The following is a 134,916-nucleotide window of genomic DNA, read 5'->3' on the forward strand; positions in this document are numbered from 1 at the left end:
AAACAGGGTGAAATAATTAATCGAATTTCAGAATAAGTTTCAACTTGTTAAAACCACAGACAAACAGACGTAACAGCTAGAACAATTATCAATTCAAAACTTAGTCACGAGAATATTTACGTCCAATGCTAAAAATATTTCATTTGGCCAACCGTGAACTAGGTGGCGGTAGTGAGCAAACGTCAAACTCGAACAAAAGTGAGGCGAGCGCCACAAGTGGCCCGTCGGCCAACTACCAAATATTAAAATTGGGCGCTATTCTGCTGTACGATGAAAATAATTTAGTGTTACGTCTATTTGTCTGTGTTAAAACTTTAATTTAATTGTTCATCTAACTATACTAAAATTCATTTATTTCATATATTATATTTTTTATAGAATTAATATTTTAATTTTTGTCGTATTTTTTCTATCTATTAGGCATTATAGAAATATAAAATATATTTCAATCATTTGTATGTTAAATGTGCTCTTTTTGTTTTTCAAAATAATCCTATATCAGAAGACTGATTCAAAATATTTTCTAAACATAATTGAATAATTGTATTGAAAAAGCATCAGTTATGATTGTATCCAGCATGTTTTTATATATTAGTAAGTAAGTGACGAATTCGCGGCGAAAAGTCACTCAAATAGAGATAAATAATTTTTAGATACTTTGTCCATTTTACGAAAATTTGACTTTGGTCTGACCTTTTTTGTAAGGTTTATTTGTTTCTGAACAATGTGTTTATTAATCGTTATTTTGGCCTGCTTTGGATTAACTGCTCGGATGATATATCTTTGTTGTATTAGGATTTTATAAAATACCTATACAGCTTTTAATCATGTGCATGTTAAGCATGGAAACAGCTGAAGTGCGAAGCAACCAAAACGTTAGTTCGTTTCCTATACATCTGCTCATACAAATATATTTGTTTGGTGGAATATTGGCTCTTTAATAGAAGAAAAAATGACTTGTTCAACTTATTAGTAAAACAATCTTGACAAGTCGACAGAGATTCTTTGTAAAAGTTTAATAAGTGTTGATTATTATTATTATTATTATTTATTCCAATGAAAAATGTTGAACATTGCCTTAAATTTGGATCCAAATAGCATCTTCTCAGCTCTTTGTAGGGCTTTTTTCAGCTGTCACCATTATTCAACAATAATTAAATATGTATGTTTATATGAGACTCTGGACTGTTAGTTGGGTAACCACTTTCATGTAATTATTTTTATGATTAGTAACTATTTCCGATATCAATAACGTCGCAGATAATGATCACTACATTTAGAAAATTTAAATTATGATATTTTTAATTCAATGTGATTCGAACCTTACCTTCGATGATCCATAGTCGCCTACATGTCTTAGATTTGACTTTTTTTTCCTGGAAACTATCTTGAATTTATTTATTTATTTATTTAGTGAAGCAGGGAAAAACCCCAAGAAAAAAAAAAACCGGGGAAAAACATTTGAAAATAAAATAAAAAAGACATAATATGTTTTGCTTGAATAAAAGCATACTCATATACTGTTATTCACCTTGTTTATAAGTTTCACTAATCATGCTGGTCAACATTTTAAGTATTAGACACTGAAACTTTTGTACGATTTGTTGTTAATCAAATGTTCAATATTCTACTAAAATGTTGGCTACAACCTATAGAAGCTTTTAATCAGTCAATTGTTAAACTTCTTATGTGTTGTAGAACAAAAGCTACTATATTTGCATTTTTGGAGGTTTAATCAGCTCTTACTCAAAACAAAAACTTCAAGTGGAATAACAGCTTTTTTATAAGCAGAAATTAATTTTATACAATCAATGATTCAACTAAAAATTTGTTCAGCAATGGTTGCTGCTATGCAGCTTGTATTAAACACGTAAGTATCTTTAATGCTACCAATTGTTCCTTGGGGTCGACTTTTTTTATAATTTCTTTCAATATATTTTTACTGCGATACAAAAATGCAACACTAGTTTTAAGTTTCGTATTTATTTTCCCTCCTAATCCATGGATCGCATCACCGACCAAAGGTGACTCCCAGATCTTTTTCCTCCCTCACTAAACACACCTGTCCCGTGATGATTGTGGAGATGCAGAGGTATTCTCGGTCTTTAGAAGCAACGATCATTACACAATAACGTTCCTTACCCTTCCCAACTGACTGTAAGGACATGGCTGGCGCCGTTATTGATCAATAATATGAGAGCTGCTAAAATTGCACTTCGAGAATATGCGGAAAGTCCCATCCCTTATTCATTTGGATCGAAGTGCAATTCTTACCGGTTCGGATCAATCACGGAGTAGCAAAGTAGCAACCATTGACATGTCAGTCTATGCTATGCTACACTGAGCCAATTAATCCGATTATATTTATCTGGAAAATCATATACACGCATCAGAATTCATATTTGATAGGTTTTATTAACACCCAATAAAGACTATATGAATGTCTCAAAATGTCTTTAAACAACGAGGTTTAAATAATAACCATATGGAAGCCGTTTGAATTTCACATATAACTTATTGGATATCGTTTACCCATTCGGTAATTGAAAAATCAGATACATGTTATATGATTTTATATTGTGAAAAAAATCTGTTTATATTTAGTACTACGATGGCGGCCACTGCATACAATTTTGTAGCAGATTTTGGTTTAACGACGAGCTTTTGCAAATTTGTAACGGTAAGCTGGTACATATAAACTTTTCAATAATTATATAGTTTTATGTACATATTTCAGAATGTGAAACCATTATTTGCGAGCATTTACCTTGCCCGCTGAAGAAATTCGCTGCTAATTCTATACAACTGAGAACTTTCTTAAGTTCTGTTTGACGATATCTAGGTGAGATGTTTTATTCGGCAGTTAGTTTTGTGCTTAAATTTTGTTAACATAGTTCCATTGTTTTAGATTTTTGTACCGACCATCCTACAACAAAAATTACTTTGCTGCAGGTTCCAGTAGTAACTATGAGATGGTTAGGTAGTGGATTCGAATACCCGGATGATGAAAGATTTGAAGACTGGGGAAGTACTTGTTCCCTCTCAAAGCATGTCAAAAAAGAAATCATTTACGTGGATTCTAATACGTTATGTTGAATAAATAATTTTAAAATGTACTACTCTAGCGTACTTTTATTTTTGAGATTTTTTTTCAAATAATCATGTAGTAAATGCCATTTAAACATTATTTCAGTTTTATTAAAGAACCAATTATTATCTATATTTATTTTGGATGAAATGTATATGATTCTGTCTATAACACCAACTTCCATTGGATTCCATATCCATCGTCTTTATGGTTAAAAGGTATGTGATTTTCATAATGAACGCTATCTATACAATTTCTAAATAAGAGCTATATGAAAAGCATTATGGAAAAAAGCTATATGTTTTTGGTAATGACTTGAACATGATTACTTCTCAGAGTGTAGGGAAGTCAAGGAAATTTCCATTACGAAAAGATCCTGGACCGACCGGAATTCGAACCTAGACACCTTCAGCATGGCTTTGCTTTGTAGCCGCGGACTCTAACCACTCAGCTAAGGAAGGCCCCATGGGAGGGGACCCACAATTTGATTTAAAATCGAATGAACGGTGTGGAGTAAAATCGAGTTTTTGAATGCATATTTTGGACATTTGGACCGATGAGCCTGTTATTGGATTTTCGGATTTTGCAAAATAAAGTGATTATTTGTTTTATGGACATTATGATTACTATCATTTTATTTTCTTGCCAATGTCTTACTTAACGGATGATCCTTGCTTTGCTGGTAAAGCTATTTAGCGTTTTAAGGACATCAGCTATGAAAAGATCATATGGATAACATATAGACCCGGGAGTGCAACAGTTCCCGCCGCACATGAATGTCAAGGAATGTCTGTATTCAGTGACTCAATATCATTAGGTATAGGCAATAAACATCTTATTATCTAAAGTTCCGTACGCGTGTATCAATAGATTAACAGTTTATGGCACATTTCGTTTTTTGTCTGTAAAACATACAATAAGGAATAAATAACTTAGAAACGCTAAACCGACCCGCTTCAGGCTGATCTTCGAAACAACATATCTGGTATTCGAGTACCTATACATAAATGAGATCATTGCTTGGAATAAGCAAACAAACATTTCATTACATGAAATAAATAAACATAAAATGTCGGGAAACTTTGGAAACACTTCGTTAAGCCCTGCTTATATCTGTTTGTCTTAGCACCTAACTATACGGTTCAATATTGATATCAAATATTCGGTTGATTTGCTCTGTGTATGGTTTGGTTTGGTACTACTTTGGTTCCATTTGCGCATAAGATCACTTTCTGCTATGGTTATTGTATTGTTGTTCTGGCTATTTGGTTTTGCTCTTATAGGGTAAAAAAACTCAACAAATTAAATATCTCTAAAACAAATGAAAAATTTGCTATCGTGTTGTCTTAAGTTAAACAGTCGAGGTTACAGTTACTGCCGGTACATCCGATTCATTTTGCGGCTTTATGGGGAAATCCACCTCATCCCTTCCACTGACCTTATTATCAATCTTTGGATCGCTTTGGAATCGCCCGATCGGAATGACCGTTGCTTGCGTTGGGGTCCTTGGCAACGTGTTGCCCACCGTTTGCAAATCATTGTCCACGCTTGAAAACCGGAAAGCAATGTCCTTCGATTGTTTCTTATCAACGATGTTGTTAATCTCCAGATTTAGGTTGACACTGTTCTTGTTCATGTCTAGATAGGATACGGGGCGAGGTTGCCTGCTGGGAGAATCGTATTCCCCGTTGCCAGTCACCACGGAAAACGAAGTTTCGTCCATCTCTTTGGAGAACAGGTTCGGATGGCTGGACGAGTTGATGTAGATGGTGGGAGTCGAGGACGGCGGATAGACGCCATTGTGGATCTTCCGGGGCCGCAGCCGAACGTCGTTTTCGTAGCGCAACTTCTGCTCGATGGTTGCCGTTTCGATCAGCGGACGAGGTGTGTCGTAACTTTGGAGGATGAGAGATTTCTTGTCCGATATGGGGGAGAGATAGCGGATGTTTTCCAGGGTACTGCTGTCGGTGGCAGGCTCGTACTGAGGGGTCGTCCACAGGCTTTCGAGACGGGCCTGTTCCTCTTTGACGCAGGACACTTTGGAGCAATCAGTTTCTGGAAAGGAAGGAACGGAAGCTTATGAAATGTCTTCATCAAGCAGCAATATGATAATAATATAACACTATCAAACCTTGTGTGGATCACAAAGTGATTTGAAACAATAATTTAAAAATATATAATGAAATTGGGAAATTAAATCATAAAATATATAGGTATATAATATTAATACTCATTCTACGTCACTAATCCGAATAATGAAAATAGTCTATTGTTCGGTAAAATGTATTTAAAATTTCATCACTGATTTTTCCTTCTCTTGATCATTGGCTATTCTTTCAAGCTTTTCACCTAGAATTCTTTTGGCGCCTTGAGCATCTAAAGGGCCAGCTGAAAACGTGGGCCTAGTGTTATAGAATCAGTATTCGGGAAGGTATTCTGGAATTCTATAGTAAAATTGTCTAGTTATATTTTTTTCTTACTTTCTTCTTCTTCTTGGCATTAACGTCCCCACTGGGACAGAGCCTACTTCTCAGCTTAGTGTTCTTATGAGCACTTCCACAGTTATTAACTGAGAGCTTAAAGTTGCCATTTTCGCATTCGTATATCGTGTGGCAGGTACGATTATACTCTATGCCCAGTGGAGTCAAGGAAATTTCCATCACGAAAAGATCCTGGACCGACCGGGAATCGAACCCAGACACCTTCAGCATGGCTTTGCTTTGTAACCGCGGACTCTAACCACTCGGCTAAGGAAGGCCCCTTTTTTACTTTAAATCTTTTAAAATCGGCAGACAATTATATTAGGAGGCTACATTTTCTCCTCAAATACCGTTTGATATCCGGCCAAATATGGGGTACATCACTAGTTATTTGAGATTATAAAACATATATGTTCATTTTGAGGTACGGTTTTGTTTGACGATGATTCCAAAGTATTCCAGTATTATTTTTTTTTAACAAAAATTGAATAGAGATTTGTTGAGCATTTCCAATTTAAAAAATCTTGTTCAGAGCCAATAAAGTTATTTATCGCTTCATTGCGAGCTAATTCATTGTCATCATTAAAAGAATGGCAGGTATACAAAATTAACATTGTTAACCGAATTCAGTTCCCTTTTGCTGGATGAGCAGAGTTTGCTGACAGCCGTTCTTTACCCGTTCATAGCTATTTTTCTATAGTGCATGAAGCCTCTGTTCATCGTTTTGCACCACTGCTGGCGAGTCCAACTGCTTACTCACCGGCGGAAAAGTAGAAACAGCAAAAGAGGAAGTAAAGCTAGAAACTAAAAAGAAAAAATGAACATGCTCAGTTCTTTCTAATCTCAACAGCCTAATAAATCGAGATTACCTTCTCTCTTACCTTACCAGTTTCACTCCGCAATTCACCGCAGAGACTGTAGACACCCAAAAGATTACTGACCAATCCCCAACTGAACAACCATTAAATGAACAAGAAACGAACAACACGATGACAACAGGGGTCATGGACAGCCGGGCCCCGTTAGTGTGGACGATACACCCCTACCGGAACTAACGGACAACCCTCGACATCGGCCTAGGTGAACAGGGAGCACGGAGAAGTGAACTTCCACCTGACACAGTTCTTGTCAAGTCACGGCTGCTTCAAGCTGTATCTGCATCGGTTCAGCCATGCGTGTTCACCATTCAGTCCTGAGTGTATGGAAATTGAAGAACATATTGTCTTCAACTGCCCGAGGTTCAACATAGAACGAAACATGGTGGCGACTGCTTTTGGCGTAGAAGGTGTGGTCCACGGAATGATAGGCGATCCCGATCTTTGGAATATGATGACCAACATGGTGGTGCAAATAATGTCTGACTTACAGCGCAACTGGCGAGAAGAGCAGCGAAACGTGACGCAAAGAGCAGCGCTTGACGTCGGGACGTCGGGGCGCTGATGAACCGAAAGCCAAGCTCCCACCGGAATTGTCGGACTAACCTCGGCACTCGATAAGTCAGTGATGAGAGGAGACCATCGGGCGCGATCGAAGTAGGCTAGATCCTCCGCCGGGGACTAGCTGAGTAGATCGCGAAACAGCACCGGCAAATGATCGTCGGGGCGCGTGTGAACAGGAAGTTTCCTTCCACCGGAATCGCAGGACCGACCTCGGGGGGCTATTTTGAGTAGTGCGAGCGTATCACCGGCTCGAGTCGTCGGAGCGCCAGTGAACCGGAAGCCATCCTCCAACCGGAATCTCAGGGCCGACTTCGACACTCTACCGGCCAACAACGGAGTATGAACAACGCGTAACGTTACCGGTTTCGGGAGATATTCCTCCGTCGATGTACTCTCCATCGGAGTAGGCTATTACGACGAACCACCGGCTTTGGGTCGTCGGAGCGCTTGCGAACCGGAATCGCACGACCGACCTCGGCATCCAACCGGTCCGCCCGTAGAGCATGACGAGCAGAAAAATGGAGTCAAGCACACCAACAAAACACAGCAGCATCCATCGAAAAATTCTCACATGGCCCTGGCGTGTGGTCGGCCCCAAAATGTGAGTGACGTTGAAGAGACAAATTACAGCCAGATCGAATAGAGCAAGAGGTGACGCAAAGGCGTAGAGGCATCAACAAGCTCTCTGCCTCCTGAAGTAATACCATGAGGTAGTTCCAGGAGGACATCGGACTTGTAGCCCAAGCCAAAGAAAAGTGGCGTGATACAGAGTTGTTTCCCCCTTTTTTTCTCTGTTACTGCACTCGAGACGTGCATTCGCAGTAGACCGTTGAGTAATAGACCGTTAAGTGAGAACCACAGAGCCTAAACCCAATGTGCTCCCCAGATAGCCGGGTTAGGTGAAGTTTCTAGCTTTGCTAGAAGTGCGAAAATTCTACATAAAAAAACACCAATCAGACGGCAAAGATCAAGGCGCCAAATCCTCCGAAAAACAACGACGGATGAAAGAATCCGATCCAAGATCCATCCAAGAGGATCGTGTCGCAATTACACGCCATCTACAACTTCGGGAGCAACGAAAGTCCAGAACCTCACTAATCGAATAACGAATCTCTTCTTTGCACATCTGGACCTGCACTTGGTGGAGCTCTGTCGGGGTCCGCACCTGGCCCGTTTTTCGCTTAGCTTAGCTTAGCTTAGACTGACTACACATATCAATGGTTGCTATTCCGTGATTGACCGAAGTCAGTGAAAATGCACAAAGAATCAACTAGAAGTTCGGCTGGGATTGGCCATAATCTTCTTCAGTGTGCATAATTCAGTGCCTCTATTTATACAGGGTCAATAACGGCGCCGGCCACGTCCTTGCAGTCAGGTGGGATTGGAGGAAGGAATGTTAGTGTGTAACCTTTGCTATATGGAGACCGTGTTTACCTCTGCATCTCCACAAAGGTTACTGGGAGGGATGTTTGTTAATGGGGAGGATCGTTGGGTCACAGGATTCACTTTGATAAGCGATTAGACCATGATAAATTATTTGACGCGAGCTAAGGATCGAACACTACCAACCTGCTTCGCGAACCGCGCCACTAATAAATCATGCCACGCGAGCGACGCGCGACACGATTGATCCTGCTCACATCACCCGCCCCCGCAGGAGCAAGTGACGCGAGCAAAGGATCAAACACTACTAACCTGCTTCGCGAACCGCGCCACTAATAAATCATGCCACGCGAGCGACGCGCGACACGATTGATCCTGCTCACATCACCCGCCCCCGCAGGAGCAAGCGACGCGAGCAAAGGATCAAACACAACTAACCTGCTTCGCGATCCGCGACACTAATAGATCATGCCACGCGAGCGACGCGCGACACGATTGATCCTGCTCACATCACCCGCCCCCGCGAGAGCAAGCGACGCGAGCAAAGGATCAAACACAACTAACCTGCTTCGCGATCCGCGACACTAATAAATCATGCCACGCGAGCGACGCACGACACGATTGATCCTGCTCACATCACCCGCCCCCGCAGGAGCAAGCGACGCGAGCAAAGGATCAAACACAACTAACCTGCTTCGCGAACCGCGCCACTAATAGATCATGCCACGCGAGCGACGCGCGACACGATTGATCCTGCTCACATCACCCGCCCCCGCGAGAGCAAGCGACGCGAGCAAAGGATCAAACACAACTAACCTGCTTCGCGATCCGCGACACTAATAGATCATGCCACGCGAGCGACGCGCGACACGATTGATCCTGCTCACATCACCCGCCCCCGCGAGAGCAAGCGACGCGAGCAAAGGATCAAACACAACTAACCTGCTTCGCGATCCGCGACACTAATAAATCATGCCACGCGAGCGACGCGCGACACGATTGATCCTGCTCACATCACCCGCCCCCGCGAGAGCAAGCGACGAGAGCAAAGGATCAAACACAACTAACCTGCTTCGCGATCCGCGATACTAATAGATCATGCCACGCGAGCGACGCGCGACACGATTGATCCTGCTCACATCACCCGCCCCCGCGAGAGCAAGCGACGCGAGCAAAGGATCAAACACAACTAACCTGCTTCGCGATCCGCGACACTAATAGATCATGCCACGCGAGCGACGCGCGACACGATTGATCCTGCTCACATCACCCGCCCCCGCGAGAGCAAGCGACGCGAGCAAAGGATCAAACACAACTAACCTGCTTCGCGAACCGCGCCACTAATAGATCATGCCACGCGAGCGACGCGCGACACGATTGATCCTGCTCACATCACCCGCCCCCGCGAGAGCAAGCGACGCGAGCAAAGGATCAAACACAACTAACCTGCTTCGCGAACCGCGCCACTAATAGATCATGCCACGCGAGCGACGCGCGACACGATTGATCCTGCTCACATCACCCGCCCCCGCGAGAGCAAGCGACGCGAGCAAAGGATCAAACACAACTAACCTGCTTCGCGATCCGCGCCACTAATAGATCATGCCACGCGAGCGACGCGCGACACGATTGATCCTGCTCACATCACCCGCCCCCGCAGGAGCAAGCGACGCGAGCAAAGGATCAAACACTACTAACCTGCTTCGCGACGCGCGACACGATTGATCCTGCTCACATCACCCGCCCCCGCAGGAGCAAGCGACGCGAGCAAAGGATCAAACACAACTAACCTGCTTCGCGAACCGCGCCACTAATAGATCATGCCACGCGAGCGACGCGCGACACGATTGATCCTGCTCACATCACCCGCCCCCGCAGGAGCAAGCGACGCGAGCAAAGGATCAAACACAACTAACCTGCTTCGCGAACCGCGCCACTAATAGATCATGCCACGCGAGCGACGCGCGACACGATTGATCCTGCTCACATCACCCGCCCCCGCGAGAGCAAGCGACGCGAGCAAAGGATCAAACACAACTAACCTGCTTCGCGATCCGCGACACTAATAGATCATGCCACGCGAGCGACGCGCGACACGATTGATCCTGCTCACATCACCCGCCCCCGCGAGAGCAAGCGACGCGAGCAAAGGATCAAACACAACTAACCTGCTTCGCGAACCGCGCCACTAATAGATCATGCCACGCGAGCGACGCGCGACACGATTGATCCTGCTCACATCACCCGCCCCCGCGAGAGCAAGCGACGCGAGCAAAGGATCAAACACAACTAACCTGCTTCGCGAACCGCGCCACTAATAGATCATGCCACGCGAGCGACGCGCGACACGATTGATCCTGCTCACATCACCCGCCCCCGCGAGAGCAAGCGACGCGAGCAAAGGATCAAACACAACTAACCTGCTTCGCGATCCGCGCCACTAATAGATCATGCCACGCGAGCGACGCGCGACACGATTGATCCTGCTCACATCACCCGCCCCCGCAGGAGCAAGCGACGCGAGCAAAGGATCAAACACAACTAACCTGCTTCGCGAACCGCGCCACTAATAGATCATGCCACGCGAGCGACGCGCGACACGATTGATCCTGCTCACATCACCCGCCCCCGCAGGAGCAAGCGACGCGAGCAAAGGATCAAACACAACTAACCTGCTTCGCGAACCGCGCCACTAATAGATCATGGTTTGGTTGGTTTGGTTTGACTTTATTAACGAGATTTTTAGCCCTGGGCTAGTTCATCTCGGGACCAACGGCTTTACTTTCCTTCCGAAGGAAGTCGTCACTATAACTTTTTACGTCATAAGTAACTATGTCGGGGATGGGATTCGATCCCAGGTCCTCGGCGTGAGGGGCGAGTGTTCTAACCACTACACCAGGTCCGTCCCCACTAATAGATCATGCCACGCGAGCGACGCGCGACACGATTGATCCTGCTCACATCACCCGCCCCCGCGAGAGCAAGCGACGCGAGCAAAGGATCAAACACAACTCTCCGCACCTGGCCCGTTTTTCGCCCCAGAAAGTCCAGAAATGGCAACATCTCGACGCACTAATTGTATATCAGAACAAAGTATCACTGTTGGGTGTCCTACTCTTCCCTGGCTCCCTCGGCCTAGAGGCTACGAATTCCCACCTATATGACATTTTGCATCGCTCCCGCTATGGCCCTCGAGCCTCGATAGTACCCAGATGCTCAACAAATCCTGGTGATGAGAAGTTACGAAATCCCAGCTCAACGAATTCTACTCTTCTGTAAAAAAAAAACCTGCAAAGCCATCACACCGAAATCCCATCACTGCCGCAACCCTATCACCTCCGCCTGTTGCGGGTCCCACGCCACGGGACTTGCGTTCGATAGGGATCTGATAGGCCGTGTGTCACCGCCATCGCAGACAACCAGTAGAAGGATCGTCGCTATACAGTGGAACATCAATAGGTTTTCCATAATCTCCCTGGCCTGAAGTTACTCGTTCACGATCTGAGACCTACGGTACGCGCCTTGCAAGGTATCCACCGAGCTACTTCAACGGTAATGCCTACAAATGGAACCAAGCTTTACCGCTCTGTATCTGTAGGAATATCCGCCGAAATATCAACCGACGAGATTCATGTAAGCACCGAATTGCCAATAATAGCAGCTCGTTTATCATGGCCCTTTCTTATATCGGTCGTGTCTTTTTACCTTCCAAACGGTAAATTGACGAACTTTAAAAAGCGATTAGAGGAGATAATTAAAACAATTCCGGAACTAATGCCAATGGTCACCACCGTGACTTGGGTAGTAGTAAAAACTGTCCCCGCAGCTCAAATATCCTGAACAGCGTTAACAAACATCAGCTTCTTCGTCTCAACGACGGTTCCCCTACTTTCATGCGTGGGAACACAAAGTCTGCAATCGATATTTCACTGGTTTCTTCGCGCTACGCGGCCACAGAGATCTACCACTAGATTCCGCCTTGCGGTAAACGTCATCTTCTCGAAAGTATCAACAGAAAATTGACTAATGACAATCTTCCAGCAATGGAAACATGGGTTAGTAGACCCAAATCCAAAAAGGTACGGGACCAACAAACATTGTGAATAATTTCCGGCCAAACACCTTAACCAGCGGCTTAGGGGCGATCCATTAACTACGTAAGACAATTTTCGGGGGTTTTCAACCCCCCTCCCCCCATGGTAAGATTTTTTGTATGAAAATTTGAATTAAGTTGTATGGCGCGTAAGAAATCTCAAACCCCCCCTCCCCCCATAAACCCTTACATAATTAATGGACAGCCCCTTAGCAAAAATAATGGAGAGGATGATGAATCGTCGGCTCACCAGATTTCTCGAATCTGGCCGAAAGCAGCATGCGGTTCTTCCTGGATTCGGTACAAGCTACAAACAGCCGTAACTGCCGTCGTTAAGTGGGCGACATGAAACGGTTTTGATATAGCAGCCGAGAAATGTGCTAGATTGCATATCTGTGGGTCCAATCACCTACCACCAAGAAGACCAGTGACAATCAATGGACAGCAAATCCAATGCGAATGGTCATTAAAATATTGGGTGTGACCTTAGATAGGAAGCTAACCTTCCAAAAACATCTTAAAAATATAAACGACAGCTGTACAAACAGACTGAACCTTATCATGGCTATATCTGGGCAAAGAACATGCAGTGATCGTACCACTAGATTCCGTGTCGCTGATGCTATTATCGTAAGCAGGATTCTGTATCGAAATCACCAATCGGACTTTCGTCGCCCTGGGCTCCACCGCGTTGGGCCAAGAAGCTGGTTGGCAAAAGTTCCTACTATCGACAATCATATTACACAAAAAATCAGAAGAGGTCACTAACATGCGGACGTCAAGATTCCTTTTCCCTTTTTCTATCAATATGAAATGAACCAGCCTAGGGCTGAAAGTCTCAATAATAAAGAAAGAAAAAAAATCCTGGCGAAGATGATTCTTTAAAGCAATTGTGTGAGAAATGTTTATAAAATCCTGGTAATATAGTAGTTTTCCCTGGTTTCTCTTTGTTCATTTTCTTCAGACACGTGGTTTCTAAAGTTCTTACTTTTTAGGCACACTAAAACGCTACCAGCACTGTCTCTGCAAGATCTATGGTGGATTTTTAGAAAAATTTATCAAGATGATTTTTGGTTAGATCTTCTATTGAAATCCTCATTTTTAATGAACTTAAAGAAGTTTCTTATTTCTCAATCATTTAATCCATAACTAGATGAACGCATGAGAAAATCTATGATTTTTATACTACGTTAAGCTTTATTTTTATATTTTTGTAGCCCTTTTCCCTTGGCTACCCTCAAGAATGGTGAGTGAAAAGTAACACGCTATAAGCCTAGTAATTTTAGGGTCTGTCTCAATTGCGTTATTAAAATTAGTCCGAACTTAAATTTGACAATTCGGAAATTTTTTATGTTAATTGACTGAATTTATGTTCGATTGGAAGAATCAAAGATACAAGATAAAAACACACTCACCGTCACTATTTTCGCAGTACACCGGATTCGAGATAGAATTCTGTTCCATATCGATATACTTAGCGGTACGTCCCAGCAGCTGTTCAAACTGGCCAGCCAAATATTTGAACGTAGGTCGTAGCTTCGGATCGTCCGTCCAACAAGAACGAACAATGCTATATCTGTAAGGACAGGACATCGTTAAATTAGGAAATTTTTCATTACACTGTGAACTAAACTTACATTTCTTCGGAACAATTTTTCGGACACTCCATTCGGTAGCCTTGCTTCAGCAGCGTGTACAAATTCTGTGGCGGAATACCAGGATACGGTGACGCACCCAAGGTGATCAGCTCCCAACACACGACTCCGAAGGCCCACACATCGCTCTTGGTGGTGTAGATATGGTCCGCCAGGGATTCCGGTGCCATCCACTTGACCGGCACGCGGTCCTTGCTCTTCTTCAGGTAGGCATCGTCCTCGTAAACGTCCCGGGTCAGTCCAAAGTCCGATATTTTGCACACTTTACCCTCCGCCAGAAGGACATTTCGTGCGGCTAGATCGCGGTGGACCAGTTTAATTTCGGTGAGATAGGCCATTCCTTTGCTGATCTGCCATGCGAACGACAGGATATCCTTGACCGTGATGGGCTCGATGGCGTTTTCGTAGTCAGTTGCATTCATCACTTCTAGCTTGCGACTCAAACGAAGGTAATTTCTGTAGTTTGGGAGAAATGGGTTTTAGTTTTAGGAAACAGCTAAAAGTCTATTAAACCTACTTCAACGATCCGTAAAGACAATACTCTATGATCAACAAGGGTGAATCGCCTTTAGTGCAGGCACCGAGTAAACGGATCACGTTAGGATGCGTTACTTCCTGTAGCAATTGGTACTCGGAGAGCAGAGCCAACAGCTCCACAGAGTTCGCGCCAGTTTTCAGCATCTTCACCGCAACGGTAGTGATTCCCGGCTTGTCCGGTAGATCAGTCGCATAGGCTTTCAGAACCTTGCCGAATTCTCCTTCGCCGAGGGTTATGTCCAGAATGAGATTGGAACGAGGAAACTCCCACTTTGAGTCAAACTGAAAATAAGAAATAACGTATTATACTCTTCCATTAACCCATTTGCGTAAGATTATTCTAGAACTAAGTATTTGGAACATTTGATTTCAGAACTATAAGCGTAACCAGTGGACAAAGCTCCAAACAGGCTCAATAAAATATGTCCTATAGAATCCAATGATTATTTCCGGTATCCAAAAACTTCTTTTAAGTATCGATATTCAATTCTACAAACGTAACCAAATATCTAACGGAGGCCAATGAATAAGGTTCATACTGAAGCAGACTCAAACAACGGCTGTCTAGAGTTATTACAGAACTCCGTTCTGTACAGGACTCAACAATAAGATTTACACTCATGCTGGTTCATACAATTATTTTACACCAGGTTTTGGTCCAGCTAAACTTTCAGGTAATTACTGGAGTAGAGGCATTCAGATCTACAAGCATAACACAAGGTTTATTAGGGAGGTTTACACCCAAAAAATAGCCCAATCAATTTTGTCCTACCCATTTATAAGTCCAAGGGTCATAAGCAAACTTAACCCCTCTTCCCACGTTTTATTTTTCATATGTTTTGGATTGGAAAAAATGCTCGAAAATGAATTTGATTGAATAAAATTTGTTGAAAATTGTCCAAATATGTCAAAACCGTAAAACATTTTTTTTTATTGTGGATCAATAGTTCATTTATTGTTTTTTAATAGTTATCTTATCAGGTATCAGAAGGCCGGCTCCAAAGGCACGTTCCCCACCAGTTGGGAGATTTGTGCCATCGCCATATTTGAGCCTATTTCATCATCTACCCGATGGGAGAGGAAAGGGAAGGGAAAGATGGGAGGAAATAGGAGTGGGGTCCCTTGAAGAGGGAAGATCGCATAAGCGAAATGAGAGCATGTAGCTCCATACCACAATGGGTTCGAACAGCGCCCTAAAAAGGGCACTGCAAAACGCATGAGCGTAAAGAGAGCCTATAGCTCATTACCACAGCGGGTTAAGAATAACAGGATGTCCTGAAGATTCAGGCTTCTGTATTCAGTTTCACTTAATAAGTGTTTACCAAGTAATTGGAATCGCATTTGCGCAAAAACTGGACAGTTACATATCAGGTGATACGAAGTTCCATAATCGGAGTCACAACTATCACACACAAATGAGTCAGCACGCTGAATATTTGCCATGTGATAGTTGAGTCGGCAGTGGCCTGTCAACGCTCTGACCAAGAGACTGCAATTCTGCTTTGACAGATTTGTTAAATACTTTGCCACCTTTGGAGATGGCTCAGTAATATACAATTTTGTTTGACGACACGACTCCAAACTATTCCAATATTGCTTGTGCTGAGTTGCCGCCCAAGAGTTTATCTGAAGCTTCACCCAGCACTTCGAAATTGGAATAGCCGGCTCAGGGCCAATGAAGTCATGCGATGCTCCATCGCGAGCTAGCTCATCAGCCAATTCATTTCCAGCGATGGAAGAATGGCCCGGTACCCATACAAGGTTTACAGAGTTGACTGAATTCAGTTCCTCAATTTGAGTTCGACATGCGATAACAAGCTTCGACCTTGAGTTGGCCGAAGCGAGAGCTTTTATAGCAGCCTGACTATCTGAACAGAAGTATATGACTTTACCCATTACGCGCTGTTGAAGTGCTGATTGCACTCCACACATAAGAGCAAATATTTCCGCCTGAAAAACGGTGCAGTTTCTACCAAGTGAGTAAAACTGATTCAGCCTTAGCTCACGAGAATATACTCCTGCACCAGCTCTACCTTCAAGAAGGGAGCCATCAGTGTAACATACTATATTGTTTGATATACTTCTTTCCAAATAGCCAGACGTCCACTCTTCCCGTGAAGGGAATTGTGTGGTAAATGTCCTGTAAGGAAAGTTACAAGCAATTGTGAGATCACTTGGAGCAAGGACAATTTTGTCCCAATTCACCAAAAGTGGAAACAACGAAGTGTGTGTAGATCTACGATTCACTGGATTTTTCTCCAGTAGATCCAGTACCCATAAACGGTAAGAGCAAGAAAGTGCTTCTTGTTTAAGATATATGTGTAGTGGCGCAACGTCGAAAAGGGCCTCGAGCGCTGCTGTGGGAGTTGTAGAGAACGCACCAGACATCGCCATCAAGCACATCCTTTGGAGATGGCCCAATTTTGATTGGATTGTTCTCACTTCGCCCTTTTGCCACCACACAAGACATCCATATGCCAATATTGGTCGAACAACTGTTGTGTAAATCCATTTGATATATTTGGGTTTGAGGCCCCAAGTTTTACCAAAGGTTCGCCGGCATTGACCGAAGGCCATACAAGCTTTTTTGACTCTGAAATCAATGTGAGCTGTCCATAAAAGTTTGGAATCTAGAATGACTCCGACATACTTTACTTGATCAGTCACATTAATCTCAGTGCCAAAAAGACGTAAAGGTCGAATTCCATCGCGGTTTCGTCTTTCCGAAAAAAGAACAATAGATGTTTTATTCGGGTTAACCGAAAGGCCATATTGGCGACACCAACTCTCGACTACCTGAAGAGCACTTTGCATCAGGTCGAATAGGGTGCTTATGCACATACCAACTATCAGAGTTAGATAGTCGTCGGCAAATCCATATGTTGGAAAACCGCAATTATTGAGTTGCCTCAATAGCGTATCTGCTACGAGATTCCACAAAAGTGGTGACAAGACTCCCCCTTGGGGGCATCCGCAAACACTCAATTTTCGAATCGCTGCTTGACGCAATGTCGAGAAGAGATGTCGGTTTTTGAGCATTTGATGAATCCAATTGGTAATCATTGTAGGTAGCCCATGGTTTCGTGCGGCTTCCAATATGGCATCGAAAGACACGTTATCAAAGGCACCCTCAATATCCAAGAAAACACCCAAGCACGATTGCTTCTGAGCGAATGCTTTCTCGATATCGTATACAACTTTGTGTAAAAGAGTCACAGTGGACTTTCCAGATTGGTAAGCATGTTGATTCACATGAAGAGGCATGTTTGCCAAATAAACATCACGGATGTGATGATCGATAATGCGTTCCAGACATTTCAGAAGAAAAGAGGTCAGACTGATTGGTCTAAAACTCTTCGCTTCCTCATACGACGCACGTCCTCCTTTTGGGATAAACTTTACAGTAATATCACGCCAGGATTTGGGAATGTACCCGGTAGCAAAACTGCTTACAAGTAGCTTTTTCAAAACATGTTTGATAGACTCAAATCCCTTTTGGAGCAGAACAGGATAAATCCCATCAGCTCCTGGAGATTTGAAAGGGGCAAAACTATTAAGTGCCCATTGAATCGATTCAGTAGTTACGATACTGCGAGCCGAGGCCAGAGACTCGTAACTACATGAAAAGACATTTGGTTCATCCGTAGATGCTATGTCCACACATCCGGGGAAGTGTGTATTGAATAAACATTCTAAAACTTCTTCATCGGAAGAAGTAAAGTCACCATTAGGTAAGCGAATTTCGTTCACTTGGAAATCCTTAGATTTTGCAAGGATTTTGTTCAGCCGACTGACTTCACTCAAACTGGAAACATTTGTACAAAGGTTTTTCCAGCCGGATCGTTCAGCAGAACGAAGAGCCTTCTTGTAAGCCTTGCGAGCTGACTTGAACGACTCTGATCCAGCTGAACGGCGTCTGTTCCAACTCCTTCTACATTGTTTCCTGAGTCTAGTCAGAACGGAATTCCACCATGGGGTCCCTCTTGTAGTCTTTACAGACCGCAGAGGACATGCTTCTTCAAAAGCTTCCATAATGTAGGATGTTGTAGTATCAACGGCATCATCCAGATCACTTGGATTTTCAATGGACGGAGAATATCCATGAAATTTGGTCGCAACCAATTCAATGTAGAGTTCCCAGTTTGTTGACCGGGGATTCCTAAAACGCAAAGTCTGCGCAGTTACATTTGAATGTTCAAAGAAGATGTAGCGATGATCAGATAATGATTCCTCATCGGATACATGCCAATTCGTCAACTCGTGACTGATTCTATTCGAGCAGAGCGTTATGTCTAACACTTCTTCTCTATTAGAAACCATGAAGGTTGGGCGATTGCCTATGTTAAGTAATCCAAGGTCTGTACTACTTAAGTATTCCATCAGACTGGAGCCTCTCAAATTGATATCCGAGCTGCCCCAGATGATGTGATGAGCATTGGCATCACTGCCCACAATCAGCGGAAGGCCTTTTGTTACGCAGTGTACGACAACTCGTTTGAAGTCATCCGTTGGGGATGGTTCATCATGTGGTAAATATACCGAACAATAGACGTATTTCCTGTTGAGGTCACCAACAGAAACATCGATTGTGACAGCACATACATCTCTGGTAGTTAACTCAGAGATGAGTGTAGCAACGATTGCTTTATTAACGAGCACGCATGCGCGGGGCATGGAGCGCGAGTTTGCCATTTCAAGCTTGCTAAAAGTAGCAAAAACTGGGTCCACAAGGTTACCTAGATAGAAGTTCACTCTACGAAAGTAGGGTTCTTGAACTAGCGCCACTTGGGCTGCACCATTTTGCATGAGTCTGCAAAGATTGATCGTTGCTGTTCTTTTATGCTGAAGATTGATCTGAGCTAACCTAACCGTAGCCACTACCCAAACTAGGCAGGATTAAGCTTTTTGCAATCTCAGCACGAAAAAGACCAGCAACGAAAAAACCAGATCGGTATCTATTTAAAGTCGCCAAAGGCGAAAGAGCACAGAATACACTGTGTAAAACGCATAATGCGAATCCATATAGGTGATAATTTAAATTAAATGTCAACATATTCATAATCCCACCCTTATTAAGCCTCAAGATAGAGACTGAAGAAGGGTAGCCGATTATCTCGGAGAAACACAAGGTCACCTGCACCATTGCTCCGGGTAGCACAGGAAGGACTCAATACTGTGGAGGGCGCCCTGGTACCCCACAGGCTCCGTTTGCGGTTAGGTTTTATTTAGACCCCCCTAACCATTCATTCTTAGGCACGGTACGCATCACACCATAAATTAGGGGTCACCTGTGAGGTGGACTTTTACCACCGGAACAGGCAATCCGTAGTGTTAATTCTTAGCCAGTTGAAACAACCGCTACCGACACTACACGGCTATCTAGGCTGCTCGGGAAAAGGAGGTTAATATTGATGATTAACTCCTGACGTGCCCAAGCAGCAGTGTATTGTGGATCAATAGTTCATTTATTGTTTTTTAATAGTTATCTTATTCCAAAACCTACAGTCAGTGACAAAAGTTAGTAACCAAGTGCTATGTTTCCATACAAAATGCCCAAGTTTGGGGATCTGTATCTCAGCTTCTGGTAGCCCGAATTTGCTGAAATTTGGACGACGAACTACAAATAACTTGAAGTTTTGTGTATATTGAGCTCACTAAATTTCAGTCAGTTTCCTAGGAGTTTCAGAGGGTTGGTTAAAGCAAAAAGTAAGTAATCGAAAGATTTTTCGATTTAATTAAAAAAACGGTAAGTTTTGGTAGGTTATTTCCTTCAGCAAAGTTGTTCACTTTCGGATGTTACACCACTTACAGCTCACCGTTTTTTAATTAAATCGAAAAATCACTCGGTTATTTGTAGTTTGTCATCCAAATTTCAGGTAAATCGTTCTACCAAAAGCTGAGATCAGGGATGGGAAATGTACTGTCGCAAACATTTACCACCTAGACATTCACATTTTTCTACACGACCATCAAAATCCAAAGCAAACCATGACCGTTCTAAACAAAAAATGTCACGGCTCTTCAAAGCTGTAATCTTCTTCTTCCTAACGATTTTTCAAACCCGAATGCGAAATGACTCGAGCACAGTGGTGACGCGATTTTCCGGTTTTCAGGGTTTTGCATTTTTGCTCGATAAAGGCAGCATGAAATTGAACTTGTTTATATGTATCGCAACGGAAAGAAAAGTCGGTAAAAGTGCTGAAAATATTATGAATTTTTCGAATGTTTGCATGATTTCCAACAATTTTTGATGAATACCTACACTAGATCCGCATGATTACCTTTGTCTTATAAAGTTCACGGATGAATGATTGATTTTTCAAAGTTTGTCATTTATCGATTCGATTTTTACTGATGGGGTGATATGAGCACCCCATTTTTGATTGCAAAATAATCTCATATAATCTAAAAATTCAATTATGTTGTTTTTACAGTTATTAGTATTTATAAACACTCCGTCCAAGAATATATATTTTTTTATGAAAATTCTAACAGTCAAACACCATCATTCTGAAATGATAAAATTTAAAAGAGTCATTCGGAGCAATACGGGCAGTTTTTTTTATCATCGTTTATTTATTTTTCTTTAAGTTTTGAACACTGACTTAAAACATGCCTATTTCAGATGAAATTTCAAGAATTTATGCAATTTTCAAGGGGTGCTCATTCCACCCCATTGGCCAAACCGCCCCGACTACCTTTATTCATCAATAGCTCATCATTTTCAACAACCGGATAATCAGTAATCTTCCAAATGTAATAAACAATGTTTAAACTCATGCCGGCTCTCTTACAATTGTGCTCTACCTAGTTTTGATATTAATTATGCTTCAAGGTTGTCCATAAACTATTTTAAATTAGCCTTCTGATCTACAAGCGTAACCAGCAATTTCTCGGAAGTTAACTGGTTATAACCTAAAATTGTGACCCATAACGCGGGTAGATCACCTTTTCGTGGTGCGTTATGGGGTAAAGATCTACCAGTGCACCCTAGTCCTGACTGATTCAAACGAAGAGAACAGGATATTATAGTAATTAAAGGAACATTTTTTAGTCCTTGTTACATTTCTAAACCTTGTTAAAAGTGACAAGACTCGATTTTCCCAGTTGCCGAGAATGATCTTGAGACAAGGAAAAAAATGAGTCGAATACAACAATTTGTTTTCTAATCTTTTATTTATTTAGTCCTCTAGTTTGAAGGAGTAAGGGCTAGGGTTCTGATGCATGGACAATATCGGTGTAATTTCTTGGCTTTATCAACGGATCCGATTTTGACTGATAAAGGAGCGCGCCTGTGGAGAGTGTACCCACCACATTCTTCAAAGGGTATAAATAGCGGAACCTTTCAATTAGAATCCTTTCCTGCGATCAAGTTAGGAATTACAACTGTAAGAAAACCGAATACTTTATCACTTCTCAATAGTGGTAAGGTAACACAACATGCACTAAACAAAGGACACGGGATATACTACAATAGATGGGTCACAGTGGTTTATGTTCCGAACAGAAAAAAAACCTATAATAGACCATTTCCGTCAGACCTTACCCCCTATTTTTATATTTTTCTTCGAAAGACGATTATTTTTAATGATTATTGACGCTTTCAGATCTAATTTATATGCACTCCTGATTTTATTGTAAATTTTTGAAAATTCGAGAATTCACCACATTTTGAGTAGTGCGGCACAGTTGTTTCAACCCTGTGGGTAAACGAAGTGGAGATTTTCCCACAACTTTCAATCTCACCCCTGCGCTGAGTGTTTGTAGATATGACGAAATGTCAATGTCATATCAAGCACACGAAACGACACGACGGACACGACAAAATGGAGAAATCTGAGGTCCGATGGGCAAGCCTCGTTGTAAATGAAGCCCATCCTTTACTATTGTACTTATAACAAAAACTTTTACCGGAAGACGACTGCTTATAGACCGTTTTAAGCTTAGCAAGTGATGGAATTCTCCTTGGAAGCATTTCTGCAACGCTGCGGAACGTTTTCTACAAGAGGGGCATATTGGCCGGTTTGTTTTGAAACGTCAAGAATTGGACCGTTTGCAGATAACGTCTTGTACTCGCTTTAGAAGCTACCTGGCAAGAGAAAGTTGCATGCAAAGCATGATTAACTAAGTAAATAACACTTTGACACCAAAAACTGTATATGTAATGGATTTGCCACTGCGATAGAGCAGTTTTTCCTTAGGGGGGCCTATACCTGTTTACCCTACCGTTTGATATCTGCTGCTTATGTCGTCAAGCTGTTCCGGAACCATATGACCAATGGATAATACATACTTCCCCATTTTACCACTCTCGTAGGTCTCCCCGAAAAATCTGCAAACGGTCCAATTCTTGACGTTTCAAAACAAACCGGCCAATATGCCCCTCTTGTAGAAAACGTTCCGCAGCGTTGCAGAAATGCTTCCAAGGAGAATTCCATCACTTGCTAAGCTTAAAACGGTCTATTAGCAGTCGTCTTCCGGTAAAAGTTTTTGTTATAAGTACAATAGTAAAGGATGGGCTTCATTTACAACGAAGCTTGCCCATCGGACCTCAGATTTCTCCATTTTGTCGTGTCGTCTCGTGTGCTTGATTTGACATTGACATTTCGTCATATCTACAAACACTCAGCGCAGGGGTTTTGAAAGTTGTGGGAAAATCTCCACTTTGTTTACCCACAGGGTTGAAACAACTGTGCCGCACTACTCAAAATGTGATAAATTCTCGAATTTTCAAAAATTTACAATAAAATCAGGAGTGCATATAAATTAGATCTGAAAGCGTCAATAATCATTAAAAATAATCGTCTTTCGAAGAAAAATATAAAAATAGGGGGTAAGGTCTGACGGAAATGGTCTATTGTCACGATGAGTCACGATAGAGCCCCTCGGGTATTTCAACCGGGCCCTTCGGGTGATGGGCCAGTGATTAGCCAAAAGGAGCTCATAAAAGGGCAAATTTTTGCATATCAAAGGTTATCGAAAAAAAAGTAAATATATATTTTTAATACAGATTGTAGTAATTACAAGAAGAATTGATATAAATCTATATTTATAGTGCATGTTTACTAAGCAAAAGGGGTAGCCAGGATGAAAACTGGAGAGTACAATTTTATAATAACATAAATTACGTTGGTGTCAATTTCCACCACATGTGTTCTCCAGTCGTGTAGAAAGAAAGGGCAACATAATGATTAATGTTAATAATGTAGGAAATAAGGAAAAACGGTATCTATCGACAAAACGAGTGATTTTTATAACTTTAGTTTTTTACCTATCCAAAATTGGAAAACTCCAACTGTGTTTTGATATGAATTATGAGTGTTGCCAAGAAAAACATTTATTTGAAAAAAATCTTTCATAAAAAAATGATGAGGTGCAAGTTATGAAGAACTTGAAACTATTGAGAACCAGAGCTACAGGTCCAAAGCCCTGATAAAGGTGGATGGTTCTGATGGCAATGACCGTGGTCATCATGTTAAGAACAAACGGACAATGCTGTATCGTGTCAGCACCGAGGAGGCAGCCCCTCTAGCACAATGTAGGTAGCGCAACCCTGGTTAGGTGCAACAGACCCGGCAAAGGACAGCGATTGGAAAGTTGGATCTTGGAACGTGAGAACTTTGAATGAACCCGCGCGTGTTGGGCTCCTGGCTCGTGAACTGCGGAATGTCGGCGTGAACGTGGCAGCTATCCAGGTAATACGCTGGCCGAGAACCGAAGAACGTGAATTCCGAGCGGTGGACCCCATCGTCAACACTTCATTCAAGTACCACATCTACCACAGCGGTGGCGACAGAGCAGAACGTGGAGTTGGCTTTATAGTGATTGGGAAGCAGATGAAGCGAATTATTCAGGGGAAACCGGTAAGCGACCATATCTGCGTGTTGAGAATGAAGGACAAGTTCTTCAACTACAGCCTGATCAGTATATATGCGCCAACAAACGATAAGCCCGATGACATGAAGAGTTCTATGACAGCCTGGATACGATCTACGGAGAGTGCCCAAAACAAGATGTCAAGATAGTCATCGGCGACTCAAACGCGCAGATAGGGAAAGAAGATTTCTTCTTCTCGGAGAGCCTCCATTCCGTTACCAATGATAATGGCTTGCGGCTAGTAACCTTCACTGCTGCTAGAGGGATGGCAGAGGGATCAGCAGTACCTACTTCGCACGAAAGAATATCCGCAAACACACCTGGCGACACTCGAGTGGCGATGCCTGCTCCCAAATAGACCACGTGCTGGTTGATGGGCGACATTTCTCAGATGTCATGGATGTCAGGATCTTCCGAGGCATTAATATCGACTCGGATCATTATCTAAAATTCCAGCTAGATTATCCAGCATCACGAGTTCCAGAACAAACGGAACGCTGCGCTTCAATATACAACGCTTGTCGACTGATGGTGTACCGCTATCAGCTAGACGAGCAGTTGGGAAGAATCAACGTTGCTGGAGAAGTCGACAGCCTGTGGTACCCTATCCACGAAGCTGTGACAACAACGGCGCGGGAAATGATTGGCACTGGTCAACGACGAAGACGAAACGACTTAGTGCCAGAGAGTGACAGACATGAAGAATGTCGCCAGAAGCCGTATGCTTGTGACCGGTACCCGACAGAACAGAAAGCGGTACAGTGCAGCGAGAGCCGAAGAAAAACGAATCCACCGCAGAAATAAAAGGCAGCGCGAAGAAATTGTGGTAGCTGAAGCTCAAGAAAGCATGAACCGGAATAATATGCGGAGAGCAGCTTCATCAGTCGATCCACCGAGTACTTCTGAAGGTATGGGAGGACGAAGAATTTCCCACCGGCTGGTTGGATGGCCTATCTACAAGAAAGGGCACAGACTAGAGTGTGCCAAATACAGAGAAATTACCCCGCTGAATTCGGCGTACAAAATTCTGTCGCGCATCCTGTAGACTGAGACCGCTCGAGGAGTTCTTCATCGGTGAATACCAAGCTGGTTTTCGTTAGGGCCGTTCGTCAACGGACCAGATGTTTAGCTTGCGAATGATTCTAGATAAATTCCGGGAGTATAACTTGCAGACTCACCATCTGTTTATTGATTTCAAGGCGGCGTACGACTCAATGAAAAGAAATGAGCTGTGACAGATAATGTCTGACCATGTATTTCCGGCGAAACAAATTAGGCTGATACGTGCTACGCTAGATGGTTCGAAATCAAATGTTCGGATCACAGACGAGGTGTCATCATTGTTCGTGACGTTAGACGGGTTGAAACAGGGAGACGTACTTTCGAATTTACTGTTCAACATTGCACTCGAGGGTGCTAAAAGGAGATCTGGCGTGCAGAGAAATGGGACTATTATCACAAGGTCGCACATGCTTCTTGGCTTTGCGGATGATATAGACCTAATTGGAATCGATCGTAGGTCAGTGGAAGAAGCCTTCGTGCCTCTGAATAATATCCAGCAGGGAACCAGGTAGAGGTTGGCGGCTTTGGCGCTGGCTATACGCAGTGGAAGAGGATCTGGCGACCCTAAACGTGCGGGGCAACTGAAGAAGTTTTGTCCAAGACCGACGAAGATGGAGCTCTACAATACGCCCGGCAATGGCGTGACGCTACGCTGTAGCCATCAAGGTATCAAGGTAGGTTATTGTGTGATTTCTATTAACATTATAACTAAACAAAAACTAATTAAAAAAAGAAATATTATTGAAAAGTTTTGAAAGATTGACATAACATTTACAAGAGTTGCGTTAACAACCTGGATACAATCGTTACAAGCATATTATCTGTACTTCTAAGCTCACAGTATGTTTTGCTCAAAAACTGTTGCTTTTGTTTTTGTTTACCATCGCATTAATAATTAAATTATAATATTGTTGAATCGGCACATCATTACCTTGAAACTTAATGAGCTGTACTGCAACTGCAAGCGTATTTAAAGTAGATGTAAGTTAATTGGTTCGCACTCCCAATGTAGTGGTTTGTATTCTGATCCCATATTTATTTACAACTTAAGATTAAGAAAATTGTCGCCTTTTTGATGAAATATTGATATTAATTAATTCATATCTTTAGTTGATACAAAATGGTTGAACCATCTATAGATATGGTTGGAATAATTTCAATATGTGGTTGACTGAAATTAATTGAAATAATATGATTGATCGGGATCAGTAGCATCATCAATGTGTAAGTGCTCTCATTATTATAACAAACAATAACGGCGCCGGCTTCGTTCTAATGCAGGTCAATTTGAGGATGGGAGGGAAATTTTTATGGAAGCCGAGGACTCCTCTGCACTTCCACAAGTAGACACTGGGAGTTTGGATATGGGAAGGGTTGGGTAAAGAATTGGTTTGGTAAACGTTAAATATAGAATTTGAAATGAATGTGCCTAATCGGATTCGCGACATTACTCGATAAACGCATTGTACGTTAAACAAGTGTTCGTCGCACGCCCCACAGGAGCAAGCGACAAGATCAAATACTACTAACGCGATCCACGACACTATTTCATCGTGCTAAGCGAACGACGCGCGACATGTTTGATCCTGCTCTCATCACCCGCCCTCGCAGTAGTAAGCGTCAAGGTCTAAGGATCAAACACAATTAAATGAATCGCGGCGCAGTTTTAATACCTGGGAGAGTTGAATGTTAACTCTGAAAGGAATTCTTGAGAAAAAAGGTCAAGAAGAAGAATATATGAAACAATCGGTGTAGAAACTCTTGGAGCTCAAGAGTCAAGAGTTTGCTGAAAATCCCTAAATAAATCCATTCCAAAACTCTGAAACAAATTCTTGTGGAATGTCTCTTAGAGTAACAAATTCTTGTGGAATGTCTCTTAGAGTAACAAGTGGAATAAATAGTGTAAAATTATCTAAAGGAAATTTAGGGATAGTCTCTGGAAAGATCTCAAGGTTGATATATAGTCTATATACAGGGAGTTGCGCGAAGAGACTTCTTTGAATGGTTGTTCTTATTTATTTATTTATTTATATTATTTTTTAACTTCAAATTTTGAAAGAGGGAAAAGCCCCTTTGAGTGATTTTTAATTAAAATCTTCCTCAAAAGGCACAAAACCTCTTTATCTTTTCTGAATACATTATAAAATCAACAATCTTAATAATAAAAGGCTCAAACGGTAATGATCCATAGCAGAGCCAGTTTCTTGAAAATGGGAAACGTCCAGGATTATTGAGATACCACAAACAGTAAAAAATTCTTCACATCTGAAAAGAAACATACGAAGAAAAAGAAAATATCACACATAATATGAGATTTCATTTAAAAACTGAAATAGAAGTTTCAAAATTGACAGAAACATATTTCCTAAAATATTGAACAGATATTGGAATGGGATAACCTGTATTTTGAATTTGTTTTAAAAATGTATTTCTTGGTAAGATGTATCGAGTACAATGAAAAATTATATGATTTATGTCTTCATAGGATTCACCACAGTCACATAAATTGGAATCTTTTATGTTAATGCGATATAAATGAATATTACAATTATAATGGTTTGAAATCCATCTTGAAATACAGCAAATAAAATTTCTACTAACTGATAAATTTTTAAACTATGGATTTAGATTAACTTTTGGATGAATAGAATGACACCAACGCCCTTTATCACTAGTGTCCCAAGACACTTGCCAATTATACAAAGAAGATTTTTTTTAGTTTTGGAAAATATTCAGATCCTGAAATAATGCGATTATATGTACTTCCACAACGAACACCTAATTTAGCTAAAGAATCAGCTTGTTCATTACCGTAAATTTGAGAATGAGCTGGAACCCATACAAATTTAATAATAAATTTAATTCAAGTAATAATTGCTTTATCATTAGAATAAGATGATGAGTTTTAGAATGAAAGTTTACTGAACGAATAGCTTTAAGACAACTAAAATTATCGGAACAAATAAAAAATATATTTGGTGAACGAGATTTTATCAAACTACATGCAAAATATAATGCAGTTAATTCGAAAATAGCCCCTAGGGGCGGTCCATTTATTACGTAAGGCAATTTTCGGGATTTTTCGACCCCCCCTCCCCCCATGATAAGATTTTTTGTATGAAAATTAAAAATAAATTGTATGCCGCGTAAGAAATCTCAAACCCCCCCTCCCCCCATAAACCCTTATGTAATTAATGGATCGCCCCCTATCTGTTTTGCTGGTCTGCTCGATAGGTAGACGGTTTGACAGTTCGATAGGAAGAATTGGAGGTTTCACTCTTCGCGCAACTCTCCATTCATAGACTCTGGATTTCCTGTGGAATTTACTGGAGATAAATGGATTGCTTCTCCAGATTTTCTAGAGCAAATTCTAGATAATTTCCACAAAGAATCCCTTGAAAAATCGATGGAATATTTTTTGGACGAACACCTGCGAAAATTTGTGGATGGGTCCCTGAACGTCTCTGGAAATATTAAAATAAAACATCTCTTGAGAAATCACTAGAATAATTCTTGAAGATTTTCTGCAAATAATCTGAGAAGAAATTTCGAAAAGAACTTGTGTGAAATAGTATCCTAAGGTTTCTCTGAAGGCTTTAGAATGTTGCATCACAAACAGAAAAAGAAAAAAGTGATCAAATTGGTTGAAAAAAAAAAGATTTTAAAAATCTTACTTTAAAAATTGAGATTGTGTAGGGTTTGATTAGTTTTCGCATAACCTGTGATTTCGCCCTAAAAGCCATTGGTAGCGATTTATTTAATAATGCTACGATGGAGAGAAGATCCTCCTCTATTTCCCAGTGGTGATAGTTTCCATCCTGAGCCATTCATTTCCTTAGAACAAAGGAGCTACACACTTGGTTACCAATGGCTTTTAGGGCGAGATCACAAGTTATGCGAGAGTTGATTCTATTGCATGCTCTAATTATGTCCGGTTCGCGTTTTGCGGTTACCAATCGCTCATCTTTTTTTTTTCTCACGTATTCATTTAAAATAGGGATGGTACACAAATTATGTCACGCTAAATTTCGAATTTTTCGAACCCCTCCCCTCCTTGTCACGCTTTTTGTATGAAGCCTCTAAAAAATTTGTAATGGTTGTCACGCTATGCCTGATCCCCTGTGAACACAACCCCCCCTTGGAGCGTGACATTATTTGTGTTCGACCCCAAATCCATATCCAGTTTTTTGTTTGGACTCCTCGGCTTCCATGTAAAGTAACACGTCAACATTTTGCTCCCATCCCCTGCAATCGGAGGCAGCCGGCGCCGTTATTGTTTGTTTTAATGATGAGAGCATCAGTATATACTTACACAATGAAGGTGTTACTGATCCTCTGAGTAGCGTCTGTTGGTTCCCTGTGTAAGCTGTTCTAGTAATAACGGAGTAGCAACTGCGGGCGATATATCTGTATGTTGTTCATAAACTGTCCAAGAGATTCCTGATCACGTTTGTAGATCTGAAGTTTTCAGCAGAGTTTGAACATTTGCATTGACGTATCGCTGACAAATGTCTCATTAAAGGGAACGTCCACAAATGAAGTAGCATTTTTGACTGATTTTTGACTCCCCCTTCCTCATCGTAGCCTATTTTTATATATCAAATACATGATTCGTTACAACATCGTTGATTCCCCCTCTCCCTAATATGCTACGTCATTTATACGCAGTACTTAAGGACATATCCCCATGAGTACCAAAATGGCCTCTAATATGGCACCTTACTTCCCCCTTCGCTTTCCGCTCCCTCCTCCCACACTTCTCTCAGTGTTTTTGAGAGCGATAACAAAAAATGATTATTTGAAGTTACTAATCTTATTGTAGAGCGGTGGTTTCTTAACTGAAAGCATTCCATAATATGTTTTTCACAAATCACCAGTTTTTGAATGCAAATACATAGTTATTGCTGTGATTTGTGTTGTAAAATACCACGCACTTCCGAATCACTTCTTCTTCACGCACCGAGATATAGTGGTTTTCACGCCCAATGGTATGGGTGCCCTAGTGTAGATGTAGTTGTGAACCTTAGAGGAAAACAATATGCACTCTGTATCGAAAAACACCCAGAATCCGTGTATAACTTTTTCAAATTGGGTAATATTTCCATATGCATTTTGATGAGTCTGGAAAGCGTGTGCAAGTTTCTTTGAGGAAAACATAAACAAACTGTGTATGACGAGCGTATGCTAGTCTACGTGTGTTCAAATGTCACTAAGCTCTATACTCCACTGCACTGTGACGTCACGCATCAATTTTGACAGATACTGGTCCTGTTGTTTACAGTTTGGACTTAGTACTTTTTTCGAATCATTCTTAATTTCGTGAAAGTTTGCTGCGAGGAGAGGTCAAATCCACTGCAGATACCCACGGATCGTATTATTCTATCTTCCTACCGTGAAAAATCGTCACCATCAGCATGCTGGTGATAGAAATGCGAAGATGAAAAAATGATGGAAAAAACGACTAAGTCCGAAACGTAAACAACAGGACCAGCAGCTGTCAAATAAGTGAGGTTAGGCTCGTCATATGCAGCGCTCTATTGTTTGCTGGCTTTTCGGTGCTCGTTCTAAAACTCACTTTTAATCGTATTTCTACTCACCGTAGCAATTCAAAAATCTAATGCGATACTTGAAACACTTTGATTATTCACGCACGATGCTCCTGGGAGCAATAAATCACTTATATTGATTAATTTGTGCAATAAAGGTAATAAACTATAGAGGAAGAATGTCGCTGGCGTCGCTGCCGGAACATCTTTTGCTGGCAAAGATAGGCGGGGCTATAAATGTCAACGCGAAAAAGTATGCAGTTTGACACTTATGTACCCGACGTGTTCCTGAGCGAGAACAAAGGGAACAGCAGCGACATTCGTCCTCTATAGTTTTGTATCTCTATTATTTGTGCTCGAAAACAGCACCGGAACGCGAATACTCCACTGCACTGTGACGTCACGCATCAATTTTGACAGGTACTGGTCCTGTTGTTTACAGTTTGGACTTAGTACTTTTTTCGAATCATTCTTAATTTCGTGAAAGTTTGCTGCGAGGAGAGGTCAAATCCACTGCAGATACCCACGGATCGTATTTTCCACGGTAGGAAGATAGAATAATACGATCCGTGGGTATCTCCAGTGGATTTGACCTCTCCTCGCAGCAAACTTTCACGAAATTAAGAATGATTCGAAAAAAGTACTAAGTCCAAACTGTAAACAACAGGACCAGTACCTGTCAAAATTGATGCGTGACGTCACAGTGCAGTGGAGTATTCACTGAGCCAACATTGTTTATGATTCGGATGCGCCGCTCTCACTGATTGGAAGTGATGCCAGTTTTTATGTTTGCAATTAGAATGGTTTGGATATTCATACACTTGCTACAACCACGTATTTTACAATTTCATAATACTCAAAAGGTGTACAGTGTCACAAGTGTTGCAAAACATTTTTAAGCGTGAGAAAAACAATGTACGACGCAATTTAACAGCAAAAATGAATATAAGATATTATACAGTACAATTGACTGTAGAATTCAAATGCATACTGATGGCAACTTTCTCCGTCCGTGAGAAGCGAGAGAAGAGAAGAGAAAACTGCCAAAAATAGTAAACAACACACGCATGGTGTGAAAAATGCTTATAATTTTGGTCAAAAAACATGTTTTCACTACCAAATGAAATAAATTGTGATTTTGAGTTTTTATGAAGTTGTTGATGAATTCATGTCGACTATAATAGCTTTGTATGAAACGTGTGCAAGTAACACTACCTACATAATTTTGTTGGTGGAGGTATACATGAAACATGATGATTTATTTTTGGCAGACGCACATAACATTGTGCACCGCCTTGTTGGGTTGCTCGAGAGGGTGCTTTAGCGGGTGGCTCGAGTGGGTGGCAACATTATGTTTACGTGTCCAATGAACCTTCACCTTAATGTATATTTGATGCCAATCTACGAAATTTTCCATAAATCAAATTTCGAGGACAAGAATTCCATTTACGTAAAATTGTTTTTACGTACTCATGATCCACTACTAAAATATGATCGTAAATTACTAAGACCCTATTATACCCCATACTTACATCGATTTTGAAATTTATATCATTTATCCGGGAATTGAGGGGCAAGTCTACGTTGAACACCTCCGTTTCGTTGCTGACCATGTGCATCGGAATGTTGTTCCCATCGGCAAGTTTCTTCTTGAGGCCCGTCTTCCGGGAGAAACAATAGGACACCAAAAGCACAGCAACGATCATCGGGATGACTACAATGGCCAACAAGAACATCGGCGCATTCGGTCCGTTGATTAGTCCATTTTGGTAATAGTTACCACCATCTCGTACTGCAGCTGGTGAAGACGCCCCGACGGTCCCATTGAAAAGGACAACCGGTTCCGTTGTGGTGCTCGTTTTCGCCATCTTAGTTTTGGTGTTATTTTTCCGATGCTCTTTTTTAATACCAAGCCGACTGAAGCAATCGCACTGGCCAGTTAGTCGGCATGTGCAAGTTCCTGCTCCTGACATGTGAATACCTCGGGCCATGGTATGTAATCGCTCGAAGACACCAATAATTTGGTCGGGATAAACGCAATCCTGCGGACAAATTTGAATCTTGTTCTTATGACCCATGTCCTCCAGCGGATCGCATACGTTGTCCGGACAGTTGTCCAAGTCCGGTGTACATGTTGGATAATTCTCATCGAAGGTGGACTCCTCTGGCTTGCCAAACATACTGAACGCGCTCGCAGGATCCGAAATTCTGAACTTGCAAGTACCCTCCCGGCTACCGACTCCACAACTGTTGATGCAACTTGTCTGATTCGGATGACCGGAGCAAAAATCTTCGGACGAAACATTACACGAGATTCCAACGGAACGTTTGATGGAAATCGAGATCGTAGCATTGTGGTTCAGCCAGGCCACCACCAGCTTGAGCGTCACGTTCGGAAGTTGTTGCTGGATGTTGGCGGGGTTGTTGAGGTAGATAATTCCCGCGGATGCGGTGATGTTGAAAGCATCTAGCGGATTGTGGACGATGCGATAGCTGTAATGGTTTAGCAAACGATTAGAGAGGGATCTGGATCATTTGACATAACGGTCATTTAGCATAACCATGTTTTATCAAGAACAGGCACCTTTTCAAAGATGGGTAGACCTACTACCAGTCCTGCTTACCACATCTACCTACTTGACTCGCGGTACCTTTATTCTATTTATGCTGAATGGCCGTTATGCCAGATGTCTATCATGCCAAAAAACCCACACCCGGTTAAACGAGGCATTTACTAAGCACAATACTTACTTTAAATCCGTTTTACTGTCTGCAATTTGGTCAAGCATGTTGCTCGGTTGCGCTATGCGGGCAAACTGTGTAGCACTGGTATACAACTCTACCTTACTCGGGTAGGTGAAATTGGCCAACGCCGCCTTATTTCCTGATCGTTTCTTGCCGCCACCGTTGTGGCGTGTTGCTGGCTTACTGTCCCCCGAACCAGTTTGGTCACCACTGATGAGCGGTTCCGGTCGCGGCAGCCGAATGTGATTGTGGTTCGGATCGATACAGATCGTCGAATTGTTGAATAGATTGGAATCTACATTTGAGATTGTATCGTCCACGATTTTTAAGACCACGCAGTGGCGTCCTTCCGGGAGTATTCCAGTTTTTCGCGCAATCAACGCTGAAAATGCGTAGAAAACAGAATAATTTAGAAATATACCTCAGACAATGCATTAAGATAAGCTCTTACAGCAACCGAATACCGTCTGACGACTTCCGTCGTGATCGATTTCGTAGGTTATGCACCTGGGTTCAAACAGATTGTAGGTATCATTCAACAGTTGATAGTGCACGTAGCTATTCATGGCAATTGTGTCCTTGTCGATGAAGAGTACTTTTAGGTGTTTGAGAGGTTCACCCTGCGAAAAAATAAGGAAAAAACTGTGTATCAGATTTTGCTTTTGACGGAGTAACGACATTCCTAGAGATATTAAATCGGAGCAAAAGCGTCGTATTGAAATAATAGTTCCTGGAAGAATACATAGCTATTTTTTTGAAAATTTTTCAGAATAATTAATGTAAAAATTGCATGAGGGTTCCTTTGAAAACTATTCAAAAAAATTGCTTAAGGGTTATTTGAAATAATTTCCGAAGCAATCTTTGGAAAGCTCCTGGAGAGATTCCAAAAATAAATCCAGAACGAATACCTACTGAAAGCGCTGAATAAACTCCTGAAACAATGCTTGGAGCAAATTCACAAAAAAAAAAGAAAATCCTACAGTAATTACTCTAGGAGTACCTGTAGAAATTCATGAAGCAATCCTTGAACAAAAAAAAGAGGAAGCACTTGAATAGTTTCTGGAGAAACAAACCCCGGAAAAATTTCAGGAGAAATCCCGAGAGAATTCTTGGAGGAATCGTAACAAGATTCTCTAGAAAAATAGCTGGTGGAATCCCAGGAGGAGTTTCTGGATTAAATCCTTGAAGAAATTTTTGCAACAATCTTATAATCAGAGGCGACTCGTAACCTCACTTTTACCTGTTCTACGAAACTAAAAATGATTAATTCGATAAATTGAGATTATAAAACATACAGTAAATTATTGGAATCGTCCTTTTTAACAAACCTCTTCTCAATAGATGCAAATTTGTTGCTGAAATTCAAGAATTTCTATTCGTGGAACAGGTAGATTTGAGGTTAGGGAATCGCCACTGCTTATAATGACTCTCATGTGGAATCTCTGGATCAATGAAACATACTTAGAAAAACCCCTGCTTTTTTTGAAGACTTCTATGAGAACTTTCCGAGGATTACTGGAGCCATTCCACAAGAAATGCCTTATTGTCAAACAATTTCATATTGCTGAATTATTGCGATCAAAAGATACAGTGATTCGATTCACGATGTACAATACCGAATCAAGCTATACAAATGTTCCTTCAACGCCAGGTGATAGTGGCCAACCGTTAACAAATTAACAATCCCATCCTAATCAGTCCACTCAAAGATTTTCCTTCACGAACACCCAACATTGGTAATGGGCCCAACCAATCCATCAGTCTTTCGTTGAATTTCCCCATTCACGCTGATTTGGCCCACGTCCACCCACATAAATGGCGAAATGCGACAAACAGCCGTTAGACGACACTCTTACGGTAATTAATTAACCGATCCACCCATGTGAATCGAACTTGGACCCATCCAGTCAACAAGGCTATATTAAGTGGGTGCCACTGGGTGCCATACTGGGTCCTGTTGATCAATCGTAGGAGATTGGTTGGCATTTTGGTTACCTGGTAATTGAAATTCAGAACAAATAGACGGATCACGTCTCACACTGGGGCAGAATCGCGGAAACGCGGAAACAACCTGTAGTTCTTCGGAATGAAGAGATAGACGTTTGATGTCTTCTGCAAAAATGATCCTTTTAATGAGGCCAATGTTTTGAGATGAATTCTTATTTTTTAATGTTATTCGCATAAATCACTCATATGCCATTTCGGTCAAACGGCAGTTTAGGTGTATGGTTTCTTCGGCAAAGTTGATTGTTATTTTATACTGAAAATAATTGCTGAAGACGTCAAATTTCCAAGGCCTACTATTTTTGAAATATAGGCATTTTTCATAAAAATGTACCAAAAACCGAATTTTTTGAGTTTTGCCTGTAATTTTTCAATTAAAACACCATATATCACTAGACTGGCCCAGCTCAGTATGGGAGAAAAATAATGTTGTATGATTCCACGGGGCACCCCCACTATGGGCGGTTTCCATACAGACTGGCGGCCAAAAATATTTTTTCCATCTCATGTCGTATTTATGAGTTTTATGATACAAATTTGATGTTTTATTTTCAAAAACAAGTTTTCGAGACCAACTTTTGAATAGGGCCTATAGCGAAATATTAAACTTTGTTACTTATAATGCATATAAGCCATTTATGCGAATTACATAGAAATGATGATTTGAATGATTTAGCGAAATTCAGTTATTTTCTGAATATGTTTTTAGCTGTTTTCAATAGAAAATGGTTAAAAATATTGGAAAAATTCAAAAAGCCTTAAATTAAAAAAGTGCAAATTTATGCAGCTAAATTCTTCACGATCCTTTAGTTTACATCTCAAAGTACCCTTGGAACTGAATTTAAGCCTGGGACAACTTGGGACAAAAAAGTACTCGATGTGTTAACTATAAGCTTATTCGATTTTTTTAACCGCTTTATAAAAAAACATCATAAAAGCCGCTGTTTTGAAGCTTTTTTTATTTTTTTTATTGTTTCTAGGAAGCTTTATTTGTAAGCTTTCAAATGGTGTAAACACATTTTACGTAAGTATTAAAGAAAAAAAGTTATATTCATTTGAGTAAACCATAGTTTTTGTTAATAAAAACAAGTTTTTCTCCATAGGCTCAACTTTGGCACCTCATATCTGAGTGTGCAATGCAAATCATGCCCTAATATTTTGAGGATTTCTTAGCAGACATGTTTACAATGAAATGGCGAACAAGAATTGAAATATGGGCACATCACTTTTTTGATTATTGGCCACCTGATAAGCCATAGTGACCCCCCAGGATTATTTCTTAGGGTTAGAGGAAGCCTTTCTGAAAAATTCAGCTCATTTTGTCGTTCTATGAGCTGGCGCATTTGAATTGAAGTTAATATAAGATTTTCAGCTCAAACATATGAGAAACAGCACATCATCTACTGTTTGGTTCAGGAAAATTTGATGATCGCGTTCAATTGGACCCAGAATGTCAAAAACACTACTTGATGTAATAGCGAAGAATATTGTAGAAGATTGTACCATGATCAAAATTAATAAAGTTGGTGTTTTAACCATCTGAATACTGCTTGTATTTCTTCAACATAGCTTGGAGGTAGCCACTAAGCGCATCATAGCCACCTATGACGCTGGGCGAGCTGAGGCACATGTCGCATGCATGTAAGTGACTGTACGGGAGTGCTGATCTAAGCTTAACTTTCAACAACTGAAAGAGTAATGAAAGTGAGACTAAATCCAGATACAACCTTCTGCAATTATGTTCATTAGGGTATCAACTAGTGTATTTGTTATTCTGGGCTTATTTGAACGCGAACAATTAGTATACGGAACGAAACAGTGACATAGGATTAATTTTCAATATATTTGAGACGAATATCCCATACAAACTTCAAAGCGAATGCGCCACCTGGCGGAGCAACCAATTGAGTTGAAATTTTGAGAAAGCGTTTTTCTTACTCTAAGGCTCATATCTAGGGGGTGCCCCGTTGAGTTTTACAACTTTTTTGTTTAAGAGCCAGTCTAATATATCACCTACGATTATCTCAATAATTAATATAAAGAAGGTCTGGTGAAAATTTGATGACAAAAATAATTTTTTGTTTGATAGTTTTAGTAAAATTTTCAAAAAATAGGGATATTGCGTATAGGCCATTCTTGCGATCGGGCAAGTTCGGGCAGGTGTTTTCATCGCCATCCACTTACGAAAGGTCAGAATATTCGTGACTAATTTTGGAAGTATGCTAAATTTATAAAGAGGTTACAAATTATTTTACTTGACAATGTAACAGTTTTCCAATAAAAACAAAAGTTCAACATAATTATGGGCATTCCTGCAGTGTACTGGTAGCTCAATGTACTTATCTATTTGCTTTTTACATTGCTTGTATATTTGCTTGTATATTCGAAAAAACGCCTTAAGCTACAAACAATTGCTGTAGATGTCAAATTTTCAAAGCCAATATTTTTTTTTTAAACTGACAAGCTTTTGATAAATTGTGCTAAAAACTGTTATAAGTTTTGTGTTTCTTTAGTTAAAACATCATTGATCGCCTCTGATTATGTCATTCATTGGCATAATGCAGAGCTGGTAAGAATTTGATGGTAGAAACAAAAAAATGTAAAAAAAAAATAATAATAATAAATAAATAACAGGAATACTGCCTATAGGCCATTTTTGTTTTACCATCAAATTCTTACCAGCTCTACCTTATGCCAATGAATGACATAATCAGAGGCATTAAATGGTATTCAAACTGAAAAAAAGTACAAAACTTTTGAATATAACAGTTTTTAGCACAATTTATCAATAAAAATAGTAGGTTTTGGAAATTTGACATCTTCAGCTAAATATAACGATTGACTTTGTCGAAGAAATGATATATATATAAATTTCAATTCGACCGAAATGGTGTGCTATAATGAGTCTGGCGCTTAGGACCTTTTTGCGAATATCAAATATACAAGCAATATCAAATATACAAGCAATGTAAAAAGTAAATAGATAAGTGCATTTAGCTACCAGTGAACCGCAAGAATGCTCATTATTATGCTGATCTTGTGTTTTTATTGGAAAACTTTTACATTGTCATATAAAATAATTTTCTACATTTATATAAACTTAGCATACTTCCAGACCGCATAGAAAAAATATATTAAATATCATATCCTTGAAAAAATAAGAAATAAATGCTCTGGGCTTTCGTAAGTTGATGGCAATGAAAACACCTGCCCGAACTTGCCCGATCGCAAGAATGGCCTATACGCAATATTCCTATTTTTTGAAAATTTTACTGAAACTATCAAACAAAAAATTATTTTTGTCGTCAAATTTTCACCAGACCTGCTTTATGATAATTATTGAGATAATCGTAGGTGATGATATGGTATTTTAATTGAAAAATTACAGGCAAAACTAAAAAAAATCGGTTTTTGGTACATTTTTATGATAAATGCCTATATTTTAAAAATAGTAGGCCTTGGAAATTTGACGTCTTCAGCAATTATGTTCAGTATAAAATAACGATCAACTTTGCCGAAGAAACCATATACCTAAACTGCCGTTTGACCGAAATGGCATATGAGTCATTTATGCGAATAACATTAAAGAATAAGACTTCATCTCAAAACATCGGCCTCATTGAAAGGATCATTTTCGCAGAAGACATCAAACGTCTATCTCTTCATTTCGAAGAACTACAGGTTGTTTCCGCGTTTTTTCGATTCTGCCCCAGTGTGCGTCTGTTTGATCAGGTGAGGGTGGACTTTCGAGAAAAGCTACGGGAAGAAATTGTAAAGGATAGTTCTATAATATGTCTTATGATATTGAAAATAAGATATCTCATCTGTAATCTGACTCAAAGCCTTTTCGAAAATTCTCTAAGATTTTGAAAATGATTAAAAATTAAAAATTGAAAGAGGACAACATAATATTATTAACTAATTGCAAAAAAGCTCAAAAGCTTTCTGTTTATTTTGAAAGCACGCAAAATTTTAATTCAGGACTCAAAAGTCGAATTAAAAATCAAGCTACTTAAGATTTTTAAAGTATTCACAAGCAAGAGACTATTTTAGACAATTATTGGGGGACTGGTTTGGAAGAAGTGAGAACTGTTCTGGTTAATTATCAAAACCCTTGGTCTGAAAGATTTCTTGTAAGAGCTGGTGTTCCTCAAGGCGGCATGGGACCAATATTATACAATACATGTGGATCAGCAACTTTGACGGGAAAATCTACAATACAATGATGCTAGAAGTTTAAGTTCATGATTGATAAATCAAGAATTTACACAACGATTTGTTCAAATGTCAAATGTCCTCATAGCTAATGAATCACTGGACACAAGATTGCACGTCCAGCTGAACACCTACAGAATCGATCGAAATGAACGGAATAAACGTTTGATCTGCATTGAAAAGATTCCACTTGGCAGCCACTTTCATCTTATAACTTTCTTTGCAACTGGAATCCATCATAGCGCAGACATCTGAAGGTACTTGGATTCACTTTCTTTGATGGATGTAGAGCGACAATGTTAATATTTGTTAAGGACACAAGGTACATCAATCAAATTAACCGTCTGACTTATTTCCAACTGGCGAGAACATATTTTTCTAAATAATTTGCGATTTGTGATGCCTTTCAAAAAATAGTTACCGTAATTCGGGGTGTAGTTGATCAGCGGGGAGAAGTTGGTCATTCCCGTATTCACATGTATAGACTGTTATAATAGCTACGACCCGATTTCAATTATCACAATTTCTAAGTTGTGGCATTACCTGATAGCTTCTTTTGATACTCATAAATTCGGTTTGGCATTCAAGGTAATTATTTAATGGAAAAACAGATTTTTTAAGAAATGTTCAATGAACTGTTGAAGGGTTCTTCTCCAAACAATCGACTATTTCCACTGCTATACAAAGCTACAATTTTAATAAACTGTTTCATACATCCAGATATGTTCTGTGTATCCAGTTTTGAATTTTTATTGAGGATACAAATTCTTTTTTTAAGGAAAAAAAATACCTTTTTGTAAAAGCGTTGCTAATTTCAAAGAAAATTGCCTACCTTTAGGCGTTTAATGTTGTGTAATCTGTAATTCACAACTTTTAATTAAAAAATAATCGATTTATCAATAAGTTGTAAGATTTTTGAGTCTTGATTCAGATTCAGAGACCCCAAATTTAGTGAATAGCATACTTCTTTATTTTAGGAAACCTATCGCAGTAATTGATCAACTTCACCCCAGAATCAAAAACACCACTTTTTGATTTCCAAAAAATGTTTTTGTAATTATGATAATAATTCGCCAGAATTTTGTTTATATAATTCGTTAAACATTCAACCAGTACAGGTTTTAAAAATATTTGGATGATAATACATGCATCCTGCTTGGAATTATAGCACAGAATCGCTCAAAAGTGATCAACTTCCCCCCAGTTTACGGTACTATTTTTTGGAAGGCATCACAAATCGCAAATTGCGTAGATATTGCTATGCGGAAAGGGTAGGGTCGATTCTGATAATTTAGAAAAATATGTTCTCGCCAGTTGGAAATAAGTCAGACGGTTAAATTACCCTTCTGTAAAGCATTGTACACAAACTTCGTAACATTTGATAGGGAGATAATCTATCTTATCGCTTGATCCCTACAAAAAATAAGACATTCAAGCAAACATATATACAAATTTTACAGTGAATAAATAAATGTATAAATAATAAAAAGAAGCTGGCAAACGTGTTTTAATTTTGTTTAGTTTAAAAAATGTACAAAAAAAAAACAAAAATATTAAATCGGATATTGAAACTTTTCGTGTGGTCTCGAAGTTAGCACGTATTGTGCACATTGTAAGTGAGGTTAGAGGTGCAGGATTTTGAAAAAAAGAGGGATTACGTCGAATCGATTCTTACTTATTCGACATGTGATGACGTAAGAGTGCGGCGAGGACACCACAGCGATAATGTGTTTTTTTCGACATAAATTTGCTTGTAGATGTCTAGTGAACATGTTTGGGATTTATTTTAAACCCATTAACGCCCAGTAATCTATATTAAAATCGGTTACTTATATGAATACAGTTATTTTTTAGACAAAATGGAAGGATGGTATACATACTCAAGGGTAGTCTGATGACAGGTTTTTTAATTAAGATTTCTTCCACTAGGGCGGCATCCACAAATTACGTTACGCTCTAGGGGGAGGGGGGAATAGGCTTAAGCGTTAAGGCTCATACCATTTTTTTTAAATTTTGACGTTGGATAACGTCTAACGGCAACATACTGGAGTACAATTTTGAAAAATGAAAATCGCTCGCGTCACGAAAAGTGGCTAGATTTTGACTGTTAATAACATACTAACGCCCGGATAGATTTTCGAGATTCTTGCACCAATCGATTGGAAATCTTTCTACGAATCGACTCCAATAATGAAAATTATTGATTTTCATGACAAAACTATTGATAAATGGGTAAATATCGAGGCATGTCTTGTATTCCATAGAAAAGCGCATTTTTCTTGCTGTTATAAGGTTTTGAAGTTTTGAAGTTTTACCGTAATTTTGGGTGAAATTGATCATTTTTCACGGTTTTATTGTCTGTTTTCAATAATGTTGAAAATACCAAACAACTGAATGCAGGAAAACAAGTACAACGGTCAGCCTCTTTGGCTAATGTGCCAAAATTTTCTGACAAATGTGTTTTAGTGCTAAAAATCATCCCTTAGATAAACAATCGGGGAAATTTTGAGATGAAATTGATTACTTGTCAATGCGATTATTGTTATTTTTTGAAACGACTCATGAATATGAGCTCCCTGAATCCGAATATGCTTGCTAAATTTCTAATATTGCAATATTTAAAGAAATAGTGAATAGTTAATTTCAAGAATTGCAATGTAAACGCCTAAATGTAGGCAATTTCCTAGGTAAATCCCTGACATCGAACAGAAATTTAATTATTTCAATCGAATGGACTAATTGGTACGAGTTTATAAGATGAAATCAAGTTCGGGGATATATTCAACCAAAATTATAATTGATAAATAAATAAATAAATAAATAAATTAATAAATCATTTAATAGTAATAGATGAAATATCTCTGATTGTAACACTTTTACGTCGAATTCATTGTTGTGACCCTAAAAAGGGTCGTTTTGTTAGAAATTGTGCTGCAATTCAATTTAAGCGCGTTCTCCACGGTGACGACGAGTCAGTTGGATGTCCTTCGGCATGATGCTGACACGCTTGGCGTGGATCGCGCACAGGTTGGTATCCTCAAACAAATCGATCAGTTAGGCGACTCGCTTCCTGCAGGACCATGACAGCCGAGCTCCGGAATCGCAGATTTGCCTCTACATTTTCCCGGATACCACGACGAAGCAGAAGAAGTTCTTCATTGTGCGGAACTTCTTTGAGTATCAAAAGGAGATCATGCCAATCATCGTGACTGGCAACTTTAACATCGATTTGAGCAAAGAGGAGAACATGGAGTTCACGGACTTCATGGAAAAGCATCTTCAGAATCCACTAAAGCAACCAACTTTAGTGGATAATGCGTGGACCTAACGCTCAACCGGAATATTTGTTTGTGGAGAAAGAGTAACGGCTCATGCTTCTTCTTCCATCGACCGATTCTATCGGTGTTGAAGTGTTAACCGAACCAACCAAATAATAACACACAATGTCCATAATAGGTCAGAATTGACATGCAACAAATAGTATGATAATTGATTGGATTTTTATCAGTAGAAATCTTTCATAAGTTCGTGACGATCTCAAGCCAGAAAATGGAATCGAATGGACATTTGGTCGAAAAGGTTTAGTTGAAACAGAAAGCAAATGATATTTGGTCGAACCGACATTTTGTGGAAAGAATAGTGCTTGAGTCAAAATAGTATGTAGCATTTTGTCGCTAATGCAAGAGTGATTGAATAATTGAAAAATTATCAGTCATTTTACAAACAATCTATATTCTTCTTCTTATTTGGCTTTACATCAATTATCTTGATAAAGCCTCGCCAACAATAATTCACTCGGTTCATGGCCGCTTCTCTCTATCCTCGACTGTGACCCAAGCTCTCCAGGTCCTGGTGCACCTAGTCAATCCACCTAGCTCGCTGCGCCCCACGCCTTCTTGTTCCGACCGGATTCGTAACGAACACCATCTTTACAGGGTTGTTGTGCGGCATTCTTGCAACATGCCCTGCCCAGCGTATCCTTCCAGCTTTAGCTACCTTCACGATACTGGGTTCGCCGTAGAGTTGAGCGAGCTCATGGTTCATCCTTCGCCGCCACACGCCGTTCTCCTGTACGCCGCCGAAGATCGTCCTTAGCACTCGGCGTTCGAAAATCCCAAGAGCTTGCAAGCCCTCCTCGACCATAGTCCACAACTCATGCCCGTAGAGGACTACCGGTCTTATGAGCGTTTTGTACATCGTACATTTGGTGCGGGGGTGAATCTTTCTTGACCGCAGTTTCTTCTGGAGCCCATAGTAGGCACGACTTCCGCTGATGATGCGCCTTCGTATTTCCCGACTAACATGGTTGTCAGCCGTCAACAAGGATCCGAGGTAGACGAACTCGTCCACCACCTCGAAGGTATCTCCGTCTATCGTAACACTGCTTCCTAGGCGGGTCCTGTCGCGCTCAGTTCCGCCAACCAGCATGTACTTTGTTTTCGACGCATTCACCATTAGCCCGACTCTTGTTGCTTCGCGTTTTAGGCGGGTGAACAAAACTGCCACCGTTTCAAATTTTCTCCCAATAATATCCATGTCGTCCGCGAAGCAAACAAATTGCCCGGGTCTCGTGAAAATCGTGCCTCGACTGTTAAGTCCGGCTCTCCGCATAACACCTTCAAGCGCAATATTGAACAATAGGCACGAAAGTCCATCGTCCTGCCGTAGTCCCCGCCGAGACTCGAACGAACTGGAGTGTTCGCCCGAGATCTTCACGCAGTTTTGCACACCGTCCATCGTTGCTCTGATCAATCTTGTGAGCTTCCCGGGAAAGCTGTTCTCGTCCATGATTTTCCATAGCTCTACGCGGTCGATACTACACAGTTCGAACGAAACGTGTAAATTTCTGAGACATATAATGCACATAATTGGAGCGTGGAATTTCATGGATATTTACATGATATGTCATGTAAACTTCAGCAGGATTCTGTGTGGTTACATGACATATAACACATTTTTACATGATTTCAGACTTAAATTTACATGACGTTATGTTTACATCGCATAAATGAAGTTTACATGACGTGTAATCTTCATTATTTTTAACAGTGTATCGTATGCCGCCTTGAAATCGATGAACAAATGGTGCGTAGGGATCTGGTACTCACGGCATTTCTGGAGGATTTGCCGCACGGAAAAGATCTGGTCCGTTGTCGAGCGGCCGTCGATGAAACCTGCTTGATAACTTCCCACGAACTCGTTTGCTATAGGTGATATACGACGGAAGAGAATCTGGGATTGCACTTTGTAGGCGGCGTTTAAGATGGTGATTGCACGATAATTTCCACACTCCAGTTTGTCGCCCTTTTTGTAGATAGGGCATATAACGCCTTGCTTTCACTCCTCCGGTAGCTGTTCCGTTTCCCAGATTCTGACTATCAGCCGATGCAGACAAGCGGCCAACCTGTCCGGGCCCATCTTGATGAGTTCGGCTCCGATACCATCCTTGCCAGCGGCCTTGTTGTTCTTGAGCTGTTGAATGGCATCCTTAACTTCCCCCATCGTGGGAGCTGGTTGGTTTCCGCTGTCCGCTGTGCTGACGTAGCCATCGCCTTCGTTGTCCTGACCTTCTGTGCCTGTGTTCTTTGCGCAATACAGGTGTTCATCGTAGTACTGCTTCCACCTTTCGATCACCTCGCGTCCGTCCGTCAAGATGCTCCAATCCTTATCCCGGCACATCTCAGCTCGCGGCACGAAGCCTTTGCGGGATGTGTTGAGCTTCTGATAGAACTTCCGCGTTTCTTGAGAACGGTACAGCAACTCCATCGCTTGGCATTCCACCTCTTCCAGGCGGCGCTTTTTGTCCCGGAATAGGCGGGTTTGCTGTTTCCGCTTCAGTCTGTATCGTTCCACGTTTTGCCGCGTACCATGCTGCAGCATTGCAGCCCGCGCTGCATTCTTCTCCTCTAAAACCCCCCGTCGAACCAATCGTTTCTTGAGTTCCGTTCCACATATCCGACAACGCTTTCGGCAGCGTCGTTAATGGCTGCTTTGACTGTCCTCCAGCAAACAATCTATATGCGATTAGCAAAACTTTGATAACCAATTTGATGGACGCTCTTCCAAGGTATCAATCTACCTCTTGCGGTTTTTTTATGTTCTGAGATCCGAGATAAGCTGATCTTAAATGGGAACAAGCCAACTTTTTTCACCTTAGTCAACTCGTCTTCTCTTACCCGATACATAGAATTAGCACAGTTTTCATTTTTAATAATCCAAACTTCTACTGCAAATAACTGTTATTCACCCGAAGTCATCAACACTGTCAGCAAGGCCATATATTTGCTTGAGGATTATTATTAAGCTGGAAGTCACAACAAGCCAATTGGCCATAAGTAAAGTTCTGATTCCGCATTCAAATTATTACCATGACCGTGAGTTGCAAGACCTGGAATTCAAAAGATCCGAGCACTCTCTCCGACTGCTTCCATCAGATGAGCTCATCTTCATTACGAAGAACGATGATAATTCAAAAGAATAATAAATAAAGAAAACATTATGTTCACATCGTTGAGTAATAACATAACTTGTTGGATAGTATTTCAAAGAACGATGATATTTTAAAAGAATAATAAATTCAGTAGAGCTAAATATTTCAGTCAATGTACAAAAAAACTACTAAAAAGTACATTTGAATAATCAATGCAATCCTAGATTTTGGCATAACTTCAAATTACAAATAAAAAGGTGTATTGAATTTAAAAATAAGACTACATAAAATGTCCCATTATTTATTCAACAACAGTTAATGATTCAGATCTTTCAAAACATTACGTTATCTCATCAACTTTGCAAAGCTTAGGAAACAATAATCACTTTTACCAAATAATTCCGTCCAACTAATCATCATTCGATCAAAATAAATTTTCCAAAGCCATTCGACCAAATGTACTTTCGACCAAATGTCATTTGACCAAACGTCATTTGACCAAATGTCATTCAACGAAATGTCCTAAAGCCGTCGGGGCACCGTGCTTATAGTTTAAAGATGGGTGTCTTTAAAATGATTAAACATGATCTAAATAATAAACAAATTTTTCACGTTTTAAATTCTGCTACACGCAACTTTGTTTAGTTGACTATAAAAGTCGAATCGATCTTCAAAGTTCAGCACTCTAGACACAATATTCGATGCTGAATGCTGATGCTAATGAACATAGAAAATCAAATCTCCACCGAAAACAAAGGAACAATTCATTTACGATCGGAACCTTGGGGGATGGGGAATCCAGAGGGGAACTAAGCTTTTGGTTGTTGGATATCCTCGCAGCCGCTTACTGTCTGGAAATTTTATGTATTTTGTCTGAGAATTACACATATGCAAAAATTTCATTTCATCATCGTGATTCGTGGTTTACCACCAGGGCCAACGGACATGTCTTCTGTGTGTTTCATGGTTCCCTGAACAGCGAACGACCGACCAAGCCGCCATCGGACGAGAGCCGTAAGTTCGTTCGATGTCCCCGGAAATAAAAGCTCCATTGGTGAATATGCAAATTCACGATAATAACAATTCATTGCCATAAATGTATACTCGGATGGGGGCCAGTGGACAAAGAGCTAAGTAGAGACGCACTGCCATGTGTGTGTTTTCCACTATGGAGCGACATTTTCGGTTTCATAATCCATAAGCTGATGGAAGAGTTGGATGGGACCAATCTTACATGACTTTGTGGCTTTCGTTGTCCTTCCAAGGAATCATTCTGGATTGCTTCGTCGTCATACAAAAGGATTTTGATATGGCTTATGGTGAAGAAGAGTGCACATCCTTGACAATGAAAATATGAAACTCCAAATCGTGGAATAAGCATTTCTTAAAATTATTCTATGTATTTATTACATAGTTAACATAACAACGATGGAAACATTAACTTAATATGAAACAATCTCATCACCCTATGGTATTTTGTCAAGTAATTTAGTTAGTCATAGTTAACGGAGCCCAGATAGCCGTAGCGGTAAACGTGCAGCTATTCAGCAAGACCAAGCTGAGGGTCGTGAGTTCGAATCCCACCGGTCGAGGATCTTTTAGGGTTGGAAATTTTCTCGACTTCCCAGGGCATAGAGTATCTTCGTACCTGCCACACGATATACACATGTAAAAATGGTCATTGGCATTGTAAACTCTCAATTAAAAGCTGTGGTAATAAGCTGAGAAGCAGGCTCAGTTCCAGTGGGGACGTAACGCCAGAAAGAAGAAGAAGAAGTTAACGTAATACTACCTACTTTTCAGGATAAACATATATGCCGTGAAGTTCTATTGTGTTAACAAATTTGAATAAAGGCTTAATTTATAAGTACTAAATGAAGTACACGGTTGCAGGTGGAGAAAGAAGCAAATCCAGGGCTATTGGCGTTGTGACAGTGTTTAAGGCGGCGTGTTTGAAGTTGTTGGAGAATTCGACTTCACGCAATTAAGGAAGATTTAAACATTCTCAACATTTGGGGGAACTGGAGAAGTATCATCGAAACTACATTGTTGACAAGGTGTCGTCTAATTTCTATAAATGTTTGCTAAAGAGATGAGCCAGCCAAAGCCAATTTCTTAAATACAGATATCTATCTATCTAAATTCTATGGAGTTGTTTATTCAAAAACGGGAAAACACCTATTACTAAAAGAATATGCTTTAACAATCAATCAAAACCCGTCCATACATGTTTGCTATTTATAGAATGTTGATCTCGAAGTATCACTATAAAACTGAATAGCGTCATTATGGAAGTGACGCAATTCAATAGAATTTTTCATTTATGAGTTGCAATGTGGATTATCCTCCGGCTACGATATCGTACCGCCCCCTCTTTTCCGCCGTCATCGGATTTTCATTATTGAGTAGATTTTTTCCATCCTGATTCTCGCAACTGATCAGCCTAGTCCATTTCACCATGAATGGAAAATGAGCGAAGGTACACATATGTATGCCTTGTGGTGAGCGACCGCCCTTGCCCACATGGTGACAATAAACATCCCGGCGACAATGTGTACAAGCTATTAAGCAATGTTTGCAAATAACCACCCACCGACCGACGTTTTGCTCTGATGCCACTATTCATTTCTGTTTTGCTTTGCTAGATGGATGCTGAATAGCCAGACACAATCCCACCGAAACCGAAATAACTGGTGTCCTTTCGGTCAACTATGGATGGATTCCACAAAGCTTACACAGTAGTCGTCCAAATTATTTGGGATGCTTTCTTGAGTATATCTCATTATTGGAGCTTTCATGCACTATTGGTGCAAAAGATGTCGCAAATCGGGATCTACTTTAAAAAATCAATAGAAAACTGAATGCATTATTTTCAAATATCCGAAACTTCGATTCAGCACGGTATGTGACAAAACCATAAACTGTGGTGTGAGATGTTTTATGCCATGTTTACAAATTAGTCCCAAATGAGCTGCTAAACCGGCACAGATGGCTGTGGTCATGAACATGGGTTTCGTTGTCTTTTCCTCCCATCAATGCGGTGGTTTTACTACAAATGACATCATTGGTTTGATGTGACTGCTCATATACCTTCAGGTGATTAAGCAATTAAGTTTGTTGGCAGACCGTATATCAAACTAGTTCATGGCTGGATTGGCGTAGGCGAGTCCATTGCTTCATTCTTGGCCGAAGGAGCAGTAGGAAAGTAAGTTATCCTAAGCAGTGCTGTTAAATTCCAAAATTTTGGAAAAATTAGAATACTCATAGCACCCTTCTATACAAAATTTCACATCAATAAATAGTACTCTGGAAAACGTCGCCGGAAAAATGCTTTTCCGATAACTTTTTCAACGGGGATCGACGATATTAGCAATATTCAAATGTCAAAGTCACGTGAAATTCATGACATTTAACAGCTCTGATCCTAAGCCTTGTTATTGCTTCTTCTTTAGGTTATCAACGCTTAAAGATCTCATATCAAGAACTTCATGCTATACAATGATCTATGCGTTCGAATCTTATCAAACTCATCGCCAATTTGAATAAGAATTCTTCATTACAAATTTGGCACTTCTCTACTCCTACTTTCTTAAAGTTGGCCTGACCTAGTAGTGAAGCACCTTACTTCCTCACAGCACTCTACCACTTGTAATCTCTAATCTTTTCCTTTCGAGACGGGTCTGATCACCACCAGCGAGTGACCAATGAGTTAAATTTTCAGCACAAACGGTTGTCTGGATCTCTAGAATTGTGCTCTTGAAAATTCGAGGTTTGGCTTTGATGAATCTTCACATTAAGAGATACCACATGAAACAAAAATTCAATTCTTCAAAATCACATAAAATGTCAACAAAATCTGACATTTTATTGTGGAGTTTTTCTAAATACAAACATGAATTTAATTTGAGTAACTCCAGATTTTTTTTGTTTGGTATTTAGTTGGAGCTGCCTGACAGCTTAACTTGTCAAGGCTAACCCTCGGTCAGGCTTTTGCCAAGTTTCCCCTCTACCAGGACCAATACTCAGACGGAATAGGTTATGGTGCCCACATGAACACTGTTTTTTTATTAGTATTGTGATATTCCCTTGCTTCTGAGAAAAGAAAGCATTGTGAAAATCAGCAACTCCATCAGAATTTGTTTGAAATAATAGTGTAGTAGTGTCATTACTAATACTGTCTAGTCGAAATGATTTTGAATAATTTGTCATTTAAGTGTCCTTTAGTCATGCTATTGTGATCACTCCTGTCTTCTACGTAAGATTAGAGTCTTAAATGTCAATTGTCGTCAGCGTCTTACTTTCCATGGTCATTATTATAGTGAGTATTTAAGAGTAAAGTTACCTTAGGCTCCTATTACAGTCTCCTACAAGATTCACTTTTCGGTGGAAAATGCAATGCTTCACAACGCCTATTTTATACTTGTAATTTTGCGAAAATGAAGCTGGATTTTGATTTTTTATACCATTGTTACAATAGAAGTATTCCTTATTATGGCAATGTAAAAACCATATTTATTAAAATAAGATTGTCGACACTTATTTCTGCTCAGTGAATCCCTCAGAGAAATATTCCCTAGGTCGTATATGATAACGATGTACCTAGCTAGCTAATAGTAAGAGTGGGTACGGATCATTCTGGTTAGCAAAACGCAAACTCGTCGCCAATAGTATGAATGTCTTCGAATAGATTAATTATTTGAAATGGGCATCAATGTTATCAACGACGCAGCATGTCCGTTGGATCACATCCGAGAGATTAAAAAAGAGTGACTCTATGGCATGTAAATTATGACGTGGCTTTAAGCAAAAATGGCAAAATGTGATATTACAGCTACAGGTTACGCCTTTGGTTTAATGGGCTAATGAATTATGCCCTCCAATCGCGGCAAGGCGCTTAACCAAGGGGAGGAAGTTTGAGTAACTCCAAAATTTTTTTTAGGAAGATCCTGAAGTAACTTCAGGTTGAATTTCTGAAACGCATCATGGAGATATCCCTAAGAATAGCTTTTAACGAAACTCCTGAAAGAATTCCAGGTCCATCTTTGTTGAACAATCTTTTTCGGTATTTGGCTGATAAGGGAATGTCACGATGGTGTTACCCGGGTTTTCAACCAGACTATTTTTGTTAGATTCTATATGTTGAAGCATGACTAAAACCAACGCCACTAGGGGCTCTGACAGGGGCAATTTTGTACGTATATAATATTATTGAGTTACATGAAAATTTGACAACAAGATTATTCACTATATTGTATTACTAACTGAAACACAGTTGGGATTTTTTTTAAATTAACGGACAGGTTTGAGCCGGAGGTTCTCCGATTTTTATGAAATTTTCACCAGAGGTATAGCTCGTGGATACATGACCAAAAGTGAAATTCAAGAAAATTTGTAGTGGCCTATTTTCCCGAAAAAAAATCTACACACCAAAATTTTATTGCTGTAAACCAGCATATTTTTGCTGATTTTTTTTGTGCTGTAAATTCAGCAATCGATCCAGCAAAAAGAAATTTGCTGGATCTTTCACCAAAGCGAATTCGCATAAAATGACAGCTGTTTTACTGATCATCCAGCAATGTACATTTTAACTTGCTGAATAATCAGCACTTGATTATTCGTTACTCTTGGGGGATTTATTGCTGTTTTCCAGCAATTTCGGGCCGCCAGGGTCTGGTTGATGGAACATTTAGGTAAAGTTTGTCAATAAACTGTAAAAATGCTATTTTGTGACATACTATAAACATTTATTTTTTCAAGTATAAATGATCAAAAATTTTCTGCGGGAGGAAAGGGCAAATCCCCGTTTGTCGTTCCGATATTGTTACCATCCTAGAAATAAACACTTGAGTTATTTAACACTAATTAGTATTTCCTTAAATATAGTACTTACTCAGGTATTCCACGAGATAAACAAAATAAACATGCGATTAATAGATATTATTTATCAGAAACTTTTATGTTGATTTGCAAATGAAACCAGTGGAATTAAGAAAATTTTTCTCTTTTTTTAATGTCTCGATTGACAAGCTGTTGCTGAAATTCAGTAATTATATTTGCTGGTTTACGGCAAATATTCTAATCGATTGCTGGTTATCAATCATTTGTCATATGAATTACTGAAAACTAGTAAACCTGGTGATGTTGACAAGTATAGCAAGTTAAATTGCTGAATTCCAGTAAATAATTTTAGAAGTGCTGTACATCAGCAAAACGGTGTATAAGCCATTTTACGAAGCCTGGTCAAATGACAGGAGACCTGGGATTTTTCAATCATCGGCGTCAGTTTTCGCGATGATGATGGTTGATGACTGTGCGCATTTCTAGCGTAGCTTTTCATCCAGGCGAAAACCTAAATGGAGAAAAATTATTAAAATATTTCTGATCACAAAAGTGCTTTTTTATGTGCAACATGGCTAACAAAGAGGTAGCTAATACAATAACTAGGTGTAATGTTGCAGTAACGAACATTTTTGGATCTTATTTTTGTCATTTTATCCATGTCCTCGTTTGGTAAGATGAGGCGTTATTGAAAATCACGCTGGATTTAATCCCAGGTCTCCTGTCAATTGACGTCGTTGCGGCGATCAGCTGTTCCGAAACGTCTCGTAAAATGGCTCATTGCTGAATTGGTTTCAGCAAATGAAATTGCTGGAAGTCTGATAAAAAATTTGGTGTGTAGATAAATTTTTACTAGTTCCATATATATCTCAAACTTTAATCATATCTCCTAAACTATGCATCGTAGAACAAAAGCCTTTTAGTGAAATCGAAAGGAAATTTCCTCAGCAATCTATTAAAAATATAAAAAGAAAAACATTTCCCGGAAAATTTATCTCCATGGAGAAAATTGTAGGAAAAATAGCGGAAAAACTATCGTCTGTATCAAGAAAAATTTGAAAAATTTTTTTTTTTTGTTTTATCAGTTCATATTCTAACTTTCGTCCATATACGCCAAAGTGGTATCTTTTACCGTTTAGGCGACAGAACTGAAAAACCGATGATCACCCGCACGCTTTTTATAGCGCATCGGCGAATACTTACATAAAAGAAGCTCAATCTTTCTTCATTGTGAAAAGAAGAAGCAAAAACTTGTGGTTGCTAGAACTATGAAACATTTTATTTAGTATGATTCGAAGAAACGAAGCAACCCTATCCAGCAGAAGTACGAGCAAGTCATAAACCGTTTTATTTACTGTTAAAAGCTGACTACAAACGCGATGCGCAATCCTCTGCTGACAGATATTACTGCTAGCAGAGAAGTAAATAATTTCCTACATTTAGGATGTTCTTCTGACAGCAGTAAGCTGAATCAGTTCTTTGAAATTAATTACAAATGCATGCTGACTGTAGTTTATTATTGTTTTCAATTTCGGCCAAACGGCATTCGGCCAAATGACCCTTTCGGCCAAATGACCCTTGCATGCAAGTTTGCCGGCTTGTAAGGCAATCTATATGCCTAATTTGCCACAGAATTCAAACTCTATGTGTATAACAATACTTATCAATAAAGTTTGTAATACTTTCAAAGCGGAAAAGTTATTTTTTGATGATTTGAAAAAGTATTGCATTACCCTATATGAGAAAAACGAAGAATTTTGTATGGAGACAGTAGGCATGTTGAAAACATCGGTTTAATCTCAATTTAATCGTGCAATTTCAACCAAATTATGTCCAAATTGAAAGTTCAGGTCCTATTTTGCATGCTTGGTGGATGAGATCACAAAAAAGATTGATAAATTGTACTTTAAATTTTATATAAACATCAATAAAACCAGTGTTTTATACAACTTTGGCGACCTGTAGCTAAACATTGTGACGTGCTGGAACATTTCTAAGAATGGCATCAGATCCAGCAACCCTAAAACTACTAGAGACACATAATTTGATCCTTGAGACACGCAAAAATGTCATTTTTGTTACGCTGTGTTACCGAAAGTGGAGAAAATACTGACAAAAGGATTATTATCATTTACCCAGAGATAGTTCTTCATTTGTATATAAATTATTCTTTTGAGTTGCGCTATTGGAATGAATTTTGGCACTGACGCTTTTGATATATTTATCACAAATCTACCCTTTTTTCATACATTGGTTGATCTTCCGAAATATGATGTAACAACAATTAAAGATTATACAGTTGTATAATTTAAATTTTAGTAAATATTACCATTTTTCAACATTAACCCTCTAATACCCAACCCCGCCTTTAGACGGGGTACACTTTGGAATTTTGTGTATTTTTTCGTAGCTCGGAAATTGAAATGATTTTATTTTTGGCCTAAACCTTGACTCAAACCACGCATATAAGAAAAGTTTTCTATGATTTTTGAAACTTTTTTGTATTATTGAAAATTGTTTGAAAAATTGTATTCTTATATAACCTAAAATGCCTGGGATTCATTTAACGTGTATTATAAAAAATCGTACCTTTTATATTTTTGTACAACCTATCACAGAAGAAGAGCCTGATGGTATTGAAATGATTTCAAATCTGTTTTTCCGTTAATTACACGAAAAATAAAAAATGTTCCAGAAAAAAAAAAAATCATATTTTCAAAAGTATAGTAAAAACTCAAATTTTTATTATTGTCAAAAATCAGTAACCAGAAGAGGCTTCAAGAAAGAATTGAAAAGGATACGGATGTTCAAAAATAAAAATAATAAAAATCAAAAACCAAAATTCATAAATTTGCGAAGCAAACTAAATCATTGCCCAAACCGTGTTTAGAATGATTTTAGATAACGAAAAATAATATCGAAAACAAAAATTTGGGTATTAGAGGGTTAAGAGCAGCCCTTTGGAGCTATGTTGGGTTTGAAGCTGATATTGTACTTCCTATTGAAATAAGGTTGTAAAACAAATACATTAATCTGCCTAAGTCTTAGTTTCCCAAACTGTGGGTCGCGACCCCCTGGAGGGTCGTGAGCCAGTCTTTGGTGGGTTGCGAAAATAATCCAAAATATGAATTTATTTTCAATTTTTTTTATGTTTCTCAAAACTTTGGCCACTGGGTGGAACGTATTTATCATATTCTTACTTAATCTTTTTTTTTCAGTGATCAGTGAGTATCTATCAATACTATTCTAAGACTTAGATCTAAGGTCAAAACTTTTGAATAATTCTTAAAGAAAATGTCGTCAACAATATAATCACTAACAGCCTTCATAAGTTGTTCTTTCTAAATAAACCATATTAATTCTACAGTCGAACTTCAATGGTTTAAAAGGATTATCGGCCCATAGAAATATTGAGTTACGGAACAAATATTTTTTGGGAAGCTGTTTGAGAGGAGGTACTCATTTTTTTTTTTAAATTTAGTATTGTTAACGGTGTCAAAATCTCAATTATTATAATCAGGCTTCTCCTATATTTATACGAAAACGTTTAGCATTTAAACTAAGATTTTGTAGTTTATTTATTTATTTATTTATTACAAAATACATTCATCGGATTTAGTATCCTAGTGAACAAGGCTTAAAACTATTTTAAAATTGAAGACTAATGACAAAGATTTATGAAGCTCGCAAATACTCAAGGACACTGTTTTTGAAAACACCGGACGATAAATTAAAATCAAATAAGTGTTGAACACGAGAAAATTCAGCAATCATTGCTGGTAGAGGAGCGTTGGATCCGTAATTAGTTCTATGCTGAGTCTGACGTAGAAATGTATATCTCCGAAACGGTCTTGACGGGATGTTTACAGGTAGAAGAGAAAGTAGCATTGGGGCATCAACTTCACCTTTCAGTAGTTTTGCAACGAAAAGCGCTTGGTTCGCTCGCCTCCGGTTTTCCAGGGTATCCATGTTAAGGAGTCAACAACGATCAGTGTAGGGAGGCAGGTTCGCGGGATTGTTCCAAGGCAAATGTGCAAGTGTGTGTCGTAGGAAACGTTTCTGGATCTTTTCGATTCGTTCGATCCATGTTGATTGATAGGGAGTCCAAATTATGTCGGCTGTCTCAAGTATCGAGCGAACAAGCGAGCAGTACAGTGCTTTCAAGCAGTAGAGATCGGTGAATTCACGAGAGATTTTTGCGATAAAACCTAATTGACGATTAGCTTTATCAATCACCATACATCTGTGTTGATTGAAGGAGAGATTACTGTCCAACATCACCCCTAGGTCCCGAACTAAGGTAGTCCTATTCAGGGTACAGCCTGCCAGTTTGTAGTTGAAATTGATTGGACTCGATTTCCTATGAAATGAAATCACGAAACATTTCGAAACGCTTACCGACATCTTGTTTCGTTCACACCAATCGTAAAAATGGCTTAGCATGTTTTGAAGTCTAACACAATCGTCCGGATTGCGTATCACTAAGAATATTTTAAGGTCATCTGCGTACAGGATACGGCATCCACGTGGAAGAACATTGGTGACATCGTTGAAAAAAACGGAGAACAACAAAGGTTAAATCAGTGTAGATAGCGTCCACCTGATATCCGTTCTCCATGTTCGTGATGCATGTGTTAGAGAAGTTGGCTAGATTTGTTGAAACCGATCTCCCAGGGAAGAATCCATGCTGGTCCGTGGAGATGAAATTTTTCAATTCGAAGTGTAGATATTCGTTAACGATAATTTCGAATAGCTTGCATCCAGCACTGAGAGAGGTGATTCCTCTATAATTACTGATATCGCGTTTAGATCCTTTTTTGAAAACTGGGAACATGAATGATTCTTTCCATATACTTGGGAAGCTACCCTGCGCCAGAGAAAGGTTGAATATGTGTCGAAGAGGTGCTAAGAGTGAGTTGATACACTTCTTGTAAACGATGGCAGGAATTCCGTCAGGACCAGGTGAATGAGAGTTTTTCAGTTTGCTTACTGCCCGCAGGATCATGGAGTCAGTTACGTGAAAAATGTCTATGTCAGCAACGTGGGGGGAGACATCGCAAGTGGCGCGTTCTATGTCAGAGGAGGTGCAAAGAATTGAAAAAAGAAAGTTGAAAGAATAAAAAACATTTTGTTGTTGACAATTTTCCATTCATTTATATAGAACAGTTTTAGCTGCAAAATTTGCTTTTCTTGAATAAGGTGTGCAAATTAACCCTTAAATTTGAAAAAATCCAATCCGACAGAATATTTTAAAATTTTTAAGGTAAAAAAAATCAGCGATACATACAACTTTGATTATAATCGAATAATTGAACCCGTGTGGTTCCGTGAGTCAATATTGAGCAATGGAACAAGCATCAAACTCAAGAGCAACAACGTACATTGGCCTAATCATATTAGGGAATTTTTCCTCCAATACTAAAATGTGTTTCTAGCTAATCACATCAACCCAAATTGACTTGCTGTACTGCAATCCAATAGTTTGCAACCGTTTGTTTGCTCGAATAGCTGTTGTTATGCGGGAAAAAAAATTTTTCGGAGAAAAAGATTTCGCCATCATCGATTGTTATTCCTCAAACGGTTATTTGTTTACAAACATTGAGCTGTCAGTGGGAACCACTTCCCAGTAGGAACCAGAGATGTTTGCTCGTTATTTTTCAATGGGGTTGTATAGGCGGTGTCAGGAGGCTAAACATTGACTAATGGAGGTTCGGCTTAATCGGCTTAAGTTTTGCGAGAATATAATCTATTTTTACGACGTTTTTGATAAACGTTGAAATACTTAAACAATTCATAGTGGTGTTGTAAGTTCGAGTTAAAAAAATGTTTTTATTCACTGTAGTTTTTAATCTAGCATACTTCATGTCAATGTCAATTGCGTCTTGTGATCAAATCCCATTCCCAACAAAGTAATAAGTAACCTCAGAAGCTTCAGTGCAAAATTTGTTTCTGGATAAAATTTCATTGGTGGGTCGCAAGGAATACGCGTGTTGGCTAGGTGGGTCGTGCAACCAAACATTTTGGGAACCTATGCTAAGTTAGTTATCTGCAATAAGGAAGATCAATAATAGAAATCGAATGCTGCCGTTATTCCGATAACACTAAACGCAATTTTTACTATTCTTATATTTTCTGATGTTGCAATTGTTTTTGGCGTCCAATCTTTTATTGTTTTATTCATTAACTTTGCCTTCTTTTGAACATAGGTCGTTCTTTAGAGTTATATTGTTATTGACAATATTGTTTGAAGCCTTTTTATATTTTGTCGTTTGAATAATTATTTTTATATTTTGCTATTTGATTCATTCTTTCAAGCCTTGCGGGTCGAACAATCATTGCTTTAAATCCTGCTAATATCACGCAAATCGTTTGTGTAGTCCCCAAGAAATTTAAAAACTACAGAATAATTTTATTAATGTTTTTAAGATCCTTCAACGGCGAGAATGGTACCATAACCAGAAATGTAAGAATTTTGGAAAAAAAAAATGAAATACTTAAAGCGCTTTTCCATGCAGAATATAACATCAGAAAATATGGCCAACCGACATTTATTCGAAAATAATCACCATGTTAAAACATTTTCCGATTACCTTTTCCACGGAGAAGGAAGATATTCGCAATATTCAATTGCCAAAGTCACATTATATTCATGACATACGACAGCACTACTGATCACTTTTTTCTGAGCCTCCTATACTGCCGTGAATCGCAAGTCAGTCCCATCTGTAAAAAGTAGACATTGAGAAAATGGGGTGTGAAGTTTCCCAACTCGTTTTCCATATGAATATTCAAAAAAATTCCAGAGAATTGGAATATGTTCAAATTTTAATGAAACTTTCACAATTTGCTTTTCACTACGATATTTTTCTGAGAAAACTAAAAAAAGTGTCAGAACACGGTTCATTTTTGTGTTACACGGTGCGGAAGTCTGTTGTGGGACTGATATGCGGTTACTTTTCATTATGGGACAATTTGACTTGCTGTTTTTCCTACTTTTTCCGAACAAATCTTATTATCTCAATAGGGCAGCTGAAAGAGCATTGGAAGATATGTTGAAAACTGAACTCAACTCAATTTTGACGAAAATGCAGATGGGACTGACTTGCGATTCACGGCAGTATAATGGTCGTAAAAAATGGTAAGAGTGAACTCGGTTGATTCAAGTTACTAAACTTTCTTAGGCTTGCACAAAAAAATCTTAGCTGTTCTGTCAACTAAGCAAAGAATGACTTTATTCAGATTATTAATAGCGGCATTCAACAATTTATTGCCGACTACGGTCTTCTCTCGAAGTACCAGTTGCACGTGATCCTCATTGCATCCCGATTCAGTAGAAATCGAGCCATAATTGTTGCAACAAAGTCCACAGCTTATGCTTTATATCCGTGTGATGTAAATACTTCTCCATTGCCCAACTTGCTCGCGGCGTTTTCCATCTAGTGCAAATTTCGAACGGCATGGTTCAACAGTTTCCCCATATTGTTGCTACTCCGCTGAGTCAAGCTCTTAGCTGATTCTGCCTCAAAATGTAACAGACAGTGCCGTAGCGTGCGGTTGGCCAGGTTGGCCCCTGCCAAGGGCGCCAGCTGAGTGCCGCACTTTGAAAAAAAAAAAAAAAAAAATGAAATAGACATAGCTTGTGAGGGCGCCTTATCACAGATCCATAGGTATTCGTAGATATAATTGTATATATTTGAAATAGTTCCTGAATCGCTTTCAACAATTTATGCTGAAAGTGTTTCTGCAGATCGCTGTGATAATAATTTGAGGATTCCTAAGAGAAATTCTTGGAGTTATCATTAAAAAAATATTTAACATTTTCTTATATAATTGTTTATAGCATTGATAAGAAAATCAGTTTACAGTAGCAGCGGTAATTTTTTTCAAACTTTCTTCTTCTTTGTTTTCTCTGCCAAAACGTCTGAAACTTTCCACAAAGAAGCACTTTAGTACGACGCATATTGTGGCCAAATATGAGCCCGACAGCTTTGAAAAAAAAAAAACTGCTGAAGTGAATCAAAAGTACTATGAATTGGTTCCGGCTCCCAAATTGAATACCAGATTAAATTCTAACAAAATCCTGATAAATATTTTCATACATTCCTGAGTGATAATTACTAAGTTAGCAGTACTCTAACATAATCCTTACCAAGAATAGGATTCTCAAAAAATCTTGGGCATTATTATTGCAGGAATTTTGACAGAATTACACAGAACTACAAATAGCATTCTCATAAAATATGGGCACTGAATATCTGGAACAGGATTTTTCCATGTTCATTAATTTCATTGTGACAGAAAGCTAGAAATAACGTTGAGTAGGATTCTTTGAAAATTCGGTTGGCATGCTCATATACTCTGATACAGAATTTTCAAACTATTTTAACCAAGATTCTGGTTGAATCCTATATACAGTTCTCAAGAAATATCGATCAGGGTTCTTAAATAATTTTGTAAATATAATTTTCTTAAACTTTGTTTAAAGAATGTTTTACAGTAACAAACCCTTCTTTCTTCATCTCTGAAAATTTTAATACATTTATATACCTCCAGTTAGCTACTTTGATAAATTACCTTGTGTTGTATTAATATGTTTTTTTTTAATAAAAAAATTATTTTGGAAAAAAAATGAAACTTTTAAGGCGTCTGTCTATTTTATGAACTTTTCTTTGTGTTTGGTTTGTATTGGTATTATTTTCCAATATTAGATGTATAATATTATAAAATTTCGCAAAAATAAACAATTAAGGTACCGCAGGGTAAGTGGGTAAATGGGGTAAGTGAAAACAATTGATATATTTTACTGAATATGTGAATTAACGTTTTAAACTCATGCGTAAACCTTTGAGGCCATTCAGAACATTACGATAGGTAAGAGATTTCTGAGATTTTTCAGCCATTTTTGCATAATAGAGCGAAAAATTGTTAACCTGTCAACTGTTACTACGTAACAAGTTGGCGGCGTACAATCTTATTTTAATATTTTCAGTGGAAAAAAGTTGCGGAAAACAATTTCCTGTACCATTTCTTAGTTGTCCTCTGTGACAGTTTCAAACCGCAATAAAAAAAGTTTTAGAATTAATTCGACGTAGACCTAAAAATAACTAAATTTAAACACCGTCAATTTTCTTATCAGGTGGGGCAAGTGAAAAGTTTATCATTAAAGATTGAATTTGAGTTTTCGTACTTGAGTAGCCATAAGTAAACATGGTTCGCAATTACATAGAAAACCATAACGTGCTGATAATTCAAGAAACACTATACTCAAGCATTAAAAGCTATTAGAAATCATGGAAGTTCTCTAAAAGATATTGCCAAACATTACAATATTAATATGTCTACTTCGGGCAGCCAATTAAAAGGAAGCCAGATCGTTCCGCTTGGAAAATTTTTTGGATACAATCAACAGCGTACACAAGGATATCAAGTTCACCCACGAGGAGGAGAAGGATGGAAAACTACCATTTTTGGATTTACTTGTCACCAAGGAAGAAAGTTCAACTTACAACTTCGAAATCTACAGGAAGCCTACAAACACCCAGCGAGTTATCCCTTACACATCGAATCATTCATTCCAGCATAAGATGGCAGCGTTTCACCACATGATCCACAGGATGCAGACTCTACCCCTCAGCGAAGACGGAAAGACCAAGGAACTGGAATATATCTACGAGACGGCAAGGATCAACGGATACAAGGAAAGGACGATAAAAGCCATCATCGACAAAAAGGAAAGACAGCAAATTCGGAATGCTTTGACGACACTAACCCCTATCACCGAACCCATGAAGAGATACACATCAGCAAACAGCTCCGCCCAAAGCTAAGGAATTTCGGAATCGATTTGGTATTTTCCAGCAGAGATAACCAACTTAGAACATCGTTAGGCTCAACCAAGGATCCGGTAAACACACTAAACAAGGCTGGTGTTTACAAAATCAGCTGTTCCCACTGCAGCAAGGTCTACGTTGGTCAAACAAAACGGTCTCTCGAGGTTAGATTCAAGGAACACTTAGCGGAAATAGGAAAAGCTCAGAAGACGATAGACAAGGGGATGACATACGATTTCAAATCTAAGGTGGCAGAACATATCTTTTCAGAAGGACATACAATTACGACGGCCGATATCAAAATTTTGAAAAATGTTTCTTTTTTTTTAATAGAATACTTATAGGTATTCTATTAAACAGCTCGAAGATTTATTATCATGTTACTTGTGTTATTGTTCATTGGGAAGCCTTAACAAATGTTGAAGCTAATAGAAATCGTGAATATAACTGTTCGTTTTTTGAAATTATTGTTCAAAACGGTAAACTTTTCACTTGCCCCACTTTTGGGGGGGATAATTCATCTGCTTTAAATTGTTGTTTTAATGAGAGTGCTTGAATCGAATCCAGTAGATTGTCAATGGATTTTTTAGGATTTTTAACCGGACGGCTTGCAGCGTCAAAAATAAAAGCATGAAACGAGCTCACCATTTGATCCTCCATCCTTGACTTAACAGCCACAAACCACGTTTAGCTTCACTTGACGCATACAGACTAATCGAGAAAAAAATCACTCTGGAAACGGATAACGGATGGAGAAACATATTATGAGATTTTATGAACAAGTTCTTAGAAGAATTTTAAGGAAAGTATCTAAAGAATTGCTTGGAAGTATTAGTGGAAGAATTTCTGTGGAGCTTAGCTTCTTGGAAGAATACCAATACCACCATTCATGTATCAACGAAAATCTTACGTGAAAGCCTAAAACTGGAAAACAAGGACTTGTTGTTTTCAAAACTCATGTCTCCAAATTGAGGAGCGCCAGATTTGCTATATGTTAGGACACAACATCGAGAACAGGGCAGCTTCCGGCGAAATTAATTACTTTCAAATGTTTATCAAACCGGTCACACCTCGTCAAACAACGACATTTTGGTCTGAAACCGCAGGGAGCTTGCTCCTCTCGTAAGCAAAAAGGAAAAACCATAGAGAATTAATTCCTCATTAAGCACTGGAAGCTTCAGAAACCATTATTGCCTGTGCTTTTTTGCATGCCTTCCAACTGCTCAATTTTCGCACTCGTATGGAACAATGTAAATTTCACACATGGGTGGTATTGCTAAATGGGCTAGGCCGTTCCTTCCCAGATGGGTTTACTAATATGTGTACACAGAAACCGCCTATCTAGAGAGCAGCTATCAATCATATTCAAAATAAAATGGAACGTGATGTCATATTGTCCCGTCGACAAAGAATTACAAAAGTTACCCGGAACGATGAACTTTTCAAGATAGATACCGGTTTAATTCTATGAATTAGTTAGAAGATCTTATCGTACATCAATTTCCAACCACGAGACTATAGAGGAGAAGATAAATTGATTAGCTGAAATTTTAAACGGAGTGCTCTCTGCCATGACGCGAATCCCGAGTCGTAGACTTTTAACCCGATACTATTCAATTAAGAAAATGGAAGGATTACCTACATTTTCAATAGAAAACCTAAGCGGAAGCAATCTAAACCGGGACAACCATCGTCGTCATCCTCGGCTTCGTCGCTATTATCGTTCGCAGCCGGGGAGTTACCGGAAGCCAGTGAGCGCAAAATACAGTAAACGCCAAAATAAAGTGCCCAATAGCTTGTTAAGCTAAGTATGCTGTTCAGCTCAAGAAAAGTAAAAATTTCTGTGCAAGAAATGGTCAAGAAATCTTCTACAGTGAGCTCCATTTGAATTGACATTTCTTTTCAACTGCGTACTGCGATCAAAGAAAAATGCTTTTCTTGAGGATTTCTTGCAAGAAATTTCCCACGCATCGAGATAGGCGATTACTTTTCTGTTGAAGTGCATACTTCCCATTACAGTCAACTCAATATTCCGCATCTCGATATCAAGTTAGAGAACCATAGTAAAAGTTGATTTTCATGGCTAACTCGATGGTCCTTTGGATCGCAGTTGCACTGGTTTTGTGTTCTGTTACTCAATACTTCCCCAACTCGATAGTCCCTTCAATTTCGAGTTACAGAGAGTTGGCTGTATTATGCAAAATGTCGAAAATCGTATGTCTCATACATCGATGGGCAAATGCAAACATTTCAAACATTTCAAGCTGCATTAATAGGGTAACGACTGTTTACATCGGTCCTCAATACTAACAGTTGGCTCCAGCAGCAAAAAGTACAGACAACAACCGTTTCTCTGACTGGCAGCCGAGCGGCGACACTGGTGTTAGCATTCCACTCACTGATCGCGCTACGCTCGTTTCTAAATCCAACACAAACGCATGGAAGAATAGGCCTATTCACATGACGTCTCAAATCAGCTGATCGGGAAGCACTTTGACAGTTCTTCTATGAAAATGACAGGCCCGCGTTAGCACCGGTCCTCCACCGATGTAAACAAATGCATAGACGGATCTGTCACATGAAAAGGCCTATGGTAGTCAAGAACTGTCAAAACGTAATGAAAATAATAAAAAAACGTAAATTACTTGCAATTAAGAAGTAGTGATTAAAAATTAAGCGTAATGTGAATAGATAACTATATGTTTAGTTCATCTTCCGTAGTGCTTTCTTTGCTTCAGGATTTCGTTTTTACTACCACTGAAAAATAGCCATCTATTGCCTTTTCAGTTTTGAATATCGCCCTATTGACTAAAGCCTTAAATATTAGTGTTTGAAAGTTTTACATTATTTTGTAGTTTATTCACTTTATGTTGTCGACTGCACCGCAGTCGGTAGGATGAAAATCAAGGTGAAGATGTATCGAAGCCAAACCTCGAATTTTGCAGAGCACAAATCTACACACTTAGATTATTTTACGGATTTAAATTTTAAAATTTCACCGTAATTTCAACAGCTGAAAAATTATATATAAAAAATCATAAAAAAATCATGAAAACAGTCCGTCTGGAAATCGAACTCCCGATAAACCGACCGGGAAGCAGTCTTGCTACCACTACGTCAGCGACTGACTATGTGGGCTTCGTGGCCTTGCGGTTAACGGCGTCAGTCGTCTAGGCGTATTGTGCCACGGGGTGTGGGTTCGATTCCCACTCCAGTAGGTGAAAATTTTTGTCAAATGAAAAATTCATCGCTGGGCTACTGGGTGTTTCGTGTTGTCCGTTGCCTAATGTTAGTGATCGTTCAGTCTGTGCAGCCTATGTGCTGAAGACGGTGTAAATTGTCTTAATTACTGCATGTTAAGTGTAAGCAAAAACTGAAACAAAAGGAGTCCACGCCTACCAGAGCGGTTGTCAAACGATTTCACAGAAGTTATGTGGAAATAACACATTCAATCAGAAAGGCGTTCAAAATATTGATTGGCTGAATGTCTTTTCCATTCATTAGATCCGGCAAGCTAATTCTACGCTACAACAGTATGTAAGACGAACTAATTTTGGACAAAATATTGCTATTAATGGACTGCAATGCATCTCAATAGCATCTGCGTTTGACTTTCATCTTGCTAAACATACAATCCGCAGGGTGGCCAGTGAAAAGTCAATTTCGAATTCCCGGTTTTCTCCCGGTTTTTTCCCGGAATTTCAAAAACATTCCCGGTTTCATTATAAGCAAAAAAAAAGTTAATTTCGAGAATTTGTACCATTCCAAACGACTTCAAGTACGAGTTTATTTGGCCATACACCAAAGCATTACTATTAGAGTAAATAAAAAAACGGAAATCAGATTTGTTGCCGCGATTTTTAAATTTCTTTTCAGAAATGCCCAAAACATTTTTTTATTCATTGCAGGTGAAATTTTATTTAGAACTGAGCTTGCAGTAGAAAATTTCTTGGTCAATTCTGTCGCAGATTTTTTTACTTTTCTTGATGGGAACGGCAAATTTAACTTAAGCGTGGAATTTATTATTTTTATGTAAATGTTTAGTTTCACTAAAAGTTTGACCACTGCTTACATGATATCTAGCCATTTGAAGAATAAACCATAGTTTTAATTCAAAACAGCCACACAGCCTTGGTAGACTTCAAAAAGAGTTTATAAATTGTCGAAAATTTTGTTCATCATCATGGGAATTCGGTCAGAAATAAAGCATTCGAAACTAATTCATATATTATATGCCCCAAAAACATAGAAAGTTTTTCTCAATGCAATTATTTCTGACAAAATAACACAGATAGTTATAAATCTGGAATGGATTAAAGTTTGAAAACATTTTGTTTTATATTATAAAGCAAGAAGCGAATATCAAATCTTTCATTTAATTTTCACTTATTGGCTAATTAATTACTAAATTAACACAAGCCTTCGTTTAGACTATTATGCGGAGAATTAAGTATACCGCCGAGACAGACGAACGGTCGGCGGATTTTTTTCTGAAGATGACCGACATAAAGTAGGTCACCGAAAAATACCAATAAAGTGGAAACGATAAGTACTAGTATGCAACATTTTCCCGGCGTTAATTGATATTCCCGTATATTTCCCGGTTTTCTCCCGGTGATTTGTGATTCCCGGCTTTTTCCCGGTTTTCCCGATTTCCCGGTGCGCTGGTCACCCTGAATCCGCAATACTCACTCAAAAATGTGTTTGACTTTACTTGTTTAGTATATACCTTGTTCTATTTTATTCTATACTAGTGGTCCCGGCAAACTTTTGTCTTGCCATCAAGTAGGCTGTAGTAAAACACCATGCCATCCCCTATACAAAATGACACATTAGTCTTATCCCGATTTCCTGATTTTTCCGGAGACTTTCTCTAACTTTCTCTTCGCATGAACATGTCGCATCCCTTGTCGAATTCAACAGTAAAAAAGCACGTCAATTCGTGATCTGTTCTCAAGTTATTTCATGACATATAAAAACCACTCTATTTTTATTCATATAGATGTAAGATACCATACATCATTGGGCTTACATTTTTTTTTATCCTTACATTAACGACCGCCAGTCGCGCACGCATGTGAGTATCGCTTTTGCTAGGAACAAATATGCGACCACCAGTCGCACTAGCAACATCAATAACACTTGCTAGAAACAAATTTGCGACCACCAGTCGTGATAGCAAGTGAATACCACCATTGCTTATAACACATATGCGACCACCAGTCGTGTTAGCAACACCAATAACATTTGCTAGAAACAAATTTGCGACCGCCAGTCGTGATAGCAAGTAAACACCACCATTGCTTAGACAAATATGTGACCACCAGTCACGCTAGCAGCATCAATAAAACTTGCTAAGAACAAATTTGCGGCCACCAGCCACTTATTTTCGTTGCAACCACCAGTCGGGTTAAGGGCATATTTTTTTTTATTGCAACCACCAGTCACATTAAGGAAATTTTTTTTATCGCAACCATCAGTCGCGTTAAGAACATTTTTTTCATAGCAACCTCCAAACTTAATTTATTTTTTAATAAAATTACTATTTTTTTTGTTTGTGGATTATTACATTTCAACAGCCACTGTTAAGTAGTATTATTAGTAGGAAAGTCTTTTATTTGTCTCAAAACAATAGTCATGTGATACATGGTGCAAATGAAAAAAGGACATTAGGTAATAATCAGCTCGATCTTACCAATTATCGATGAAACTTTTTTTTTCACCGAATCAGTCAGCTTTATATTCAAGCTGTTAGGTGAGACATTACTGTATACGCAATGTACTGAAGCAAGGGTTAAAGACAACAATCTTTCAGACTCACCAACATTCAATTTTCATTCGATTTATTTCAATTCTATAGAAATATAACCACAAAAAGTAAACAAATAATTTCTTTCGAAATACTAAATACGAAGGGATTTGTAATTGTACGGACCTTTTGGACATATTCCGTCCTGCGGTAGCCGCATTGATCTATCGCAGGCTTGAGAATCTTTCCATAATTAAATCATTCAATCACAACAAAGTAGAATAACAAGATGCGCATAAAACAGCAAAAAACAACAGTCATCGGTGTGGTTTCCAAAGTATTCTTGCATTCGATTGATGATGCTACGTGAAATCAATAATATGACAGCTGCGGTAGCTTTCTGTTCAACCATAAAACGGAAAGTTATCTCTAAAATAGCCATTAAAATGAATATACTACGACAAAATCGACGATAAAAACAGCACACATGCTAGAAAAGAATTTCAAAATGCTACGAAACATATCAAATTCATTTTACAAATTTTGCTCTAGAATTCTCTTTCCATTAAGCTTACATTTTTTTTCAATAAACTAATGCTATAAAATAAGTTCCCGTTTTTGGCAGAATGTTTACTTTGTATCTGAGGTGAATTTGCCCTAGGGTTTTTAAAATGAATATTATTTTTAATTGATTAAATTGTACTGAAATAGTTTATGTACTTTTGTCAAACATGTATATTCGACTATTTCTATCAAATCAATCTGTTTGATTTTTTTTCAAGCACAACAAAAGAAAACCCTTCAAAAGCACTCTTGCGCAACTGAAACTGTTGAGAAGATGCTGGTTTAGAGCAAGAAATACTGGCTCAACGTGTAGTGCAGCGGTTAAATAATTTTCTCACCTTGTCTCCTCAGTCAGCCGTAGTATTTTTTAACTGTTCTCAGAAAACAATATTTTTCCCTACTTACAGAAATCCTTCTTTTTTCAAATTTTTCTCAGGCTGAAAATTCACTCCACAATCACTCCACAACCACTGACTTTCACTAACGGTGTCTGAACAAACACATTTTCCTGTGGACACTCCCGTTTGCTAACAAATCCAGGCTCTCGAGGAACACGAAAATTAGTTTTAAACTCCTGGCAGGATCGCCAAATGTGGAGTTCTGTATCGAAGTGAGCAAACGGGAGCCCCACGAAGAATTTGACATTTCACTCTGATGTTACTATAGGAGTGAGTCGTCGAAGTTGTTCTATGCCTACTAGATCGTTTGATGTGCGATTCAATGCTACATTATTCTTATAGGCTTTTGATTGTCGCCCATCAAGCCAAGATCCATAACAATGTTTATTCAGTGCCACACAGTAATGTTTGGGACGATACTAATGAAGAAATTAAAAAAAAAGAAAAGAAAAAGACAACAATTCTGGACAAACATTTGAAAAGGGCCCAAGAGGTCTTGAGCCTTTTCTCAGAAACGTTGCTGTTGAGCCCTTTTTAGCCCGCCCATGCAAACTAACACCACTATCAGAAAGATTGGTGTTAGCTGATTCCTGATAGTGGTATTGGTGAGCGTGATCGAGTTGAATTGGGCACATCAGCGGCATGCAAAGTCAATGTTTACCAATGTCGATGTGCCCTTTTGAAATGTTTGTCCAAAATTGCGCCTGCCACATCAGAACGCAGACCAATGAGCGAAAGGGGAAGGAATTCATGTTGCATTTAAAACTGGCCCACAGTAGACCGAATATACCACTGCATCTGCGCATCACCATAAAAGTATCATGAATGGCTACCAAACGACTCCCAAAGGTCTTAAACAATATGTTTCTGACAAAAAAACTTTAGCCAAATGAAAGTAAAATGTTGCTAAGTGAAAGAACTACCAGCAGGGTTAAAATTAATATTATTTTGTATACACATGTTTTGTTTTTGTGAAAATCAAAAATTAGTTCTAAAACAAAAACTTTCTTTGCTATGAATCAATAAGACAACGTTGAAGTACCATCAGTGCACCAGTATCCGCTCATGCCCCTATTTCCGCTCACTAGTGTAAAAATTGATTTTTCGTTTCAAAAACCAACATTTTTCGCACGGATATATTCTAGCAATATTAAAAACTTTCAAATGAAGTCCGCTTACATTATTTTCGTTTGATAAAATAATTCTTTGTATTGAAAACACAAGGCCTCGTGAGCGGTTATTGGGTCACTAGGTATTTTTGTGTGTTCCAATAACCGCTCATGCAAAAAATTAAACAAAATTTTAAAGAAATGTCGATTTTAGTATACAGCCTTCTTTATTGCAGTAGTAGCTATGGTTTGACCACAAAAAATATCAGGATAAATAACGAAATTCGAAATAATGCATTTTTTAGTAAGTTCGTCACGAAATCTGTTTACCGTGAGCGGAAATAGGAACACTCAGTTGCAGTAACAAATGCAATTAAATATTTTTTTATGAAAGTTTTTCAAATTGTGACATAAAAATAGTATTGATCGACACAATAGTTATTTTATAATAAACATTTAACCACATAACTTCCCTTAAATGACGGAATCTGGTGCACTGATGGTACATAAATTTTATCTAAAGAATTTTTCGTTTTGCATACGATTTCCACCCATTTGCGTGGTAACACACAAGTGGGCCCTTTATTGCGATGGTGACTGTATATCTAATTGCAACGAAGAAGCGGAAGACCGTGGTGCGGGGTTAGTGTTTCCCCGTGCAAACACACACACTTAGTGGCTGCATTTTATCGTTCCAATAGGCATATTGCGTTCCTTTCCGTACCCTGTTAGATTAGTAGCAGGCCCCAGTGGGGTTGAGTTTTCAGCAGCGCTCGGCGAGATTAATTTATCGTTCGATGTGCTGAATTGTGCCAATAGCCTCCAACGTCGGCAATCTGGTCGTAGAGTATTGAACCTATTTCAATCAAAGGATTGGTTCTTTTTTATTAATGTGGATGTACGAAAGATGAAATTTAGTGCTTCTGACTTCCATTCATGTCCCTTCGAATGTAGTTTTCTAGCAGACGCTAAAAAATCTTAAGGGTCCATCAAGTAAGTAAGGCAATTTACGAGATTTTTCAAACCCCGTACAGTAAATTTTACATTCAATATAAATTACCAAAAACTGAAGCCGTAAATTACCCTACATCCGAATTTTACGGCACGATCCCGTTTTAGTAATGTAATCACCAAATCTACTCACCTCATTAATATGTGGGTCGTCCAGAAGCAAATCGATGCGTGTGTCATTGGTGTGCTGCAAGCGTGGTCGATTATCGTTCCGATCCAGCACGTTGATGTCGACGGTTTTGTCAAACTGCACAGGAACATCGTTTCCGCTGAATCGGACCGTGCAGCGAACGTTGGCTTTCAATAGAGCACCCGGATGAGCGGAATCGTAATCCAGCTTGATGAGACTGGACAGGGATCCGTTGGATGCCAGCAGATAATTGGTTGCGTTGTTGAGCTGATAGCTGACGGAATGTGTCCGACACAGCTTCTGATACAGGTCGGTTCCGAGGGGCCCAATCGCGAAGCCAGGTGATTCGTTTTCCTGAATTTTGTAAATAGCCCGGTCCCAGAAGCAAATTTTGTCAGTGTGCTCCTCACAAAAGCGCGAAAGAGAAATGTTTCCCGCCGGAATGGGAGTGATGGTCAAGCTGAGTCGTCGTAGAGCTGCACCTCCTTGTTTGGTGTGGGCCGTGATGATAAATTCCGTCGGGGACCGCAGGTCGAGAAAATGTGAAGCTAGCCAAATATCGCCAGAGGTGTCATTCACTTTCAGGTACGGCTCAGTGGGACTTTCGATACTGTAGCAAAATTGTTCTGTGGAGTTTTCTCTCCTGGGCAACGTCACACTTAGGAGGGGGTGATCTCTCAGTATGATGTACGCTTCTTTGGAGGTAGGAATGCTCAGATGAAGTCGCGCGATGGAGTAATATGTGTCCAGGGCTGCAAAACGACAAAACAGAAATAAAATTATTGATTTTATTTAGTGATTCATATTTGGATATTATTTGATTTTAATATCTCCAGTTGTAATCGTTGTACAAAATCCAGAAATAGTCTCTTGCGGAATTTTTGGGTTAATTTTGGAAGAATCCAGAGAAATCCAGGCACGAATATTAATAACAAGTTCTCCAGGGAATAAAAATTATCAAAGAAATAGCTGAATGGTTTTTTTTTTTGATAAATATTACAAAAGGAAGGAGGAATTTCTGGAAGAATGCATAGGGGGAGATCCCCCAGTACCGGACACTTAAGTCACTAAATTTATAATTCGAAAAATATTGGTTGCATGTGCTCGTGTTACCCATTTATGATAAATATTATCATTTTTATAGTGTACAAAAATAGATTTGATAATATAAATATGAATTTTGACATTGCATTTTGATGATGTATTTTAGAACCAAACTGATCGATCTTGAAAGGTAGCACCCAATGCAGGACACGATCCGGAAATCAATTTTAGTACAAAATACATTCATACTATCAAATAAGGATAAGGTTCGAACATGCTTGCGTGATTCAAATTATTTTTTCATATCTTAAATAATTACTAAATAGGCTCAACATTAAGGCAAAACGTCAAATTTTTCAAAATTTTCAAACTTTTTAACTTTTTTAAAAAGGCATGCATATTTCAAGTATGTGTTATTCTACGCAAACATTAATCTTCATAATAGCTTCCTTTTCTACTAATACACCATCTTAATTGTACCATGATTTCTCAATTTTTCGACTTTGTCCGGTATTGGGTGCTGTCCGGCACTGGGGGACCTCCCCCTACTTGAAACATTTGATGAAATTTGTGATGGAAACTATGAAGAAATTTAGGAAGAACAAAGATAAATTCTAGTAGGAATACATGGAGAAATCATCTTAATGCTCTCTGGAAAATCCTTGAAAGAGTCCCTGGAGTAATTCCAGGAAAAAAACCTATGGAATACTCTTGTGAGCATTACTGAAGGATTTTGGTGATGAATCCTAAGAGCATATAAAAGACAAAAAGCTGATACCTAGCGACTGAGGTCTGAGTGTATTAAAAACAGTAACTTTAGAGACTTCATGCCTAAAAAAGAGACTATCAAGAATCAAGAAATAACCACAAAATAGAAAACTTAAAATGAGGTTTCAAAGAATCCTTTTACATATTTCGCGACGTACATTACTAAACTTTTTTTTTAAGTTACGGCATGTACTACCGTTTATATGTAAGCTAATTCCAAGCCCCATTCACTAAATCTCTGTGCAACTTCAATTGCTCTGGTCAATCACGGAGTAGCTACTACGAATTGTACGGTCATCTATGCTCATGCTCATGTATTACCGTTCGTATGTATGCATTTCTCCAGAAATTCCATCAGAAACATATTAAGATATTTGCCCAATGTTTCCTTCAGGCATTACATAAAAGATTTCTTCAGAACTTCATTTAGTGATATAGCAATTTCTTCAAGAATTTAATTCATGACTTCAACTAGTAATGAAAAAATGCAGCGATTCGTTAGTAGTGTTTGATCCTTTGAACTTGTCACTTGCTCCCGTGGGAGAGAAGAAAAGAAAAAGAAAAAGAAACTAAAAAGAATCCTGCTCATGATTTTGAAAAGAATCCTGCTCATGATTTTGAAAAGAATCCTGCTCAGGATTCTGAAGAAAATCTTGCTCAGGATTCTGAAGAGAATTCTTCTCAGCATTCTGAAGAGAATCCTACTCAGGATTCTGAATATAATCCTACTCAGGATTCTGAAGAGAATCCCACTCAGGATTCTGAAGAGAATTCTGCTCAGTACTCTGAACATATTCCTTCTCAAGATTCTGAACAGAATCCTTCTCTGTATTCTGAACAGAATCCTTCTCAGGATTCTGAACAGATCAGGATTCTGTGGAGAATTCAGCTCCGGTTTCTGATGAGAATGCTGCTCCGGATTCTGAAGAGAATTCTGTTCAGGATTCTGAAGATAATACTTTTTAGAATTCTGAAGATCTGCTAATCTGCTAATATCAACGCACCCCCTAGCCATGGCCAATCTGCGTTGTTTACACAAACATCCCTATAAACCCCACGCTGGGAAATACGTTTACCGAAAAAGGCGTTATGAGGTTCTGCACTGCATTAATGGCATTGTTGTTAGCAATTCACAAAAAGTGAAAGAAAACATGATTTGTGCAGGCAGAGCCCCATAGGCTATGCTATACCAGTTAGCACGCCCGACGCACACCGATGACAGAGTGGGTAGGCTCGCACCATCGTCCCGCCCTTCTACCTATTTTTGAGATAGGCAGTTCTGTCAGGGTGTAAATAGTTATTATTATCCATGTAATCAAAATGTAATCAAAAAACAAAATGTTCTCCACAATGGTTTGGAGGTTTCCTTCTTCATTTCGGTTGTTCTGGAAAGATAAGAAAACAAGGAAAGGGAGGGGCCACACCACTCCACAGAATGGCGGCCCATCTGATATTAGTTTTGTGTTAAATAATTATTGTTGTGAGTAGAGATCCTGAAAGGGAGAAATGCGAGTAGGCGGTAAGCCGCCAATCGAACCGTCAAAATCCCCATTAGCTTTCGCCATCGCTGTGTAGATGTTGTATTTGAAAGCGGTGTTAGCGACGGGGTCTACCGCTCTGAATTCACGTTCTCTAGATCTTAGCCAACGCACTTCCTGAATAGCAGCCACGCACACGCCAACTTTTCGCAATTCACGAGCCAAAAGGCTCACTCGTCCAGGTTTATTTAAGGTCCTGACGTTCCAGGTACCGAGTTTCCAATCATAGTCCTTATTTCGTTGCCAGGTCGGTTGCCGAAAATAACGTTCGTTTCTTCTTCTTTCTCCATTTTTCGTGGTGGATAATGAATTCGGTATGTTACCTTACCGGGGTCGCGCTACCTACATCACGTTGATGGGACTGCCATCTTAGGTGTAGCTGACGTGATACAGCGTTTCGTACTCAGCCGCTGGATACCAGAACAGACGCTATTTGAGCCGCACCTCCTGGTGTACAGACGCTCAGAACGCACCTCCTCACTCTAGCTGATGTCAGAAGGACAACAGTGTCCAGGCTGCACTACCAGCTAAGTACGCAACCCTTAGCTGGCGGTCTTTGTCATCATTTGACCCGTGGAAGCGCGAGGTAGGAACTTGTGAGGACCAGAGCTGTGTTGGACGCTCCTTCCTGATTGTCGACTCACCATTTTGCGGCCCAATACTTTTTAGAATTCTGAAGACATTCCGTTTCACGAGCCTGTTCAGGATTCTTAAACGAATCCTGCTTAGGATTCTGAAGATAATCCGGCTCCCCTGACCGTTATTATCAGAAAAAAATCTCCATCAAATCTGTGCTCACCAGTCGATTTCTATAGCTAAGCTGCATGTCTGGGTGAAATTTTAAAAAAATCGTAGGGCCTGTTTTGAAGTAACGCCTTTTCGAATGTGTAAGTCCACTAATTCTAAGGAAATCTGAGATATTTGAACGAGTTTCCATTGGCCGTGATTATCAGAATAGATATTATAATATATCTTTGAGCCGTTTAATAGAATACCTATAAGTAGATGAAAAAACCGAATTTAGTACTATACCATTTAATTCCACTAGAGTTTGTATCCTTTGACAGATACGCGTATCTGTCAAAGGATACAAACTCTAGTGGAATTAAATGGTAGAATAGATATAATATTAAAAATTGAATCAAAGTTGGTTTAGATAGTTATTTGTAACTTCTAGGAGGAGTTTTGAATGAAAAGATAGACAAAATTTGGAGTTACGTCCTTTTGGAAGTGTAACCATTGAAAACACTAATTTCCAATAGATTAATTAGGCATTCTTACACTGAAAACATCTCTTCGTATTTTATCCAAAATGCATTTCGTAAAACAAAATTTCGTACATATAACGCTTTTTTCATTCATTGTACGAATTATTTGTACTTGACAGAATTTCGCGATTCAGTGACTTTACGAAATAATCGTAAGATGTACGATATACAATTCGTAGATGTGCGTTATCGTGTTGTTCGTATTACGAATTGTTTAGTATTACGAAACTGATGGTTTAATCTACGAAATCATTCGTTGTTTTCTGCAACGAAAGGTTTCGTAGACACATTTCGTAAAATACAAAATGACACGACCGCAGCCGAGGAAGGTAAGCAGAAGCGTGTATAAATGTTCGTTCTGAATACGAAACAAACGAATTTCGATTACGAAATGTTTAGTACATTATAACAATCATTGTTTGTTTTGATTTCGAGCTTGATTCATATTACAAAACTGGTTGCATACATTTTACGAAATTGTTTCGTTGCAGAAAACAACGAATAATTTCGTAGTTCAAACGAACGATTTCGTAATATAAAAAAATATATATTTTCAGTGTATACCTTTGAGCTTATTCAAATGTTTTCAATGGCACATTGCACTTATATGCCGCCAAAGTATTTCACAATTAACTGATTTTTCATAGGCTCAAGTGTTTTAAGGCATTACGGAGCTAATTTCATCATGTAACCAAATTAGTTATTGTAGCACAATATTCAGGCTAGCTTGGTGAACCCATGTACTCACGATTCAGTTTATTTAACATGCAATTGATTGTTACCTGTTGTACATCGAAGCGAAGTATATGCCAAGGAATACTTTACGAGTTAAGTTTTCGGTTATGGATAGCAGTGTATGGAATAAAATAAAATTAACAACGTAGAAAGCAGCGATACAGAATGGAAGAAAACAATGCAAAGTTTAGAACATTCGTTGTTATTTTGTTTAATGGAGTTCAAAATTGTAGCATTTACAGAGCTTAATTTTAAATGTTTGTCTTTGTCAATTTGGAAAACTTTGTGAGGCTCCCAAATTATGATTTTTTTTTCGTTTGTGATGAGTCATAGCAGCTGGTGAGTCTTTACTTCAAAAGCACAGTCTGCGATCGAAAACAAATAAAAGTTTACATGGAAATCTTCCGATTGTGTAGGATTAAAACCATATTTTGGTATGCAAACCAGCAGGTTATCAACAGGGCCACAGAACAATTTATGATTTTCCTGTAACCAAAACTAGAATTTACGTAGAATCCATGAACAACTCTGTTTTAACCATATTTTATATATATTTTCAAAATTATACCCCTTGACTTTGAATTCCATTACCCCGAATACCCGAAGACCATCTCCGCAAGTTCCAGTTTCTAGCATGGCATTACTCGAATTCCATTATCACGGGACAATGTTATACAAGGTAATTATATATTCGGGACAATAGCATTCAGTGTAATAGTGCGTTCAGGGTGATGACACTCGGATTAATGAAATTCGGAGTTAAGGTATAGAATCTTCTCAAGAGAGTTTGATTTTCAAGGGAGACATGTAACATAAAGCTATGGAAGTGTTAAATTGAATGAAACCAAATAATAACGAATGTTTCTTCCAAAATGTCCTCTAAATCGAGGTATCGATTTTGTCAGCCCCCGATTTTGTCAGTCTATTTAGAATATAAAATTGTTCATCATGGTTTACCCTCATGTTACACGGATAAAAATCTGATCCCCAAACCATGATTTACAAATCATGAAATTTATAAATTGGTTAAGTCATAATATCAGGATCACAAATCATGGTTCCTGGAGTCATAATTATGATTCCTCATAAGCGTAACATCCAGTATGAAAACACTGGACGAAGCGGATGAGTGGTAGAGTGCGTGGTTTACAATCGGAAGCTTCTTGGCTCGAATCTCAATGTATGCTATTTTTACCTTTTTTTTTATTTTGTCGATTATAAACGGATGCGCGACTCAGCATTTTTGGCATTTGAATCATGATTCCGAGCAATCAGCAACATAAACCTAACGCGTGTGTTGCGTTACGGCAATCCTACTCATGATATCATTAGTCCAAATCATGGTGTATTTTCATAAGATGAAAACACACTAGAATCATGATATCATGAGTCATAATCTTGTTTTTGGATTCTGATTTCTACCCGTGTAGAACATAGAAACATTACGTTTTGATCAAGGTTAATACTATTGAGGCGCCGTCCACAAATTACGTAACGCTTGAAGGGGAGAGGAGGTAATCTCAAGCATTACGATTCATGCAAGATTTTTCAAAATTTTCTTACATAAAGCGTTACGAAGGCGGGAGGAGGGGTAGAAACATTCCAATTCCAACATAATAAATGGATGCTGGGTGATATGAATTTGAATACCAAAATGAGGTATCAGTTGTGGCTCAATTTTGTTGTCTAGTTTAGACACTGTAGTAACAATTTCTTAGCTCGAAACCAGTGAAACTAACTCAGATGCCTTCGTTGGGAAATCATACATTTGACTACTAATTATTCTTCTTCTTCTTTCTGGTTCTACGTTCCAAGGGTTACAAAGCCTGTTTCTCAGCTTTTTGTACTTTTGAGGACTCTCACAGCCGGAATGTCAAAAAAATGAGCGATGTTTGATGTTTAAAGCGAAAACTTTTTTCAATCTCATGGAAAAAAACATTGAAAATGTCAACCCTCTAATACCCAACCTCTTTGGACTAGGTACACTTTGGAATTTTGGGTATCTTTTCGTAGCTCGGAAATCAAAATGATTCAATTTTTGGCTTGAACCTTGACTCATAACACGCATATAAGAAAAGTTTTTTATGACTTCTGAAACTTTTTTGTATTTTTGAAAATTGTTTGAAAAATTGTATTCTTATATAACCTACAAATGCCTGGGGTTTACTTAACGTGTAATATAAATATCGTAAATTTTATATTTTTCTACTATTAACCTATAACAGAAGAAGAGCTTGGTGGTATTAAAATAATTTCAAACCTGTTTTTCCGTTAGTTACACGGAAAATAAAAATATTTTCAAAAAATATTTAAAATTTATTATTTTTAAAAGTACCGAAAAAAATTTTTTTTTATTGCCAAAAATCAGTAACTAGAAGAGGCTTCAAGAAAAAATGAAAAAGGATAGGGATGTTAAAAAATAAAAATTATAAAAATCAAAAACCAAAATTCATAGATTTGCGAATAAAAATAAATCATTGCCCAACACGTGTTTAGAACGATTTTAGATAACTAAAAATGATATTAAGATCGAAAATAAAAACTTGGGTATTAGAGGGTTAAATTATTATTTTTATCAGTGAACTCATTAGTTTACAGTAAAATAAGCAATGAAATTGACAATTCGGCAAACATTAGCTGATTCATGTCTATTAGATGCACCTATGTCACTATTAGCCCGTTCAAAATATTAGTCAATATAACATTGAAAAAATGCGTATGAACCATTCGACGATTTTGAGAAACTCGTCTTTGATTCACTATGTTTATGTCTCTCAGTCCATTTTTGTAGATTAGAACTATGGATGGATGGATCCCTGGAAATTAACTCGAGAAATCCCTGGCGGTACAATCAACGATCATAAAAATATTGTACATTGGTATTTTGCTTAGCTTAGCTTAGCTTATACTGACTACACATATCAATGGTTGCTATTCCGTGATTGATCGAAGTCAGTGAAAATGGACAAGGAATCAACTAGAAGATCGGCTGGGATTGGCCATAATCTTCTTCAGTGTGCATAATTCAGTGCCTCTATTTATACATGGTCAATAACGGCGCCGGCAACACCCACCCACCCCCTCATAACGCATTTTGTAAGAATATTTTCCGAATTTTGTATGACCTGTAACATCTTGAAGACACCCACCCACCCCCTTCAGCGTTATGAAATATGTGAATGAGCCCTAAGTGTGTACGTCTCACCATTGTAACGATTAAAGGTGCAGTCATACATATTTTAAAGATTAGAATAGTAGCATGAAACGAGCTCACCAATTGATTCGTCATCCTTGAGCAGCAACAATCCACTTTCAGCTTCACTCGTTTGCTCGGCTATATAAAAGCACTCAGAGAAAATAGGCGCGCGACCCGAGAGGGAAAACAACTGACGACTGCTCGGGCTTTCTTGACGCACTGCCCAGGAGCAAGCGTCAACGTCGAAAGATCAAAAAGAACTAATCGAACGCGGCACTTTTTCACTTTACTCGACCGATGCGCGACATGTTTGATCCTGCCCTCATCGCCGGCCCCCACAGGAGCAAGCGTCAAGGTCGGAGGATCAAACACAACTCTATAGTACATTGGTATTTTGAAATAATAAAAAGTGTAATGGTGCCCGAACGGCTTTAGGACATTTGGTCGAAAGTGTGTTTTTCGTTTTCAGTATCATAAGGGCGTAACTGCAGTGATCGTCTTCTCTTCATTGATTTTCTCTTTAGCTAATTACTAACCCGGATGACTGTTTTCAACTGCTATTTTTGATTCAGTGGTAAGTAATCGTCGTCCTTCGTCATGGTGCATCGCGATATGTTACGAAAATCGATTGAGTTTCGTATACTGATGCAAAGATAAGAGAAATCGATCACAAGCACAAGATTTGGTCAAGGGACATTTGGTTGAATGGCTATAGAACATTTGATCTTAAGTTAATTATGGTCAAACATACTTTTCATCTGAAGTCAATAACGAATCTATATACATTATAATTATTATCTATGCTATAACAGATCATTATGTTTCCAACATTGAGCGAAAAAAAGAGTACTATTTCAGAGAAAATTCGAAATAATTAAATTTACGTTAAAAGGGGAAAATTATTCTACAGCATTTGCCATAATTACCTTTTAACTTCTAAAAAATTGAGTGAAATAAAACATCCCGTCTTTCAAACTAAAAACGGCTGAAGAATAAGAACATTGACAAGAATAATTTAACGTATTTAGACACTGTCGCATTCCTTGCGCTTGCCCGCCATATTTTCTACCGTTGAAGAAAAACTCAAAAGCGTGTTACTTTCACGAAATTAACCAACAGAATGAGGCAAAATCCCGAGCGATCACTTCGCCCAAGTTGCATCGATTCGATGTCTCCTTCTCACGCTATCGCTCTGTATCTCTCTCTCACTCACATACGCACACGCTCTCGTGGCTCATCTCGATAGCCGAAGGATTATCGTAGGTCTTCGTGCCAAAATCTGAATCGCTTTCCTTTCCTTCTTTGTCTCTCCTTTTCTCCTTCACACGACAGCATTGGTCGTGATCTAAACATCGCACGACTCGAAGACTATTCGGGTTTCCGTGTTAGATTAATTTCCATTTAAATTCGGGTCGTTTCGATGATTTTTATCCGCTCTAAATACACGCTGATTTTATCGTACACATGCTTGCTAGTACTAACCCTATTCTCTACAGACACCAATACTTGAACTAACCACGATATTAGTTTATGACATTGACAGCTCGTCATGATTCATCTGACTCACAATATAATCCTGAATAAAAAGTAAGAGGTTGTTTCCGAGATACGACCGCCAAGTTGACGTTGGATAACGTTAGCTTAAAGTGACCAGACGTCCCGGATTATCCGGGACAGAGCAATTTTTACCTTGACAGTACAGTGTAAATACTTTTTATTTCAATTAATTATATGGTGTAATTAAATATATGTATATGTATAAATATGTAGTACATGTCTTAGATTGAATATGAATGTAAATTATACATCAAACATAGGCTGCGCTTAATTGGGGATGGGATCTGACAAGCGTCCCGGATTTTTTCCGAGACACATCTGGTCACATTACGTTAGCTTCTTCTATTTCCTGATTTAGGACCGTCACGAACTTATGAAAGATTTCTAGGTGCTGACAAAAAATCTAATCAATTTTCAAATTATTTGTTGCATGTCAATTCATGATCCACTAAGATTGGTTGCTTTAGTGGATTCCGAAGCCAGTTTGAGGTTGACGCTCTTGTCCATGAAGTCCGCTAACTCTGTGTTCTCCTCTTTGCTCAAATCGATGTTGAAATTACCTGTCACGATGATTGGCATGGTCTCCTTTTGATACTCGAAGAAGTTCCGCGCCATAAAGAACTTCTTCTGCTTCATTGTGGTATCCGGAGAAATGTAGAAGCAAACCAGTAGAGCCCGACAATTCATTATAGTGATCTCGGCAGCGCAAATATCACCATAATCATCTGACAAGCCCAGCTCCACATCATAACAGGTGCAGAGTTTGCGAATCTTGTGCGCCACAGCAATCGTTGTTGCTGGCGGTGAAATCGATCAGGACTTCTTGATTAAGGCCACGGGACGGTGTTTTAATCACCCTCTCCATTTGAAAAGTTAATCTCAAGTACCACTCAATATATCGATGCGAAAAATGTATCACTAGCATTATATATATGTAGTGCACAACCCATTAAATTTTCAGTTTAATCGGTTCACTAAAACTAGAGATTTGCTTCTGCAAAGTTTTGATGATAATTGTTAGAGTGAGACAAAAGATAGGGAAAATAACATGGTCTCCCGTGTCACCTTAAGACCGATCTGCGATTCCAGAGGTTTGTTTGAGGATACCAACCTGTACGCGATCCACGCCAAGCGTGTCACCATTATGCCGAAGTACATCCAGCTGGCTCGTCGTATCCGTGGCGAAGGCGCTTAGATTGCATTGAAGCACAATTTCAAACAACAACCCTTTACAGGGCCACTATTGAATAATTAATATTTAGTTATCAATTGTAATTTCGAATGATAAGTTTTCAACGGAGATAAATGGCAAACAAAGTTTTATCTAGGTTCCCGTTGCTCGGGTCGGGCGGCTATAGCATTTTTGCTGTCTTCTCTGTGTGTGTATTTCGATTCGATCGACAATTTCTTACCAAATCAAAACGTCAACAAAGCTGTTGCTGATAAGTTTTGGCTCTCTGTTCGCCAAGTTGATACTGATCGCTCTAGCATGCGACGACGACAACGGCATCATTAAATCATCACTAATTGCGAGGCAAACCGTGATGGATTCTTAATTCAAGTGCCGTTCGCGATTTACCTGACCGCGCGCACAATGGGAATTTTATTTCTTGACACTGTGATTCTCGAGAAGCATTATTTAGCCGTGATAAATGATTGCATGCAAATTACTGACCAAAATCCGAATCAATCACATCCAATCACCAGTAATGTCACTCTTCACGGTAGAAAATTCTCACGACTCTTTCAAAATGAAATGATCGTCCTGAAAAGGACGGTTGGGGCTAGTCACCGTCGATCGAACTGGGTTGTCAATCCATTGTTAGACAGAAACACAGCAAAAGATTACCGAAGACGATTAAATCGAAATGCGGTCGGTAATTTTGTGCTTCGTTGTTTTCGTTGGTTTGGTCACTCCTCCGACGACAATTTTCAAGGTTTCTAGACGAGTTCTCCACGAATTTGATGGTCTAGCTGGATGCCCATGGCCATGATGAGCGATTTCGCGGAACCCGCAGCATTTAGCTTGGGTTGGGAATAAACAAGAGCAGAAGCAGCGGCAGCGACGAATGTGTCAAATTTATTACGATAGGAGTCCTCCTCCGGTTGCTGGTCGACGATTGACTGATGTGCGCGGGGCTCATTGAAGCTTGGTTGGCTTCGACTGAACACGATAGAATAAAGAGGAGTAAGAAGAAGGCCGAAAGGGGCGTTTCCCTTTGCATGACGAAAGTGGCTAAGATATCGAGCAATGATGTCTGTGCTAGGAATACACAAGAAAAATGTGCTTTTCTATGGAAAATAAGACATGCCTTGATATTTATCGATTTTTCAATAGTTTATTCATGAAAATCAATAGTTTTAATTATTGGAGTCGATTCGTAGAAAAAATTCTAATATTCAATGGTTAGCTATTGATAATCAATAGTTTTCTTTTGTATGAAGGAAAATTTCTGATCCAAGGGTGCCAAAATGATGAAAATTGTTCAATGAGAATTTCTTTTCAGAAGCATTCTAAATATGTCGCAATTTTGTTACATATGTTCTCATAAAATATGGCAAGACTAAGAAGTTGTTGGAAATGCCACTCTATTTTACAATCGTTGTGAAATGTTGTGACGGCACTGCAGCAGCGTCCACGAATACAGTATCAAATTGTCGTGCCATCAATTATTCCTGACAAATTAAATTTTGTATGAATCTGTTAGATTGATTGAGAAATATAAGATGTAATAAGGTCGAAAATATTATTCTTTCAACTCTTTTCAACACATTTGATGGCCCTGAAAAGCGCCGATTTGCTTATACGACGAACCAGCTAAATGACGTGACGTGGATGGCGCACAAGAGCAACGGATTGTTGATTACCGGGCATAAGTCGAAATCTGCTCACTTTTAAAATCTTGAACGATTTCACAAGTCCGACGCTCGATTAGAAGCAGCTCCTCGGATCACCCAGCAAACCGATGATCATATAAGGATCTTAATTTAAAATTGTATAAATATTCAATTAACGTTGTAATCGGATACGATGTAAAACTGAGTTGATTGAAATTGTTTATGGAGCCAGTAATTTAATCTGATTTGAAAATGCATCTTATAAAATTCAAATTTCAATTGACAAAATATATAACTTCAAGTTGTCATTCCCTTACGATTTCTACTTTGCTTGACTTGACCATATTATATTCTTCAATAAGAGATTGAATATAAGTTCATCTGATGTATGTGTAAAATCATACAGGGGAAGATTACATTTCGCCGGATGATTCGCTAAACCAGGCAAAAATCGAAACAAGAGTCATTCATGAACAAATTAAAAAATTGGATAAGTTCACTTCAAAGATTCGCCGAAACACAATGAAATCACTTTGCATACGAATTTCAATTCAATTTGTTTACTAACTTTACTAAATGATAATCACTTCACTTTGAACTGGACGTACTGGGGGAGCGACTCAGGTCACATATCGGACCGTATTTGTTCCTCAGTCTTACAATGTTCTGTTACAGCTGCATAAATTTATTCGATTAATATGTTAAACTACACAGAAAGTTCCATCAGCGTTTCACTTGCTTCTTATAGCCAGCTATTCTAGTTGTAATAACTCAATAACTGATAATCAGAAATTTGCGGCTTGTCTAACTTTATTTTCTTCATTTGTACACGTTGGTTGCAGTAAACGCCAAATCAACTTGTCTGGAGTTGTATTGACCATGATGAATTATTTATAATGTATGTATGTGTTCCAAACAATTTTATTCTACTGAGTGAGCGTTCACTTTATTAAGTTTTAATATCAATTTGTAAACATAATTTTAGGCTGAGTAATAATTATAATTGCTATCATTGTCAAATGAGGAACAAACAGATAATGATGTGTTAATGAAATGAGCCAACGACAAATTCTCTTGAAGGTGGGTGGCACTGCCACCGTTGCAGTATGGATGGGTAGAAGTACATGCAGATGTTGGATTTATATTTGCCAAATTTCCGTGTCATTCAAGAGCGACCGAACAGCACAGTGGTAGCCTATATGATTAGCGATCTGAAGATCATTGCATGGAGGCTAATTCCTTCTTGTTTTACATTTATTATTTTACGTTTGTTTGTTTAAACGAAGTCATATAAAATGCAAAACATCATTATACACGAAATCATAGAAAGCACCAAACGAACTCCTCTGAAGTTGTATTTACCACACTGATTTTTCTGGAATATACGTATATGGCCTCCACTTTTGTGCACATAGAGGGAATCTATGCATTTTAAACAATCTTCTATTTCCGAATATGCGTTCACTTTACTGCATTGAATCTCAGTTATGTGAACAAATTTGTTGGCTGGGCAGCAACTCAGAGGGCCTGTGGTATTTCGTTCCTAGCGGGCTTGCTTCTTGACCACCGATGCTGAATTCAAAGTCGAAATCTGCAAGCGCGGATAAATTTGCGGCGGCGATGACGACGGCTTGGACGTTTTTCCGAGCGGCAGTAGTTCGCTGCTCGGAGAAGCGCCCACGCCATCGTCATCGCCGCCGCAAATCAACCTTGCGTCTTCCTCTTCCGACGACACAAATTGAACTGTGACGGCGGGAGCAAACACAAAGCGAAAATGACTCGCCCGACCGTATGAACAGTCCGACCGCAAAAAGAAGACTGAGGGAAGAAGCAGGACCGGTGCGCTTTTATAGTGGGAAGCGGAACCCAAAAATGTGCTTGAACGTGATTGGTTAGATAAGAAAGGGGTCAACATTTTACGATTTTTCAATAGTTTGTTGCCAATAATCAATAGTGTCCTCGATTTGAATCGACGCGTAGATAAATTTCCGATCGATTGATGTATAAATATTGAAAATCTATCGACAAATGGCTGAGTTATTAGCGGTCAAAACCTGACCATTTTTCGTTACATGCTCAATTTTTCGTTTTTTTGAAATTGTACCCCCATATGTTGCCGAAGGACGTTATCCAACGTCAAAAAATAACATCAAGTAGGTAACGACAACAATGCGAGGGGTCAATCGACTATGTAAGGGAGTCTGGGTTATCAACTGAAATCCCAAAATATCACTCGTCGCATATTGAAAACTTGAATTCTTTTTTAGAAATACCAGTACACCAATGCAGATTTCTTGCACACTATCATGTTGTTGTAGCATGTGTCACCTCCAGTAATTGCCCGTACCATATACACACTTAGATCAAATCACCGAAGTCGGTAATTTATTTACCGAAATCTCAACAGCTGAACGTTCGGTAATCAGTTCAGTAAACGAATAGATTACCGAAATTTCGGTAATTTGAATGTTTGTGCGCAGCTGTCAAAACTACCGATCTTTCGGTAATCTATTACCGAAAATATGTAACCGAATCGTATTATCAGATGACGGTAGCGGCTGAGTGCTTTGGAAACGGGAGCTTTGGAGTCCTCGCAAACTTTTTGGGTGAACCCCCAAAAGAACTCCTTGAAAAATCTATAGGGTAATACGTTAAGAAAACAATATACGAATTTTAGTAATAATCTATGATGTTTTTTCCTAAAGAGTTCTTCGTGGAACCGCTCAAAAAATCTGGAAAGATTCTCCCAGAAATTTCCAAAAAATCTTCAAATTGTTTGGCAACAGCATTCCAGGAATTGAACTGTTTTGAACATCCAACGGAAATTGGCAAATCGGAGATTTTCAGAAATCGATACACGATCGCAGTGTCTCTTGGTTGTAAAAATTCGTTGACCTCAATGGATCGGCTAACCCTTTCACAGGTGTATCATGATATTAAATTTGAATTGTCATTTGTCAATTTCCAGTGCCCGCAAATAAAGCATAAAAAAATCAACCAGGACGGCTGTATAAAATCTGAAATATCCACGTATAAATCAGTACTGTCTTTCTTTACACTTTTGGTATCGTCGTTGTTGTTGTTGTTCGAGGGGGACTTTAACCCGAAGGTCATTCGTCCCTAGGATATCGGCGTGGGGTGAGTTTGGGCCACTGTTTATACAGCAAAATAATATAGAATTATAACGATGCATGAAGCTTCAATAAGACGGATGAATTAGCTACTGGATGGTCATAAATTAGTTTTCTATTAGTCATTATACAATATTTTCCATTAAATTCAGCCAAACCAAGTAGAATTGAATTAAACGAAGCGGTTAATTTTAGAGGTTTAAGGCCGAAAATTTCTTTTCAAGGCGAAATGCTAGCCTTTCAGTACGACTAGTTATGTACGCGAAAGGATACAAAACAGTGACATTCACACTATCAGCTCCTGGCTATCGTCCTGTCTGCCAAGCTCGACTGCTGCCAGAAAAATTGCCATTCTAACGGATTCCAGTCACGACATTCGAGGGTGTGCCACAGTCAGAGCGCTTGACAAAAATATATATGCTCAGTATGTAGCATTTTTTTTTTCGTGTATGTCGCACATTGTTATCGCTCTGTTGATTCCGATAGATTTTGTTTTTGCGTCCATTGACGCCCGAGACATTCATTCACAGAGAAAAGCATCGTCTACTAATTGAAATATTGGAACGCGATTTGATTGAATCTCCCTCCCAATGATTGCTCTGTCTATAAATACGACAAGAAAATCAGAGCAAACAAAACTTCCACGCAGGAAACGTTGAGGATTCTATTCACCCTAAACTGACTTTGAAAACAGATTTGTGGGAGAACAGCAATTCTCTAATAGCAAATTATTCAACCTTAAAGAGACCACATCTTGTAAATTAATTAATTTGCCCTCTCTAGTTCTCTCTCCATAAAGCAATAAATTGGGTTTATTTTACCTAGAATAGGAGAAGCCAAACAGAGCAGTGGATCACAGTTTTCTGCTGGATTCACCGGAGTCTCGAATGACTGCCAACCCTTTGGCAAAACCTCAGACTCACGCCGTTTCACCAGGTATTTACCACACGGCATCAACCTACGTACCAAATGGGTGGGCTAGGGTGTTCCAGAAAGAAAAAAAAATCAATGCTCGAAAAATCGTGCTATGTTTGATTTTGAAAATATTTAATTTTCTTCTAAGTACAAAACTTTTTAAAATCTATACAAAATATTTATTTCTGTTTTTTATACGTTGGGCTTAAACTAGAAGTACGATTTGTTTTCCACAATATGAAACTTCTATCAGATAGCACTATTTATATCAACTATTTCTGTAAATGAAACATCGCACATCATAGACTGACTGTACATATCAATGGTGGGAACCACGTGATTGATTGGAACTGGTAAGAATTGCACTTCGATCTAAATGAATCGGGGATGGGACTTTCCGTTTACTCTCAAAAGTGTACATTTTAGTAACTCACATATTACACTGCGGAACACGCCAAAATACCGCTATTCACTTAATTAAGGGTTGCTGAATCCATTGCCGTTTTCAGAAATATCATAGCACGTCTAGTTATTGAGATATTGGCTGTTGAAAAAGCAAAAAATGACTATTTCAGCCAACTTGCATGCAAGTTTGCCAGCTTGTAAGGCAATTTATTTTCTTAATTTGGCACAGAATTCAAACTTTATGTGTATAACAATACTTACCATCCTAGTTTGTAATACTTTCGATGCGGAAAAGTTATTTTTCGATGGTTTAGAGAATTGTTGTATTTTGCCATATAGAAGAAACGAAGAAAATCGTATGGAGACTGCAAGCATGTTAAAAAAATCGGTTTAATCGAAATTTAATCGTGCAATTTCAATCAAATTATATCTGAAATGAAAGTTAAAGTTCTATTTTGCATGTTTGGTGGATTAGATTACAAAAAAGTTTGATAAATTGTACTTTCAATTTTATGTAAACATCAACAAAACCAGTGTTTTATACAACTTTGGCGACCTGTAGCTAAAAATTGTGACGTGCTGGAACATTTCTGAGAATGGCATCAGATTCAGCAACCCAAAATCTACTAAAGACACATAATTTGATCCTTGAGACACGCAAAAATGTCATTTTTGTTACGCTGTGTTATTGATCAATGACGATGCCGGCCATGTGTCAGTTGGGATGGGAAAGGAATGTTAGTGTGTGATTGTGATCGTTGCTTCTAGAGATCGAGACACCTGCATCTCCACAATCACCACGGGAAGGGTGTTGATTAGTTAGGGAGGAGAAAGATCTTGACTCTTGACCTTTGGTTGGTGAAGCTATCTATGGATAAGGAAAAATACGACTCTAGTTTTGCATTGTTGTCTCGCGGTGGAAAGACAAAAAATGACCTTATTTTGTAATGTTTAAAACAGAATATTTCAAAAATTGAATGTTTTCAAAACCTTACACCGCGCAAATGCTCAAACATAAAAATTAAAAGGAAATGCTAGAAAAAGAGTAGAAAAATTATGACAAAACGTCAAAATATGATAATTTTTGTCAAGAATGATCAATGATTCATCAAGAATCAACTTGACAATTTTTAAATTAAATTTGTTCTAAAAAACGCTATAAATAAGCAAATTTTTCCTTCTTAGGTTGAGAACCATGGATTTTCAAACATTGCTTTTTTATCTGAGACACCCTAGTTGACATGCAAGGTGTTCTTCTTTTGTCGTTGCCCTGGGAGCAAACCCACATAAAACTTCTTTAATGGCTTATTGACACCTATCGGTGTCATTAAGGGTACAGGAGATGACAGCAGAAAATGGCTCCATTTGTTTCGAAAACGCAAACACATGTCAGCACACGAATGACATCCCTTCTATGTGGTTTGACAAGGTTTCGACGGTCGCTCCGCCGTAGACGCTTATGTTGGCTGGAACGGCTGAGATTTTCCCAGAAATGGAATGTTTTATCCTTGAATGGAGTGGAAACAAAGCCAAGTGGAAACGCAACAGATGCTTTCCAGTTAAAGAAACATTCGCACGAAAGAAAATAATATGCGAGACATTGTTGACTTTGGTTGACTGATAGCTGAAAGAATTACAAGATTGATGAACAATAGGCATTCGGCCCACGATTGCATTTTGTGCAGTTCCAATATTTGAGATAAGAGCTTAGAAAGACTGATTTTCAGATTTCTTCTACATGTAAGGTACCGTGGGGTAAGTGGATACAGAAAAATCAATAGTCAACTTCATTGTTATGTACAGCTAACGTTAATAAGATAATTCAAACTTTTTTTCTGTGGATGACAAATGAGGGACTAATATACTTCACATCATCAATCATTTTGATTTTTCTGATTGTTATGTATTGAGTATGAGGGACTTGAAAATTTGCGCCAAATGATCCACTTGCCCCACCATGGTGGGGTGAGTGGATCACCAATAGAAAAATCTATTCTCAAAACAAATGAGATGTAATTATGCATAGTAAAAATGATATAACTCTAGTTCTTGTTATTAGTGCTAGTTATGTTACATTTTGATACGTTTGAAATTAAAACGTATCTTGATTTTATCAAAATATTATGAAAAATATTTATACATTATTTCACACAAAAAATATTGTAACTAGAATAATTTGAAAAAAAAAATCATCTATTTTATTCTCATAAGTTATACAGACGTATTGTAGGATTAGCCCTTATGATGTTTTCTGAAAAAAATAAACTTAGTGTACATGTATTACCATTTTTGCAATAGTATTTGTATGGACGTAAGAATATAACCTAAAACGAAGCAATGGTGCGAAAACATTCAACATATTCAAGTACTTATACCTCATACGTACAAATGATCCACTTCCCCCACTGTACCTTATATCTAGTTTAAAACTTGAAGTTCATAAGAGTAAGTAATGATCTTGAGTGATTCCAAGCAACAGCACCAAAATTTGGTAAATTTTTTAATTCATTTTTTTTCTATTGAGCTGAAACTTTGCATAGTTTTCCAGTTCCATCTAAATCGTCATTTTCCGATATCAAATCTTCAAGTTGAGTGACGACTAACTTTTCAAAAGGGTGTATGTGAAAATGTGTGTGTGTGTGTTTTTACAATCCATCGCCCACTGACCGGCAGTGCTTTTATGGAAGAAATTTGTTTGCATATATTTATCGAGAAACATAGTCTATATTCTATATAGATGCAGACAACTTTAGCCCTGGAGATGGAAGGTGATAGCTCTACTGCAATTCCAACGACCCATTTCAAGAATGGCTGTTCATACACACACATTCTGAGGTTGTTTTCACTACAGCAAGCCCCGCATGAAAACATCTAGATATCAAATGGATATCTAAAATGAGTTCACACTTCCCGAATCGAAAGTATAATTTTCGACCCTGGCACGTATTTAGTGGTTTCAAAAGGTTATATAATTAAGAACTATCTCACCAGTTTGTTGTCCTTTCCATAGCTGCTTTGTAGGAATCACTCTTGTGCTCATCCCCGCAGAAGTAAGCTAAACGCTCGAGAGATCAAACACGACGCGATCCGCATTACTGTTTGATTACGCGCACTGTTTATTAAACATGATTGATCCTGAATTTTGTTTTGCTCATTCACTCGCAAAAGCAATCAACACACACTAAGCCAATCAAACAGTACTCGTACAACCTCACCGATTATTCTTAGAAGTTTTTATTAAATTCACCGCTAAACTGTCCAGCAAACCCGTTCTGCGTTCGGATATTCAAAAACAAACACGCTTCACCACGCACCATCCAAACGTGGTGATCGAGAAGAATATTCTCACAGGGACGCGAAAATAGTCCCGCGGCTTCCTTCAAAAGGGTGTATGTGAAAATGGTTCAAAAATATTCAAAAAGCTGCACAGCAAAAACGGTTCGTTCGATTGTTAGACAACTAAAGAAACAAAGTTAGACAACTAAATAAAGATTCCAAAAAAAATACACACAGTAAAAACAATTTTTTTTTGCATTAAAAAACATAATTTTTGACACAAAAACTCAAATATCTCAAAACCCTATCGGAATACCAACGTAATTTGAGGGAAAACGGTCCATTATATTAGCTGTCTACCATAAAAATTTGGTGATGGTAAACCAATAAACAAAAAAGTTATGACATTTCAAACATGTCACAATTTTCACATTTAGTAGAAAAAAATTTTTTTTTTCGGTGTAAATTATTACGGGAACCGCAGTTTGTTGCTGATTTTATTGTTAAGGGCCTTGCGTGAATTAAACAAGTCGTTTTCATGTATTCATTAGTATTATGTATATTATATGTATAAATATTATGTATATGTATAAATATTATATGTATATGTATATATGTATAAATTAAAATGAATTAACAGATTACACGAAAATAATTTTTTTTTTACCAGGATATTTTTTTTAGAGTATGATCGATGAGTTTCTAAATGTTATATATAAACTTTAAAAGTTTTGGATTTGGGTATGCGTTATGAGATCATGAAAACATTTTATTAATACTTATTTATTTATTTATTGTTATTCATTTTTTTTTACAATATCGAACACTTTTGCATCATTATCAGTACAGTTCGAGTATAGTTTTGCTTTAATTTTATTTTCTGACAATGGAATGAAACAGTGAAATTTTTGGGTTCCTTGGATCGTTTTCGCGTTATTATATTGCTCGCTGAGCTCTGATGCCGTTAATTCGTACTCTTCAGTAGTAGTAAAACAAAATGATAATTTTGTTAAATCTTCTTCTTTTCTGCGATTCGCCCAATCAAATAGTTCTTTTGCAGTTTTAATTGGATGCTCACGTTCTTTGGCTAAACTTGCTCTTGTGGCCATGCGCTTTATGGTTCCTCCAATAGCATCACAAGGACCTTTGCCATGTGACGTAGCAAAGAAATGCCATTCTGCATCAATTCCGTACTTTGATTTAAATTGACATAGGCTCGAAAAATTCTTACGGTTTTTGTACTGCGATGCTGCTCCATCAGACATGAAATATATCTTTCTGATTTCTTTATCCTTATCAACGCGTAAAAAGTTAATCATTTTGGAAATGAACAAATTTACAGATACTGAGTCGTGTCTTAAATCTTCGGAAATTACAATAAAACTAAAATGTTCAATTTGCGTACTTCCATTGAAATAAATAACGAATGGATGAATTGTAGCTTGTTGTACGTTCCAGTGATGGGACTGCACTTCATCTTGCAATACAAAGCTATAGTTTTCAGAAAAATCACAAATGACTAAAAATTCACCATCTTGTAATGTATTTTTCGTATTTTTTAAAAAGCGGGATTGCTCTGTTTTAATAAAGTCGTGAGGAATTAAACTTTCTAATTTCAAGCAAAAAAATGACACAAACTCATCTACAGGTTTGACAATAGTTTCTAGGTCACACCTATCCGTGGTCACCCATTGCTCAAATGATAACTGATCAATATAATTTTCTTCAAACTCAGCGAATAAAGTATTTTCCAATGATGAAGAATCTGGACAATCCGAACAAGATCGTAGATAGCAATTTGATGTTGTATTTTCACACAAAAGACTACCAGTTAACATTTTAATATCCTTTGATAAATTGATTCTTTTCAAACTATGTAAGATTAGGTTAATATTTTCGTGTGTTGTGCACACACAAACATTATGTGTTCCTGAATTGGATAGAAGCTTGCATTGCCTTGGACGAAGGCTTGCAAATGAGGAAAAACCCACCTTAATATTTTCGTTAATTTCCTTGAAGCGTGTATACGCTTCTTTCAAAGTAGTCATCATTAATCGTTTTTGGATTGCTTGACGCTTTCCATCTTTTTTTACAGATACATAATCTTTTTGGCCAGGCATAGCTCTACTTACTTCATCGTCTTCAAAATATTGAATTATTTTTTCTTTTGTCTCATCTGTTAATGAAGTACTCGACCTAGCATTTTTGGTTGCAAGACAGTTATTTTTGAATTGTTTTGCCTCTTTTGCTGTATTTCTATTGGTTTTGAACTCATCAATGGCGTCTTGAATAGACCACGAGCTTGGCAGCATCGACAAAATCAATAATTTTTCTTTCCTTGTCGTGGCTAGATTCGAGAACCTTTCCTTCATGTTCATAATTACCTCATCGTAGTCTGTATTTTCCACATCCTCAGGTCCTAATTTGAAGAGGTTTCTTCGTACAGCTTCGTTGATTTCACGGTATTTTTTCTCGGGATAATTGACTGGGTTACGTCAATTATCCCGAGAAAAAATACCGTGAAATCAACGAAGCTGTACGAAGAAACCTTCGTCCATTTAATCGGAGTCACTTTTATTCCAGCTATCCCTTCGTTGAAACGTTCGATGTTGACCTTCTGGATGCACTCATCTTCTGATTGATTTGTTGAAACAGATGTCGCTGATGGTACCGTGGCAAGACTATCTGCACTTGGTACTTCTGGTAACTCCTCAGTTGTTGTCGGTGCATCTAGTAATTCCTCAGTTGTTGTTGTTTTCGAACTTCCTGCAACCTGATCCACCGATGATGTACAGATTGCCCGTTTGTCAACGTTTAAACGGCAGGACGTACAAATGCGTAAATTTGTATTCAATGTAGACATTGGAGCATAACCAGCCGCTTTCAGTTTATCTATGGTGCTTTCGGTGAGATTTCGTAGCTCTTTCGAACACTTTTTTTTTCTGCAAACGGCCTGCAACAGTTGAGAAAGCGACTACTCATGTTGCTCGTTAGATTTTAATAAACAAAATCACTTTTAAGTTTTTACTGACTAGTTTGGTGTCGTTTGCTTGACTGAAGAAAAATTTTACAATTAAATCTTTTATAACCATAGTGGTAGTATATTTTTAGCTTTTTCGTGAGTATGTTCATGGTATGTACCTATCATGTTTTTGATGTTGTTGAAGTTACTCGCTTTCTCCCAAATATGATTAACAAAGTCTATTCTCTACCAAGGCGGGTCTATACCCAGGTGTAATCAGATTTTAACTTTGTGGAGAAAACCAGCGCCGAGAAAACCGACCTGCTTTACGTATACTAGATCACCTGGGTATAGACCCGCCTTGTTCTCTACGATGTAAACTTTTTGCAGGTAAACTAGTCGTATACCTGTATAGAAAATTTTTTTTGTAGCTTTTGTCTTCAATATTAGATTTCTTATAGGTTTCTTTTATCAAAAGGTTTCAACACTATTGAGAGAATTTTTCTTCAGTTACGTACAATAAAAATATGACACTATCAAGACTTTAGATCACAACACTGGATCGCGTCTAACTTTCTAATAGATGCTATAATAGTTATGAATAATTAAATAAAATATCATGAAAACAACTTGTTAACCTCATGTGGTACCCTTAACAAAAAATTCAGCAACAACCTGCGGTCCTAAAAAAAATTAACAATGAAAAAAAAAAATTTCACTAGGTGTCAAACTTGTGAAATATTTGAAATGTCATAACTTTTTTGTTTATTGGCTTACCATCACCAAATTTTTATGGTAGATAGCTAATATAATGGACCGTTTTCCCTCAAAAAATTGGTATTCCGATAGGGTTTTGATATATTTGAGTTTTTGTGACAAAAATGATGTTTTTTAATGCAAAAAAATTTTTTTTTATTGTGTGTATTTTTTTTGGAATCTTTATTTAGTTGTCTAACTTTGTTTCTTTAGTTGTCTAACAATCGAACGAACCGTTTTTGCTGTGCAGCTTTTTGAATATTTTTGAACCATTTTCACATACACCCTTTTGAAAAGTTAGTCGTGACTCAACTTGAAGATTTGATATCGGAAAATGAAACAAAGTTTCAGATATTTTTGAAATGGTCGATCAGAATCGACTTGCATGCCTCCGTGGAATCCGTGGATTATAAACCAAATTATTGTACAATTTATCTCCCATGACTTTCCTCACTGTTTGGCAAACAAATTCTATCAATTTGGAACAAATTTTATTGCTAAGGCCAAATGGCAAACCATTATTATTATTTTTTAGGTTCTACATCAACTATCTTGATAAAACCTCGTCAAAATATTTCGCGAAATTATGCATTCCAGGTTTTGGTAGTTAGTCTATATGTGCACCTAGCTCTATGCGCCCGCCAACTTGTTCCGACCAGATATGAAGTGAAAATCGTCTTTTCAGAGCTGAACCATGCCCTGCTCAGCGTATCCTTCCAGGTTTTGCCACCTTCATGATATTGCACGAAGAAATAAATGTCTTAATTTTGAGTGTATAAAACCGTAAATCATAATCTATAGGTCCTTCTTCTACAAGTCTCATGACTATAAATGATCACCGGTCTGAACCTTTCTCGACGGCAGTTTTTTCTGAAGTCCATCATAAGCCCGACTTTCACAGATGATGCGCCATCGTGTATTTCGTTTAACCTTAGTTAGATACTGGGGTCATAATGACCCAAAATCGAATTTCAACCTGCAATATCTCTGTTGTTATCAAACGGATCTTTCTGAAATTCCCTGACTTTTAATATTTTGTGGAAACGAAGCGCAAGACCAAAAAATTTTTTTCTTAAGGTGATTCTAAGATGGCGCCACAAAAAAACAACTTAATAAGATACTGGGGTCATTATGACCCAGAAATGTATACCCCTATAAATCAGCGAAATATCAACCGAATAATGGAATTTATGCCGCATTCGAAAGATATACTCCTCAAGATTCTGATCACTACCTGGAATACCGGTTCCGGATCCAGTGGCCACCGGGAATCGGCTACGAAGGGGACCATGTTGGCCAAATGGAATTTCAGTACACTCAGTCCAGAAATCTGCAAAATTGTATAAGATGCAGGCCATATAGGAATGTACTGTCTTAAGCAAACTTGCTTCGGAGACCAACAACTTCCACATAGGATACAATTTAGTTCAGAACTTGACCACCGCGTGGCGCTAGCGTCGATATGAACTTCCGGTAGAGGCTAATTATGCGATAACTCGAGATTGCGAGCACATAGAAGGATGCTGTCTTCGGCAAAGTTGCTCAGGAGGATAAGGCCTTCCACATGAGCTACAATTTAGTTCAGAACTCGACCACCGCGTGGCGCTAGCGTCCATATGAACTTCCGGAAGAGGCTAATTATGCGATAACTCGAGATTGCGAGCACATAGAAGGATGCTGTCTTCGGCAAAGTTGCTCAGGAGGATAAAAACTTCCTTATGAGATACAATTTAGTTCAGAACTCGACCACCACGTGGCGCTAGCGTCGATATATACTTCCGGTAGGGGCTAATTATGCGATAACTCGAGATTGCGAGCACATAGAAGGATGCTGTCTTCGGCAAAGTTGCTCATGATGATAAGGACTTCCACATGAGATACAATTTAGTTCAGAATTCGACCACCGCGTGGCGCTAGCGTCGATATGAACTTCCGGTAGAGGCTAATTATGCGATAACTCAAGATTGCGAGCACATAGAAGGATGCTGTCTTCGGCAAAGTTGCTCATGATGATAAGGACTTCCACATGAGATACAATTTAGTTCAGAATTCGACCACCGCGTGGCGCTAGCGTCGATATGAACTTCCGGTAGGAGCTAATTATGCGATAACTCGAGATTGCGAGCACATAGAAGGATGCTGTTTTCGGCAAAGTTGCTCATGATGATAAGGACTTCCACATGAGATACAATTTAGTTCAGAATTCGACCACCGCGTGGCGCTAGCGTCGATATGAACTTCCGGTAGAGGCTAATTATGCGATAACTCAAGATTGCGAGCACATAGAAGGATGCTGTCTTCGGCAAAGTTGCTCATGATGATAAGGACTTCCACATGAGATACAATTTAGTTCAGAATTCGACCACCGCGTGGCGCTAGCGTCGATATGAACTTCCGGTAGGAGCTAATTATGCGATAACTCGAGATTGCGAGCACATAGAAGGATGCTGTCTTCGGCAAAGTTGCTCATGATGATAAGGACTTCCACATGAGATACAATTTAGTTCAGAATTCGACCACCGCGTGGCGCTAGCGTCGATATGAACTTCCGGTAGAGGCTAATTATGCGATAACTCAAGATTGCGAGCACATAGAAGGATGCTGTCTTCGGCAAAGTTGCTCATGATGATAAGGACTTCCACATGAGATACAATTTAGTTCAGAATTCGACCACCGCGTGGCGCTAGCGTCGATATGAACTTCCGGTAGAGGCTAATTATGCGAAAACTCGAGATTGCGAGCACATAGAAGGATGCTGTCTTCGGCAAAGTTGCTCAGGAGGATAAGGACTTCCACATGAGCTACAATTTAGTTCAGAACTCGACCACTGCGTGGCGCTAGCGTCGATATGAACTTCCGGTAGGAGCTAATTATGCGATAACTCGAGATTGCGAGCACATAGAAGGATGCTGTCTTCGGCAAAGTTGCTCATGATGATAAGGACTTCCACATGAGATACAATTTAGTTCAGAATTCGACCACCGCGTGGCGCTAGCGTCGATATAAACTTCCGGTAGAGGCTAATTATGCGATAACTCAAGATTGCGAGCACATAGAAGGATGCTGTCTTCAGCAAAGTTGCTCAGAAGGATAAGGACTTCCACATGAGATACAATTTAGTTCAGAATTCGACCACCGCGTGGCGCTAGCGTCGATATGAACTTCCGGTGGAGGCTAATTATGCGATAACTCGAGATTGTGAGCTCATAGAAGGATGCTGTCTTCGACAAAGTTGCTCAGGAGGATAAGCACTTCCACATGAGATACAATTTAGTTCAGAACTCGACCACCTCGTGGCGCTAGCGTCGATACGAACTTCCGGTGGAGGCTAATTATGCGATAACTCGAGATTGCGAACACATAGAAGGATGCAGTCTTCGGCAAAGTTTCTCAGGAGGATAAGCACTTCCACATGAGATACAATTTAGTTCAGAACTTGACCACCGCGTGGCGCTAGCGTCGATACGAACTTCCGGTGGAGGCTAATTATGCGATAACTCGAGATTGCGAACATATAGAAGGATGCTGTCTTCGGCAAAGTTGCTCAGTAGGATAAGCACTTCCTCATGAGATACAATTTAGTTCAGAACTCGACCACTGCGTGGCGCTAGCGTCGATATATACTTCCAGTAGGGGCTAATTATGCGATAACTCGAAATTGCGAGCACATAGAAGGATGCTGTCTTCGACAAAGTTGTTCAGGAGGATAAGCACTTCTACATGAGCTACAATTTAGTTCAGAACTCGACCGCTGCGTGGCGCTAGCGTCGATATGAACTTCCGGTAGGAGCTAATTATGCGATAACTCGAGATTGCGAACACATAGAAGGATGCAGTCTTCGGCAAAGTTGTTCAGGAGGATAAGCACTTCCACATAAGATACAATTTAGTTTAGAACTCGACCACCGCGTGGCGCTAGCGTCGATATGGACTTTTGGTTCGAAAATCAAAATTTTGAGATGTGCAACTTTGAAAATATGACTATTTAACCATCACCTTGTTAATCGTTGTTGATCGCAGACAATATGATTGGAAAATAAACTTCAACATATGTATTTTGAACCACACCCTTATAAGCTGTCGATATTTTGCGGCTATAATTGAGAATAATGTTAACGTCATAACGTCATAAACTCTAATTTGAACGTAATCTTCTGCTTGAGTTGTGATTTTCTTATCACCTACACTATTCTTCGCAAGTTAGAGTAAGTAGATTTGCGAGCATGCCTTGAAGTATAAAGATGTGAATGTGTTCGGATAGTGATAATTATCAATATTATTATTGAGATAAATAAAAATTTATAGTACAGTGAAACATCCATGAGTTGATATTGAAGGGACCATCGACTCATGGAAATATCGAGTCATGGAACAGCATCCCTTTGCATAGCTGCTTCTAGGGACCATCATAGTAACCATGAAAGTTTGTTTTTACTATGGTCCCATGAGTCGATATCGAGTCATGGAACATCGACTCATGGAGGTATCACTGTGAAATCAAAAGAGTGTGTGAATTTGATTTAACGTAAAATTTAGTGCTGAAGTAGTTGATTTGATTCAGAATCAATTATTTTTGCGTAAGTAAAAATAATTAACAGGTTAGTTAGTCCGTTTACTTCTGGACATTTCTTTAGAATCAGCTTCTGCAGAAATTTCGACAAGAATTTGCATAAAGGTTTTGTATTATAACAATATTGCCAGGAAGAACTCAGAAAAACTTCGTCAGATTATCTTGAAAGAAGATTTGTAAAAACAATTAAGCAATTTCGCAAACACCAATGAAAAAATCCCAAAAATCAAAATTTCTCGTAGAATTCCATAATAAAGGATTAGAAGAATCAAATTAGACTCATGTAGAACTTCGAGTAGACCTTCAGTAGATTTCTGGAACAATTGAATAAATTACCGTGGAGGATTCATTCATTAACTCGAACGAATGTTATAAATATCTTATGGACTAATACTAGAAAGAACAGCTGGAGGAATTTCAGAAAAAGCTTCATTGGGACGCATTATTAAAAAGTACTCTGAAGTGTTTTAAAGAAATCCTCTTGAGAAAATTCAAAATTATCCTTTAGAAAAAAAAAATCAGACTATTATTCCGTCAAATCCAAAAATAATAACTTGGGAAATACCGAAAACAATTTTTAAATCAGATCGTACAACAATTCAATAAAAAAAGACCTGTGAGGGAATTGCAAAAACTCTGAAGAATTCACTCCAGATAGATTTCTCCTGGAATTAATCCACCCTCAGGGAACTTTTCCAGGAATTATTGCATAGATTACTTCAAGCACTTCTCCAGTGATTCTTCCAAAGATTCTTCAAGTGATTTCTCCTGACATTCCTCTAATAAAAAATAAGAGATTCCCCTAAGGATTCCTTTAAGAAGATTTTTACAGAGATTTTTGCATGTCAGAGGTTTCCCTAAGTAACATTTCTTCAAGGATTACTTAAAATATTTCCACAGTGAATTCTCCAGACATTCCGCTGGTAGTCCTCTCAATATTCCTCTAGGATTTATTTCTAAGATTGCCTCCAGGGATCGCTCCAGGAATTCTATAACGAATTATTCCAGAGATTCTACCATTCAATTGGGGATTTTACAAGAAATTATTTTATGAGGGGGATCGCTGGAGAAATTCTTGCAAGAGCCATAGAAGGGATTCTCGAGGAAAGCTGTGGAGGAATTCCTTACAAAAATCCCCGGAACATCATATATGCTTTTCAGTTACGCAGTCTTTATTTTTTTTTCAACGTTCTATTTATAATGAAGACTGCGTAGACGAAACTCATATTTCATTTATATATAAAGTCAAATCTCTACCAGCTCATTCCTGAAACGATATCTACCGGAAACCATGCAGAGATTTTTCTGAAGCGATCCTTGGAGAAATTCCTGAAGAAAAAGCTGGAAAAATCTCTGCAGGAATTCCTGTAAAGATTTGCATTGAGAAATTTCTGTAGGAGTCTATGGATAGACTCCTGTACTGACCATAACTGCATATTTGTAACATTCGACAAAAGTAGGCATTGAGTAAATGGAATACCAAGAGTACATTCCATGGCAGTATGGGAGGAAACTAAAATTTCTAAAAATTACCAGGAACTCATAAGTGCTTATTTGAGGCTGATATTTTGTACAACTCATATCGCATACTAGGTGAATAGTCAGAAAACAATTCTGGTGGAAATTTAAAAAAAAACTAATTTTCTAGAACAATCTCACAGATTTCAGTAAGTTGATCGAAAGTATTCATCATTTGATGACTCTCCATGGTATAACTCCAATTTGTCAAAAATGTCGAATGTGACAAATATGCAGTTATGGGCAGTGTAGGCATCCATGAAAGACTCTTGGAGACATCTTTGGAGGAATCACTGATGAATCCTTGGAGGTATCCCAGGAAAAATCGATGTAGAAATTTCGCTGGTGGAATCGCTAGAGAAATCCCTGGAAAAAAACCCCTGTAGATTTTTTGCTGGAAAACCCCCTGTAGATTTTCATTGGATAAATCCCTGTAAGAATCCTTATAGGAATATTTAAATGGAAAAATTTCTCGTAAAATCTAAGGAGAAATATGTAAAGATATCTATGAATAGATTTTCAAAAAAAAATATAGAGATTTTACTGTAGGATATGTAGAGATTTTTTTTAATGAAATCCATGGAGATATTTTTAGCATAAGTTCTGATAATATTCTAGCAGGAATTAATGGGAGAATCTCTAGAGAAATTTCAAGAAGAACTCTTGGGGGAATCCATGGAGTATTATTGAAAACCCAGTACGAATCCCTGGGAAAATTCTTGGGGAATTCCTGGAAGATTATCTTGAGAAATTCTTGATGCGTTCCATGTAATTTCCTTCAGGAATTCGTGAGTTTTAGAACACCTGCAGAAATTCCTTGTGGAATCCTCGGAAAAAAATCTGAAGATATCACTAGAGAAACATCTTTAGTAATCCTTGAAGAAATTGTTTTAAGTGTTACTCCTGGAGGAATTCCTGGAGAAAGCCTTGAAGATATCTGTGCAAGAATCCTTGAAGACACTTTCCAGGAGGAATCCTTGCAAAAGTCTGGAGAAAATTTTATAGAGCAATACCAGAAGAAATAACTTAAAAAATCTCTGGAGAAATCTCCGGAGAAATTTCGAAGTATTCTTGAAACGAATCCTGGAGGAATCCTTGGAAAAAATCCTGAAAGAATCTCAATAAAGATTTTTCTGGAGGAATCTACGAAGGAATCACTTAAGACTTTTCTGCTGGAAACCTTTGCGAAATATCTAAAGAAATCCTTATACATATTTTTTCTTGAAGGAATCCTTGTAAAAATTCCATGTCAACTCCCTGGAGGAAGCTATTCCATGCATGGCGAACAAAAGTTCTTCCTGAAAGAATCTCTGGCAAAAGTCCTAGGGAACCCCAGAAGAAATCATTGTAGAGATTAAGGTAAAGAATAGCTTGGATTATTTTCTGGTAAAATCCTTAGAGGAATCTTCGAAAGATTTCCTGGAAAAATCTTTGGGGGATTCTCTGGATATATTTCGAGAAAATGAGGACAGAAGAGCATGGGTTTGTATTCCATCGGATGAGCTCTTGGTAAATAACTGTAGAATCCATCATACAAATCATTTAAGGTTACTGGACTATATCCTTTGAATAACTCCGATGTGAACTACGTCTTGAGATCCAGATAACTTTTTGGAGGAAATCCAGAAGAAAATACTGGTATAAAGTCATAAGATTCCTCCGGATCCAATTAAAAACTAAAGTGCACAGTTACTGCAACAACTTCTAAAGAAAACTAGAAGTATTTTTTTTTGCAACTTCATGACGTTATCTGTATCTGAACTCTTATTGGAATTTTAGAAGTGACTACAATATAGTTCATATCATATCATAGAGCTCATTTTGTATTATATACAGGGGATAGGCAAAATGATTGAGATAGGCAAAATTTTGCCCAAATTCAAATGCTTATAACTTAATGAAAAATGGATGAAATTGGATGCATCTGGAAGCAGTCGACGGCAAATTTGGTCCCGTTTTAGGAACTTCCTTGGCCATGCATATTGGCCTCTGGACACCGGAGATGTTCCGGATTTTCTGAGGTCATGTCCAAATGTCATTTTTTCTGTCGCTTGTATTTTTGTGCGGTGTAAAGTTAGACAGATGTTTGCAATTTTCCTAGAAACTAGAACTAATAGGAAGTTGAATGCTACCGGACGCATTAAGATTGGTTGTAAATCTTCAGAAATATGACCATTACCGTAAAACTGGTCCCGGAAAGCATGATCAGTCATGTTTGTATTTCCAATCATGTAAATATTATCCAGAGCTATATCCAAGCTGACACCAACCTTAAAAATGAGGTTTTTTGCAGCGTATTCAGAACCATTAGATGCACAGACCACTCTATAGAAGGTTCCAGGTACCCTGGGGGAAGTGGTCAATTAGGAACATATCCGGAACCATATCGATATGGGCATCAAACTTCATGATTTTCAAAGGTTATGCTTTCCGAAGCATTTCCAGCATCACCGGCTGCCATGACCACTTTATAGTAAGTTCCAGGTGCCCCGGGGGCTGTGGCCAATGCAGAACATGTCCGTTCATCTGTCTAGAATCACATTTTACCATAAACAGTAAAATCCATGTGACTTGGAAAATGGCGAGCATTTTCAGAATCACAAGATGTAATAACCACTCTATAGTAGATTCCAGGGGCTCCTAGAGATGTGGCCAATTCGAAACATGACCTCATCCCCCAGGGCCCATGGAACCTACTATACAGTGGTCATATAAATAAGTTTCGCTGTAAATACTTCTATTAGCATCACCTTCAAAAATCTTGATGTTTTTACCCATATTGATGTGTTTTCGGGCATGTTTTGCATTGGCCATATCCCCGGGGCACCTGGAATCTACTATAAAGTGGTCATGGCAGCCGGTGGTGCTGGAAATGCTTCGGAAAGCATAACCTTTGAAAATCATGAAGTTTGATGCCCATATTGATATGGTTCGGGATATGTTCCTAATTGACCACTTCCCCCAGGGTACCTGGAACATTCTATAGAGTGGTCTGTGCATCTAATGGTTCTGAATACGCTGCAGGAAATATCATTTTTAAGGTTGGTGTCCGCTTGGATATAGCTCCGGATAATATATACATGATTGGAAATACAAACATGACTGACCATGCTTTCCGGAACCAGTTTTACGGAAATGGTCATATATCTGAAGATTTCCAACCAATCTTAATGCGTCCGGTGGCATTCAACTTCCTATTAGTTCTAGTTTCTAGGAAAATTGCAAACATCTGTCTTACTTTACACCGCACAAAAATACAAGCGACAGAAAAAATGACATTTGGACATGACCTCAGAAAATCCGGAACATCTCCGGTGTCCAGAGGCCAATATGCATGGCCAAGGAAGTTCCTAAAACTGGACCAAATTTGCCGTCGAATGCTTCCAGATGCATCCAATTTCATCAATTTTTCATTAAGTTATAAGCATTTGAATTTGGGCAAAATTTTGCCTATCTCAATCATTTTGCCTATCCCCTGTACAATCGACTCTCCACAACTCGATATTCTATAACCCGACATACTCTATAACTAGATGGATTTTCCGGTTCCTTCAATTTTCCATACATTGTGCTCTTCATAAGTCGATATTTCTGTAACTCGATATCTCCACAAGTTGATGTTACGTGAGATGTGAATTTCTCTCCATAACTCGATATCTATTTTTTTTTTTGTGGAAACGTGATCTAATTTTTGTTTGAAGGTGAATAAATACTTACAAGTTGTAATGAAATGAATATGAAAAAAAAACTATTGTCAGTAAAAATAACGTGATTTTTCGAGCACTTCGAAAAATGTTTTCAAATAATAGTTTGTAAAATACTATCAACAAAATAATATTGCTTTCTTACAGAAATGATAATATAAATATTGGAAATACAGAAATTTGTTCCTTCGATTTTGTGTCGGTATATCCTTTTATTCCATAATTCTATAAGTCGATGGTCCCTTGAATATCGAGTTATGGAGAGTCGACTGTAGTTTATATCGTAACATATATTTTTTGTCGGATCGTGTAGTTCATATCATATAAGAGCAATATAATGACGAGCGTCACGCGGAATTTACTACGCAGAATAAAAAAAAAACTGAACTACTTTGCCGAAGATAAAACCTTCAAAAAAGAGTTCCTTCTGGAAATACATATAGACGCCAGCACCACATGCTGGTTAAATTTTGAACGTATGTTCATGACTAATTCCTTATTCTCTCGAACAATTTTACCGCAGACAGCATCCTTCTATAAGTCGGGTCTCGGGTTTTCAAACCCGAACTCGAATGGTTCGGGTCGGACAGACATTTTTTTCGAGTACGTCGGAATCGGGCTTGTATAAATTCGGATTTAGGTGGACTTTGGTAAGAGTTATGGTAAGAGTAACAACCAGAAAGCTTCCTTATGCATCAGAAACGATGAATTTATCTATTTTTAAAACTCGGTCTTTTTTTTGCAAAAAATGTTCAGGTAATGTTTTTTGAGTCAGATTCGGATTTGAACAGCGGATTTTTTTTTCAGGTTCGGGTCAGGTCTGAGTACGGGTCGGGTTTAAAATAAAATAATGTATGTCGGGTACGGGTCGAGCTTGGGCTCAAAAATGTGAATCTCCCCTCTTATAATTAACCTCTATCGGAAATACAAATCGACGTCAAATCCACCGGGTGGTCGAATTCTAGACTGAACTGTAGCCCATGTGGAATACCTTATTCTTTTGTGAAACGGACCCTAATATTGTGTTGGTTCACAAACCTCTCACACTGAAGACCTGGGATCAAATCACATGCCCTTGATGGTCACTTTTGATCTCAAAGCCGTTGGTCTCGAGATAAACTTGCTATGGGTTAAAAATCTCATTATAAGAGACAAAAAAAATATCCTCTTGGGCAACTTTGCCAAAGACAGAATCCTTCTATATGCACGCAATCTCGAGTTATCGCATAACTAGCCCCTACCGAAAGTTCATACTGACGCCAGCGCTACGCGGTAGTCAAGTTCCTAACTAAATTGTAGCCAATGTGGAAATCCTTATCCTCCTGAGCAACTTTGTGGAAGACAGCATCCTTCTAAATTACCCATAACGCGGGTACGTCACATTTTCGTGGTGCGTTATGGAGAAAAGATATACCAGTGAACCCTAGTCCTGACTGATTTAAACGAAGAGAACAGGATGTTCGAGTAATGAAAGGAACACTTATTAGTCCTTGTTAAATTTTAAATCTTGTTGAAAGTGACAAGTCTCGGTTTTCCCAGTTGCAGAGAATGATCTGACAATGGTCGAGACAAGGAAAAAATGGAGTCGAATTGAACAATTTGTTTCATAATCCTTCATTCATTTGATTCTCAAGTTTGAAGAAGTAGGGACTGATGCACGGACAATATCTGTGTAATTTCTATCGGAAAATAATATCGACGCTAGCGCCACGCGGTGGTCGAGTTCTGAACTAAATTGTATCTCATTTCGAAGTCCTTATCTTCCTGAACAACTTTGCCGAAGACTGCATCTTTCTATGTGTGCGCAATCTCGAGTTATCGCATAATTAGCCCCTACCAGAAGTTCATATCGACGCTAGCGCCACGTGGTGGTCGAGTTCTGAACTAAATTGTATCTCATAAGGAAGTTCTTATCCTCCTGAGCAACTTTGCTGAAGACTGCATCCTTCTATATGCTCGCAATCTCGAGTTATCGCATAATTAGCCTCTACCGGAGGTTCATATCGACGCTAGCGCCACGCGGTGGTCGAGTTCTGAACTAAATTGTATCTCATGTGGAAGTGCTTATCCTCCTGAGCAACTTTGCCGAAGACAGCATCCTTCTATGTGCTCGCAATCTCGAGTTATCGCATAATTAGCCTCTACCGGAAGTTCATATCGACGCTAGCGCCACGTGGTGGTCGAGTTCTGAACTAAATTGTATCTCATAAGGAAGTTCTTATCCTCCTGAGCAACTTTGCCGAAGACAGCATCCTTCTATGTGCTCGCAATCTCGAGTTATCGCATAATTAGCCTCTACCGGAAGTTCATATCGACGCTAGCGCCACGCGGTGGTCGAGTTCTGAACTAAATTGTATCTCATGTGGAAGTGCTTATCCTCCTGAGCAACTTTGCCGAAGACAGCATCCTTCTATGTGCTCGCAATCTCGAGTTATCGCATAATTAGCCTCTACCGGAAGTTCATATCGACGCTAGCGCCACGCGGTGGTCGAGTTCTGAACTAAATTGTATCTCATGTGGAAGTCCTTATCCTCCTGAGCAACTTTGCCGAAGACAGCATCCTTCTATGTGCTCGCAATCTCGAGTTATCACATAATTAGCCTCCACCGGAAGTTCATATCGACGCTAGCGCCACGTGGTGATCGAGTTCTGAACTAAATTGTATCTCATGTGGAAGTGCTTATCCTCCTGAGCAACTTTGCCGAAGACAGCATCCTTCTATGTGCTCGCAATCTCGAGTTATCGCATAATTAGCCCCTACCGGAAGTTCATATCGACGCTAGCGCCACGCGGTGGTCGAGTTCTGAACTAAATTGTATCTCATAAGGAAGTTTTTATTCTCCTGAGCAACTTTGCCGAAGACTGCATCCTTCTATGTGCTCGCAATCTCGAGTTATCGCATAATTAGCCCCTACCGGAAGTTCATATCGACGCTAGCGCCACGTGGTGGTCGAGTTCTGAACTAAATTGTATCTCATAAGGAAGTCCTTATCATCATGAGCAACTTTGCCGAAGACAGCATCCTTCTATGTGCTCGCAATCTCGAGTTATCGCATAATTAGCCCCTACCGGAAGTTCATATCGACGCTAGCGCCACGCGGTGGTCGAGTTCTGAACTAAATTGTATCTCATAAGGAAGTTTTTATCCTCCTGAGCAACTTTGCCGAAGACTGCATCCTTCTATGTGCTCGCAATCTCGAGTTATCGCATAATTAGCCCCTACCGAAAGTATATATCGACGCTAGCGCCACGTGGTGGTCGAGTTCTGAACTAAATTGTATCTCATAAGGAAGTTTTTATCCTCCTGAGCAACTTTGCCGAAGACTGCATCCTTCTATGTGCTCGCAATCTCGAGTTATCGCATAATTAGCCTCTACCGGAAGTTCATATCGACGCTAGCGCCACGTGGTGGTCGAGTTCTGAACTAAATTGTATCTCATAAGGAAGTTCTTATCCTCCTGAGCAACTTTGCTGAAGACTGCATCCTTCTATATGCTCGCAATCTCGAGTTATCGCATAATTAGCCTCTACCGGAAGTTCATATCGACGCTAGCGCCACGCGGTGGTCGAGTTCTGATTTAAATTGTATCTCATGTGGAAGTCCTTATCCTCCTGAGCAACTTTGCCGAAGACAGCATCCTTCTATGTGCTCGCAATCTCGAGTTATCGCATGATTGGCCCCTACCGGAAGTATATATCGACGCTAGCGCCACGTGGTGGTCGAGTTCTGAACTAAATTGTATCTCATGTGGAAGTTTTTATCCTCTTGAGCAACTTTGCCGAAGACTGCATCCTTCTATGTGCTCGCAATCTCGAGTTTTCGCATAATTAGCCTCTACCGGAAGTTCATATCGACGCTAGCGCCACGCGGTGGTCGAGTTCTGATTTAAATTGTATCTCATGTGGAAGTCCTTATCCTCCTGAGCAACTTTGCCGAAGACAGCATCCTTCTATGTGCTCGCAATCTCGAGTTATCGCATAATTAGCCTCTACCGGAAGTTCATATCGACGCTAGCGCCACGCGTTGGTCGAGTTCTGAATGAAATTGTAGCTCATGTGGAAGTCCTTATCCTTCTGAGCAACTTTGCCGAAGACTGCATCCTTCTATGTGCTCGCAATCTCGAGTTTTCGCATAATTAGCTCCTACCGGAAGTTCATATCGACGCTAGCGCCACGCGGTGGTCGAGTTCTGAACTAAATTGTAGCTCATGTGGAAGTCCTTATCCTCCTGAGCAACTTTGCCGAAGACAGCATCCTTCTATGTGCTCGCAATCTCGAGTTATCGCATAATTAGCCTCTACCGGAAGTTCATATCGACACTAGCGCCACGCGGTGGTCAAGTTCTGAACTAAATTGTATCCTATGTGGAAGTTGTTGGTCCCCGAAGAAAGTTTGCTGAAGACAGTACATTCCTATATGGCCTGCATCTTATACAATTTTGCAGATTTCTGGACTGAGTGTACTGAAATTCCATGTGGCCAACATGGTCCCCTTCGTAGCCGATTCCCGGTGGCCACTGGATCCGGAACCGGTATTCCAGGTAGTGATCAGAATCTTGAGGAGTATATCTTTCGAATGCGGCATAAATTTCATTATTCGGTTGATATTTCGCTGATTTATAGGGGTATACATTTCTGGGTCATAATGACCCCAGTATCTTATTAAGTTGTTTTTCTAAACATCCGCGGAAGGTTAACGTTGTTGTCAGCAAGCATGGGAAACACTCAGTTTTTGTGTTTCTCTCACTCGCTTCCACGCACAGTCGGGAGCGAGAAAGCCGTTTCTCTAACCAAGTCGAACGTTTCAATTTCCAGTGCCCATTCTGCTCCTTCGGCGAGCGCCAAGCGAAACAAAAAACGGCAACTGATTGAGTCGCTACCGATTCTAAAAGCCGAAGGCAACCGAATGCATACCGAATGATTGTTTACTTTCTGATTCCGTTGGAGTGGCATTCGGATTTGAGTGCTGATGAGTGTTCACTGACTGGCAATCCACACCACGGAATGGTTCAGTGAGTGGGAATCCGCTCACTCAGTTCAATGCATTCGGTGAATGGATGCTTAATGCTTTCACTCGAGCCTCGCACATACAAGTGTATTGGTATTCACTTCTCTTCGTGTTCCTTCCGATTCTTGCTTTTACACAATCGGTTGTGACGCTTTCATGCTACACTCGACCCAGTACGATTCAGCTATCACTGAATGTTCGGTAGCAGCAGATTTTTTGCTATTTTTTATCGGTGGCGTTCGGGTGAGTGAGTGAATTTTCCCATGCTTGGTTGTCAGCCGTCAGCAAGGATCCGAACTAGACGAACTCATCCTCCATTTCGAAAGTATTCCTGTCTATCGTGACAATGCTTCCTAGACGGGCCATGTCGCGTTTAGTTCGGACAGCAACTACTTCATTATCGACGCATTCAAACAAACTGACTGGACGCGAAGCAAACAAACTGATCGGATTTCGTGAAAATCGTACCACGACTTTTGAGCCCGGCTCTCCGCATGACAGTTTCAAACGCAATTTTGAACAACAGGCACGAAAACCCACTGTACTTTCGTATTACTCTGTGAGATTCGAACAAACTGGAATGTTCAACCGAGATCTTCGCAAAGTTTTGTACACTGTTCAACGTTGCTCTTATCAATCATGTGAGCTTCCCGTGAAACCTTTCTAGGGCTGATTGCGACTGAGTATCTCAAAAAATAGGAACTTTAGTGACCTCATTTTCGAAAAAAGAGACCACACAGAAACCAAATAGATACATAAGAGGAACGAGAAGATCAGAGTTTTAATTTTTATTTCAGACAATATGGCCTGACCTGACATTTCTCTATGAATATTTCTTATTTTTTCATTGTATTGTCAAGTATTACTGTACTCCGGAACGCGATATGATTAAGTTCAATCTTCTTCAAAATCCCCCTGATATCGCAAAAAGACTTGCTTGACCTCTTCAAAGACACAATATTGTTCCACCTGAATGTAGACAGGTCAAAGTAATTGCTATTCAAAGGCCTGGGAAACCAGCGTCTGATGACAATTCATACCACCCGATTGCTATGTTATCATGTTTAAGGAAATTGTTAGAAAAATATATCCTTTCGCGACTCGACCACTGGGTCGAATCAAACAATATGCTTTCCACTACTCAATTTCGCTTTCGCAAGAGTAATGGAACAAATGATTGTCTAGAGTTGCTTCCATCAGATATTCAACTATCCATTTGGACTAGAAATATAGGGATTGAGTTTGCATCGCAAAAAACTCAACTGGTTGTGTTTTCTAAGAAGTGGAATCCAGCCTTACTAAAGCTTAAGCTTCTGGGAACAGACATCGACCAGTCTTTGACTTCAAAATATTTTGGGGTCTGGTTTGATTCAAAATGCACTTGGCGAATTCATACTAAGTATTTGGTAGAAAAATGCCAACAAAGGATCATTTTTTAACGAACAATTATTAGAACATAGTGTGGTACTCACCTGGAAGATCTCATAAATATTTACAAAACAACCATTATCTCTGTTCTAGAGTATCACTGTTTCTATTTTCTCCCAGCAGCAAACTGCTACCTTATTAAATTGGAACAAATTCAACTTAGGGTGTATGTACTCAACACTAGGGACGTTCCGATATTGCGAAGTATCGATATTTGATTCGATACGATTATTGAATCGAAGTATCGATACCACCGATATATTGAATCAAAATACCGATGTATCGCAAGATCATTTGATATATTCGAAGACCGTAAAATTCTTATATCGCTTAGTTGACTGACGTTGAGTTTCCTACGATTCGCAAACAATTCTTTGAACCCTCAATATTATCGGAATTTTGATCGATATGGACATAAATATCTTCTTTTACGATACATCATATAACAATTGGTATGTGAATATTTAAAAATCAATTGTTTTACGAGAAAACCCTACAATTGTTATCCAAATATTGGTTTACGATATATCGGAAAAAAATATCGATACCACCGATATTGAATAGGAAACATCGATACAAAAAAATCGGATATCGAAAGCAAAATATCGATATTCCGATGTATCGGAAGTATCGGAACGTCTCTACTCGACACATAATACGAGCCTAGAGGTTTTGTAGGTGTTTTGCCGCTGCAGAACCGAATCTGGGAACTCTCACTTAAAATACTGATTAAATGTGCAACGAGCAACACACTCGTTATCTAAAACTTCGAAGAAGTCAATACAGTCAACATTTATTAAAGTTTATCTCTAATACATGTCATATGACATAAGTCTTCCATGTTACAACCCTCCATGTGTACGCTTCAGCAGTGACAGTTCTTCTATTGAATACGATCTGTTCATGAAACAAGCTATTCATGGAATTTCAGATCAACTTCGATGCATAATTATTCCACCTATTTTCAACTGTGTTTATTCTACGAGTGGCGTGAGGTGACAATTGTCTGTGTCGTATAGCGAGAAATTTAACTAAACTTTAGAAAGAGTATCTGTTAATTCCGATACTCTTGACATGTAGACAGTGACGTAGTTAGTTTTGGGGGCCCCTCAAACAAAGGTTTCCAATATATTCTTTTTATTATCGAACTCACACGAAACTTCAATTTTTGACGTAGAAGTACGTCTTTCTTCTCTATACAGGAGTGAAATTGGAATTTCAAAACCGAGAGCGTTACGCTGGCATGAAATATTTTAAACGTTTATAACTTTTCGCTGGCTTAACGAAATTTCTTGATTAGCACCTCAATCGAAAGATAAGACATCAAAGCTTCATGTCGTTTACTTACTGAATCCCACATACCTGTCCAAATAGTTTAATAACTGTTTTAAAATAGAACGTTGATTTCAAGCAAATCTATAAATAGGGGTGGCTAGAGAAAATTTGACGTCATTTGCTTTTCACTCTCCGATTGGCTCGCATCTCAGCAGGCGACAGATTGGCTTGCTCTGACCGGGCGTGCTTCTCAGGCACAGACATCGATAGCGAAGGACGCCCCCGTTTGTCTTGCTTCGCTCAAATCAAACTGTCGAGCGAGCGAGAGAAGATGCCGTCCGAAGCTAAAGCCATCACCGCTGCCGTCGCCTAGAAGAAGAAGAGGAAGCAGTCCACAGGTGAATTTGCGGTCGAACTGTGAACACGGTCGGGCGAGTCATTCTCGCTTTATGGTTCACCGCTTGTTTGCGTTCACCCAGCCATCGTCGTCGCCGCCGCAAATTTCATCGGCCGAGGAGCTGTTGACCCGCGCTTCAAAATTTCGACTCGTGATGAAATCATCATTGGTGGTCGAGAAGCAATCCCGTTAGGGGCAAATACCAGAAGTCCCCTGAGTTTTGCTGGTCCGAGCAGTGTTATTTATCCGTAACAACATCGAAGCTTACAAAGCCATCGGTTCTTTTCAGAGCCATCAAATTTGTGGAAAAGAGTTAAAAGAGAAATATTTCCGACTTTATTTATAACTTCTAATATTCCTAAATCAATATCACACGGCTTCCTACAAAATTTCATTTGTCTTGAATAATTTATGACTCAACCATTTGAGATTGTACTCGCGGACGCTGCTGCAGTGCCGTCGGGGTGAGTGCTCAACGATTGTAAAATAGAGTGGCTTTTCCAACAGCGCCTTTTATGTTCACTTTGATTAGCAAAATTATCACATGTAACAAAATTGCGACATATTAAGAATGCTTTTGAAAAGACATTCTCATTGAACAATTGTAATAATTTTGGCTGGCACCCATGGATCAGAAATTTACCGTCATAATAAAGAAAACTATTAATTATCAATAGCTCGTATTGAATATTTAGGGAATGCCAATCATTCCAACAATTCATGTTCGACCAATTTCTCACGTATTAGTATTCTCCGCAATTTTCAAGTAATTCCAAGCCCAACACATTATTGGCACATACCCATTTCCCAGATTGGTCGATCAGAAAGCGAAGAGCACAAAAGGGAGGAGCATCATCTGCTATTCCAAGGTTATAAAACATGCTGCCTTCGTTGGATTCAGTTTCATTCCATTTCCACTTTCGAGCTGGTAAGAGCTCCTCCGAACTTGCTCAGCGAGAAGTACCTCGCTGCTAGAAGCCTGCTGAGCTGTTAATCCAGAATCCGGTTTGTGAAATCGCTCACTATTGAGCTACGTTTCCAGATTTCAACTAAATCCCTGTGATCCGCTACCCTGTTGCTGTTGTGCACCCATGAAATATTTAGCTGGTTTGTCGAATAAACTGAGAAATTATTCACATCTTCTTATTCTTCTTCTTCTTTTTCTTCTTGGCATTAACGTCCTCACTGGGACAGAGCCTGCTTCTCAGCTTAGTGTTCTTATGATACTTCCACAGTTATTAACTGAGAGCTTTCTTTGCCGAAGTTTCCATTTTTGCAATCGTATATCGTGTGGCAGGTACGATTATACTCTATGCCCAGGGAATTCAAGAAAATTTCCATTACGAAAAGATCCTGAACCGACCGGGAATCGAACCCAGACACCTTCAGCATGGCTTTGCTTTGTAGCCGCGGACTCTAATCAAACCACTCGGCTAAGGAAAGCCCCAACTTATTCACATGCATTTGCAACTTTTTCGATTTTCCATACAAAATGACCAACTTTGGTAAGTTAGATCTCAGTTATTTATGGAAATATTGTCGAATGAAACATTCACAGAACATCAGATGTAACTTGAGTTTAAACATATATTTTTGAATAATTTTTCCAATCACAAGTTTTTAAGTAATAACGGTTTGACTAAACTGTAATTTTCGACGAAAAATTCAAAAATTTTTAACTTAAATTCTGATGCCTTACACAAAAAATGTCTTCAGCAAACTTATTCATCTCGTCAAAATCTACAACTTTGCTGTTTAGTTATGTCAATTATAAAAAATCGTCAAAAAATTCACTTCAGTCAAACCGTTACTGCTTTTCAACGTGTGATTGGAAAAATCACTCAAAAATATATGTTAAAATTTAAGTTATGTCTGATATTCTGTGAAAATTTCATTCAAATCGGTTCATAAATAACTGAGATATGGTTTATCAAAGTTGGTTATTTTGCATGAAAAATCAAAAGAGTTGCAGTTTTTTTTTCTCAGCGAAGAATCATCAACGAAAATAGTGCGAAAGCAATAACCAATCGCGTGCGAGTAGCGAACAGAGTGACGAAACAACCAAGCGAGAACCCCACCACTCGCCATCGGTGAACGGAGCTCGAGCAAATAAAACCAATGGTTGTTCTGCTCCCAGCTCATTCACAAATCGAACGGCATAACGAACGGATCAAGCAGCGGAGCAGCAAAGAAGAGCGCGTGAAAGCCACAGCAGTGTGCGAGTAACGAACAGAATCAGAGAGCAACGAAGCGAAAGCAACAACTGAAAATCATTCAGTGGACGGATTAGTAGTCAGCGCCAACCGGCGACCTGTTGGAAAGTAACGCCAGCGAAATATACACCATCTGCCTCTCCTTACCACTCATATTCTTGTAGTTGATGAATTCAATGAAATGGTTTGGTTTGGCGATGGAGCAAGGATGATTTTACATAACAAAGAGTTGTTGAAAAATATTCCAATCAAGAGTTGTTTTGGAAAAGTTCACTTTTAGCAGAATTTTCCTCGGAAAATTTCTGCTTTACCAAAGAGTTGTTAATGAAATTCCTGCAGCAAAGGGTCGAGTTTCTCCCCACGAATATTTCCAGCCAGGACCAGTCATGGCCCCCGCTTCCAAAAATCTCGAGTACGGAAATTGGAAAATGTATTAAAATTGCGACAAATTTTAAATACTATTCAATAAACTGTTTCTTGATCAATTGTAATGAGCAACTATTGATCTGAATTGATTTTTTCTACATGTTGTCTATTGCGTTAATCTGAGAAATAGGCTATATGAAATTGATGTCTTGGCAAGGGACGTATAAGATGAGCATTATGCTGTTATTGCATCCCGACGGGACTGCAGCAGCGTTCTCGGACCATCCTCAAATTGTCGTATTGTCGATTAATCAGATATTGTATGATGCTACGAGATAAATCAGATATTGTATGATGCTACGAGATGCATTAAGAGATTATAGCAAGTATGTGATAAGCACATTAAGAAATATAAACTAGCTATACTGTGTTTATCACGAGAAGTTCTTACTAGCTCGAAAGTGTAAATGAAAAGAACCGAATCCTGTTGTTGTTACAGAGGGATTTTAATCCGAAGGTCATTCGTCCTTTAAATGAACCGAATCTGTCGAAGATAGTATGTTTTACATAATTTGAATTGCAGACGATGCTCCTCCCTTTCGTATTCTTCGCCTTCTTCTGATTGACCAATCTAGGATAAGATACATGAAGTTGATGTCTTGGTTAGGGATTTACATATCTTGGAAAATTCACATGCGCGTTCGTATGGACAGTAAAAATATCAACATTATTTTAATAGCTTACAATTAATTAAAATCACGCATGTTTTGGTTTCGTGCAAATTTTAAATATTTCTGATCAATGTTCAATGTGTTCTGATTTATATACTATGACATTTGCAATAGACTAACATGTAGAAAAATTTCAGATCAATAGTTGCTCATTACAATGGGTCAGGAAACAGTTTGTTGAACAGTATTTAAAATCTGTCGCAATTTTAATACATTTTCCAATTTCCATACTCGAGAATTTAGGAAGTGTTCCCCCATTATATAATAAATCAAGGATGCTGTTAGAAATACCATACAATGCTGAGTAGTATGATGTTATTACGGTCCGACGGCGCTGCAGCGGTAAATTCTCAAATTCATGTAATTATGTGGGGTAAATTATGTGAACCAAATTTTAGTATACCGCGATATTTAGATCATTATAGATAAATCAGTAAATATCATCCAATAAACCCTTTTATGGACGTATGTTGGCCCTGAAATGGGCCGATTGAGCTTGGATGCTGTGACCACGAGTTAACCACGAGTCGAAATCTAGAAACGCGGATCGGCCAATCTAGAAATCTTGAGCGATTCCACAAACCAGATGCTGGATTGGCAGCTTGAAGATTAACAGCTCAGCAGATTTCTAGCATCGAGGTACTTCTCGCTGAGCAAGTTCGGAGGAGCTCTTACCAGCTCGAAAGCGGAATTGGAATGAAACTGGATCCGACGAAGGCAGCATGTTTTATAACTTCAGAATAGCAGATGATGCTCCTCCCTTTTGTGCTCTTCGCTTTCTGATCGACCAATCTGGGAAATGGGTATGTGCCAATAATGTGTTGGGCTTGGAATTACTTGAAAATTGCGGAGAATGCTAATGCGTGAGAAATTGGTCGAACATGAATTGCTGGAAAGGTTGACATTAACTATATATTCAATACGAGCTATTGATAATCAATAGTTTTCTTTATTATGACGGTAAATTTCTGATCCATGGGTGCCAAAATTATTACAATTGTTCAATGAGAATGTCTTTTCAAAAGCATTCTTAATATGTCGCAATTTTGTTACATGTGATAATTTTGCTAATCAAAGTGTTCCCATAAAATATGGAACATAAAAGACGCTGTTGGAAATGGCACTCTATTTTACAATCGTTGTGGAATGTTGAGCACTCACCCCGACGGCACTGCAGCAGCGTCCGCGAGTACAATCTCAAATGGTTGAGTCATAAATTATTCATGACAAATGAAATTTTGTATGTAGCTGTGAAATTGATTTAGGAATATAAGAAGTCATATATAAAGTCGGAAATATTTCTCTTTTAACTCTTTTCCACTAATTTGATGGCCCTGAAAAGGGCCGATGGCTTTGTTAGCTTTGATGCTCTTACAGATAAATAACACTGCGGGATGTTATCAGTTGATTGCCATGGTCAAACGGGGAATCCTCAACTCAAATGTATAAATTTGAGCATATTTGCTTATACGACGAACCGAAAGTTTCGTGGCGTGGATGGCGCACAACAGTAACAGGTAGTGGATCACCGGGCTTAAGTCGAAATCTGATGATGGCGGCGATGACGATGGCTGGGTGAACGCAAACAAGCGGTGAAGCACAAAGCGAGAATGACTTGCCCGACCGTGTTCACAGTTCGACCACAAATTTTCCTGTGGACTGCTTCCTCTTCTTCTTCTTCTTCTTCTTGGCGGCGGCAGCGGTGATGACTTTGGCTTCGGACGGCATCTTCTCTCGCTCGCTCGACTGTTTGATTTGAGCGAAGCAAGACAAACGGGGAGGTCCTTCGCTATTGATGTCTGTGCCTGAGAAGCACGCCCGTTCAGAGCAAGCCGATCTGTCGCCTGCTGAGATGCGATCCAAGCGGAGAATGGAAAGCAAATGACGTCAAATTTTCTCTAGCACCCCTATATATAAATTTGCTTGAAATCAACGTTCTATTTTAAAACAGTAATTAAACTATTTGGACAGGTATGTGGGATTCAGTAAGTAAACGACATGACCCTTTGATGTCTTGTCTGTCAATTGAGGTGCCATACAAGGAATTTCGTTAAACCAGAAAACAGTAATAAGAGTTCAAAATATTTCATGCCAACGTAAGGCTCTTGGTTTTGAAATTCCAATTTCACTCCTGTATAGAGAATTTTTAATTTACTTTCAAACTGTGCGGCATAATCAACTGCAAACGCATTCAGTTCCCGATGGTTAGTGCCTGTGCTTTTACTGTTCATAAGTCGCAAGGTGGAACTTTCCCCGAAGTCGTGTACGACTATGACAAAAGTCAGGATCAGCAATTGGTATATGTTTGTTTGTCGCGGGTTACTTCACTGCAAGGACTATTTTTGACAAACTCTTAAAATATTTTTAAGTTCCATCATGCCAAAGGCAGCAATTCTCCCAAGAGGGTTGACTTGAGGAATGAGCTGCAGCGCTTAGGCAATCATCGATTAGTGACGCTTTGAAACGAACTGCGTGAAATACTGGATCATAGCGGCCAAGCCTGCATATTGATGAGTATCAATGTACAGAGCCTAAATGCTCATGCAATGGATATTGCTACAAACCAAAGCACTGGACCGGTTCTATCGATTCTAACGATCGAAGCATCCGAGCTATCAAACATCTAATCTACTGGAGGAGTTTGGCGAACTACAGCTGCAGCCAGAAACCGATCACCCAACCAAGCAACACAAGGAAGCAACGACCAAACAAACAAATTCAATCATTTGGCATTATTCCTGGAACACTAAACACTGGTTCTCGGAACCACAGAACGACAAATGGTTCTTTTCAGGACTACCAAAATGAGTCCAAAAAGAGTTAACTTCTGAAAACTTCATCCGATCAATAACAACACAAAACTAGTACACTTACAAATTCATACACATGACAAATCAAATTATTAATCATCGTAGTTCTACGTCAACCCCGCGGTAATGTAAAAGACATTACCCACCCCAAATTTTTTTCGAAAACGTTTACCATTTGGAAGAAAGTTTCGTGATTTAAGGTTTCAACAATATTCTGCCGATAAAAATCCACCCAAACGAGGGCGTAACCAGAACTTTCGCGATAGTTATTCAATAAATAAATCGTACATATACCTTTTTGACCCATTCTCACCCCCAACGACGGTACCCTAAATATTTTTCTTCGCCTTGAGGCTCCCAAGTGGAATCGCACATAAAAGGACATAAAAGAAAACTAATATTTGCATCAGTTTGAATAGTAGATAAATAATCAAAATCTTTAGATTAATCATTCTACAAAATTTATGATTATGAATATATCTCAACCGTTGTAATCTAACGAAAATGTACACCTTTGGTCTTTAACTCACGTATATTCTATTGAGAAGGTCTCTGTATCATTTCTAATGGCAATGAGAATGGTTCAAATAGTAAGAAAATGTGTACAAGGAAAAAACTCATTAATGCTTCGGATTTTTGGTGCCTACAAACTTGAAATCAGAAATCATGAAGTATTTATAAATATTAATATTTATGAATTCTACATCCATTCTCAATCATCAACATTTTCAAAATAGGTGTCTGAGCCTACTGAAGTATCTACATCTGGGCCGCGTTTAGCTATTAGAAGGCTCAGTTCTCTCATGCGTGCAATCGTTTGAACAACAAAGAGGACATTAACTTACAAAACAAATATTTGTGAAGGCCCCTGAAATGTGGGGGCTCAAAGCCACGGTTCACTCGGGGCCCTCGGCTCACTCTAAATAAGGGTCAGTCAAGAACTTATCCAAAACATATGCTTGCCATTCTCATTTTCTTTTTGGAGTCTTACAAATTGTCAATTTCCTACAAGCTATGTCGATCTTTTAAAGCTATGAAAAATCCGCACTGCGATTTTGGGGCCCCTAGGAGCTCGGAGCCTGGTGCGGACCGCATCCACTGCACCCCCCTAGCTACGCTACTGCATGTAAAAGAGTGACTATTCAAGAAATGGTATATTTTTTATTGTGTAAGATTGTATGTATTTCTGAACTTTCTCCCCTCTACTTTTCCAGAGCCCTTCTGGGTTCAGACGGTAAAGACGGATTCCATGTCAAATCGGTCAGTCACAGAACTTGACCATCTTCGATTTGGATTAAATTTTGCACATGTTCTTGGTATGGTAGAATAAGTGTTTTCCATAGGAAAATTGGTCATTTTGATTCAAGTATAACTTTTAAAAATGGCCTATAAATTATTGCATGCAACTTATTTGAAAAATTCTAACTCCGAATCTGTTGATTTTAGAGAAAAATGTTCTATGAAGAAGTTGTAGTGCACCGTTTGGACTATAAGAAAAAAATATACACTGAAAAAATATTTTATTTATTTTCATAGAAAAATCAATAATAAAACTTAAAATTTAAATTACACAAATACTCCATAATTAATATTTTTTAAATTTTCACCATAGAATCTTGATAGTAAAAAAATGTTTAGGACAAAGTTTCATGATGGAGAAATATTTAATGAAAAAGTTTTTTCTAAGAACAACTTTTGGTTGATTTTCAAAATTTTGATTTTTTGTCAACATTAATACGTTCTGATGATACAGTAAGTATCTTGAAATGATTCTAAGCCATAATGATTATATGAATAATTTCTCTAGAAGTAGCCATTTTCGAAAAATTTCGAGTTTAATGCAAAAAATATTGTTTGAATATCAAAATAGGCCATTTTTATAAGTCATTAACGTTTCTCCATTAATAATAATACGTTTTCGAGAGTAAAGACCATATTTCTTTCCACTTACATTTTCCTTGATGGAGAATCACGAATAACTAATGAAAATGGCCTATTTCAATATTTAAACAATATTTTTTGCATTAAACTCGATATAATTCTAAAACGGCTACTTCTAGAGAAACTATTCATAATTTCATATAATCATTATGGCTTAGAATCATTTCAGAATTGCTTACTGTATCATCAGAACGTATTTGTTTTGACAAAAATTCAAAATTTTGAAAATCGATCAAAAGTTGTTCTTAGAAAAACTTTTTTATTAAAAATTTCTCCATCATGAAGCTTTGTCCCAAACATCTGTTTACTATCATGATTCTATGGTGAAAATTTAAAAAAATATTAAAAATGGGGTAGAGTAAAGTGGGCAAAAGTTCGAGTGGGGTAAGAGTTTCTTTTTAAGATTTCTAGCTCAATTCAAAACAAATCTTATAAATGTCATGGTGGTTTGAATGCTATTCAAGTAAGAGACTTTCAATCCAAATATCATAAAAATCGATTGAGATTTGGAAAAGTTATGGCTATTTGTTGTTCTTCGACGTGAATATTGTAATTTTTGGTCAAACTTTCGTTGCAAGGAACCAATTGAAGATAAAATCTTTTTCAATATTTTATGTAAGGGCGTTTCTAGGCATATCATAAGGTTGCTTTGAGGTGTACTAGTTTTTGCATAAATGCTTGAAAACAATTTTTGTCCCATAGTGGGGTAAAAGTTCGACCCATGTATAAAATCACGGAAAAATTTGCAAATTGCCTAAAATCCACATATTATCTTCAAATTTAGTTAAATTTGTCTGATCGTGTGAAGACTGTCACCAAAATTTTACATTTCCACTTAGTTTTGCGAAAAACTGCTATTTTTGAGTATATTACAATCAACCCGGTTTTGGGCAATTTTTTGATGAAAATTTAGTGTGTTTTTTTCGTCAAACTTTAGTTTACGCTGGTGTAAAGGATAATATTTTGTGTTTTAGCCAGCGAACTTTTGCCCCACACTTGATTCGAACTCTTGCCCCACCGGTGGGGCAAAAGTTCGAATAAGACAATCAATTTTGAAACTGTTTAAACTAAAAATGGGTAAATATTTTGACACAAGTTAGTTCAGCAAAATTATAGCCAATATGTTGAAGGTTCACTGTATGGTATTTGTTTTGTTTTAACTGCTATTGTTTTCCTAGAAACCTTGATTATACCACTAAGGTCGAACTTTTGCCTCAGCTTACTCTATTTGTGTAATTTAAAATTTAAGTTTTACTTTTGAATTTTTTATGAAAATTAATAAAATATTTTTTCAGTGTATATTTTTTTCTTATAGTCCAAACATTTTTCTCTAAAATCAACAGTTTCGGAGTTAGAATTTTTCAAATAAGTAGAATGCAAAAAATATAGGCCATTTTCAAAAGTTACATGATTAATTTTTCTATGGAAAACACTTACTCTACCATACCACAAACATGTGCAAAATTTATTCCAAATCGAAGACTATCGAGCACGATTTTTATTTTTTTCGACTCATTCTGGATGGAATTCGTCTAAACCAGAACCCTTAGAAGGGAGTCTCGCATTCTACTTACAAAAGAATATTGAAAAACACTTCCAAGCATAAGTATGAACAAACATGTATAGCATCTTCTTGCTAGTCAAACGGCATAAAAAATAAAAATGGTCAATTGACTAAGAAATCTCTACGATAATAACTGTGGACATGATTATAGAATACTGAGATGAGAAGCAGGCACTGTTCCAGTTGGGGCGTGATCCTAGAATGCAAGAAGGAAGAAGATCTTTATCATTCAATTCTTCAAAACCATTTAGTTTGAGCAACAATTGATCATAAAACAACGAGCTGAAAAGAAATCGAAACTGATTGCATTACAATCATTCATTTCCCCAACAAGTTGCACGCTTTACTATTGCTTTATTCTTGCAAAGCTGTAGCATTCCGAAATATTTTCGGCTGCATTCTTTCGCTCTTAAATCTGGTAGATTTTCAATTCAAATGCCGTTTTGCGATGGTATGAAGTATGTGCAATAGCACTAAACCGAAGCATATCTGTTGAGCAGCGGCAAATCGTAAAGCTTGCCAAAAAGAAAAATCCTGAAGCAACGCTTTAAAATGTATCTCTTGAAGATAGGAGGAAGAAGGGTAAAATCTCAGGAGACGAATGGCCAAATTTACTGGCATTCGAGTGGGTGGATGTTTCCTTTGACTTTGATTTCCGTTTTCAAGTATAGAATCGTACAACATCCGGATAGGAGAAGGCGGACAGAAGCTCTGAAGAGTACGTGCACAAAGTTATTTTCATTTTTACGGGGAGATTGATGTAGAAAAATGTAATTAAGAATAGCTCTATGGGAACATCTGAAGGCCAACTCCAATAATGATTCAAGCGATTGCTTAAGAAGCGGAAGTTATGCTTCTTGGAAGTTGTGTTTGTAGATAATTTTCGCGGAGCTTTTCAAAAGGACCTATCTAACAATTTAGAGGTTCTCTTTGCTTACGTTCTCTGTCCGGTACAGGGGGTTCTCACACCATATGACTTTTATCGATTCATCGCGAAAAATTTGCCTCTCCATCTTTTTACTACAAACCATATTGCTGAAGCGTAGATTTGCAAGAGTGAACAATAACGTGTTCGATTTTTTTTGGGCTGTTTACTAAACACTCTACTGACAGAAAAATCACACATTTCCACGCTCAATGCATGGTTGAAAAACTGCCACTCACAGCAAGGATGGAAAGTCGCAAAACTCGATCAACCGTTTCAGCGATATTTATTCGGGACTGGTTGTGTTTTTATTTGTTGCTTTTCTTGTGTAAACAAGTGGTGCTGAAAAGCATTCGGTTCGACTAACTGTTTGTTTGTATATATTTGGGATGGTTAGCGTTTTGAAAATTTATCCTTAATGGTTCCATTTTTTGTTAGACTAGTATAAGCTATTACCAAATATTCTTAAAAATTAAACAATTTCAATCAGAGGGTTCTATAGTTCTCATTCGATTAGCCACATTGTCAGTTATGAGACCGTATTGGAAGCGATTTGAAACGTTGAACCTCTTATAATGAATAAGGGACAAGAGGTCGAAAGGGGGCTTTCCTTAGCCGAGTGGTTACAGTCTGCGGCTACAATGCAAAGCCATGCTGAAGGTGTCTGGGTTCGATTACCGGTCGGTCCAGGATCTTTTCGTAATGGAAATTTCCCTGACTTCCCTGGGCATAGAGTATAATCGTACCTGCCGCACGATATACAAATGCGAAAATGGAAACTTTGACATAGAAAGCTCTCAGTTAATAACTGTGGAAGTGCTTATAAGAACACTAAGCTGCGAAGCAGGCTCTGTCCCAGTGAGGACGTTAAGAAGAAGAAAAAGGAGGTCAAAAGACAAAAGGTCAACAGAACACAAGGGCGAAATACAAAAGGTCAAAAATAATTTATTTAATGAAAAAAAAAATATTTCTTTGGAAAAAGATTTTCGACGTTTTGTCATAGTTTCTCTATACGACAAAAATAATATAACAGCGGCGGTTATCATTGTTAATTACAAAAATCTTTAGGTGAATTGGTCAGAATTCATCCCGCTGTTATTGCTGGGACTTATCGCCCAAGCTTTCGGTACGTAAATATAAACAATTTTGTTGGTTGTGCCATGGTAGGACCCATATTCGTCGTTCGCCAATCGATGCCTTCCTGGAATACACATTAGTGAAGGACCAACGCATCGACCAACTAGTACACCACCAAGGGAGCGAGTTGCGAATTTGCAGTTTTGCCAATCGATCTGTGTGGTTGGCTCCCCTCCCCATACAGGTCAGGTCCGTTGTTTGTTGTTTATGATAAATTTGATTATCGGATTTTTGCAATCAAAATAAACAACACCGGGTGGCACGCGACCTCATCGGGCGGTCGCAGGCAATATCGTTTCAAGTGAACGGCTAATCCTATCATCGCTGCCCTTGCTATTGTTGGGGCTGATGGTAGATTTTTGTTGTTTCGTAAACTTTTGCTCTTGGAATCAGAATTTATACAATCGGGTTGTTCTTAGAATTTTAGAGCATTTCGTAAACGCTATGTGAAACCTGGAAATAAACAACACAAATAACTGAGTGAGTGGCAGAAAATATTATTCTAAATAACTTTATCTTCAAAACACCTACCAAATAGAAGCTACACTTTTGCTTTTATTTGTATTTTAATTCAAGTGGTACTACTTATACAAATGTTGTTGCTGCTAGTACACATAATTTCCAACTTCCTCTCTTTAACAACGGAAAATCCCTGAAATGTACAAATTTTAGGAAACATTTCTGCTTATGATTTTGATTTTTATCAGAACAATTGCAACAAATGATTGATGTAATATTCAAATAGCAAACTATAGTTGAATCAGTACAACTTGGGATAAAATGTGCACTACCAACATGTGTAGTAGTATTCGACTCTGTTATTATCAGAGGGATGACGTCCTATTTTTTCACTATGGAATTTGACAGCTTGAGCTGTGCCTTCTTATCGGGAGCATAATTTATACTCCAGAGTCAAATTTCACGCACACGCCTATATTTTTCGGATGTTTACCTTTTCCTACGAGAGAAAACAGTACAAAACGCATGAAACGCAACGAAATCTGCTAAAGCTGATGATGGTAAAGAGATGCAGAAAAGCAAATGTTTCTTCGGATAATCGAACTTTAGAAAACAGACAAAAAAAAATTTGGGGTGGGTAATGTCTTTTACATTACCGCGGGGTTGACGTAGAACTACGATGATTAATAATTTGATTTGTCATGTGTATGAATTTGTAAGTGTACTAGTTTTGTGTTGTTATTGATCGGATGAAGTTTTCAGAAGTTAACTCTTTTTGGACTCATTTTGGTAGTCCTGAAAAGAACCATTTGTCGTTCTGTGGTTCCGAGAACCAGTGTTTAGTGTTCCAGGAATAATGCCAAATGATTGAATTTGTTTGTTTGGTCGTTGCTTCCTTGTGTTGCTTGGTTGGGTGATCGGTTTCTGGCTGCAGCTGTAGTTCGCCAAACTCCTCCAGTAGATTAGATGTTTGATAGCTCGGATGCTTCGATCGTTAGAATCGATAGAACCGGTCCAGTGCTTTGGTTTGTAGCAATATCCATTGCATGAGCATTTAGGCTCTGTACATTGATACTCATCAATATGCAGGCTTGGCCGCTATGATCCAGTATTTCACGCAGTTCGTTTCAAAGCGTCACTAATCGATGATTGCCTAAGCGCTGCAGCTCATTCCTCAAGTCAACCCTCTTGGGAGAATTGCTGCCTTTGGCATGATGGAACTTAAAAATATTTTAAGAGTTTGTCAAAAATAGTCCTTGCAGTGAAGTAACCCGCGACAAACAAACATATACCAATTGCTGATCCTGACTTTTGTCATAGTCGTACACGACTTCGGGGAAAGTTCCACCTTGCGACTTATGAACAGTAAAAGCACAGGCACTAACCATCGGGAACTGAATGCGTTTGCAGTTGATTATGCCGCACAGTTTGAAAGTAAATTAAAAATTCTCTATACAGGAGTGAAATTGGAATTTCAAAACCAAGAGCCTTACGTTGGCATGAAATATTTTGAACTCTTATTACTGTTTTCTGGTTTAACGAAATTCCTTGTATGGCACCTCAATTGACAGACAAGACATCAAAGGGTCATGTCGTTTACTTACTGAATCCCACATACCTGTCCAAATAGTTTAATTACTGTTTTAAAATAGAACGTTGATTTCAAGCAAATTTATATATAGGGGTGCTAGAGAAAATTTGACGTCATTTGCTTTCCATTCTCCGCTTGGATCGCATCTCAGCAGGCGACAGATCGGCTTGCTCTGAACGGGCGTGCTTCTCAGGCACAGACATCAATAGCGAAGGACCTCCCCGTTTGTCTTGCTTCGCTCAAATCAAACAGTCGAGCGAGCGAGAGAAGATGCCGTCCGAAGCCAAAGTCATCACCGCTGCCGCCGCCAAGAAGAAGAAGAAGAAGAAGAGGAAGCAGTCCACAGGAAAATTTGTGGTCGAACTGTGAACACGGTCGGGCAAGTCATTCTCGCTTTGTGCTTCACCGCTTGTTTGCGTTCACCCAGCCATCGTCATCGCCGCCATCATCAGATTTCGACTTAAGCCCGGTGATCCACTACCTGTTACTGTTGTGCGCCATCCACGCCACGAAACTTTCGGTTCGTCGTATAAGCAAATATGCTCAAATTTATACATTTGAGTTGAGGATTCCCCGTTTGACCATGGCAATCAACTGATAACATCCCGCAGTGTTATTTATCTGTAAGAGCATCAAAGCTAACAAAGCCATCGGCCCTTTTCAGGGCCATCAAATTAGTGGAAAAGAGTTAAAAGAGAAATATTTCCGACTTTATATATGACTTCTTATATTCCTAAATCAATTTCACAGCTACATACAAAATTTCATTTGTCATGAATAATTTATGACTCAACCATTTGAGATTGTACTCGCGGACGCTGCTGCAGTGCCGTCGGGGTGAGTGCTCAACATTCCACAACGATTGTAAAATAGAGTGCCATTTCCAACAGCGTCTTTTATGTTCCATATTTTATGGGAACACTTTGATTAGCAAAATTATCACATGTAACAAAATTGCGACATATTAAGAATGCTTTTTGAAAAGACATTCTCATTGAACAATTGTAATAATTTTGGCACCCATGGATCAGAAATTTACCGTCATAATAAAGAAAACTATTGATTATCAATAGCTCGTATTGAATATATAGTTAATGTCAACCTTTCCAGCAATTCATGTTCGACCAATTTCTCACGCATTAGCATTCTCCGCAATTTTCAAGTAATTCCAAGCCCAACACATTATTGGCACATACCCATTTCCCAGATTGGTCGATCAGAAAGCGAAGAGCACAAAAGGGAGGAGCATCATCTGCTATTCTGAAGTTATAAAACATGCTGCCTTCGTCGGATCCAGTTTCATTCCAATTCCGCTTTCGAGCTGGTAAGAGCTCCTCCGAACTTGCTCAGCGAGAAGTACCTCGATGCTAGAAATCTGCTGAGCTGTTAATCTTCAAGCTGCCAATCCAGCATCTGGTTTGTGGAATCGCTCAAGATTTCTAGATTGGCCGATCCGCGTTTCTAGATTTCGACTCGTGGTTAACTCGTGGTCACAGCATCCAAGCTCAATCGGCCCATTTCAGGGCCAACATACGTCCATAAAAGGGTTTATTGGATGATATTTACTGATTTATCTATAATGATCTAAATATCGCGGTATACTAAAATTTGGTTCACATAATTTACCCCACATAATTACATGAATTTGAGAATTTACCGCTGCAGCGCCGTCGGACCGTAATAACATCATACTACTCAGCATTGTATGGTATTTCTAACAGCATCCTTGATTTATTATATAATGGGGGAACACCTCCTAAATTCTCGAGTATGGAAATTGGAAAATGTATTAAAATTGCGACAGATTTTAAATACTGTTCAACAAACTGTTTCCTGACCCATTGTAATGAGCAACTATTGATCTGAAATTTTTCTACATGTTAGTCTATTGCAAATGTCATAGTATATAAATCAGAACACATTGAACATTGATCAGAAATATTTAAAATTTGCACGAAACCAAAACATGCGTGATTTTAATTAATTGTAAGCTATTAAAATAATGTTGATATTTTTACTGTCCATACGAACGCGCATGTGAATTTTCCAAGATATGTAAATCCCTAACCAAGACATCAACTTCATGTATCTTATCCTAGATTGGTCAATCAGAAGAAGGCGAAGAATACGAAAGGGAGGAGCATCGTCTGCAATTCAAATTATGTAAAACATACTATCTTCGACAGATTCGGTTCATTTAAAGGACGAATGACCTTCGGATTAAAATCCCTCTGTAACAACAACAGGATTCGGTTCTTTTCATTTACACTTTCGAGCTAGTAAGAACTTCTCGTGATAAACACAGTATAGCTAGTTTATATTTCTTAATGTGCTTATCACATACTTGCTATAATCTCTTAATGCATCTCGTAGCATCATACAATATCTGATTTATCTCGTAGCATCATACAATATCTGATTAATCGACAATACGACAATTTGAGGATGGTCCGAGAACGCTGCTGCAGTCCCGTCGGGATGCAATAACAGCATAATGCTCATCTTATACGTCCCTTGCCAAGACATCAATTTCATATAGCCTATTTCTCAGATTAACGCAATAGACAACATGTAGAAAAATCAATTCAGATCAATAGTTGCTCATTACAATTGATCAAGAAACAGTTTATTGAATAGTATTTAAAATTTGTCGCAATTTTAATACATTTTCCAATTTCCGTACTCGAGATTTTTGGAAGCGGGGGCCATGACTGGTCCTGGCTGGAAATATTCGTGGGGAGAAACTCGACCCTTTGCTGCAGGAATTTCATTAACAACTCTTTGGTAAAGCAGAAATTTTCCGAGGAAAATTCTGCTAAAAGTGAACTTTTCCAAAACAACTCTTGATTGGAATATTTTTCAACAACTCTTTGTTATGTAAAATCATCCTTGCTCCATCGCCAAACCAAACCATTTCATTGAATTCATCAACTACAAGAATATGAGTGGTAAGGAGAGGCAGATGGTGTATATTTCGCTGGCGTTACTTTCCAACAGGTCGCCGGTTGGCGCTGACTACTAATCCGTCCACTGAATGATTTTCAGTTGTTGCTTTCGCTTCGTTGCTCTCTGATTCTGTTCGTTACTCGCACACTGCTGTGGCTTTCACGCGCTCTTCTTTGCTGCTCCGCTGCTTGATCCGTTCGTTATGCCGTTCGATTTGTGAATGAGCTGGGAGCAGAACAACCATTGGTTTTATTTGCTCGAGCTCCGTTCACCGATGGCGAGTGGTGGGGTTCTCGCTTGGTTGTTTCGTCACTCTGTTCGCTACTCGCACGCGATTGGTTATTGCTTTCGCACTATTTTCGTTGATGATTCTTCGCTGAGAAAAAAAAAACTGCAACTCTTTTGATTTTTCATGCAAAATAACCAACTTTGATAAACCATATCTCAGTTATTTATGAACCGATTTGAATGAAATTTTCACAGAATATCAGACATAACTTAAATTTTAACATATATTTTTGAGTGATTTTTCCAATCACACGTTGAAAAGCAGTAACGGTTTGACTGAAGTGAATTTTTTGACGATTTTTTATAATTGACATAACTAAACAGCAAAGTTGTAGATTTTGACGAGATGAATAAGTTTGCTGAAGACATTTTTTGTGTAAGGCATCAGAATTTAAGTTAAAAATTTTTGAATTTTTCGTCGAAAATTACAGTTTAGTCAAACCGTTATTACTTAAAAACTTGTGATTGGAAAAATTATTCAAAAATATATGTTTAAACTCAAGTTACATCTGATGTTCTGTGAATGTTTCATTCGACAATATTTCCATAAATAACTGAGATCTAACTTACCAAAGTTGGTCATTTTGTATGGAAAATCGAAAAAGTTGCAAATGCATGTGAATAAGTTGGGGCTTTCCTTAGCCGAGTGGTTTGATTAGAGTCCGCGGCTACAAAGCAAAGCCATGCTGAAGGTGTCTGGGTTCGATTCCCGGTCGGTTCAGGATCTTTTCGTAATGGAAATTTTCTTGAATTCCCTGGGCATAGAGTATAATCGTACCTGCCACACGATATACGATTGCAAAAATGGAAACTTCGGCAAAGAAAGCTCTCAGTTAATAACTGTGGAAGTATCATAAGAACACTAAGCTGAGAAGCAGGCTCTGTCCCAGTGAGGACGTTAATGCCAAGAAGAAAAAGAAGAAGAAGAATAAGAAGATGTGAATAATTTCTCAGTTTATTCGACAAACCAGCTAAATATTTCATGGGTGCACAACAGCAACAGGGTAGCGGATCACAGGGATTTAGTTGAAATCTGGAAACGTAGCTCAATAGTGAGCGATTTCACAAACCGGATTCTGGATTAACAGCTCAGCAGGCTTCTAGCAGCGAGGTACTTCTCGCTGAGCAAGTTCGGAGGAGCTCTTACCAGCTCGAAAGTGGAAATGGAATGAAACTGAATCCAACGAAGGCAGCATGTTTTATAACCTTGGAATAGCAGATGATGCTCCTCCCTTTTGTGCTCTTCGCTTTCTGATCGACCAATCTGGGAAATGGGTATGTGCCAATAATGTGTTGGGCTTGGAATTACTTGAAAATTGCGGAGAATACTAATACGTGAGAAATTGGTCGAACATGAATTGTTGGAATGATTGGCATTCCCTAAATATTCAATACGAGCTATTGATAATTAATAGTTTTCTTTATTATGACGGTAAATTTCTGATCCATGGGTGCCAGCCAAAATTATTACAATTGTTCAATGAGAATGTCTTTTCAAAAGCATTCTTAATATGTCGCAATTTTGTTACATGTGATAATTTTGCTAATCAAAGTGAACATAAAAGGCGCTGTTGGAAAAGCCACTCTATTTTACAATCGTTGAGCACTCACCCCGACGGCACTGCAGCAGCGTCCGCGAGTACAATCTCAAATGGTTGAGTCATAAATTATTCAAGACAAATGAAATTTTGTAGGAAGCCGTGTGATATTGATTTAGGAATATTAGAAGTTATAAATAAAGTCGGAAATATTTCTCTTTTAACTCTTTTCCACAAATTTGATGGCTCTGAAAAGAACCGATGGCTTTGTAAGCTTCGATGTTGTTACGGATAAATAACACTGCTCGGACCAGCAAAACTCAGGGGACTTCTGGTATTTGCCCCTAACGGGATTGCTTCTCGACCACCAATGATGATTTCATCACGAGTCGAAATTTTGAAGCGCGGGTCAACAGCTCCTCGGCCGATGAAATTTGCGGCGGCGACGACGATGGCTGGGTGAACGCAAACAAGCGGTGAACCATAAAGCGAGAATGACTCGCCCGACCGTGTTCACAGTTCGACCGCAAATTCACCTGTGGACTGCTTCCTCTTCTTCTTCTAGGCGACGGCAGCGGTGATGGCTTTAGCTTCGGACGGCATCTTCTCTCGCTCGCTCGACAGTTTGATTTGAGCGAAGCAAGACAAACGGGGGCGTCCTTCGCTATCGATGTCTGTGCCTGAGAAGCACGCCCGGTCAGAGCAAGCCGATCTGTCGCCTGCTGAGATGCGAGCCAATCGGAGAGTGAAAAGCAAATGACGTCAAATTTTCTCTAGCCACCCCTATTTATAGATTTGCTTGAAATCAACGTTCTATTTTAAAACAGTTATTAAACTATTTGGACAGGTATGTGCGATTCAGTAAGTAAACGACATGAAGCTTTGATGTCTTATCTTTCGATTGAGGTGCTAATCAAGAAATTTCGTTAAGCCAGCGAAAAGTTATAAACGTTTAAAATATTTCATGCCAGCGTAACGCTCTCGGTTTTGAAATTCCAATTTCACTCCTGTATAGAGAAGAAAGACGTACTTCTACGTCAAAAAGAAGGTTGAATCAATTTCTTTATAATAAAACGCAAGTAATGCGTTGAATTTGTGTGCCGTGATTCATTTCCCCACATTCGCATCAGCTACTTTGTTGATGTGCACATTCGTATGGGTGAGCTTCGATATCGTTTTATAAGAAGCAACAGAAAAAGATCCTCTTAGCAATCGCTTGGTTATTATAGTCGACATTCGGTACCGACGCCCGCCACGGTACAATCTGGAACGACTCAAGCTACCCAAAGTTGCAACTTATTACGCGCAAAGCCTTGAAGCAGCGTTACCGAATGAGGGAGAGCTCACGTAAGCCCCTCTAGAGGACTGCTGATGTAGTGTCAAAGCAGCCATTAACAACGCAGCGGAAGGTGCCATTGGGTTCGTGGAAGGAAATCGACGGGACGGTTGGGTCGACGAGAGAGTCAGACGGCTTTTGGCGATTATGCAGGCACCCGCCAAAACGTGGAACGAAACAAACAGAAGCGAAGACAGCAAACCCATCTATTCCGGGATAAAAAGCGCCACCTGGAAGAGTTAGAGTTAGAATGTGAGAACTATCGAGCGATCACCATTCTTAACGCAGCCCATAATACGCTTTCCCAGATTATCTTCTGGTGTCTATCGCCGCTGGCAAGCAAATTTGTGGGAAGTTATCAAGCCGGTTTAGTGGACGGTGATTGACAGCAGACCAAATCTTAATGTTACGGCAGATCCTCCAAAAGTGTTGCAAATATCAAGTCCCTACGCACTACCTACTTCAAAGCGGCCTATGATACTATCAACCGCGAAGAGCTATGGAAGATTATGGACGAGAATGGTTTTCCCGGGAAACTGACCACAGTCTATAGACTGATCAAGGCAACGATGTATAGTGTACAGTGCTGTGTGAAGATATCGGGTTTACTATCGGACCCGTTTGAAACACGCAAAGGACTTCGACAAATCGATGTTCTTTCCTGCCTCCTGTTCAATATTGCACTAGAAGGTGTTATTTAATAAGCGGGCTTCAAAAGTGGGGCACGATTGTCAATAAATCCAGCCAGTTCATCTGTTTCGCTGACGAAGTGGACATTGTCGGAAGAACGTTCCAGCTGGTTGCTGAATAGTATAGTAGGCTGAAACGTGAAGCAGGTTGGATTGAAGGTAAATACGTCGAAGACGAAATATCTGCTGGCTGGAGGAACCGAGCGCGACAGAGCTCGAATTGGCAGACGCGTGATGATCGACGGCGATGAGTTCGAGATGGTGGACGTATTTGTCTACTTCGGATCATTGGTAAAGTCGGGTAACAACTGCCTCATGCTGATGGAAGCAGTCGGAGAAGAGTGCCTCGGGATTCTTTCTTTTGAATTCCAGGTCTTGGCAAACTCACAGGTCATGGGTAAAATATTTTGGAATGGCGGAAATTCAGCAAACTTTACTTTATGGCCATTGGCTTGTTGGTGACTTCCCAGCTTATAATAACTCCTCAGCAAATATATGCGCCTTGCTGAGCTGTTGATGCGACTTCGGGTGAATAAACAGTTATTTGCAGTTAGAAGTTTGGATTATTAAAAAATGTAAAACCTGTGGCTAATCTCTATGTATGCGGGTAAGAGAAGACGAGTTGACTAAGGTGAAAAAAGTTTGGCTTGTTCCCCATTTAGATCAGCTTATCTTCGGCATCTCAGAACCATAAAAAAACCGCAGAGGTAGATTGATCCTTGGAAGAGCGTCCATCAAATTGGTGTATGCAAGTTTTGCTAATGTCGCCTATAGACTTGTTTTGCTGGATGAGACAGTCAAAGGCAGCCATTAACGCGAGGACGCCGCGAAGCGTTGGTCGGATATGTGGAACGGAAACTCAAGAAACGATTGGTTCGAACCGGGGGGGTTTAAGAGGAGAAGAATGCAGCG

General features: G+C 38.9%; 1 protein-coding gene across 1 annotated transcript; it reads right to left on the minus strand.

Annotated features, from left to right (window-relative positions):
* Positions 1 to 3,694: 3,694 nt before the first annotated feature.
* On the minus strand, positions 3,695 to 80,969 carry LOC5568762. Its single transcript, XM_021839572.1, has 9 exons — positions 80,945 to 80,969; positions 71,186 to 71,934; positions 34,356 to 34,524; positions 33,911 to 34,286; positions 32,692 to 33,652; positions 14,656 to 14,957; positions 14,121 to 14,594; positions 13,899 to 14,059; positions 3,695 to 5,143 (listed from the first exon to the last, which is right to left on the minus strand). The coding sequence occupies exons 1-9, from the start codon at positions 80,967 to 80,969 to the stop codon at positions 4,440 to 4,442; spliced, it is 3,921 nt and encodes a 1,306-aa protein (XP_021695264.1). The 3' UTR covers positions 3,695 to 4,439.
* Between the last annotated feature and the right edge of the window lie 53,947 nt (positions 80,970 to 134,916).

The sequence above is a fragment of the Aedes aegypti genome, chromosome 2 (assembly GCF_002204515.2).
Source record: "Aedes aegypti strain LVP_AGWG chromosome 2, AaegL5.0 Primary Assembly, whole genome shotgun sequence".
Lineage (NCBI taxonomy): Eukaryota > Metazoa > Arthropoda > Insecta > Diptera > Culicidae > Aedes > Aedes aegypti.

Bases quoted from the DNA above. Each gene is read 5' to 3' on its own strand.
- LOC5568762 (XM_021839572.1), bottom strand. From the start codon at position 80,969: ATGAGCCACGAGAGCGTGTGCGTAT. The intron at 34,287-34,355 runs GTAAGAGCTTAT...ACGCATTTTCAG, and splicing joins TCAGACGGTATTCGGTTGCT to CGTTGATTGCGCGAAAAACT. The intron at 33,653-33,910 runs GTAAGTATTGTG...AAACCATTACAG, and splicing joins GACAGTAAAACGGATTTAAA to CTATCGCATCGTCCACAATC.